General features: G+C 41.1%; 1 protein-coding gene across 4 annotated transcripts; it reads left to right on the top strand.

The window, feature by feature from the left end:
- The first annotated feature begins 22,602 nt into the window (after positions 1-22,602).
- SPTLC1 (serine palmitoyltransferase long chain base subunit 1) lies at positions 22,603-84,616 on the top strand. 4 transcript variants are annotated; one of them, XM_032260464.1, is made up of 15 exons: positions 22,603-22,971; positions 25,413-25,520; positions 26,243-26,337; positions 42,518-42,611; positions 43,420-43,492; positions 50,831-50,963; positions 57,527-57,656; positions 61,691-61,780; positions 66,280-66,387; positions 68,900-68,995; positions 69,335-69,431; positions 70,508-70,562; positions 77,959-78,076; positions 81,608-81,681; positions 83,210-84,616. In XM_032260464.1, exons 1-15 carry the CDS (start codon positions 22,915-22,917, stop codon positions 83,301-83,303), a joined length of 1,422 nt encoding a protein of 473 aa, XP_032116355.1. In that variant the 5' UTR covers positions 22,603-22,914; the 3' UTR covers positions 83,304-84,616. The 4 variants fall into 4 exon arrangements, with proteins under 4 accessions (XP_032116355.1, XP_032116356.1, XP_032116354.1 ...); XM_032260465.1 differs by having other exon boundaries at positions 22,962-23,250; positions 26,249-26,337; XM_032260463.1 differs by having other exon boundaries at positions 22,962-23,250.
- The last annotated feature ends 48,355 nt before the right edge of the window (positions 84,617-132,971 follow it).

Below are 132,971 nucleotides of genomic sequence, written 5' to 3'. Positions count from 1 at the left end.
TTTTTTTGAGACGGAGTTTCGCTCTTGTTGCCCAGGCTGGAGTGCAATGGCGCGATCTCGGCTCACCGCAACCTCCGCCTCCTGGGTTCAGGCAATTCTCCTGCCTCAGCCTCCTGAGTAGCTGGGATTACAGGCACGCGCCACCATGCCCAGCTAATTTTTTTGTATTTTTATTAGAGACGGGGTTTCACCATGTTGACCAGGATGGTCTCGATCTCTTGACCTCGTGATCCACCCGCCTCGGCCTCCCAAAGTGCTGGGATTACAGGCGTGAGCCACCGCGCCCGGCCTTTATTCTTGTTTTTTGGTTATCTTATTCTTGTTATTTTATTTATTTTGATGCTTAATTGTCTCCTATCTTAGTCCACTCCTGCTGTTATAAGAAGATACCATGGACTGGGTCATTTACACAGTAACATTTTATTTCTCACAGTTCCACACACTGGAATTCTATGATCGAGGTGCTGGCAAGGTAGACATCATTCAGAGGCCTCTTCTTTTGACTTGCAGGTGGAAACTGTCTTGCTTGTGTGCTCATGTGATCTTTTCTTTGTGCTTCTAGCGAGAGAGATTGAGAGAGAGTGGATGGCAAGCTCTCTGATGTCTCTTGTTATAAGGACGATAATACCATCTTCAGGGTCTCACCCTCATGACCCCATCCAATCTTAATTACGTCCCTATGGCCTCACCTCCAATACCCTCATACTGGGTGATAGATAGGGCTTCAGAACATGAATCTGGGGAGAACATAGACCTTCAGCCTATAACATCTCCAATCAGTTATCGCCTGTTGACTGGCGGCCAACTCCCATGTCCTTTCATGAGCTCCCATATTATTGGGTACTTAATTACTCTCTGGTATAAGATGTGTTGAGTTATCTCGTCTCTTCTGTGTCCCATACCTAGAATCAGGCATTTTCCAATGACCCCTGTTTCCTTTATGGGGAGTGGTATTCAGAAGACAATGTCTGCATGCTGTATGTGAGCTCATTGCTTCTGGCTTGTCATTCTTCTGGGCCCTCTCAGCGGAGAGAACTGGGAGCATGCACACACACACACACACGCATACACATACACCTCACATATAAATAAGAACACTCATACACACCCACTCACATACACATGTATATATACACTCATACACACACACACACACACACACACACATGCACATACACCTCACATAAATAAGAACACTCATACACACCCCCACACATACGCATGTATATATACACTTATGCACATACACACCACACACAAATACACACATACACATGAACATACACACACAAGCCCATACATACCACACACACACATACACACCCCACACACATAGACATGCACACACACATATGTACAAACACACCACACTCAAATACAAACACACATAAACACCACACACATACACACTCATGCACATACACACCACACACAAATACAAACACACATACATACCACACATATACACACTCATGCACATACAATACCACACACAGAAATACAACTACATGCACACCCCACACACATACACATGCGCATACACCGCACACACATACACAAATGTTGAAAATTTGAAAATCATGCATCTTTTCAGGATACTGTGTTCACTAACACACCTAGATAGGATAAATTAACTAGAAATCCGTTGTAAAAATGCTTCTCCTGTGCCCCTGGGAGAAGGAAGGAGGAAGTGAAGGAAGATTCTGTGGAAGGACTTTTGGCTGCAGCACAGTTTAAGGCATGTTTGCCAAGGATATCGGGCGTTCTTAAGCCACACTCTCCTGCCCTATCAGCTCCCCATCTCTCAGAGTCAGGCCAGCGTCCTATCCCTACTGAGCTCAGCCATTGGCTGGGAGCAGCCTGTGGGAATCACAGCGTTGGCACACACACAGTGATAGATGTCAGAGGGCAGTTGTGGAAACCAGTAGTTACACCCCTTGCAGTTGGAGAGAGCGGTGCGTTCTCACGACCACCACGGATGGTAATTATAGCGTGCAAACACTTCATTTGAAATAGTGATCCAGTAAATGGGTTTAGCTACAGGGTAAACCCAGAAGAAAGGATTGGTGAACAGGAAAATGAGCGAATACAAATATTTCAGATAGAAGTCCAGTGGGGGAAGGAATGGGAAATACAGAAAATTATGAAAGTACCACATGAAAAACAGTGAAAATGTATAACCTGGCGGTATTGGAGTACAGAGGAGAGAAGAGAGAACTGGACAAAGGCAATGTTAGAATACCGGCCAAGAATTTTCCAAAATTATTATCAAGCCACAGAGTAAAGATACTCTACAGAGCTTCTGTAGTGCTCGGAAGTTCTGCAAACCCCAAACCTAATAAACACAAGACCCACCAGGCTTATCTTACTAAACTGCTGCAAGTTCATGACAATGGGTCAGGGTGAGGGTGGGAACAATTTGCTTTCAAAAGAACAACAATAAGACTTTTCCACAAAAAACCGTGAATGTGAGAAAATAATGGAGGGGCGTCTTTGAGGTGCTTAATGAAACTGTCAGCTTGTAATCCTATATGAGCCAGGGGTTGGGGTGCTGATACCACATGCAGTCAAAAATGTACAACTTTTGACTCCCCAGAAACTTGACCACTTAACTACTGACTGGAAACCTTACCGGTAATATAAACAGTTAACACATATTTTGGATGTTACATTTATTCTGTACTGTATTCTTACAATAAAGCTAGAGAAAGAAAATGGTATTAAGAAAATGGTAAGAAAGAGAAAACGTATCTACTATGAAATGGAAGTAGAGTCATAAAAGTCATAAAAGTCTTTATCCCGTTACCTTCACGTAGGGTAGGCTGAGGAGGAGAAGGAGGAGGAGGGTCGGTCTGACTGTCTCAGGGTGGCAGCGATGGAAGAAAATCTACACATGAGTTGGCCCTGAACAGTTCAAGCCTGTGTTGTTCACAGGTCACCTGTACTTCAAAAATGAAAGTGATTAAAGCTTTTCACTCAAGCAAAAAGTTAGAAAATTCACCTCCACAGGCCTACACTAAAAGAAATACTAAAAGGAATTTTTGAGTCAGAAGGGATCATAGATGAGAATATGTTAATGCAGAAAAGAATAAACAGAACCAATATATGGCCAGTATAGGGGTAAATCTAAATAAGCAGTGACTAATCAAACAGCAATCATAACAAGGGCTTTAAAATATATGTGGGCATAAACGATAATATCACAAGTGGCAGGAAGGAATTAAGTGGAGTTCATGTTTTAGGATTCTCACACTGTCAATAAGTTCTAAAATTTATGTGGATTATAAATCAAAAAGGTGAAGTATAAACCATTTAAAAGGAAACTTAGGAGATGATGTTGATGAACTTGAGACAGGCACACACTGGGAGGCTTAAACAACAGGAATGTATTTCCTTATAATTCTGGAGGCTGAAGTCTGCGGTCCAGGTGTCAGCAGGGCTGGTTTCTCCTGAGGCCTCTCTCTTTGGCTGGCAGTTGGCCGTCTCCTCCCTGTGTCCCCACATGGTCATCCCTCATGTGAGTCTGTGTTGACACTTCTTCTCCTTATAAGGATATTGGTTAGATTGAACTAGGACCTCATCCTAATTACCTTATTTTTTTGTTGTTTGTTTGTTTTCTGAGATGAAGTCTTGCTCTTTTGCCCAGACTAGAGTGCAGTGGCTTCATCTCAGCTCACTGCAACCTCTGCTTCCCAGGTTCAAGCAATTCTCCTGCGTCAGCCTCCTGAGTAGCTGGGATTACAGGTTCCCGCCACCACACTTGACTAATTTTTGTACTTTTAGTAGAGATGGGGTTTCACTGTGTTGGCCAGGCTGGTCTCAAACTCCTGACCTCATGATCCACCTGCCTCGGCCTCCCAAAGTGCTGGAATTACAGGCTAATGACCTTGTTTTAACCTATCTCTTTAAAGCCCCTGCCACCAAATACAGTCACATTCTGAGATACTGGGGCTCAGGACTTCAACATGTGAAATTAGGGAGACAAAATTCAGCGCCTAACAATGACCTCATCCCAAGCTGAATTCTTAGTCATGTTCTGGAGAGTGTGTGTGTGTGTGTGTGTGTGTGTGTGTGTGTGTGTGTTGAATTTTTCTACTCCCTGTGGCCGGTACATCTGCTTATTGTTTTTCCTTAGCCCAGATTTGAGTTACTAAAAGAAAAAAATTCAGAGGCTCGTGAGAATAGCCATCAACTCCAACTCTACTTATTAATTCTTTGTGTTTGTTTTTATTTTGAAACAGGATCTCACTCTGTTGCCCAGGCTAGAGTGCGGTGGTGCAATCATAGCTCACTGCCGCCTTGACCTCCTGGGCCCCATCAATCCTCCTGCCTCAGCTTCCCAAGTAGCTGGGACTATAGGTGCACACCACTGTGGCCAGCTAGTTCTTTATTTTCCGTAGAGAGGGGGTCTTGCTATGCCCCCCAGGCTGGTCCTAAACTTTGGCCTCAAGCGATCCTCCTGCCTTGACCTCCCAAAGCTCTGGGATTCGAGGCAAGAGCCACCACACCAGGCCTATTAATTCCTGACTACTTGCCCTCCCATGTGTCTCGCCTCCTCTACTGATGGTCTCCATGAGGGCTTTCTTTACTGCTGCATTCTCAGGACCGAAAGCAGTGCCTGGCATGTGCTAGGTGCTCAGGAAGTACCTATAGAACGGGTAAATGGATGCCTCACCCCTCCCTACAGGCAAGGTTGTTTCCCTCTTTCTCTCACACCCCCAATGCATGGAGCATTTACCTAACTTTCCAATCTGACTCATTTCTTGCAAAATCTCCTTGTGCGGCTTTTGTCTGTGACAGGAAAGCTATCCAAATGCCCTTCATATTGATACTGACAAGAAAATGTCTCAAAGACATTTTTGCCTTTAAAAAGGAAGTTTCAGAACATTTTCTGCCTCGCCTTGCCCCAGGCCTCTGTCCGCTCAGTTCCCTGAAAGCCCTGTGCCAACGAGCCGTCACTGTTGTTATGGTGATTATGTGGCCGATTCTCCTTACAGGGAGTGAAGAAGCGGGGCCAGCCATGTCAGTCAGTACATTACTTTCTTTTTTTTTTTTTTTTTGGGATGAAGTCTTGCTCTGTCACCTAGGTTGGAGTGCAGTGGCACAATCTCAGCTCATTTCAACCTCCACCTCCTGGGTTCAAGCAATTCTCCTGCCTCAGCCTCCCAAGTAGCTGGGATTACAGATGCCCACCACCATGCCCAGCTAATTTTTTGTATTTTTAGTAGAGTTTCTCCATGTTGGTCAGGCTGGTCTCAAACTCCTGACCTCAAGTAATCCACCCACCTCACTCTCCCAAAGGCCTGAAGCACCACACCCAGCTAGTAAGTATATTTCTAACCACCTGCTCGTTCCCTCAGGAACCCTGAAAGGTTTCAGAACTCATGTGTCCATAGCAGTGGTTTAGAATGGGGAAACCACTTAGCCTGGAAATTCAGTTCCAGGTTTTCAATCCATATTTAATCTCAGGAATAAAAAGAGAACATAGCGCTAAAATGGGTAGCCCTGTAACCTCCCGGAGGCTGTTGTGCAAACCTGCTGCTAGGAAATCGGGCTCAAAGGACTCCAGCAAAGGAGAATGATGCTGTCTAACTCGTTCTGCTCCTTGTAGATCTCCAGTGTTTGTACTCCAGAAACACTGGGACTTGATCCTAATCAAGATATTTGAGAAACCACAGGACACACCTCCTTTCCTTGGCTCCTTCAACTTTTCCCACCCAAGCAAGACGCTGTCGGGGTTCAGGACCAGGATGACCACACACACCTGGACACCCACATGATTGAATGAAGCAAGAGTGGTCGTTACTGTCCTCCAGCCTGTGGCATAAATAATCAGCAACTCAGTTTGGGAGCCTGAAGTTTCAAACACAAAGTACCATAGAGTTTTGTGTTAAAAATCTAATGGGATTGCCTATTGAGAAAAATGACGAGGCAAGTCTCAATCATTTCAGGAGGTTTATTTGCCAAAGTTAAGGACGCGCCCAGGAAACAGGTCTATGCGTTTCTCTGAAGATGATTTTGAGGACTCCAAGTTTAAAGGGGAAGGGGCGGGATATTGAGAAGTACAGAATTTTCATGTAAGAGGCGGATAGGGAAAAACAGTCATTCATGTCTTTGTCTGGCTCAGTGCATCTGCCCCTTTTTCACGTAAGATGACATAAACAAATGGGGCAGAGGAAACATGCAGGGAATCTGCATTTTACACAAGATAACATAGACACAATGAGGCAGGGGAACAATCTGATATGCATTTGCATCTGGTGGGCTGGGGGTGACTGCACCTGTAGACATAAGCTATCAATTTACAAGGCCATCGTGACATTTTAACGGCTTACTAGGAATTTCTTTGTGGGCAAAATATGGCAAAGGAGGCATGTAGCTTTTTTATCTTGTAGCTATCTTATTTAGGAATTAAAAGCGGGAGGCAGGTTTGCGTGAACCAGTTCCCAGCTTGACTTTTCCCTTAGGCTAAGTGAGTTCGGGGTCCCAAAATTTAATTTTCCTTTCACAGAATCCAACTCAGTCTGGACTCTTTGTGAAGGAGGGGCTTCAGGGCTCCATCTGTGTAGGGGCTGGACCACGGCTGTACAGCTCCAAGTTAAGTATTGGTAGGAGTGGGGCAGAGGACTCATAAGGCTTGCGAGGAGTACAGACCACCCTCAGGCTCCCCTTGGCTCACCCCTGCTCCCAAAACCCCCCACCTTGAACCTCTCTGCGAGACCCTCCCAATTGGACAATCACAGGGCAGTGCATTATGGGCTGTCATGGTGCCCTCTGCCCATCTTGCACTTGGCTGACTCTACCTCATCTTCCCAGGTAGATGTAATTTATTTCAACCAATCCCAGGGCTCAGCCACGGAGACCAAGTCCCTGTGGGGGCCGCAGAGGTGAGCTGGTGGGGGACTCTCAGTGAGCATGCTGCCAAACCCCCTTTATGTACAGAGCAGGACACTGAGGTCAAGAATGGTAGAATGACTCACCTGACGTCCCCAAGGAAGGAGTACCAGGCACATGGGGGTAGACAGGCACCAAGGGGCTCAGGATGAGCACTCTTGTTCCTGGTGTCAAGGTGAACTATGCCAAAGGGTAGACTCCTTCCTTCAAACACTGTCCAACATGAAGGAAGGAAGAAGGGAACTGAAATCGTAAAGCCGCCCCAATCTCCTTTGTCTCATCCACTGGCCGTTTTTTGTTGAGGCTATGGGCGAATGCTTTCTTCACCCAGGTGACCTGATAAAGCCATGCGTGTGTGTATCTGCTCTTATCTTGGCTGGGATCGTGCTGGATCACCAGGAGAGACTCATTCCCTGAGCTGGTTCTGAACTCACCATCTGGCATCCTGGCAAAGGCTCCCTGCCCTCCTGTTCCCAATCTGGAACGTGTCTAATTGTAGGGAATCCGTGAGCCCCCCATGTTGGTGTGCCAGAATGTAGGGATCCATGTGTCCCACACTGGGCACCAGAATGTAGGAAGCCAGCCCTACATTACCCATGGGTACCCCGAGTTTGGTGGCAACAAAGAATGAGGAAAAGACAGATTAAAAGTGGGACCGGGGGCCACCACTTACTGGAGGTGATAGTGTAGGCCCTGAGCTCTGATCATCCACACTCTTTATTGATTACAATCACTTTGATCTATAGGGTAGGGGTGGAGTGATGATGGGATGAATCAGTGAGCCGGAAGTGAATCAGTGAGCCGGAACTGGTATGTCATCCTAAGGACTGATAACACTGGCGGTTTGGGAGTTTCACAAAACAAGAACATGTGGTTATCTTTAGCTTATTATCAATGTACAGCTGATGGTACTCGGGCCTTACAAGGAGTCTACAGGAGGCCTTACAAGGAATCTGGCTGCGTCGTAGTGCTACGAAGGGGTTTTACATCCTTGAGCACAATGTTTCTGGTAACAGAGCCGAGGTCACCCTGCACTGGAACATGAGGCATGGAGAGGCCTTCCTCCTCGGAGGCCTGCTGCAGCCTTCCTTGTTTATATGTTATTTATAACCAATTTATGTAGGCACTCTGTCAGTCCTTACTCCTTTGCTGTTTTTCCCAACAGCTAATGATAACAGCAGCTGCCAGTCATTATTGTCTATTACTTCCTGCTAGGCGCTTCTTATTAAACCACTTTATCTTCATGGTTATCCATCCCCATTGTCTAGATGAGTGAACCTAAAGGACAGAGGCACTTTTTTAATGTGCTGAGAGCCTTAAAGCTAAGACTTGAGGCCAAATCCATCTCACTGGTCTTAGGTTGTGTTGGTTCTCCCATGCTTTGCTGGCTATGGCCTCCTTCCCCAGCCCAGCTCCCCCGAATGTGAACCCTCTCAAGATAATCCAATTTTAATTCTCTCCTCCTCCATGCTCACACCACATCAGGAACCCAAGCTGGGTCCAGAGCCCCATGATCCTTGACAATCTAACAAGGAGGACTGCCTCAATTATTTCATGCCCAGGGCCTTCATCTAACAAAGAAATGTATTAGATGGGAAGGAGAGAAAAGAAAGGAGAGATGGAGGAAGGGAGAGATGGAGATATTAAAGCAAAACCTACTTATATCAAGATATTTTATTACCCCGAAGATACTCATAGTAGTGTACCAATAGAATATTGATATATCTGTATACTCACATATATATGGGTGTGTAAATATATGTAGATGTGTGTAGATAGATGAATATATAGGTAATGTATTCTAATGCATAAAATCTGTAAAGACCCCATTAAACATGCGTGCAAGTCATGTTGAAATGGAAATGCTAAAGGCCTTTGAAAAGCTACTTTCTGCATTTCATGGCAAGTCACCCATCTCAGCCAGTGGAACAGGAATAGGAGACGTCTGGGCAACTGAATACGTCTGTGGCATTCAGAGACAGCTGGCAGATCTGGGGAGCTCTGATGTCTTCCCTGGGGAAGGTGGCCTTGCTGAGCGGGTAAACGGTCCCCATCCCTGTCTCCGCACCTTTGCCCAGGCTGTTTCCTTTCCCTGCAAAGCTTCTTCTGCCAGCCCATTACCCTTCCCTTCTCAGTCACCCTCCACCCCCCAGATGACCCAGCTTGAGTCTTATCTACTCCAGGACAGTGTCCCTGACCAATGCCAGCTCATAGTCCTAGTTTCCTAGTCTGCAACCCTACGAACCCTGTGAAGAGTAAGAGATGGGCTACGTAAAAATTCCCATCGTCAAGCCTAAAATGTGACAGGTACTCAAAAATCAAAAGTATCATGACTATATTGAAAATTAGAGGGCCGGGCGCGGTGGCTCAAGCCTGTAATCCCGGCACTTTGGGAGGCCGAGGAGGGTGGATCACGAGGTCAAGAGATCGAGACCATCCTGGTCAACACGGTGAAACCCCGTCTCTACTAAAAATACAAAAAATTAGCTGGGCATGGTGGTGCGTGCCTGTAGTCCCAGCTACTCAGGAGGCTGAGGCAGGAGAATTGCCTGAACCCAGGAGACGGAGGTTGCGGTGAGCCGAGATCGCACCATTGCACTCCAGCCTGGGTAACAAGAGCGAAACTCCGTCTCAAAAAAAAAAAAAAAAAAAAAATTAGATAGAACAGGAAGCAAAAGGAAAGTTAAAATATAGAGGGTTTTCTGTGGAAACTTTTCATTCTGAAACATTAGGATTTTTCTTGGCCATCATAACAATAGCAGAGGCCTATGTGCCAGGCGTGGTCCCAAGCACTCGGTAGGTGCCATCTCCTTTGTTCTCCACACCGTGCAGGAGGGGAGTCCTGCTCTGTTCCTGTGTAGCAAGGGGAGAAGAGCAGGGGGCGCAGCCGTGGAATTTAAACGCAAGCCCCTGACCCTTCCTACAGCCTCTGGCTCTCTCCTCACCTGGCAGAATTGAAAGGTCACCTTCAAAATCAAATTTCCTTTCACCAAGGCCCAGAGACCTAGTCACTTTAGGTTCACTGTTCTGTCTGGTGTGGCCAGCAGAGTTAAAAATGGAAATGGGGTTGCTTTTCTCTCTCACAGGTATTCGTTTTAACAGTTCAAATTCAGGATTAACGTGTCCTATAAGGAGTTTGACTGTTCAGTTTGTCTCCTTGGACTTCGTGTGAATCTTTACTCTTTTCCTTCCATAGGAAACTAGATTTATTGTATTTGTTTTGGAAATTAGATGTAGATGAAATTTTGTTTTCTTTATAAGAATAAAGTAGCATTTAGACTTGAAAAGTGGGTAAGATTCTACTCTTTCAGGAGGTGGAGGGGATTTCCCCAGCAGAACCGGGGCAGGTCTGGGCTGACGCAGCGACAGGGTGTCAGGGTCTGCTGCAACGCCTAGTTCAGGAGCAGCCACACTAAGCAGCAGCTTCTCATGTGAGAGACAGAATTCCAGGACTCTGCTGCGGCGGTGAGTTGCCCCAGCCGCTCCAGAGAGGTGTGTCTGGTCCTGGAGTGGCCCAGCTCCCTAGCGGGGATCACTCAGCGGTCGCTCATGACTCCTGTCCAGGTTTGGCTCAATGAGTCTCCAAGGAAGGTGAGGCACTGGGACCATTTTCCACATTCCAAATCTGTATCAGATTCCGCCTTTGACACTCTTCATAGATATTCTCTTTACTTGCACAATAGTAATATTAAAGAGTGCTGATTTTTAAATGACTCATTTCCATGAAAAACCAATACAGTCATTCGAAAGAAGCCAGAATTCCTGGCCCTGGCAGCCTCTGCCCAAGGCCCTGAGGGGCACAGCTGCCCCAGTGTGCTGAGCCCTCCTCCACAGAGGACCCATTGTCTGTGACAGCCTTTGTAAAAGACAGTTGAGGGGTGAGGGGGACTGGTGAATGGGATAAGTTTATACCCCATTGCATAACAGCAGGGTAACAGGAAATGTTTCCAAATTCTAGAGTAAAAGACACTATGCCACTGCAAAGTAACACAGTGGAAATGTAGATGTTGTCACAGAACACAGCTACACATGATGGTTTTCATTCACAACATGGGTTCTGTTGTCTCTTTCTCTGACTAGTGGGTGCCTTTGAACAAGTCACTTCATCCCCTCTCCCTTGGGCCCTGGCTTCTTGCCTCTGAAAAATGACTGAACTTGAACTTGATGGCTTCCTAAGGCCCTTCCTACCTGACAGTCCAACAAGCTCTGGCCTGGCATTCCTGGACAATGGCTTGTAGGTGGCCAAAGCGTCTCAGGAGCCATACCAGGGAGGGAGGTACAGTGTGCCAGGCACACTATTTGATAAATGATTTAATTTCTATAAGCCTCTGTTTTCTCATTCATGAAATGGGGATATTAATATCTACCTGATGAAATGAGGATTGGATGAAGTCAAGCTGCGTCTTGTCTGAATACTAGACAGTATAACTAAGTGGGAGGGCATCTTTAAAGACTAGCTACCATACCACAGAAGGATTGCAAGTGATGAGTTACACAGTCAGGTGGTTGCTGTGTTGTATGAATTGGAAGAAAGCAAAATAAAGTCTGGGAGACGGTGAGGAGGCTTTAGAGGATTGTGACTCGTAATATGCATTCTATCCTTCCCATTGGGTAGCAATGGTGGCATCTAAGTGATAGATTTCAACTCCAAGGTGGACTTTGCTAGGGTCATTTCTTCCTTTCGTTACATTGATTCAGGGATGGGCAAACAGCCACAGCCTGATTTCAGCCAATCCTCATTTCATCAGGTAGATATTAATATCCCCATTTCATGGATGAGAAAACAGAGGTTGAAAGAAGTTAAATAATTTATCAAAGGTCTTAGCTGGTTAAGCCATGGAGTCTGAACACCATGTTTTCAGTGACTGCGCATTGAGATCCTGCTGCCGTGATGGACACTGGAATAACGCCCAGGGCCAGCGGTCAGACAGCACTCACTCACACATAGCCCCATCCTCAGCACATTGCAGGTACTAATTCACCCAATCCTCAGTCTTACCCCCATCTGACAGTTGAAGAAACTAGGTCCAAAATGTTATGCCACCCACCCAAGGTCACACAGATGGTATGTGTAGGAGAACCATTCTTAACAACAGGACATAACTTTGAATGATGTTTCCATTTTTTAATAATAGAGTATGGAAATACTGTTTTTAACATCTATGTATAGAACATTTGCCCACTACCAAAGACTTTAGCTTTCTAGACCTCCTCCAACAATAAGATTTAATTCCTACCTGCTTTTGGAAGTCACATGGCGTCATTTCCGCTGTACTCTATTGGTCAAAAGTAAATACTGACACAACCCGGATTCAAGGCTGAATACTAGGTGGGAGGGTCATCTTTGAAGACTAGCTACAATACCACCAAAGGATTGCAAGTGATGAGTTACACAGTCAGGTGGTTGCTGAGTCGTATGAATTGGAGGAAAGCAAAATAAAGTTGGGGAGATGGTGAGGAGGCTTTAGAGGATTGTGTCTCCCAATAGTCATTCTATCCTTCCTATTGGGTAGCAATGGTGGCATCTAAGTGACAGATTTCAGCTCCAAGGTGAACCTTGTTAGAATCATTCTTTCCTTTCTCAGAGCTAAGCCAATTTGAGCCTGTGAGATTTGAGCAGGGCTCTGGGAGTCTACGAGAAAGCTGGTTACTTGCTTTCAAGGAAAACCTCAGGAAACCAGTCTCTCTGCATTACATGCAGTCATGCGGAACTGGCAACTGTTGACTGACGTCTTATAACCAATGAGGAAGGTTGGCCTTCAAATGATCTTGATTTTGGTCTTAAATGGAAATGATCTTGATTTTGGTCTTAAATGGAAGTTAACATTCTGGTAGGTAGCAGAGCAAGGATCTCACAAGAACTAGAGTCTTCAAAGGCTTTGTAGGACCACAGGACTAGAGCTATTGTGGGGTGGGCTGAACCTCACTTTTTAAATTTTATAAGACTAAATGGGACACTGAACGGCACTGCATGTCCTGCAAAGCTACAAGTCTACTCAAAGACATTAGAGTGAGTATCCAGAAGGAGAAGGGATGGGAATGGGAATGAGGCTCTGAGGCAAAAGGGAAAATGCACGGGTGGATAAATAAATGAACTACAAATTACTTTTAACTTGAGTCCCTATAACTCAGTTTCATACCCCTAAATGTAAAAAATTCATGATAAATTGAAGGCACTTAAGAGACATCTAAGGAAAGGTTTCAGGAATGGAATCAGGGGTGTGTATTCAAAGCTATATGTATCCCAAAATACTGTAGATTTATGAGATTTAAAGAAATTTCAGTATTAATTTTCTTTCCTTTCCTTTTTTTTTTTCTTTTTGAGACAGGGTCTCACTCTGTCACCGAGGCTGGACTGCAGTGGCACAATCACAGCTCACTGCAGTCTTGACTTCTGGGGCTCAAGCGATCCTCCCACCTCGGCCTACCAAGTAGCTAGGACTACAGGCATATGCCACCATCTCTAGCTAGTTTTTGTATTTTTTTGTAGAGACAGGGTTTTGCCATGTTGCCAAGGCTGGTCTCAAACGCCTGAGCTCAAGCGATCCACCTGCCCCGGCCTGATAATAGGCATAAGCCACCACATCCAGCCCCACAAGCTCTTTCTTATCTAAATGTTCTTTTATATACCATATACAATATATTCTTCTCTTGTCCCTGAAAATATTAATTTTATATTTTTCCTTCTGCTCTGTGCATTAACTCTGTTTCCCCAAGTTTTTTTTTTAAATAAGCTTTTTATTTTAGAATAGCTTTAACCTTACAGAAAAATTACAAAGGTAGCACACCCCTCGCCCAGTTTCTCCTAGTATTAACAGCTTGCATTAGGTTGGTACCTTTGTCACAGTGAATTGCCAATATTGCCAAGTTCTTTTTACTCTTTGTTTGGAATTGATCTTTCATGCTAGAGGCTTTCCTCAATTCTGTGGTGACTCTCAACGACCATTTATGTTTAACAGCTAGGACGCTCTACATATATAAAGAAAATGGATTTTTGATGAGCTTAAATAAAGTCTTTCTGGAGATGATGGTAAAGTCTGACACTATATTAACATCCACAGATTCAGTCTCTCTCCGGGGAAGTAGTCCACAGCAGGAAAAAGCTAAACTTTGAGAATGTTTAAAATTTTGCTTTTTCCCCCAAATACATGAACTAGAAATTGAGATCTAATATGATCAAGTTGAAATGATACCTAGGCCGAGTGTGGTGGCTCATACCTTCAGTCCCAGTGCTTTGGGAGGCCAAGGCAGGAGGCCAGGCGTTTGAGACCAGCCTTTTTGACGTGCCCCTGTTTCTATAAAAAATTTAAAAATTAGCCAGGCATGGTGGTACACACACCTCTAGTCCCAGCTACTTGGGAGGCTAAGGCAGGAGGATTGCTTGAGGCCAGGAGTTCAAGGCTACAGTGAGCTATGATCACACCACTGCACTTCAGAGAGCTATGATTGCACCACCAAGAGAAAGAACCTGTCTCTTCAAAAAATTAAAATAAGGTCATGCGCAGTGGCTCATGCCTGTAATCCCAGCCCTTTGGGAGGCAGAGGCCCACAGATCACGAGGTCAGGAGGTCGAGATGATCCTGGCTAACATGGTGAAACTCCGTCTCTACTAACTACAAAAAATTAGCCGGGTGTGGTGGCACATGCCTTTAGTTCCAGCTACTCAGGAGTCTGAGGCAGGAGAATCGCTTGAACCTGGGAGGCGAAGATTGCAGTGAGCCAAGATCACACCACTGCACTTCCCAGCCTGAACAACAGAGCGAGACTGCATCTCAAAAAAAAAAAAACTAAAATAAAAAAAAGATAGCTAAGAAATTTGGTTATTTGAGAAAACAGAAGCAAATTTAAAGTAAATATAATCAATATGCCTGGGAAGGAGTACTCCAAGGCGAGGTCTTCATGCCTTTTCTGACTAAAATGTCACCTGGTCACTAGACTATTTACTTTATATTTCTATTCCCAATCTTTTCTCTGAACTGCAGATCCAAGAATCCAGTTGCCTGTAGGACTTCTCTGTTTGGATATGTAACATCCACTCCCAAACTGGATCCTCGTTTAATCTCCCTACCTTCGAAAACGGTCATTCCATTCACTCAGGGTTCAGGCTAAAGACCTGGGGGCATCCTCGATCCCCCTTTTGCTTTCATCCGACAGCAGCAAATCCTGTCTTCCACTGATGTCTCAGGTATGATGGCTTCTCGCCTCACCATCACCACCACTTGGGCCTAAGTCAGGACTATTGCAGCTGCTTCACTCACGCTCTCCCGCCGCACTCACATTTTCCCACCTCAAAACATTTGCGTTTGGTCTTCTCTCTTCTTAGATCGCTCTTCCACCAAATGTTCCTAAATTTCATTCCCTTACTTTAAAAATAATTCTGTTCTCACAGTATCTCTCTTTAGAAGCCTTCCCTGTCCAGTCTGTGTAATTCTTTATCTTCATATACACTTTTGTTTCTTCATAGAATTTCATGACATTAACTTAAATATTTAGTTTTTTATCTGTTTATTGTCAACTACCCACTAGAATGTAAGCTCCCAGGAAGTCAAAAAAGTTCCCAGGATTTTATGCATTTCTAAGTCTCCAGTGCCTAAGAGAGTAAGTTCACAATGTAAGTGAATGAATGAATGGATGGATGACGTGAAATTAAAGCTGAAATGAAAGTCTAAATGACTGCTCCGATGGGGTAAACAGACACAACTAAAGATAAAATCAGTGTACTAGAATATTAACATCAGAAATCTTGCCAAAATAAAACATAAAAGGACAAAAACTGAAAATGGTGGGAAAAGTTAATTTATGTAAAAGATAAATATATACCTATATTTAAAGAAAAGCGGATTTTTTATTGTTATAAAACATAAATACATATAAAGTTTACATGTTTATCATTCTTAAGTGTACAAGTCAGTGGCATTAAGCATCTTTTCATGTACCTCTTGGCCATTTGTATATCTTCTTTGGAGAAATGTCTATTCAAGTCTTTTGCCCATTTTTGAACTGAGTTGTTTGTTGCTGCTGTTGTTAAGTTGTAGGAGTTGTTTTTAAATATTCTGGATGTTAAGTCCTTATTATATATAGGATTTGCAAATATTTTCTTCCAGAAACAGGAGTTTTTTTTTTTTTTAAACGAAATAACATAAATAATAAGGAAATAGCAAAAAAAAAAAACTTGAAAAATTGTTATAGAACTGAAGACACATTTCTTCAGCTTGAATAAAACTGAGTATCAAGCAGAATAAATGAAAAATATTTATCTTTACTATCATAATACCTATATGTATAATATATATACATAGGTACATGCTGTTTTGTTACATGCACTTAAAATTTTATACACACATATAAATAGATCATATCCTCTGACAATATGATTTTTTCATCAGCAGCGTCTTTGAGATGTATCCTTATTGATGCATGTAAATGTGGGTAAAAATAAGGTGGATGTATACTTCTCAAATTCTAAAAAATTTTCAGGGTAAACCAGTCAACAGGTCAATCTAACAAAAGGAGGCACAGAACTACAAACATCACATAAACCAAACTCCAAGATGCAAACATAGACTGGGACAAAGAGAATCACTTAATTACAATAAAAGAAACGGTCTTCTGGGGAAAAACGGAGATGAAATATGCAGCATTTGAAGAAACACCAACAGGAGAAATCAAACATCAAAACACACACACAGGGCTGGGCACAGTGGCTCACACCTGTAATCCTGGTGTGAGGAGAGAGGCCGAGGTGGGTGGATCACTTGAGGTCAAGAGTTTGAGACCAGCCTGGCCAACATGAAACCCCATCTCTGCTAAAAATACAAAAATTAGCTCAGCATAGTGGCACACTCCTGTAATCCCAGCTACTGGTGAGGTTGAGGCATGACAATCACTTGAACCCAGGAGGTGGAGGTTGCAGTGAGATGAGATCGCACCACTGCACACTGCACTCCAGCCTGGGTGACAGAGTGAGACTCCATCAAAAAAAAAAAAAAAAAAAGCACAAACAACTCCTTTTTTCGGCAGCCTGAGATAGGTGAAAACAGTTCACTATTCAGTTGACCCAGAACACCCCACAAAAGCATGCAAATCCAGTGGTTCAAATCTTTGTATTCGCTTTAGGAGCATCCAAGAAACTGCCCAGGCCATCAGGGTATACATATACAAAAAGCCACCATGTACGTGAAAGATGTCACCTTACGGAAGCAATGTGTGCCTCTCCACCATTATCAGGGTGGAGTTAGTGAGTGTGTCCAGGCTATATAGTGTAGCTGGACAGAGGGTTGATGGCCTAAAAAGAGAGCTGAATGTTTGCTGCACATGCTGAACAGTGCAGAGAGTCCTGCTAAACTCAAGGGTTTAGCTGCAGATTCTCTGGTCATCGAGCTTATCCTGGGGAACAAACCCCCCTGAGATGTGCCGTCCAAATGTACTCGCAGAGCTCGTGGTGAGGTTACCCCACACATGAGTGTCCCTTGAACAGATCCTTACTGAAAGAAAAAAAATTGTTCCCAAACCAGAAGAGGCGTTTGCAAGGAATAAAAAGAGATCTCAGGAGAGACTGAAGAAACAGAAACTTATGGCAAGGGGAAGAAATTCAGCATGAAATAAATGCAAATATAAGTTAAAAATATATGTATACTCAGATATTACCGAGGAGTTGCAGAAAATTAACACCTGAATGAGAACTAATACTCCTGAAAACAGTTAATAAATCCAATGCTTGGAAACACTGAGATAAATATAATTGCATCCTCAGAGGACCAAGTGAAGTTGTCTTATATGTGATAAGTTCAGTTTTTCTCCACCCAGTTTTGCTACTGCCCCTCCAATCAGGTCATCATCTCCACCACTCCACCAAAACTGCTCCCATTGAGATCATCATCAGCCATACCCACATTGCTAAAGCTGTGGGCGCTTCTCTGTCTACCTCTTGACCTTTAGTACTGCTCAACCAGATGGCCACTCCAACGTCCCAGAGTCCTCTCATGGTTTTCCTCAGACCGTCCCGACATTCCCTGGGGCTCAGGCTTGAGCCTATTCTCTCTCCATTCCTTCCTTAGGTGATCTCGGCTACAGTCTTTAAGTTCACACTGTAACCCTGTGCAGGCCTGGCTGCTCATAGCTTGCACAGCCATTAGCAAGGATGAAGTACAGGGGTAGAAAAGTGACTGTATTCAAGCTAACAGTGGGAAAGTAGCCAGTTTACACCTCCAGAAACCTCTTCACACTTTAGGCTGGGGAGAGGGGCTTCAAAGCAGGACGTTGGAATGGGAGGCATGCTGGAGCGGTGCTGAGTGCAAAGTCTGCACGTCCTGTTACAGTGGTAGCAGGAGCTGTGGTCCACCTGGGACCCCAGCTGGTATCATCTCAACATCTCATATGTTGCTCGTGGGAATGCAAAATGATGCAGCCATTCTGGAAAGTAGTTTGGACATTTTTAATAAAACTACCCGGTGACGCACCAATGGCAATCCTGGACAAGTCTTCCAGAAAAAATGAAAATTGACGTTCACAAAAAAATCTGTACACAAATGTTTATAGCAGCTTTTATTCATGACAGCCTAAACCTGCAAACTACCCATGTGAATAGCTAAACAAACTACCGTGCACTCACACTGTGGAATACCACATGGCTATCAAAAGCAACAAAGTTGCTTTTGAACAACTCATCCATGAAACCACCTGGATGAATCTCTAGGGAATTTCGTTCAATGAAGAAAAGTTAATCTCAAAAGGTTTCCTATTGTATGACTCTATTTACGTAACATTCTAGAAACCCAAAACTATAGAAATGAATAGGAGGTTAGTGAGTGACAGGGCCCAGGGAATAAGGGCCGGGAGAGAAAGGGAACTGGGTGTAGTGGTAAAAAGACAACATGAGAGAGCCCTGTGGTAAACAAATGATTCCGTGTCTCAACTGTGTCAATGTCAATGTCCTGGCTGTGATACCGTACGATAGTTTTGCAGGATGTTAACATTGGGGAAAACTGGATAGCGATGACATTGATGATAAAGAGTCCATGATCTATTTCTGAATTATTTCTTACAACTGCATAAGAATCTACAGATATCTCAGAGTAAATAATTTTTAAAGCAATATTCTATTGGTATGGGTACAAACAAATAGACGAATGGGATCAAATAGAGACTCCACATATAAACCCTATTAGGTTTGTTTCCCCACAAGCAGACCACAAAACAAGGAGTGGTGTAAAAGTAATTTATTAGTGAGCATTCTCAAGAAAAAAATGGTGAAAGAAAGGGGAGTTGGGATGAGCAACGGAAGGCGACTGGAGTGAGTGGAATTGTGAATCTCAAAAAGGTATGCCTATGTCCTAATCTCCATGTGATGGTTAGTTTTAGGTGTCAACTTGACTGGGCTAAGGGATGCTCGCATAGCTGATAAAACATTATTTCTGGGTGTGTCTGTAAGGGTGTTTCTGGGTGTCAGAAGAGATTAGCATTTGCATTCATAGACTAAATAAAGCAGACAGCCTTCACCAATGTGGGCAGGTATGATTCAATCTATGGGAAGCTTGAGTAGAACAAAAAAGCAGAGCGAGGTTAAAATTTACTCTATGTAAGCTGAGGCATCCATATTCTCCTGCCCCTGGGCTTTGCTGCTCCTGGTTCTTAAACCTTTGGACAAGGACTGAATTACACTGCTAATGTTCCTGGTTCTCCAATTTGCAGATGGCAGATTGTGGATCTTCTCAACTTCCATAATCATGTGAGCCAATTATTATAATAAATCTCCTCTTATGTAGAGATCTATATATGTTCTATTTATCCTGCTTCCCTGGAGAACCCTACTATACCCCAGAGTGTGTCAATGTGACCTTATTTGGAGAAAGGGTTCTAAAAGATATAATGAAGGATCTCAAGATGAGATCAACCTGAATTACCCAGGTGGGCCCTAAATTTAGTGAGAAGTGACTTTATAAGAGACACAGAGGAGAGACACATACAGGAAGAGAAGGCCATGAAAAGATTAAGGTAGAAATTGCAGTGATTCTGCCACAAGCCAAGAATTCCTGGAGCCACCAGGACCTGGAAAGGGGAATAAAGATTCTTTCCTCAAGCCTTCAGAAAGAGTGTGGCTCTGTCAACACCATGATGTTGGACTTCTGATCTCCAGACTTTTGAGAAAAAAATTTTGTCTGTTTTAAGCCACCTAGTTTGTGGCAATTTGTTATGGCAGCACCAGAAAACTAATACAGATTTTGGTACCAGGAAGTGGGTGCTGCTGTAATAAATACCCCAAATTGTGGAAGTAATTTTGGAACTGAGTAATAAATAGAGGTTGGGTGGTTTTTGAGGTACTTGAGAGAAAAATTATAGACTTTCTTGAAGAGACTCTCAGTGGAGTTATGGATTTTAAAGGCAATTCTGATGAGGGGACATAAGGAAGTGAAGAGCATGGTAGAGAATTCTTCCACCATCTTAGAAATGTATACCTCATCATGAACAAACATTAGTAGGACTATGGATGTTAAAGGTGGTTTGAGTTGAAGGCTAAGAAGGAAATGAGGGACATGTTATTGGAAACTGAAGGCAAAGTGACCCTTGTGACATAGTAGCAAAGAACTTGGATGAATTGTGTCCTCTAGTTAGGTGGACAGCAGAATTTCTAGGCAATGATATTTAGCTGAGGAGATTTCTAAGCAAAGTGTTGAAGGTGTGGCCTGGTTTTTTCATGTTGTTTGTAATAAAACATAAAAGGAAAGAAGAAAATTGATGAAGGACCTGTCAAGCAAAAAGAAACAACACTTGTTGACTGGGAGTTTCAGATTGCAAAAGGTGCTAAAACTGGGAAATTCACTGTTGGGAAAGCATACCCTGGAGAGAGGGTCAAGGGTATGCCTAGACAATATTGTGCTGAAGAGATCTGCTATATAGCTGATAGATCCCTCAATTATCTCACAGATCCAGGGATAGATCCAGTGTTATCCAGGAAAGATCTGTGGGGGTTCTTTTATCTAATGACATGGATCCTTATGACATACATGGGAGCCTCAAAAGTTCTTGAGAAGGTTGTATCAGAAGAAACACTGTCAGTTTGGCCTGAAGAGACTGAGACAGGACAAAGTGAAAGAGAGGCTGTCAGTTATGCAAAATTCCTCAAGCAAGAAGAGGACTGATAGAATCACTCAGGTGTTAGCATCCACTGCCTTTCAAGAAAAAGGAAGAATGACTAAGGACAGAGTCATGGGTACAGGGGATAGAGGCTGAAGGTTCAAGAGCAGAGACCTACCAAGCTGCCATGAGCAAAGAGGCCTGTGAAGCCGTGGGCCCAAAGGACACAGCTTCAAGCCACAGAAGACTATTGCCAGACCTTGAAACCAAATAAATTTGCCTTGTTGGATTTCTAACTTGCTTGAGACTGATGACACTTTGATTCCTTCTATTTTGTCCCCTTCGCAGTGAAATTGTCTATCACATACATGGCCCACCTTTGTGTTTTGGAAGCAGATATCTTGTTTTCTAGTCTCATGAGTTAACAGATGCAGAGGAATTTTGCTCTTACATAGCTCATACCCATAGGCTCACCTATACTTGATTATTAGATTATTTACGTGTTACTGTGTGGGACTCTTTGAACTAATTTTTGTGGTATTTGGATGAGAGTTAAGACCTTTGGAGATGTTGAGGTGGAATGAACGTATTTTGCATATGAGGCCGGTGTGAATTTGGAAGGCCAGAGGTCAGATACTACAGTAGATTAAATGGTGGACCCCAAAAAGACATGTTAATATTCGAATCAGGGATTAGAACCTGGGAACATAGCCTATTTGGAAAAAGGTTCTTTGCAGATGTAACTAAGTTAAGGCTCTTGCTGGAAAAGGCAAAAAAGTCTTCTCCCCAGAGCCTTGGGAGGAATATAGCCCTGTCAACATCTTAATTCTGTACATCTGACCTCCAGAAACGTGAGAGAATAAATCTCTGTGTTTCAAGGCACCCAGTTTGTAATCACGTGTTACAGCAGCCCTAAGAACCTGTTGCAGAGGCCAAGAAAAGTGCAAAATCAAGCAAACCCATGGTGTATTCCTTCCAGTGGTCTACTGCTGCATAACAATGCCAAAACAGTGGCTTAGAACAATAACAATCGTTTATTTTGCTGACACATTTGGCTGTCAACTGGGCTTAGCTAGGCATACCTCACTCAGGGTCTCTCAGTGGCCGTAACTGGATGGCTGCTGGAACTCGGGCCACCTTAAAGGTGTCATCCCTCACATGTCTGGTACCTGGACCAGTAAGACTCAAACAGCCAAGGGCTGGGGCGGCTGGGGACCTTCAGTCATCTCTTTCTTACTCTGTGTGGTTCCTAGGTGATCTTTCTATATGGCAGCTGCATTCTCTTATAGAAGCTGCCACAAAGATATCCAGCCTTATGTTATTAAAAGTAAAGGTATTGGTCGGCGCAGTAGCTCACACTTGTAATCCTAGCACTTTGGGAGGCTGAGGCGGGCAGATCACGAGGTCAGAAGATGGAGACCATCCTGGCTAACATGGTAAAACCCTGTTTCTACTAAAAATACTACCAAAAAAAAAAAAAAAAATTAGCCGGGCATACCTGTAGTCCCAGCTACCGGGGAGGCTGAGGCAGGAGAATTGCTTGAACCGGGGCGGCAGAGGTTGCGGTGAGCGGAGATCGCGCCATTGCACTCCAGCCTGGGCAACAAAGAGCGAAACTCCATCTTAAAAAAAAAAAAAAGTAAACGTATTGCAGTCATTTTAACCCTCTGCACCCAGCTGATAGCCAAGGGCAAGGGTCTACTCTCTCCATCCCGAATCCAGCAGGGGGCGTAATGGACGTAAGGTAAACAATTCCTGGAGAAACTTTCCTGCTTCCCACCCGACCCCGCCCAGCCTCCCGTCAACCAGTGCGCAAGTGAGAGGAGGCGGTGCCCAGCGCTCCGCCGCCCCGCCCTCCGCAGAGGCGAAGACGTCACTGAGCAGCGACGCGCACTTTTAGGACGCGTTTGTGACCCGCCTTCCGGAAGGAATCCCCAGCGGCTAACTATGGCGACCGCCACGGAGCAATGGGTGCTGGTGGAGATGGTACAGGCGCTCTACGAGGTGGGTTCCCCGCTGTGAGCGGCCCGCGACTTCACCTGGGCCTGGGGAGGTTGGGACTGCGTGTGTGGATTTATGGCCTGAGACCTCAGCGGGACTGGCTCTGTTACGCCAAGACTCGGGTTCTCTTGCTGGAAGGAGTGCCGGGATCTTCTAGTCCCAGCGGCTGAGTATAGGGAGCAACGGGCCGGGCTGAGACCGAGGGTCTTGGTTTGAGTTCTTATGCTCCGGGTCCCCTCGAGGATCGGGAAAAGAACGCATGTAAGAGGATGCAGGAGACAGGTCTGCAAAAAACAGTTAGACGTTCGATAAAAAAGAGTGGTGAAAATGAGTGGAAAACCTTCCTCTGGGAAGGTCTTAAGGAAGTCAGTTCCTTGGAACTATGAACAGTTAATTGGGAAATAGAATTGTAATAAATTGGAGTTTGTTTTTGTCGAAACCAATTTATTTGGGATTTGTAAATCAATTGCCATTCTTCCATGTACATCAGTTTTCTGTCTTACAAAGATACAATGAGTTTAGTAGATTTTTATTTTTATTTATTAATTTATTGAGATGGAGTTTCACTCTTGTTGTCCAAGCTAGAGTACAATGGCGCAATCTCAGCTCGGCGCAATCTCAGCTCACCACAACCTCCGCCTCCCGGGTTCAAGCGATTCCTGCCTCAGTCTACCGAGTAGCTGGAATTAGAGGCATGTGCCACCACGCCTGGCTAATTTTGTATTTTTAGTAGAGACGGGGTTTCTTCATGTTGGTCAGACTGGTCTCAAACTCCCGACCTCAGGTGATCCGCTCGCCTCGGCCTCCCAAATTGCTGGGATTACAGGCGTGAGTCACCGCATCCTGCTGTAGATTTTTAAAGGAAGAATAGTTGAGTTTTTTTGAAAGGCTAGTTACTTCAGATACATAAGATAATATGAAACCAGAATGTCAGTCTTAGTGTTCATTCGTTTATGAGATTCCCCGCGCTGTCCCTCAGAGCTTTCCGAATCTTGTCTGAGTTATTCATTAGGAACTTATTTTATTTTTTTTAGACAGGGTTTCACTCTGTCGCCCAGGGTGGAGTGCAGTGGCGCAATCAGCTCACTGCTGCCCTGACCTCCCAGACTTAAGCGATCCTCCCACCTCAGACTCCCCAGTAGCTGGGACCACATACCACCACACCCAGTTAATCTTTTTTTTTTTTTTTTTTTTTTTTTTGTAGTAGAGAGGGAGGTCTTACTATGTTGCCCAGGTCGATCTTGAACTCCTGGCCTCAAGCAGTCCTCCTGCTTCAGCCTCCCAAAATGCTGGAGTTACAGGCATAAGCCACCATGCCTAGCTGGAACTGAATTTTTAAAACTTAAATAGCCACATGTAACTAGTGACTGTCCATGTTGGACCACACAGATCTAGATGCTAGTAATAGTGCAGTGAACAAACAGGCAAAAGTCCCAGTGCTTATAGAGCTTACATTTATTTCAAGTGAATTTCACGTTACTTTTGATGATTTAATATTACCAAAACTTAATATCACTGTCTACTGGCAGGGGTAATGATGGTGTTTCCATTGCAAGACATATTGGGAATTTTATCTTGAAACATAGCAGAGGGAGCAGATGTGACTCTCTGTTATCCTCATATATTAAGTGATGTCCAGTATTAGGTTAGACTGACCTAAAATGAACCACTAAAATTGAATGATCTTTTTTTATATATGATATTTTTAAGAAATGGATTTTCTGTTAAATGTTGTTCCCATTTTGAAGACTGAGGTAGTATAACTTCATATTTCAAAATTGTCCAGCAGGGAGACTTGGGAGAACTGTAAGTAACATTTCCTGGGGAGGAAAAGAAGTGGTGTTTGTGATTTTTATTAATTCACTGGTTAGTTTCTCAACTTTTCTTAGGGTGATTTATTTGTGGAGTGGGCTCTAACTAGTGGCTTGGGCAGATGTTTGCCTGCTGGAATCTAACTATTGAGAAAACTAAAAGGGTATTTAGATTTATTCATAAATGAATTGTATTCAGGGGGATCAGCAAATTTTAAAACTCATCCTAAAGAGAAACTTCTTACTCCCAATTCTTATGCACATTGAATATAGAATTTGAGTAGTCTTTTATGGTGACCCCAAAAAAGAAATAAGCACTGAAATTAAATAATCTGATAGTTGATATTATTTTAAATATTGAGATTCTGTGTTAGATTTTATTTTTTTTAGTTTTAATTTTTATTCCCAAAGAAGTTTTAAAAGCCAAAAATATTAGGGGTTTTTCAAGGAGAAATTGCCTGCCATTAGAATTGGGGAAAGGAGTAAATAGAAATTAAGGGAGCTTTGAAAGTAAGTAGTAAGAATTAATAGGCTAAAAGTCATGAGGGGCAGTATATGCAGGTGTGGTAAATTTTATGTGCAGATTTTAGAAGTGTATGTTTCATTTCTTATTTGTTTTTTACTCACTCTTAGGCTCCTGCTTACCATCTTATTTTGGAAGGGATTCTAATACTCTGGATAATCAGACTTCTTTTCTCTAAGACTTACAAATTACAAGAACGATCTGATCTTACAGTCAAGGTAAGAAATTAAATCTGTTTCATTATTGGGTATGGGATTATAGTTGCTATGTCTTTCCAGAAAGGATTTGTGGTGGCTCAACTATGTGTGTTAAAACATTTTCTGTAATGTAAGGAAATCAAGGGGAGTGAAATATCAGGGTAGGCAAAATATGGGGAAATCTAGCAATAAAGTCAGTACCCAAATGCAGAGCATATTATGGTCTTGGATTTTGCTAGGAGTAAACAGCAGTCTTGGAAATAGATGGTTAGAGGGAAGCATGAGCAGCTACTGGAGTTTGAATGTTGATATGAGTGAGGGTTGTGTGAGTTGCTGCAGAATAGCACAACTATTTCTGAAGTGTGAAAGTTTCCCCTGTGGTCTTCTTAAAGGAGAGTCAGAGTAGAAAAGAATCCTACCCACACCTACCTCAGATCAAATTTTGATGTGTTGTGTATGGTAAAGGAAAAAAAAATCCTGAACATAGAAGTAAAATTTTCATGAATTGTCAGGTCATCCACAAAACTACATGGAAAAGAGCCTCTAGTGAGTGATAAGAAAAGAGGTGAGGGTGGTGCCCAAAACTCACAAGTGATTCTGTTTTTATTCTAGCCACAACTAGACATGGTATTTCTAGCAGTGTATTCACTGCGATTTTTCCATTACAACACAGTTTCGATATTGCTGAAGTTGATGTAAAGTGACTCGCCCTGCACTATATTTTAACCCTTTTTCTCCTGTAGGAAAAGGAAGAACTGATTGAAGAGTGGCAACCAGAACCTCTTGTTCCTCCTGTCCCGAAAGACCATCCCGCCCTTAACTACAACATCGTTTCAGGGTAAATTGATTTTGCTACTTGAAGTACTTACTTGTATGGGGTTTCTTGTAGTAACCTGCTGTATATAGTGCTTTATATATAGTATTCCTTTTTTATTTGAAACAAAACATTTAGAAATTCCCGGGAGTAACAGCTTTAGCTCCTGATTTTAAATTTATTCTAGGGATGATAGAGGAATTTTTTAAAGTCTCCAATTTAAGCATTAATGTTTGCCCTCCCCCCCCCAAAAAAAAAAAAAAAAAATAAATATATATATATAATATAAATAAATAAATATATTTGCAAACTAATGCACATGTGTTAATATTTCAAATGGTCAAATACTTGAAAAGCAACAGACTCCTTTTTACTCACCTGGTGGTTTTCTGATTTTAAATCTGTTGCAGGTTACCTTCATAATTCTAGATACTGTAGTATGCTTAACCCCTGTTTTCTGATTCATCAACTATAAACAACACCTGTTGACCCATGCGGTATAAATTATGGAATTTCCACTCACTTGCACCTCTTCCCTCCTTGCTTCTAGTGTCTCATCTATTTTTTACTTTTTATTTTCTTGGCCATCTTTGCTGTATTGTATGTATTTTCATTAATTAAGAAATATTTTAAGAATACAGAAAATTGGTATTGGACACCTATGTATACCCACCACCCAGAATTAATAGACATTAACATTTTGCTATCTTTACTTCAAACTTAATTTTACAGATAGATACAATATTGCGAATACATCTTAAGAAATCCCTTCTCATCCATCACTTACTCTTGCTTCTCAAACACATAACCACTGTCTTGAAGTTGGTGATGATTGTCTTTCCTTTGCTTATGTTTATAATTTTACCATATATGCCCGTTGCTGTGAAAATACTCAGTTTTTTTTATTTTAAAATGTGACGCAAGATATTTTCCTGAGTATATTCTAATTCTGATCTTATCAAAGAGGAGCTTTTATTCTTCACTTCTTATTCTTCACTTCTGTAGATCTCTTTAGTCTTATAAGAGTTTTACATATTCTGAAATCAGACTTAACAATCTCCTATAGTTTGGTCTGTTGAGGTCTTAGGGACTCCTTTCCTACCCTAAAGGTCTAAGGTGATTGTTTTCCATATGATGGTCAGTTGTCCCAGCATTATTAGTTGAATAATCCAGTGTTTACCTACTGCTTGAAAATCTTCCTTCTTTGGTATGCCAAATTCCCTTCTAAAGGATCTGTTCTGGCTTTTATTTTTATTATTGGGATATACATGTATCTCCATGTACCAGAGACTCATTCATATTAATACCACAGCTTTATAATAAACATTGATTAGAGTGTCTTTCTACTTCTGTGTTCTTCAAAATTGTCTCAGCTATTCTTGACCCTTCTTTGCTGTGAGTTTAGGTTTAGGTGATCATATTTGACCAAAAAAATGTGTTTGGGTTTTGATTAGAAGTGTGCTGAATTTATGGATTAATTTAGGAGGCTTGGTATCTTGCTGATACTTAATCTCAGTACCTGTTTACATGGTATATATTGCTTGTATACTTGGGTCTTTTATTTTTTACCGTAAAGTTGTTGTCATAAAGAGTTACCTTTTTGTTTCTACTTTTTATTTGGAAATATTTATAGATTGACATACAGCTGTAAGAATTAATTCAGTGAGATTCCTAATGTCCTTTACCTACTTTCCCCCAATGGTAATGTCCTGCATAACTATAGTGCAGCATCACAGATGGGAAATTGACATTGCATATCTTTTAATAGATTTATATCTAGGTACCAGAGAGGTTTTGTTTCTATTGTGAGATGCATCTTTTTTTTCTTGTTCCTTGTCTTAATGCACTGGCTAGGCTACTTTTCCTTCGATGCTGAATAGGAGGGGTGATGACGGTCTTCTTTTCCTGTAACAGGTGGCTTTTAAGAGATAACCTATATTAAATTACAGATATTCTTTTGCTTTTCTTAGTATACTAAAGGAAACATTTTGATAGTTTCTTAAATCAGAGTATTATGAGAAATATGTTTTCTGCATCTCTTTCTATAATCATGACTTTTCTAATCAGTTGCTGTATCACATTTTACTGATACTTTTCTTTTTTGAGACAGTCTTACTCCATTGCCAAGGCTGGAGTGCAGTGGCACAATCTTGGCCAACTGCAACCTCTGCCTCCCAGGTTCAAGCGATTCTCCTGCCTCAGCCTCCCAAGTAGCTGGGATTATGGGCGTATACCACCATACCTGGCTAATTTTTGTAATTTTTTAGTAGAGATGGGGTTTTGCCATGTTGACCAGGCTGGTCTGGAACTCCTGACCTCACGTGTTCCACCCACCTCACCTTCCCAAAGTGCTGGGATTATAGACATGAGCCACCATGCCCGGCTGATAGGTTCTTTTAATTACTTATGCATATTTAAATTTAAAATTTTTGTGAGAAAAACCACAGTCTACTATGCCGCCGATTCTCAACCCAGATTTTCACTCTTTAGAAGTAACAGCTTTCTATTTCTTTAGCTCTTTGTCTGGTATTTACCTTCTTTTTTTTTTCTAAAGAAACTTGCTTTTGTTATTCTTTATTTTCTTCTTATTTTTTTTCCCCAGTTTTTGTTACAGTTATGCATTGCTTAATGACGGGAATACATTTTGAGAAATGTGTTAGGTAATTCCATTGTTGTGTAAGCATCGTAGAGTGGACTTACATAGACCTAGATGGTGTAACCTGGTACACACCTAGACTATATAGTACAGCCTATTGCTCCTGGGTTACAAACTATACAGCATGTCACTCTACTGAATACTCTAGTACTTGTAATAAAATTATATTTGTATATCTAAATATATTTAAGTATAGAGAAGGTACAGTAGGGCCAGGCATGGTGGCTCATGCCTGTAATCTCAGCACTTTGGGAGGCTAAGGTGGGCGGGTCCCTTGAGCCCAGGAATTTGAGACCAGCCTGGGCAACAGGACGAAACCCATCTCTACCAAACAATGCAAAAGATTGGCTAGGTGTGGTGGTGTAGGCCCGTAGTCCCAGCTACTTGGGTGGATGTCGTAGGAGGATGGCTCGAGCCCAGCAGACGGACGTTGCAATGAGCTGAAATTGCGCCACTGCCCTCCAGCCTGGGCAACAGAGCCGGACCCTGTCTTTAAAAAAAAAAAAATAGTACAGTAAAAATACAGTGTTATAATCTTATAGGACCACCGTTGTATATGTGGTCCGTTTTGTCAACTGAGATGTCATTATGCCGCATGTGACTACATCCAATAATTGTAGGAGATTGAGACTGGCTCTCTGAAAACACACCTACACTCACTGTCCCCAGGCCTGGAATAGCTCCTGTCATGCTTTTGTGTGGATTGGGGGAAGGTACTCTTCCTCCAGCAAGTGCCCGGTGCCTGTGGTATAGATCCCTGGGTAACCTTAACATGACCCCAGCTTGTGCAGTGGCCTTGCTCTGCCCTTTCTCCTGGCAGAGTTCAGTTGTAGCATAATGTGTCCTTAGATAATTTAGTGATTATAGTTTTGTGACTTCATTAATATCCTCGTTAGTTGGGCCAGTGTTATGAGACTGTATTTTCTTTATTGGATACTTTTTTTCCCCCAGAGTTAATCATTTTTGGTCACTTGCTTGGTTCTATACTTTGGTCTATGATTTGTGTTGTTTTCCTCTAGGAGTATAAAACTCCATTCAGAATGTTCAAACACATTAGTTGTCTATTGAATTCACTTTCTTTGTACTTCCTGTATCCTGCTTCAGTCCTGACTGGTCGTTATAAGCAGCTGCTATACAGGGTGGCCCTGGAGTGTCCCATCACCATTAGCTTGAGAATTTCCTCTCTCCTGCATTGGCTATTTCCTGTCTCTTCGTTTACAGTATATTCCAGATAGACTCCAGAGAATGGTCATGGAAGGTGGATTTTTTTTTTTTTTAAACTTACACATCTTAAAATTTTTTATTTTTACCCTTTCGCACTATACTGTTTGTTTTATCAGTTTTTATTAATCTGTTAGACACTTCCTCGATACCTGGTGATTGTTAACATCCCTTCTTTTTTTTCAATATGCAGAATATTTTTATTGTAATCAAGAACATTATGTAAATTGTTTGCAGAAACTATAAGAAAAGTGAAGGGTGTTTTGTTGATAGTGATACATTGAGTGTTACTTTCCTTCAACTTAGGCAATATCTATTTACATTCAATACTGAGTTGACACAAGAGTAAGTGAATTTACTTAAGTTTTTTTCGCTTTAAATAGCAGCCTTATTGATATATAATCTATACATTATAAAATCCATCATTTTGAAGTGTAAGGTTTTTTCCTTTAGACAGCAGCTTTATTGATATATAATCTATACACCATAAAATCCACCAATTTGAAGTGTAAAATTAAGTGGTTTTTAGTATATTCTCAGAGTTACGCAACCATCACCACCATCGAATTCCAGAACATTTTTATCACCCCAAAAGAAATCCCAAAGCCAGTAGCAGTCACTTCCCATTCCTTCCTCTGCCCAGGCCTTGGCAGTCATATATCTACTTCTTTTATGGATTTGCGTATTCTGGACATTTCACATTAAAAGGAATAAACAGTACTTAGCCTTTGTTTCTGGCTTCTTTCACTTACCATAATGTTTTCAGAGCTCATCCACATTGTAGCATGTATCCATACTTCATTTTATCACTAAATAATATTCCAGTATATGGATATACACATTCTGTTTATATGTTAATCAGTTGATGCACAATTGGGTTTTTCCCCCCTAAGAGTATATGAAAAAAATAAAATATATATGAATAAAAGTGCTATGAAATAATGTATACACATTTTTGTGTGGACATATGTTTTAATTTTTCTTGGATATATACCTAGAAGTAGAATTGCTGGGTCGTATGATAACTCTGTGTTTAACATTTGAGGAATCCCCAAACTGTTTTCCAAAGTAGTTGCATCATTTTGTATTCCCACTAGCTACATATGAGGTTTATAATTTCTTTTCTTTTTTTTTTTTTTTTTTTTTTTTTTTTTTGAGACGGAGTTTCGCTCTTGTTACCCAGGCTGGAGTGCAATGGCGCGATCTCGGCTCACCGCAACCTCCACCTCCTGGGTTCAGGCAATTCTCCTGCCTCAGCCTCCTGAGTAGCTGGGACTACAGGCACGCGCCACCATGCCCAGCTAATTTTTTGTAGTTTTAGTAGAGACGGGGTTTCACCATGTTGACCAGGATGGTCTTGATCTCTTGACCTTGTGATCCACCCGCCTCGGCCTCCCAAAGTGCTGGGATTACAGGCTTGAGCCACCGTGTCCGGCCTAGGTTTACAATTTCTTTACATCCTCAGCAACACTTATTATTTTCTGTTTTATTATAACCATCCTAGTAGGTGGGAAGTGAGATCTTGCTTTAATTTGCATTTCCCACATAACTAATGCTGTTAAACATCTTTTCATCTGCTCATTGGCCATTTATATATTTTCTTTGGTGAAATGTCTACTTTAGTCCCTTGGCTGTTTTAAATTGCGGGTTCTTTTTATCATTAAAATTATAAAAGTCCTTTATATATTTTGAATACTCATCCGTTGACAGATACATGATTTGCAGATTTTTTTTTCATTCTGTGGGGCTTTATTTTACTTCTCTGATAGTGATCTTTGAAATTCAAAAGTTTTTTATTTTAATGACGTCTCAACTTACGTATTTTTCCTTTTGTTTGTGCTTTTTTTGTCATCTGTAAAATCTTTGGCCTAATCTAAGGTTACGAAGATTTACTTCTTGCTGTCTTCTAACAGTTTATAGTTTTTGCCTTTATGTTTAGTCCGTAATTCATTTTGAGTTAATTTTTGGGTATGATGTGAGGCAGAGGCCTATCTTCATCTTTTTTGCAGGTGGATGTCAAGTTGTCCTAGCACCATTTGTTGAAAAGACTATTTCGCTTCTGAGTTGTTGTGTTGAAAATCAGTTGACCATAATGTAAGAATGGTCTATCTATTTTCAAGAATGACAAACTAAAATGCTCATTGAAAGCCCTGTAAAAATGGGCTTGGCTTTTTCTTCAGCTCTATTAGGATATAATTGCTAAATAAAAGTTGTAAATATTCAAGGTGTATAATGTGATGATTTTATATATATATATTATGTATTTTACACACACACACACACACACACACACACACACACACACTGTGAAATAATGTCCACAATCAATTAAGATATCCATCACCACATTTAGTTACCATTTGTGTGTTAGAGCGATGAGGATGGAGTGGGCTCCTTGACTGGGCACTTAACAGTAGAATAATCAGACAGGGACTTGTTCATTTATTTGAGGGGACCCCAAACTTAGTATATATAGTTTTTATTCTCTAGGCTTTGTGTTTCCCAGGAGAGGAGTTCTCTAGTCTGTTACTTTGCAGGTGGAAAGCTGCTTTCCACCATTTGAGAGCTGAGTTGAAGGCAAGAGGCTCAGGGTCTTACCATTATTATGTAACTGAGACTTAATTTTTGTCTTCAGAATGGCACCCGTGCCTTCACTCGTTCTTAGGACTTCCAGTTTATACACAGCCTTTCCAGAGAGCACATCTCTAGTTTTTCTTCAGAGTGGAGGAGGGGAATGACTGCCTGTTATTTAGGCACCCAGCCAGTCCTTCTCTTGTCAGCCTTTCCCATTTTCCCATGTTTAAAGGAAGCTGGTGCCCCAGTTAGGGAGCATGTTTCAGGCATTGCTGCTCGGCGCTTTACTGCCAGCCGAAGCTTGGCTTTCTCTCTGATCTTTTTGACTTATCAAATACAACTTGTCCATATGCTTTCCAGTTTCCAACATTTGGTCACCTCTTCTCTTTGTTCTGGTCTGGGTAGATTTAGACCTTTAAACTTTCTAGGCATTTTGCATGTGCCTTCTGAGTGTGGTTTCAGAAGAGATCAAGGGTTGAAGTGGTTTTAATGTTAGCTGATATTAAATGGTATGAAGAAATACCAAAGCAGGGTCAGTAAAGAGAGGTGGAGTTGCTGTACGTATTTCTTGTTCATTTCTTTTGACTGCTCCATATTCTTCTGTTATGTAGGGCCACCAAATTTTGCTTCTCCATTTTCCTCATGATAGACACTTAACCCGCCCCCCATTTCCCACTGCCGCAAAGAATCCCGTGACTAGTATTCCCTAATGAACCTTAATATTCCATTGAATTTCTCTGGGGGCATAGAACCAGGAATGGGATACCGATATATGCCTACCTAATTTTCCTGTAGGACTTTGCTATGTCATGTACAGTCCCCTGAGTTAGTATATGGGAATTCAAGCTTTCCCTACATCTCTGTTTAGCAATACTGTTTTCTTTGGGCTTTTCTTATTATTTGAGCCTTTGAGCATTATTTCATCTACTTTTTAGCTGCTGGAGTTTTTCACTTATGTGAATGCCTCTTCAAATCTTTTACTTGTTTTTCTACTTAATTCCCAGTCTTTCTTTTGATTAGCAAAGGTTCTGTATACCTTGTAGATTTTAATCCTTAGTTTTTGACTTAGCACCCTATTACGTTGATTCTAAGACACAACTGTTTTTTTCCTAGTTTAAAATCTCTGAAGTGGGGATGAATCTTAAAGCTGCTCAGAGTCACTGATGAGTCGTTGTCAGCCAGGAAGGTAGTTTGTGACATGATTGTCACTGCCTGTGTGTCAGTGAATCTGGTGGTGGCGGGCTTACTGTCAACACTCCAGTTGAGGTGTGTACCCTACTGGTCAACGTGGCAACTAATGGCCAGAGAAATGGCCAGACCTGCAGAGCAGAGGCTCACCGAGGCTGTGATGACAAAGGCTTTGAAGATCTCTTTGTTAGACTTCCTGTTACCTTGGGTAGTATCAGCTTACTTTCTAGAAATGTGATTAGATTGGAGAGATGATAAAACTATTCGATTAGTTCGATAGGAAAGTTCCAGCATCAGAACTTGAGACTGGGTGACAGTTAACATGTCAGATAATATGATAGGGGAGCATGCTCATACGAAATGCCAAGGTACTGCCTAGAGCAAGAAGTAGAATATGGTATGAAAACTTGGGGAATCAGTGACCTAAAGGAGAGGAACAGAACTTGGCTAAAGAAATTATAGAAAAGGAAAATTGCATTTTCCTTTTCATAAGTATAAACATAGTGTAACAAAAATCTATGTCTAAGAAGGTATAATTGACCTTTTCATTAAGCATAAACTAAAAAGCTGTACATGACAAAATATTATTGTATTTTAATTGACACTGTTTCTCTTCCTTAGTGATAGATAAAATACAATTGATGACATCTTAGATTCAATGAAATACAATAAACCTCTTCTCTATCACCCATCTGTTAACTTTGTCTTTGGTATCTTTCGTTGAACCAAATTTCTTAATTTTGACTTGGTCAAATGCATCCATTTTGTCCTTATGGTATGTGTGGTTGGAGACTTAGTTAAGAAATCCATTTCCTACCCTGAGGTGCCAAAAACATTCTTCCACATGTGGTTATCTTTTCTAAAATAACTTTTAGGTTTTTACTGTGTCTGGAATTCACTGTGTACCTGGCTGTTCAACTTTACCCATAGAGAAAAATTTGTGTGAATCCTAGTGGTTTGTGGGGTAACTGCTGTCATTTTCCAGGTATTCGTATGCACACAGTTCTATTGAGTTCTAGATGCTTTCATTGGTCTCTGCCTGTTTGCTCCAGTACCAAACCTCTTGTTAACAGGGTTTTGTAATACTTGCTTTCTTCTGGTGAAGCACCACCTCCCTATTTCTAAATTCAGTTAGCCATTCCTGAACTTGTATCTGCCTATGTAATTATTGAAGTTTATAGAGCTCTGTTAGAAATCCTAGTGTAATTTTAATTGTGATTGTATTGAGTTTATAGTTTATTTTGGCAAAATGTAGTATCTTTAAAATATTGAGCCATCCCTTCATCTGACCATCGTATATCTTATCATTTATTACTGTCTTTATATTTTTCTTGATATTGTAAATACTTTGTATTTTGTTAGCTGTATTAGTATTGAATCCAATAGTTTGTTGGTTTCGTTTTTTATGTAAGGTGATCGTATCACCTGCAGATAACAATGTGACTCTTTTCAGACGTGTATGTGTGCATGCACACACACACTTGTTTGTTATTCACATTTTTGGACTTACAGTTTTACTGGTATGGCCTTTAGTAATATGCTGAATAGTAAGAAGATACCAAGCATCCTTGTTTTGTTCATATTCTTAAAAGTAATGTCTCTGTTGTTTCCCAGTTAATATCTGTAGGTTTTAGGTATTATAGTTTTATCAATTTGAGACCATTCCCCTCTGATTTGAGTTTTATAAATAGATGTTGAACTTTACCAAATGTCATTTCTGCATCTAAGATCATTGCATGACTTTTCTTTATCATGTTGTATTTTCTGAAATTCTTGCTTGTTATTTAACTTCTATTAATATATTTCTTGGGTGTACTCTTGCTTTTCTGACTTAGTTGAACACTTAATTTACATTTTTAATCTTTTCTAGTACTGATTCACAATCTCTTTCCAAAACCCTGAGTGTAATTCAGAATTCAGGCTTTAAAAAGATTTTGAAAGATAATGAAGTACATATTTCTTATTACAGGACCACTCTCACGAGGTCTGGGCAGCATCCCCAGAATAGTTTCATTCCGTAGAAGAAATAAAGCACTAAAGACTTTCATATCTGTTTAGGACAGGTTTTGCTACTGAATGAATTTGCTGCAAACTTTCAAAATTGTGTATGAGGGTTAATGAACTTTTCTGTCTGTGTTTAAGCCTATAAATTCCCTGCTAAGAACTATTCCAGCTGTAGACTATACTCGTTTTTTGCTTGTTTGTTTTGTTTGTTTTTTTGAGATGGAGTCTCGCCCAGTCACCAGGCTGGAGTGCAGTGGCGAGATCTCAGCTCACTGCAAACTCCTCCCCTGGGTTTAAGCGATTCTCCTGCTTCAGCCTCCCAAGTAGCTGGGACTACAGGTTTGCACCATCACACCCAACCAATTTTTTTTTTTTTTTTAGTAGAGTTAGGGTTTCTCATGTTGGCCAGGATGGTCTCGATCTCCTGACCTTGTGATCCACCTGCCTCAGCCTCCCAAAGTGCTGGGATTACAGGCGAGAGCCACCACACCCAGCCTGTAGGCTATATTTCTTATGTGTGTTATTCAGACCTAAATATTTTCTAATTTTCATTTTAGTTTTTTCCTTTGACTAAAGCATAATGTTTTCCTTGAGTTTTCTCCTTCTCAGCAATTTATAATCTATTGCCATGTAATTAGAAAACATGTTCTGGATGGTAGCTTTTCTGAATATAGCTTTTCTGAATGATTCTGCTGCTCTTTTTTTCTGAATGATTCTGCTGTGGAGACTTGCTTTATGTCTTATTTATTGTAAATTTTGCAAATGTTCCATGGCTTTATCACAAAAAATTATATTATGTTTCTTGTATTCAAGGTGTCTTGTGTTCATTACATCAAGCATTTTAATTATTATTCAGTTAGTTCATGGTCTTAGCCATATCTGTCTGATATGTAAATGAATGAGAAAGAAAGAGACCGTAGATAACAGTATTACCCACCATGTGGATTCATTCTTTTCTGTTTTATTTTAAAATTTTTAAGTTTGAAGGTATGTCAGTAGGTATATGTGGGTTCAGCATTTTTACATCTATGTTCATTATTTCCGACGATAAATGTTTTACCTTAAAGTCCATTTGTCTGATAGCAGTGTAGCTACACCAGCTTTCATTTAGTTGTTATGGGATTGATAGACTCTTGTTTTCAGTTTTACTGGCATTGTGTGTAGTTGTTTCTTTTGTACATAACTGAATTTAAAAAATAATCCTAGTATCATCATTTTTTAACTGAAGCATTTACTCTGTTTACATTTATTTCAGTTACTAAGTCGTTTGTGTAATAAGCAGTAATATCTGCTGAAATATGAGGTGATTCACAATTTTCCCAGTAACATTTAAAACAGTTTTTTGGCCAATTTGATAATGTAAACTTAAAGGGATATAAGAAATAGGCAAAAATAATGTTATTTGATTTATTAATTTAATTTCACATATATATTTAAAATGTCATTGTGCAAATAATAAATTCAAAAATACTACACTTTACTCCATGCAGTAGTTTTATTCTAATTCTTTTTTTTTTTTTTTTTTTTTTTTGGGACAGAGTTTCGCTCTTGTTACCCAGGCTGGAGTGCAATGGCACGATCTCGGCTCACCGCAACCTCCGCCTCCTGGGTTCAGGCAATTCTCCTGCCTCAGCCTCCTGAGTAGCTGGGATTACAGGCACGTGTCACCATGCCCAGCTAATGTTTTGTATTTTTAGTAGAGACGGGGTTTCACCGTGTTGACCAGGATGGTCTTGATCTCTTGACCTCGTGATCCACCCGCCTCGGCCTCCCAAAGTGCTGGGATTAAAGGCTTGAGCCACCGCGCCCGGCTATTCTAATTCTTTATAGGCATCTTGGAGACCATATTTATCATTAGAAGCATTGAACAATTTATGTTTAAAGTCTGTGAGTTTCACTTCTGTCTGATGCATAACTTTTTGAATCTGTGTATGTTGCTATCCCTCAAAATTTTACCCAAGTCTCAGTATTTACTCAGTATTTGTGATTCTACACTTGACCCCTTATAGGGTTGCTTTTTGTTATGGTCTTTAAAAGGTGCACTTACTTGGTTGTGTAGAGCTTCATTTTGAAATCCCACTCCCAGGAATATTGTGTGGGAAATCTGAGCAATATCTGTGTCAAGTTATTTTACCTTTTTTATTTTAAAAAAATGATTTCTTCAAAACATCTAAACTTAGCATTGTTATAGATCATTTTTGTAATTAATTAGTAGTGGGTATAGCTGCATATATTAGGAAACCCAAACTTACATGGCTTAAGCAAAGTAGAAGTTTATTGGTCTTCATAAGTGTGCAGTGAGGTACTGCCACAGATGATCAGGGACCCAGGTTACCATCCTGGTGCTCTGCCCTTGAGGTGTGTGACTTCCATTTGTAAGTCACCTTAAGGGTGGATGGCAGGCAGATGGATAGAAAAGAGGCTCCCTCTGGCCCTGTCAGCTTGGTTAAGGCAACGTTGGCCATACCTGGTTTCAGGAGCAGCTGACAGATGTGGTCTTTTGTTCCAGGGCAGTGTAAAAAGGAGAATACATGTTGGGTTGGCAACTGTTGGTGCCTTGCACTAGCAGTGGAGTATAATTACAGGAGTGCCCAAGTGATATGAGAGACTGAAATGTCACCTGCATGGCACACTCTCTGTTACCTCAAGGATTATAACTAGGAAAAAATGTGTTGTAGATGCTATTTCTCTTAACATTCTTTCTAAATACCAGGCTTTTACCTTTTTTTTTTTTTTCTAGACAGAGTCTTGCTGGAGTGCAGTGGTGTAATCGCACTGCAGCCTTTACCTCCCAGGCTTAAGTGATCCTTCCACCTCAACTTCCCAAGTAGTTGGAACTACAGGTGTATGCTACTGTGTCTGACTAACTTTTCTACTTTTTTTTGTAGAGATGGGGTTTCACTATGTTGCCCAAGCTAGCCTCAGGTGATCCGCCCACCTCAGCCTCCTGAAGTGCTGGGATTACAGGCCACTACTCCCGGCCTTACATTTTTCATTTCTTTTTTCTCTTTTTTCTTTGCATTTTTTCTGCTTGATCAGGTTTTCTTGATTAGACTTCCCTTATTCTTTTCTTCCCCTCATGCTTAACATAAGTATTTCCTGTCCCTTTTTTTTTTTTTTTTTTTTTGAGACAGTGTCACTCTATTGCCTAGGCTGGAGTGTAGTGACATCATCTCGGCTCACTGCAGCATTCGTCTCCTGGGTTCAAGCGATTCTGCTGCCTCCAGAGTAGCTGGGGTTATAGGCATGCACCAGCACGCCTGGCTAATATTTTTTGTATTTTTAGTAGAGACATGGTTTCACCATGTTGGCCAGGCTGACTCCAGACCTCAAGTGATCCATCCGCCTTGGCCTCCCAAAGTGATGGGATTACAGGCGTGAGCCACTGAACCCCAAATGTTAGTTAATCTTCCTCTCCTCCATAATTAGCAGTACAGGGACTTACTAGACTCCTTCTACTTAAGTCGTTCCCCATCCCCACTCCCCATTTCTTGATGTCCTGGTCTGATATTTGACTTCTACTTATTTTATACCCTCCAGGATTATTATTTTTGAGAATCACCTTCTTTACGTATTTATCAGTTTCTTATTGCTGATCTTTAGGTATTTATTTTTTTATCCATACAGCTTCTTTGGGCTTAAAACTATTCTTTCTAAAGTATATTCGCTATTAGATTGTTATGTGGATATTCAGAGAAGGTAATCTGTATCTCCTAATGAGAAATGTTTTTATTTTACCTCCTTGGGTGGCAGTCAGTGGATAACAAGTTCTAAGTGGATAGTTATTTTCTCTGCTGCCCTTGGAGAATTTCTGCATCGTGGCCTGGCCTCTGTTCTAGGGAGACTAGTGTCAGTCTAATTGTTGTTCATCTTATGTTTTTTTCAACTGGCTTTCACAATTCTTTTTATCTGTAAAATTCTACAGTTTTACTGTCATGCATCTTGTAATTAATTCACATTTATCCTCCTTGGGATTCATTTTTCTACTTCAGTCTGTGAATTCCTGTCTTCCATGAATTCTGGGAATTTTTTTAGCTGTTACCTGTTCAAACATTGTCTCTCACTTTTTTCCTCCAGTTTTTTCCTATAGAACTAATGTTCAGTGTACTTGTAACCTTCATATCCTCCATGTTCAGTATGCACTGTTTCATATTTTTACATCTCTTGTTAATCTCAGCTCTGTTTTTCATTTTTCCGTTGTGTCTGATGGGGCATTTAATGTATCTTTTGGATTTCTAATTTTATTGGCTCTTAGATTTTATTTCTGGAAGTTATGTTTGACTATTTAGCATGTCCTTGGTTTTGTTTGTTTGTTTTTGAGGCAGAATTTTGCTCTTGTCACCCAGGCTGGAGTGCAGTGGCGCAATCTTGACTCACTGCAACTTCTGCCTCCTGGGTTCAAGCAATTCTGCTTCAGCTTCCTGAGTAGCTGGGATTACAGGCATGCAGCACCATGCCCGGCTAATTTTTTTGTATTGTTATTAGAAATGGGGTTTCACTATGTTGGTCAGGCTGGCCTTGAACTCCTGACCTCAGGTAATCTGCCCGTCTCGTCCTCCCAAAGTGCTGGGATTACAGGCATGAACCACCGCACCCGGTCCAGCCTGTCCTTTTCTCAGTAGCCTTTTAACCTTTCCTTATATTTATACTTTTGGTCTTCAGCACTTCCTAGAGTCCAGCATCTTTGCATTCTTGTGCGGCGGCCCTTCTGTATGATTCGCCTGCTGACTCTCACTCATGGTCAGGTTGTGGTGTTTGACTGGGAAAGTTGTTTTCTCTCTTTCGAGTTCTCTCAGGTCTTGATTGTGGAGATGACTTTCTGGTTGGTTTTACTTGCTTCTGCAGCATACCCTGTAAGATTTTAGGTTCCAGGATTCCTGTATCAAGTGTCCGTTATGACTTATTCCTGCTAGCCTGCATGGGGCACAGATCTGAGACTTCCGTATCTCAGTGGAAACTTTGTTCCTTCCCTACTCCTATCACTAGACAGAAACAGCATCCCTGTATCGCATCATACTGCCTCCTGATAGCTTTTGAGCCGTTGTCAGGGATTTGGGATGTACTTGTTCTTAATAGTTTGTTTTCTGTGTATTAACAGTGTTTATAGAGTGGTCTCAGCATTCACAGCAGATTTAGTATAAGGTTGTCTACCTAGGTGTTTTGTTTTGTTTATCTTTTTGTAACTGGCAATACCTGACTATGGAATCAGGGAGGACTTAGGAAACTTAAGGAAACCCTGAGAAGTAGGAACCTAAATAACATGATGGAATCAGAGTACAGTTGAGGAGGTGAGTGGCACTGGATTTGAAAGAAGCCCTTGAAGCCTTAGGGAAGAAGAAATAAAATATTTAGAGAGCACCTCTTATGGGCCAGGCACTTTTATAATACTGTGACAGTTTCCCTGAGAAGTAGGTTCTCTATCTGCTTTAGTGCTGAAGAAACTGAGGATCACGGAGGTCAGTGATGTACGTAAGCTTCTGGAGTTATCAGTAGCTGTAATGCAGACAGGATCTGTCTGACAGACTCTATAACCCATGTTCTTTTCACGGAGTCTTCTTGCCTTTTGTATGTGTTAGTCAGCTTTCATGAATTAACTTCAAGTTGTCATTCTTTTCTTTTCCTGATTTCCCAGCATCTGTGTTTTCTTATGGATGACCAGTTCTGTTAAAAGGTATCAATGAGTATAGTGTTTCTCCATCTTTTCTGGCTGCAGTGCATTTTGTAGAGCAACCCAGTACTGGACCAATACAGATACATAGTTCCTTCATTCACTCTGTGCCATGGTTCTGATACTTTCCTTTCTTTTACTGTTTCCTCTAGTTAAAATAGACTGATTGTGACTAACTTGGTCTCACAGCTTTTTAACAGTTTGCAACCCATAATTTGAGCCCATGATTTTGAAGCATGGCTCATGGCTGGAGTATAGATCAGCAGAGGACTTAACACAAGTATGCTCAGGAGCACATTCCCCTGTCCCAGCTGGGCTCACATCCGGCTGCAGTGTAGCCGCCACCCACATTCTCCCCATTCTCCAGGAGTGTGAGGATTCCTCTTAAACAGCATTCCACCATTAACTTTAGACGTTGGGAACATATCCCACTTACTCTTTAGTGGTTTCCTATAGATGACGTTTCTTTTTAAGTCACTTGACTGTACAAGATCATAACTTACTCTGCCTGTTCTTACCTTTGATCTTATTTTATATTTTCTTCCTCTTTAGCTTATTCGAGATTTTTCTGAGATACTTTATGTAGCAACTTCATTCTTAAGCAAGTTTTAAAACCAAAGCATTTAAGATTTGCCATTCATTCATCTTGGAATTCTAGCTTATTTTTCTTTTTTATTTTAGTAGTACAAGTAGTTTATTAAAAATAAAATTTGTGGAAAAATATTTTAGTGTACCATGCTCTGATATTACTTTTCAAAGACAAGAAATCAAAGATCAATATGCAGATAGGGTAGGATGACAACACCATGTTGTTGTGCCTGCCACCAAGGTAATATGATAGCATGTAACGTGAATGTGTAATTGACATGTACCACTCTTTATCTCTTCCCTAGCCCTCCAAGCCACAAAATTGTGGTGAATGGAAAAGAATGTATAAACTTTGCCTCATTTAATTTTCTTGGATTGTTGGATAATCCTAGGGTTAAGGTGAGTAGCACATAATGCTGAAGTGGACAGATAACATTACGATTTCAGAAACTGGACATAAAAGACAAATGCAGGCCCGGCATGGTGGATCACTTGAGGTCAGGAGTTCAAGACCAGCCTAGCCAACATGGTGAAACCCCATCTCTACCAAAAATTACAAAAATTAGCTGGGCATGGTGGCACACACCTGTAGTCCCAGCTACTGGGGAGGCTGAGGTGGGAGAATCTCTTGAACCTGGGAGGCAGAGGTTACAGTGAGCCAAGATGGTGCCACTGTACTCTAGCCTGGACAACAGAGCAACACTCTGTCTCAAAAAAAAAAAAAAAAAAAAAATCAGAGTATTGGAAAGGGCTATGCAAGTTTTTCCCATTACTTTTTGTCTTACAGAGTTGTGAGCTGGACCTAGACAGAGGGAGACAAGAGTGTCTTTTGAGGCTCAGTGTTGAGCAACAACCACAGATCTGAACAGGCCAGACCTGGGGAATAGTTGGAGAAGGGTTTAGGAAATTGCTGTCTCTCCTATTGGGATTGTGGGCCAACAAGCATTTTACAGGAAAGACTTAGGCCCTCAAATGCAGAAAAGTTAACTGGTTTTGAGAATCAGGCTAATATGCTAATATAACTTTTCCATGTTTTAAATCATACCTCTGTCTTTACATCTGTCTTGTCTTTATATTCTGTTAGAGTTGTCATAGTTCTAACAACAAAGTGGAGGAAGACGAATTATGTGGGTTAAAGAATAGGAAATGTTCGTTTTGACTCCTAAAAGATAAATGATTAAAGTGTAATTCTTTAACTTCAATCAAGGCAGCTGCTTTAGCATCTCTAAAGAAGTATGGCGTGGGGACTTGTGGACCCAGAGGATTTTATGGCACATTTGGTAAGTTTCTGTCGTGTTTTTTTTTTTTCCAAACAACTGCTTTCAATAGTTAAGATTCTGTTTTAGGCCCAGCACAGTGGCTCACTCCTACAATCCCAGCACTTCGGGAGGCCGAGGTGGGCAGATCACCTGAGGTCAGGAGTTGAAAAACAGCCTGACCAACATGGTGAAACCCCGTCTCTACTAAAAATACAAAAATTAGCCAGGCATGATGGCACATGCCTGAAATCTCAGCTACTTGGGAGGCTAAGGCAGGAGAATGGCTTGAACTCTGAAGGTGGAGGTTGTAGTGAGCCAAGATTGCGCGACTGCACTCCAGCCTGGGCGGCAGAGTGAGACACCGTCTCAAAAAAAATAAAATAAAATAAAATAATAATTAATTAATTAAAAATTGTTCAAAGGAGTTTGTTACTGAAAATAACACTTTGGCTTACAACATGTCAAAATGTGAGGAAGATAAAACAAGGGAAATATCTTCCGACTTCCATCCTCGTTTCCGTTTCTGGATCTTTTTGCATTTTTTGCTTTAACAGTTAAGTTTTTTACTTTTGTGTTTTTTTAATGTAAGGGAGCACCTTACTTTACTCCTTAGCTGGTTTGGCGGTTACATTAGTTGTCTTGGAAACAGTCATGAGAATTAGTGTCCAAGAATCCTACAGCTGGAAGAGATCTTTAAAATCTTTAGTTCTGTCCCTAAAATTAGAAACTGGCCTGGGTTAGTGGCTCACGCCTGTAATCCTAGCATTTTGGGAGGCCAAGAAGGGAGGATTGCTTGAGCCTAGGCATTTGAGACTAGCTTGGGCAACATAGTGAGACCCCGTGTTTACAAAAAGATTAAAAAATTAGCTGGACATTAGCATGCACCTATAATCCCAGCTACAAAGGAAACTGAGGCAAGAGGATCACTTGATCCCAGGAGGCTGAGGCTGCAGTAAGCCGTGTTCACACCACTGCAGTTCAGCCTGGATGACAGAGTGAGACCATCTGAAAGAAAAGAATAGAAACCAAGTATCCTGATTCCCATTCTTGATGGCAAGTTCAAAGAAATGAGCTCTTATCAGATCCTCTCATTTTCCTCTAGTCTAATGCAAACAGGGGTTGTTTGCTTGGTTTTTAATTGGTAGGGAATTATTTTCTTGCCAGGTAAACTAATGTTTTATGGAGTTGTTGACTGTAATCTGATGAAGGCTTTCTTTCTGTGACTGTTTGCTGAGGTAAAGGAATTGTTTTCTTTTTCTTTTTTCTTTTTTTTTTTTTTTTTTGAGACGGAGTTTCGCTCTTGTTACCCAGGCTGGAGTGCAATGGCGCGATCTCGGCTCACCGCAACCTCCGCCTCCTGGGTTCAGGCAATTCTCCTGCCTCAGCCTCCTGAGTAGCTGGGATTACAGGCACGTGCCACCATGCCCAGCTAATTTTTTGTAGTTTTTAGTAGAGACGGGGTTTCACCATGTTGACCAGGATGGTCTCGATCTCTTGACCTCATGATCCACTCGCCTCGGCCTCCCAAAGTGCTGGGATTACAGGCTTGAGCCACCGCGCCCGGCCAGGAATTGTTTTCTTAAAAGCCTCTCCTTCTAATGGGTTTTATTGACATGTGTGACTTGGCCCCTGCTTGAGTCTTGATCTGGAAAGACAGATGAGAGACTTACTGCCAAGTCCAATATGATAGTTTCAAATCTTCAAGACAAGTTTTCTCAAAGCTGTAAAATATATTGTTAAAATAGCCCAGTCACCTTTCCATTTGGATCACCTGCATAATAGCATGCTAGATGCTTCCAAACATGAGGTCTTTAGATTAATGGGTTTTAAATTAATTTTCTTGATTGGGTAATTCAATACATGATAGAAGCTTCAAAAAGTGTACAGAGATAGACATGGGAACTCTCCTAACCTCAGTTTCTATTTTCCCCACTGCCATCCTACCCCCTTAAAAAGACAAGCTACTATCAATAGTTTCTTGTTAATTCTTCCAGAGACCTTTTTCCAGCATATGCGAACCACTTCCACACATGTATTTTTCCCCCATTCTTAGAAAAATGCTAGCGTACCACACATGTTCTGTACTTTGCTGTTGACGTGAGTGTTTTAAATTTAAACTGGATTTGATCTTTCTGGTGTTTAAATGGGCTGCCAGAGGCAGTATGAAGAACGCAGTTGTGGGTTGGATCCTCTGAAAGCCACGTTATTAGTCACTGAGTCATCTTTATTCTAAAGCTGTAGGTGAAGGTGAAGGTTCAGACAGACTGTGGCTTCTGGACAAAGGTTGCGAGATAATTTGCAGTGGGATTGTTTTTCAAACAAGACACCAAATCTACAACTTAAAAGTAATGTGTGGTGTTTTCTGAGTGCATTGTCCTTCAGATAACCAGGGTTTTATTCATTTTTAACAGTTGCCCGTCTTTACTTGTCATCTTTTTTCCTTTCTTTAAATATATATATTGTCCATATCTGTACTTTTTTGATTTCTGACAGGATTTTTTTTCTATGTCCTTTTTCATTCTGGAAGGAATAACTTGAATTATTATAGTTTTATTAAAATATCTTGAAATTTTAGCATTAGATACAATCAGAGAAGCCACTTGAAGTCATCTAAGGCTAAATTTTTTATCTAAAATACCCTATATAATTAAATTATTCTAAATGTGAAGAGGATGTTTGCCTTTTGCACCAAGCAATAATGCAGACATGAAGCCCTGTTTCTCTTGTTTACAGTTGCTTATGTGTTATTGAAGAGTTTAATTTGAGGTGTAGAATCACCTTCCCTGGACTCCCACATGATTACTTTTAATATTGTCTTCCCCGACCCCCAGAGTATCACATTCAGGCATCTAGTTTCAAAGCACACCCCTTGTAGCTTTCTTCTCAACTCTTGAAGTAGTGAATGTGAATCACTTGTAAGAGTAAATTTCTTTATTAAACATTTTCTCTTGTTTATGATTTCATGGTAACATTTATGTTAAATGATTAATTCAGAAAAAGTAAATGGATCAGTGGTTAAGATTCATCTAGTTTTTTAAGGCTAAACAGTCCCCTACCTCCTAGAGGCCTGACAGGTAGAAAACTAAACAAGTTATTAGAACAGTTTCCTTAGGACTGTGAACTAGATTCTTCCCACCCACTGATGCATATTTTAGAACTGGGCGATTGGTTTTATTGAGTTGTGGAGCCTTTGTTTCTTCTAAGGCCAGTGGGACCCCGGGGTACTTAGGATATTGTCTGTTGGTGAATTTTTGTTTGTTTCTTTCTTTGTTTTGTTTTTAGTACATTTAGGTCTTATTCACCTGTGATTTATCTTTGGTCTGTTTTGCATAGGTAGTGACTCATTGTCTTAAACTAGGTCAGAAACAATTGGGTGGCAAGGTTTCATTATGAGAGATAATAGCATTTAATTGTGTTCCAGAGCCAGTCTAAACAGTTGTTCATTTCAGTAGTTTATAAAAATATTTGGTTTCTTTGTTTTGGAACAGTCAACTGATCCATGACTACCTGTTCCAGTAAGAAGAACATTTGGTCATAAAATTCCTAGATCTGCCACTTCTTACCAGTCATGGGATCAGGGTTTTCTCAGGTGTAGGTAGGAGCAGTCATTGCTTGCACGGCTTTAGAACAATTTGGTAAGGATCGCATAAGATACTGCATGTGAAAACATGAAAAACATTTGGCCCCATATGTTCTAGTGAGTACCTAAGGGCTATCATTTAAATTCTTAAGAAGAAAACTTGTCCATGTCTAGGGATTTTTTTTTTTTTAAGGACGGTATGTATGCAAAAATATGAGGCCTTAAGAGAAAACATAGTTTGTTTCTAAACTGTCCTGAACTCAGGTATTTTATGGTGTTTTCTCTGGAACACAACCAGGAAGTCCATAATCTCTCCTCCTTGTGAGAAGCTGAACAAGTGGCTCTTATTGGAAGATAGTCTTAACTATTCAGAATTCAGAGAGCTTAATTAGAAGACTGCCTAAAGTGTGACCAGGCCTTTGCTTTTAAAATAAAACCTTTTATTCTACAAATGTTGATGTAAATTAGACAAACTCTTAAATAGCATCTTGCTTGTTCCAGGCAGCGTTCCAAGTGTCTTATCAGCATTTAACTCATGCGGTCCTCCTACTAACCCTTGAGGAAGGTAGGACTGTTACCCCTGTTTGACAGAGGAAGGCACCAAGGCTGAACCCCCAGGCCTACCTACAGTCTGAGCTCTGTGATGTCCGAGGTAGTGAGGCCTCCTGTCCCTGAGGCTCTGGTGAGGGAGCCAGACAGGCAGATAAACAAGTGCAAGAAAGTGTTAAGGGCTGTGAGGTGTGCGGAGGCATTCTAGGATGCCTCCCTCCATGGCCACTTCTTTACCATGTTTATTGCTAACAGTGAATTGGAGAATATAGTGCTTTAGTTTTATTCCATGCAAGTCTACATTTCCAATTAGTGAAATGGATCATACACACAGTGGATTTGGACATCAAAAAAGTCGAAGAAAAGTGAGTGCCCTTGTAGTATTCCTGCTTGCTGCTGCCTGCTGCCTTGTACTGAGAGTTTCTTCATCGCACAAAGGTTCATCAAGAGAAACAAGTTCTGCAGTTATCCATATTTACCTATCACAAAACCTGCTTTGCAAGGCTGACATCAGCTAAAACCCAGCGTCTCTTGATAGAAGGAAAAGACTTGTCTTTTTGAGCTTTCAAGACTACGCTAGAACCAATAAGTCATTGATTTATTATTGAGAGATTCTTCTTCGCACTTTATGGCAACTGTGTATAAACAGTTATGAGTATACCTAATGATGGGAAAGATTTGTAACATGCTAATTTTCATCAAATAGGTAACACATTCTACAGTCCTGAAACAGGGTCACACTCAGTTTTGCAGTCTCATTATCATCAATCAAAAGAGTCATTTAGAGCCGAGAAGTCTACAGAATGACTTAAAATTCCTTTTGTGTTTAGCAAAAATAGTTTGTATACATAGCATGTTTTCTTTTTGAAATGGAGATACCAAATGAAAGCAAACCACTGTGGCCTGGGTTATCCTTCTGGCTGAATTGTGAAGGTTTGTGGCAGATACTTTCAATTAGAAGCACCATTGTAATTTGAAGGAGACCTCCTCCTACCCGGGAATGTGATGAGAAGTGGCAAAGTGATGGCGCTCAGAGAACAGTAATGAGGATGAGAAGGAAGACGTACCCAAGAGTAACCCATGCTCGGCTGCTTTCCTCTTTCCTGCTAGATTTCGCCTGAAACCTGTTCTGATAGCATCTCTCCTAGAGGATGGCTGTCATACAAGGGATCACAGCCTTGGATTTCGTGTGATTGTAATGTCAGAGATCTGAGACTTGAAGATCAACTGGGACATGTTCTTCTAAACTCTGTGTGTTGTTGTAAAGTCCCACATTTAATATTGGTATAGTGAAAAGTGTCCATTTTGTAAAATAACTATAACTAGTTGGTTAATGGAAATCAAATGATATTGACTGTGTTTATATATATTTTAATGTGCAAATAAGAAGCATGCCTCATATTTTATCTCTATTTGATAGGAATGGAATTAATGTTTTAACAGTTCTGTAATGTTCTTTAGGAAGTCTGTAAATACACTGCCTCCTGCCAGGCCATCAGCCCTCTATACTGCCCCTAGCTCAGGAATGCCCAGACCGCCTGCCATTGCCCATGCTTGGGTTCTCATCAGTAGATACACCACGGCTCCCTCATCCTGGGTCTCAAACTCCAACTCTGTAGCCTCTGATTTCCCTCCTTTCTCACGTAGCTCTCTAAAGCTGGAAGGCCTGGCTGCTTCTAGCTCTCCCCACACAGGGCCTGTTGTGAAACTCTGTTATCTAGTCCTCCAGGCTTGGGTCCTGCCATAGTTAAAAGAACTAAAGGAATTTTTAAAAATTCCTTTCCCTGCTTGATAATGTCTCATTTTAAGATCGCTTAAGTTTTAAGATGCTAAGCTAGCCAGGGGCCTCTTTATTTTAAGCATCACTGGTCCTCCATCCCAGGGCATGAAGCCTCTGGGTTCAGTCTGAGAGGTGAAAGGCTGTAACAAGGAACCATGATTTAAGAGGAAAATAAAACAGGTCCACCTAATAATTATAATGTATCCTCATTATTATGTCAACATTCTCCTTATGGTGCTTCTCTAAAAGGACTACATTTCCTTTTGTACTATAAGTTTGAATTCTTTATTTTTTTTATTTTTTACTTTTTTTTTTAATTGCATTTTCGGTTTTGGGGTACATGTGAAGAACATGCAAGATTGTTGCATAGGTACACACATGACAATGTGATTTGCTGCCTTCCTCCCCTTCACCTATATCTGGCATTTCTCCCCATGCTCTCTCTCCCCACCTCCCCACCCCCTTGTCCCTCCCCCATTTTGCCCCAACAGACCCCAGTGTGTAGTGCTCCCCTCCCTGTGTCTGTGTGTTCTCATTGTTCAACACCCACCTATGAGTGAGAACATGCAGTGTTTAATTTACTGCTCTTCTGTCAGTTTGCTGAGAATGATGGTTTCCAGGTTCATCCATGTCCCTACAGAGGACACGAACTCATCATTTTTGATGGCTGCATAATATTCCATGGTGTATATGTACCACATTTTCCCTGTCCAGTCTCTCATCGATGGGCATTTGGGTTGGTTCCAGGTCTTTGCTATTGTAAACAGTGCTGCCATGAACATTCGTGTGCACGTGTCCTTATAGTAGAACGATTTATAATCCTTTGGATATATACCCAGTAATGGGATTGGTGGGCCAAATGGAATTTCTATTTCTAGGTCCTTAAGGAATCGCCACATTGTGTAAGTTTGAATTCTTCATTGCACTTATAAGAAATTCAGACAGAAACCCAGCCCCAGAAAGTGATGGGAGGTGCCACTGCTAAGTGCTGCCACAGATTGTTAGAGGAGTGGTCGCTGGAGTTCTAATAAGTGTCACTGTCTTGACGCAAAGTATACAGGGTTCTTTTTGCTGAAATGCAGACAGACATTAATAAGTTAACATCAGACATTGGTGAGGCCTCAGTGGTTTTGGTTGAGGGCAGTTAAAGCAGGGAAACTTGGTAGGCCTTGAAGTCTTACAGTAGAGTGATATCAAAGCATAACTCAAAGTTGGAGTTGCCCCAGTAGCACATTTTACAGATAGATGAGTAGCTGATTTAGTTCATGTATTTTAGAAGCAATGTGGGCCTAGAATAATTTTTATAGATCTTATATATCATTTAAAAATAATTCCATTTTGGCCATCAGGTGAAAGTATTGATAATTATACTGCTTGTGTTCCTTTATTCTTTAGTAGCGAGAAAGAATTATAAGACAATTTAACCGTTTCACTTTTTTAACTGAAATAGATGTTCATTTGGATTTGGAAGACCGCCTGGCAAAATTTATGAAGACAGAAGAAGCCATTATATACTCGTATGGATTTGCCACCATAGCCAGTGCTATTCCTGCTTACTCTAAGAGAGGGGACATTGTATTTGTGTAAGTAACCTTTACCTAGTTTTCTAATAGCAGTTTCTTTGAAATAATACTGATCATCTTAGAGAAATACTTCATTAGAAGTTATTTGCATAAAATAATACTGCTTTTTGTTGTTTTTCAAGAAGTAGTCACCTCACCAAAAGTTTCAAAATTTGTGAAACCTTCGCTTAAAAGATGCATAAAGGTGTCTATAGTCATTTATCTGCCGTGATAATTATTTATCAATGTCCAGATGAGGACAGCTGTCTGCCTTTGTGTAGCTCTGGGGCTGTGTGGTATCCTAGTCCGTGATCACTTAGACTGCCTGGCAAAGTCTCTCCATGTCTCATCACCCACTCACCCCGTCTCCTGTTCTCAGCTGGTCTTGCTTCCTGGCTTATTAAGATAGAGGACTCATGGCTTAGACACTTCCTTGTCTACCTACAAGTGGATCTTCACGCTCACATGTGTGTTGTGAATGCCTGCTACTGTGGTTTACTGTGAAGGGCAGGGGCAGAAGCAGCCAAGCAAGGGCTGGCAGGGCTCAGGCTGCTGATTAAACAGACAGAAGCTTCTGCTGCACCAAGCCAAGCCCCTGTCGTCCTTGGGGTGGGCTAAAATTTGGATCTCAAATTTACTTTTATTTCCTTTTTTCCAACACCATAGCCAGAGTAATCTTTTAAAAATGTAAATCCTATTGTGTCACACTTCATGTAATACAATATGGAGCTTCTGTTGTCCCTAAAATGAAGGCGCAAGTCCTTTGTGTGATCTTGTGAGCTTTGCACCACTTTTTCAGGCCCATTTTGTACCATTTTCCCCTAGGTGTTTAAGCTGTAGCCCTGCCAGTCGTGTACGCTAGTGTCCTCTCACTTCGAGGCCCTTGCAAATGCTCATAACTGACTAGACACTGTTTCTCCTTTCCTCTCCTCTTTAATTCCTTCTCATCCTACACATAGGTCACCTCTGCAGGGAAGGCTTCCCATACCTCTCAGCAGGTCAAGACCCCTGCTGCATGTGGACAAAATCTTACAGCCAGAGAGAATTTATTATCCTTGTTTATCCTATTATCTCACAGTAGCACCAAACTGCCTGTCAGGGTCATCCTGCTTCTCAAGCCTCCCTCCTTCGCACAGACACACACACACTCACACACACTCTGCCCTACTCACTTGCTTCATACTTACTGTACTTTTGTAGAACTTGTAACAGTTTATAATTTTATATCTGTGTAGTTATTTGCTTCTGTTTCTTGCTGGGAGCCCATTACTTAGAATGGCATATATCATTTAGTAATGGTCAATAAACACTAGTTCAGTAAATGAATGAAAGGAAGCCGGAGCTCACAGTAGGGGCCAGGTGCCTGTATGGCAGAGCCTGGCCTCCCTCGAACCCTGCACTGGCCTCTTACTTACCACTCACTGTTGGAACTCTTGCTTGTGCAGCAGCAGAACTTTCTATCACACTTACTGCAGAACTGACTCTACCCGGGGCTTCTGGGGGTACATGTGACCCATTCCTCACCATAGCCCTGCACAGTCTAGGAGCACTACAGTGAATGTCCTGGGTCTAAGTAGTATACTAATATGACCATAAAAATGAACATTTTAATTAATTTCTGGCACATAGTTTAAAAAATAATCTGAAAGACTCGTCACAAACTGGAGTGCCATTGATTTAAAGTGTTTCTAGGTTTTTAGTAAAAGCAGTTAGAGACAGCTGCAGTGTCATTCAGTGTCACTTTAAGCACAAGCACCCCACTATAAATTCTTTTTGAGTTTACGTCCAGAAAAAGTATGTGGTTACTGGTGAACTCATATGCTTCATTTCATAAATACTCCATTGTCTTTTTGATTTTAACTGCTAGGAAATATAGGCTAAATTCATTTCCACGTATTATGCCCAGTGTCTTAACACTTCAGTTGCCAGTAAGTTGCTGACCTGTTTAGTGTGCTGCATAATTTTAAATATTACATTCCACCTGAAATGTGTCTGAGTGTAGGAGTACTAGAGGTAAACATGGGGTTTGGTAAATTGGTTTTAATAAATTTGTCAGGCATAGACACTGTCTACTGCTTCATTTCCTTCCTTTGAGTAAACAGTGTTAAATCCTTTGTGCTTTGCTAATAGTGGGTCTCAGTACAGTGGTCATTCATGGACTTAAGTCTGTGCTATCACTCCGCTAAGTCTGTGTTCATGTTACTTGACAGATCTTTTTAAAATTAAACTTTTTACATTCAGATAATTGTAGATTCAGAAGCACTTGTAAGAAATAATACAGAAATCCTGTGTACTTCTTCCTAAGTCTCTTTCAGTGGGGACGTCTTGCAAGACAAAGAGTTTAAAGGCCAGGATATTGACTTTGTAATTGTCAAGGTACAGAACATTTCTGTCACCACAAGGATCCTTCATGTTGCTGCATCCACATTCCTCCCACCTGCCCACTCCTTAATTCCTGGCAACCACTAATCTGTTCTCTATTTCTATAATTTTGTCATTCTAGGAATGTTACATAGGTGGAATCATCCAGTAGGCAATGCTTTGAGGGGTTGGCTTTTTTCATTCAACGTAATTCTCTGATGATTTATCCAAGTTGTTGCTTGTATCCAGAGTTGGTTCCTTTTGATTCTTAACTATTACTCCATGGCATGAAGGTAGCACCATTTATTGAACCAGTTACCTATTAAAGACATCTGGGTTGTTTCCAGCTTTGTGCTATTAAAAAAAAAAAAAAAAAAAAAAAGCTGCTCTAAACATTCATGTACATTCATGCTATGTGAACATAAGTTTTTATTTCTATGGTATACTTGCCAAGGAATGCAGTTGCTAGGTTTATAGTATTGCATATTTAGATTTTTCAGGAACTGCCAAACTATTTTCCATAGTGTCTATATTATTTTACATTCCCATCGGCAATGTATGAGTGATCAAGTTTCTCCACGTCCTCAGAAGCATTTGGTGTTGTCACTGCTTTTTCAGCCAGTTTGATAAGTGGGTAGAGAAATTTATATTTTTCTGATGGCTAATGATGTTGAACATCCATTTTTATTCATATTTGCCATCTCTTCAGTGAAATGTCTTTTCATGCCTTTTGTTCATTTTCTAGTTGTATGATTTGTTTTTATACTAATGAGTTTTGAGAGTTCTTTATACATTCAAGATCATAGTTCTTTACCAGATATGTGGTTTGCAAATACAAATTTTGATGTCCACATATTCATTGCTAATATATAGAAATGAAATGGATTTTTGTGTGTGCTGATCTTGTATCCTGCAACCTTGCCAAAATCACTTAATTAGCTCTAGGAACTGTTTTTCTAGATTGCTTAGGATTTTCCATGCAGACAGTTGCCATGTCTCTGTAAATAGTTTTATTTTCTGATCCATATATTTTTTATTTCCTTTATTGCTTTATTGCACTGGCAAGAACATCCAGGACTGTGTTAAGAGTAGTAAGAGAAGGCTTTCTTGCCCTGTTCCTGATCTTAGAAATCTAAGCATTTAATCTTTCACCAGTAAGTGTAATGTTAGGTGCAGATTTCTTACAGATGCTCTTTATTACATCCACTTTCCTGCACCCCATCCTTTTTTTCTGAGCATTTTCATTGTAAATCAGTGTTGAATTTGGTTGACTGCTTTTTCTGTATTGTTGATAAAATCGTGATTTTTCTTTTATAGTCTGTTAATGTGTAAAATTTTCTTCTTTAGTCTGTTAATAACACCTGGAATAAACACCACTTGGTTATGGTGCTGTGTGTGTGTGTGTGTGTGTGTGTGTGTGTGTGTGTACATACATACATAGCTAAATTCTATTTGCCAATCTTTTGTTAAGGATTTTGAATCTGTGTTCATGAGGGAGACTGTCCTATAGTATACTTTTCTTGATACTTACTTTGGTTTTGGTAGCAGAATAACACTTCATTGAATCAGTTGGGAAGTGTTCTGTCTTCTGTTTTGTGGAGCTATTTCTATAGAATTATTTTTAATTATTTAATTGTTTGGTAGAATTCTTCCATTAAACCATCTGGGCCTGGAGATTTCTTTCTTGCAAGTATGTTAATTCCAAATTCAGTTTCCTTAGTATTTATCAGGCTATTCAAATTATGTTGTATTGAATGAATTGAGGTAGTTCGTGTTTTTCAAGGAATTGGTCCATTTCACAAGTTGTCAGATATATATGTGTGGTCCCATTCATGGTATTTCCTTATTATTCTGATGTCTATAGAGTTTACAGTGATATGCTCTGTTTCACTCTTGGTGTTGATAATTTGTGCCTTTTCTCCTTTTTTCTTTGTTAGTCTTATTAGAGGCTTGTCAGTTTTATTGATCTTTTTAAAGAATCAGCTCTTTGTTTCATTGGTTTTTCTCTATTGTATTTCTATTGTCAGTTCTGTTATTTATTATTTCCTGCCTTTTCCTGCCTTCTGCTTACTTGTGGTTTTGTTCTTTTTCTTGATTTTGAGGTAGGAGCTTAAATGATTAATTTGAAACTTTTTCTCTTTTCTTGTATGTTCATTTAGTGCTATGAATTGCCCTTTTCAACACTAATTGTGTCTCACAGATTTTGATGTGTTGTGTTTTCATTTGTATTTAATTCATTTTTGTTTTGTTTTAAAAGGTAGGGTCTCACTATTTTGCCTTAGCTGGCCATGAACTTCTGGGCTCAATGGATTCTTTTGCTTCAGCCTCCTGGGCAGTTGGGACTACAGCCACACACCGCTGTGTCCAGCTTAGCCTTTCCCTTTGACCTATGGATTGTTTAGAAGTGTGTTGTTTACTTTTCAGGTGTTTGGGGACTTTACATTTGTTGTAGTTTGGTTTATGGCTAATACTGTAGTCTATTTTAGAATACGTTACATGGGCACTTAAAAAATGTGTATTCTGCTTCTGTTCAGTGGAGTGTTCTATAAATGTCAATTAAATTTTTTTGGTTAATGGTGTTTTGGAGTTCTATCTTTCTGATTTTCTGTCTAGTTCCTCTATCAGTTGTTGAGAGGGATAATGAAGTTTCCACCTATAATTGTGGGTTTGTCTGTTTCTTTTTTCAGTTTTGTCAGCTGTTGCATCTCAAATTGTTTAGCTTTTTAATTTAGTGCATATCTAGGTATCTTTGTATCTTCCATTTCATCACTGAGGCGTTTTATTTCATTGGCTTCAGGTGTCTTCATGATAGCTCATTAAAATATTTTTATCGTGGCTGCTCTAAAATTATTATAAAATAATCTTGATATCTCTGTCATCTCACTATTGGCATTTGTTGTTTCTTTTTTTTTTTTTTTTTTTTTTGAGACGGAGTTTCACTCATGCTACCCAGGCTGGAGTGCAATGGCGTGATCTCGGCTCACCGCAACCTCCGCCTCCTGGGTACAGGCAATTCTCCTGCCTCAGCCTCCTGAGTAGCTGGGATTATAGGCACGCACCACCATGCCCAGCTAATTTTTTTGTATTTTTTTAGTAGAGACGGGGTTTCACCATGTTGACCAGGATGGTCTCGATCTCTTGACCTCGTGATCCACCCGCCTCGGCCTCCCAAAGTGCTGGGATTACAGGCTTGAGCCACCGCACCCGGCGGCATTTGTTGTTTCATTCTACTTGATATCTTCTGGTTCTTGATATAAAGGATATTTGATGGAAACCTAGATACTTTCATATTATGCCGTTGTAGTCCATGTCTAGTTTAAGCCATTTCTTTTATTTGGATTTCTCTGACATGGTTCCAACATAGGGTTGGGAGACTGCTGCCTCATTACTCTTCCAGGAGGAGGGACAATCCAGGGGCCCTACTCAGCCTCCATTGACACTCTTGGGGGTTTCTTTGTTGCTGCTGGGTGTTGGTGGTAGTTCTGACTCCCCACTTGCCCTCCTCTGACACTGCCCAGGAGGAGATGGGGAGGGTACCCACTACTGCCAGGCACAGGTGGAAATTAGGGCTGTGTGTTCTTTGCTGACACCACAATGGGGGTGGAGGGGGTCCACTTGTTACCAACTGATAGGAATAACAGGCTCAGCTTCCTACTTGGCTTTCCCTGACTAGGAGGTGTATCGCCTTGTTACATCCTGTTGAGGATCAAAGTCTAGGTTCCCTGCTCAGCCTTTGCTGACATGGATGGGCTTGGATACTGCCCATTTTTTCCTGTGGTGTTTAGCTACAATAGAATAGTTAGTATCTAAAAGTTTTCTATCTAGCCGAGCTGCCAGTATTACTTTTCAGGGTAAAATAATGCAGAGTAATGTGTCAGTCAAATCAGATGCCACCAATGGTGAGGCACACCAGTATTTTATGTTTCTTAGAAAAGTATGTGAATAAACTGATAAGTCATCTGTAGTAAGATGCATGCTGATTTTGGAGATGTTAAAATATAGCGAGAGTGTGCTTCTTGGAGAAGATTAAATATGGTAGTTATGTGAAAAGGACTTGTGGAATGAAGAGCAAACAGTGACATGTAAATATTCAAGCATGTTTTATTTATTTGCTATGCCCATGTTAACAATCAGTGATTGCTCAGCTTAAAAAAAAAGCATTTCTTTTGAGAATGTTGACAAGACCCTTTAAACCCAATTTGGTGGGTCTCTCTTCCTTGCAGAGACAGAGCTGCCTGTTTTGCTATTCAGAAAGGATTACAGGCATCACGTAGTGATATTAAGTTATTTAAGCATAATGATATGGCTGACCTCGAGCGACTACTGAAAGAACAAGAGATCGAAGATCAAAAGGTATGATTCTTTTGAAGAAAATTATATAGTTCTTTTGTACTTTCTAACCAGCTAAATTATATATGAAATGGTAATTTGTCATGAAAACTTGCCTGCAGATCACATTTGGATATTAAGAAGGGTGTTCCTGCTTATTAGGTGTACTTCTTGTTGGAGAGCCAAGTCTGATTGTAATTGCCTTGTCATTGCCTTAATTATATATAGCAAATTGAGGGGAGGTAATCCAAGCAGCCTTCTAAGAGATCAGAAGAGGGTGAAAAACAGCACACGCTTGGTGAGGCGGGGAGATGTCCACTCTCAGCCAGGCATAATGACACCAAAACTTACTAGGGCTTTAATTACATATACTTAGTGATTTCAGAATAGGCTTATTCATACCAGAATAAATCATGTATCAATTACACAAGGAAAGAATGGCAGCAAGCATATTATATTAATATATGAACAAAGTGAAGCCCTTTCTCCCCACACCACCTGTATCCTGCTCTGAGCAGCTGCTGCCTGAGGGAGCTGACTGCCCCTAGCATGGTCTCCTTCCAGCCTGCATCCCTGTTTTCAGTTCTTTCCTCCCAAGAACCTACATAACCTCAGGTGATGGTGGTTTGGAAGTAGCTTCTTGGTGTTCTAATTAGAGAGTGGAACAGAGGACGTGTGTTCAAAGCATCACTGTTAAAATTATAATTTATTTTCCCCTGACAACACAGGTAAGTAAAGTAGTTCAGATCTGTGGTTCTGAGCAGGGCACCGTGAGGTGTGTCTTCATTTCAGACACACTTCGAAGTGGACTTTGCCAGTGCAACTCATTCATAACTAGAATAAATGATAAAAAATGCTCATCACATTTCTTAATTTTGTGTTTTCAATTTTCCAGATATTTACATTGTTCATTTAGGATTCCGTCATCTTTGTTTAGGTGTCAGCCTAAGTGCAGCACTTCATGAATATACACATTGTCGTGATGAATATGCATGATCTTGCCATTTTATGCTAAATCTGCTATAGGCTAATGTTTTACATTTACACAATTTAGAAAAATCTGTAGGGAAAATCTTAAAACTGAACCCATTCCACTGATTAATTTTTTCTACAAATTATAAAAAGATGTTACTTATGATGATTCAGTAATAGAGTGCTAGTCTGCATTCAGTAATAGAACTGCAGTCTGCTGCCATTTGTTTTGCCAAGTTAGTATTGTATAAATTTGAAAAATGTCAGGTTCGAGATTTGTGTGTGCTTATTTTTCTACAAGACCTGTAAGCTGGCCAGGCACAGTGGCTCACACCTGTAATCCCAGTACTTTGGGAGGCTGAGGCAAGTGAATCAGGAGGTCAGGAGTTTGAGACTAGCCTGGTCAACATGGTGAAACACTGTCTCTACTAAAAATGCAAAAAAATTAGCTGGACATGGTGGCGGGTGCCTGTAATCTCAGCTACTAGGGAGTCTGAGACAGGAGAATCGCTTGAACCCAGGAGGTGGAGGTTGCAGTGAGCTGAGATCATGCCACTGCACTTCAGCCCGGGCAGCAGTGCGAGACTCCATCTTAAAAGTAAAAATTAAAAAAAATCTGTAAACCATGGAATTTTTTTTTTTAATGATCAACAATAAGAAATAAAATTAAGTATCTTGAAATTTATTTCTACTTTATAATTTTTACTTTTTTAGTAATTAATTTATATTTTCCTTGCCAAACACATGCTTTCTAAGTAACTTTACATTTTGGTTTTCAGAAATACTCATTTTCAATTTTATTTTCACATAAATAATCTAACTGTTAACACTTTGAATGTTTTCTTTGTCCATTTCCCAAGTGCTGTGGTTCATATATTGTTTCTTATCCCTTTTCCTACGGGGTACTCTTGTGTCATATTAATTATTCTTAAAGAATGGTCAGTGTACATGAACAGTACTTCATAAAAGGAATATACATAACTATGAACAAGTGAAAAATAGCCTGGCCTCACTAAGAATTAAGGAAATTAGGCAAGGAGTTTTGCCTGGCACATTTTTAATAGTAATAGTCAATGCCAACACAGGTGTGGTAAGACAAAGAGTGTTCCTGTGACACTGGAAAGAGTTTAAATTGGCACTGCCTTTCTAGAAGGTAGATGGGCAGATACATTCCAGGATCCTAGTCTTTCTGTGCCCTTTGACCCACTCCTGTGATGGTGTTTGAAAAAAGTTATCAGAAATGATGTCACATGCTGAAGGATATTCATATTGTGATATGAAAAAGCAAATGAGGGGAACAACTAAATCCAACATGAGGGAAATAGTTAAGTAGTTTATGGTATACCCACAGATAGAACTTCCCCGTTAAAATCATGTAATCCTAAATAACTTAGAAATGCTCACAGCAAATGGTTTTTTAAAATCAAGTCCTATAACTACAATAAAATCCTGATTTTGAACAAAGTAATTTATATGCTTATACAAGAAAGATAAAAATTACCACCATGTAGTATGACTAGCTAATTTTTAAAATTCTTTTTATACTTTTTCATTTCCCAAGAATCCTACATTGAATATTTTTAAATCTAAGACAAGTATTTTTCTTTAAAAAAGACAGGCAGAGGTATAGCATGCCCTGTGTAGAAATTAGGGTGGCACCTCTTCATCAATCACTCCTAACATATTGCTAGCTCCCCAGCTTCAGTTGTGAGTTGACAGAGTGAAGATGATTGAGCAAAATCAGTCATATATACTACAAACTTTTTTTTTTTTAGTGCTACTGCTGTGGGTTGTAAAATACCCCTTAAAGTGTTACTATGATACTTTCCAATTCTAATCATTTCTAATTGTCCATTGGAGCAGAATCTTAGAGGCGAGAAACCTCTGAGTAAGAAGGTAATGGCAAACTCTGTCTGTGGATCTGTGTTTTTGCAGTCCTGCACACCTGAAGAATGTACAGTTTCATACATGTAGAGAGATTTATTAATGACTTGCTGTAAGTGGAGTGTGTGGAGGTGTCTATTGTTTGAAAAGGAGACCTCATCTAGGCGCGGTGGCTCACGCCTTTAATCCCTGCACTTTGGGAGGTCGAGGTAGGTGGATCACATCAGGAGTTCAAGACCAGCCTGGGCAAGATGGTGAAACCCCATCTCTACTGAAAATACAAAAATTAGCCAGGCATGGTGGTGGGCTCCTGTAATCCCAGCTACTCTGGAGACTGAGGCAGAGAATTGCTTGAACCCAGGAGGCAGAGGTTGCAGTGAACCGAGATCATGCCACTGCATTCCAGCCTGGGCGACAGAGCCAGACTTCTTCTCAAAAAAAAAAAAGGGAGACCTTTTCACTCCACCACCTGGGAACGTCATTGGATAAGGTCATAGTCAGATTTTACTTGACCCGATAATAGATCAGTGGGGAGAGAGGAAGGAACAAGGTTACCGCCTATTTTTGGGAGGTGAAAGGAAAATAGGATTTGAGTTTTTTGACTTTTTGTTACGGAAAAATTCTATCATATAAGAAGGAAACACAGTTGTATAGTGAAGCCCCCTCTCTACCCTTCTGCCAACTTTGTTATCAGTATTACATCATTCTTGTACCATCTGCTCCTCACCCCATCTTCGTGATGATGATCTTCATCATAGTTGTTTTGGGTAAATTTACAGACATTGAATTATATGAATACAGCCGTACAATATTAAACAGTGGTTATACTGATGTAACCCAGTAATCTCGGGGATGTAAAACATTCCCATTTCTTTAGAAAGTTCCCTTAGGCCTCTTCCCAGTCGTGCTAGGGTTGGAGGGTTTTGTTTGTGTTTTGACATTCTCAGAGTGCCTAATTAGTTTGTGTGTGTGTGTGTGTGTGTGTGTGGCCACCTGGCTAATGCTGTGAACTGAAAAACATGTCTAAGAGAAGGTAGCACTTGTTCATCTCACAATAACCAATCGCAAACATTGAGCTTTAAATTCATTCCGAATATTTTTTTAGGAATACACCTTGGAAGGTGAAAGTGCTAGGGAGTATGTAACAGATCTTGTCTTTAGAGTTACTGACATTTAAGATGTCTGCTTTTTCTCTTCTAAAGAATCCTCGCAAGGCTCGTGTGACTCGGCGTTTCATTGTAGTAGAAGGATTGTATATGAATACTGGAACCATTTGTCCTCTTCCAGAATTGGTAAGCAACCATGTTTAGTCGTGATTTTAATATTTGGACTGTTCGACAGATGTATGCTTTGTTTATGACCACTTTTAGTACATAGTGTCTGCGTTGCTTTGCACAGTAGGCATCATAAGCATTATTTTGCTCAGATCAGGGAAAAAGAACAACACTGAATGCCAGTGCTGGCCTTCAAAGTGTAATCAAGACTGCTCTGTTGCCCAGGCTGGAGTGCAGTGATGTGAACACAGCTCACTTGCAGCCTTGCCCTCCTGGACTCAAGTGTTCCTTCCACCTCAGCCTTCTGAGTTAGCTGGGACTACAGGCACATGCCACCACACTCAGCTAATTTTTTCCTTTTTTGTCAAGTCAGGGTAAAAAAAAAAAGCAAAAAGAAAAAATGTTTATCCAGAAAGTTCCCTCATGTCTCTTTATAGTTAGTACCCGTTGGCCCCAGATAGCCTTTAATCTACTTTCTATTCTTCTAGATTAGTTTTACCTTTTGTAAAATTCCATATGAATGAAAGCATATGACATATATCTTGTAACATTTAGCTTTTTTTTTTTTTTGAGACAAGAGTTTTGCTCTTGTTGCCCAGGCTGGAGTGCGGTGGCACAATCTCAGCTCGCTGCAACCACCACCTCCCAGGTTCAAGCAATTCTCCTGCCTCAGCCCCCTGAGTAGCTGGGATTACAGGCATGCACCACCACACCCAGCTGATTTTGTGTTTTTAGTAGAGACAGGGTTTCTCCTTGTTGGTCAGGCTGGTCTTGAACTCCTGACCTTAGGTGATCCTCCCACCTCAGCCTCCCAAAGTGCTGGGATTACAGGTGTGAACCCCCACACTCAGCCAAAACTTAGCTTTTTAATAGTGAAAGCAACATACTATTTTTATAAACCATGACCATTGAGATTTTCTTTATTGAGGTGAAATTCACATAACACAAAATTAACCAATTTAAACTTTACAGGACAGTGACATTTATTACATTTACCATGTGTGCAACCATCAACTCTAGGTCCAAAACCTTTTCATCGCCCCCAAAGAAGACCTCCAACCCATTAAATAGTCACTCCCTATTTCCCCCTCCCTCTAGCTCCCAGCAGCCACCAATCTGCTTTCTGTTTCTATGGATTTACTTTTTCTGGATATTTCCTGTAAATAGTGGCATCATATAATATGTGACCTTTTCTTTCTGGCTTCATTCACTTAATGTAATGTTTTTAAAGTTCATTAACATTCTATAAATGTGTCAGTATTTCCTACCTTTTTAATGCTAAGTAATAGTCCATTGTATGGATAGTACCTGATTTTGTTTTATATGTTCATTCACAGATGGATATTTGGGATCTTTCTACCTTTTTGCAGTTGCGAATAGTGCTACTGTGAACATTTGTGTACAAGTATTTGTTTGAATTCCTGTTTTCAGTTCTTTTATGTATATGTCTAACAGTGTAATTGCTGGATTATATGGTAATTCTATGTTTAACTTAATGAGAAACTGACATACTGTTTTTCACAGCAATTGCACCATTTTACATTCCCATCAGCTATGTACCAGGGTTACAGTTTCTCTATGTTTTTGCCAGCACTTGTTATTTTCTGCGTTTTTTTGTTGGTTTGTTTTAGCCACCCTAGTGAGCATGAGGTAGTCTCACTGTGGTTTTGATTTGTGTTTCCCAAGGAACTAATGATGTTGAGCCTCTTTCTCTCTCTCTCTGTGTGTGTGTGTGTGTGTGTGTGTGTGTGTGTGTGTGTGTGTGTGTTTTGTTTTTTAGTTTTTTGGCCATTCGTATATCTTTGGAGAAATATCTATTCAGGCGCTTTGCCCATTTTTTTAATTGGGTTGTCTTTTTGTTTTAAAAGAATTCTTTATATGTTCTGGATACTAGATGTTTATCAGACATATGATTTGCAAATATTTTCTCCCATTTTGTGGGGTTCGTTTCATCTATTTGATAGTGTTCTTTGACACACAATATTTTTTAATTTTGTTGATATCTATCTGTTTTGTTGCTTGTGCTTTCGTGTTTTATTTTAGAAATTTTGGTTCAATCCAAAATTATCAAGATTTACTGCAGTATTACCCCCTAAGTGTTTATAGTTTTCAATCTTACATTTAGGTCTGTAGTTCATTTGAGTTAATTTTTGCATATGCTATGGTGAAGAGGTCCAATTGCATTCTTTTGCAAGTGGTTATCCAGTTTTGCCTGCATCATTTGTTGAAAAGACTTTTGTTTCCACATTGATTGGTTGTGGCACCCTTGTTGAAATTAATTGACCATAGATATAGGGATTTATTTCTAGACTCCTGTTTCATTCTTCTATATGTCTGTCCTTATGCCAGTACCACACTGTGTTAATTATTGTAGCTTTGTAGTGAGTTTTGAAATCAGGGCATGTGAGTTCAACTTCGTTCTTTTTCATAATTGTTTTAGCTAGTTGGGGTGTCTTGAAATTCCATTTGAATTTTAGGATTAGCTTTTTCATTGCCGTAAGAAGTATTATTGGGATTCTGATGGAAATTGCATTGAATAATTCACTTTGGGAATTACCACCATCTTAATGATATTAAGTCTTCCAGTCCATGAACTTGGGACGTTTCCATTTATTTAGATACTTTCTTCAGGAGTGTTTTGCGGTTTTCAGTATACATATCCTGCACCTTTTTGGTTAAATTTATTGCTAAGTATTTTGTTTTTTTTATTCTATTATAAATGAAATTGTTTCCTTAATTTCCTTTTTGGATTGTTTACTGCTAGTTTATAGAAATAACAGATTTTTGTGTGTTGCTTTTGCATGATGTAACTTATGCTGAATTTATTACCTCAAGTAGTACTTTTGTGAATCTTATTCTATATGTAAGATTATGTCATCTGTGAATAGAGACGGTTTTACTTGTTTCTTTTCAATTTGGATGCCTTTTATCTTTCTCGCCTGATTGTTCTGGCTAGGACCTCTGCTACAGTGTTAACTAGAGGTGGCGAAAGTGAGCCATGTCTTGTTCCTGATCTTATAAGGAAAGCTTTCAGGCTTCTACCATTGAGTATGATGTTAGCTGTGAGGTTTTTATAACAACCCTTTATCAGGTTGAGGAAGTTCCTTCCTATTTCTAATTTGTTGAGTGTTTTGAGAGGTTGTTGGATTTTGTCAAATGTTTTTTTCCTCCATCTATAGGGATGATCGTGTGGGGGTTTTCCCCCTGCATTCTACCAATGTGTATGTAATACGTATTTGATCTTTCCATGTTGAATCACCCTTGCCTTCAGCCATTGAGATTTTAATCTAGCCATCTGTTAGTTGAATAAGGACTCAAAATAAGCGTTTCATATGTTATTTTTAATTTTTTTTCATTATTTCTTTGGAAATCTAAATATATTTTAAGTATAATAAAAAAGATGCATTTGTTTTCTTCCTTCTTTTTTTGTAAGAGTGCCAACAGCTGATGGAATGATGTGAGGGAGGTAATGAACCAGAAGATACTAGAACTGTGTATTATAGGGCTACAGTAATGAAGCAGTACTGCTGGGCAAATACACACCTAGAACAGTGAAATGAAAACTGAAATGTAGGAACAGCCCAAGTGTAGATAAGCATTGATGCTGGGCATGGTGGCTCACACCTGTAATCTTAACACTTTGTGGGGCTGAGGTGGGAGAATCACTTGAGCCCAGGAGGTCAAGGCTGCAGAGAGCCATGATCCTGCCACTGCACTTCAGCCTGGGTGGCAGAGCAAGACTCTGTCTCAAAAAAAAAAAAAAAAAAAAAAAATCAGTATTGTGCTGTCTCTGTTAAGTTGAATCATTTTAGACCATTTAAGGCACAATTGATTCTCATCATTCACCCAACTTAAATTCTATGAAGTTGCCATGAACACTGGAATAGGAAATACTAAACTATTGCCTCAGGGCAGATAATAAGGCTAGGTTTCTCTGAGCCTCTGGTTACAACATTTTCATCAACCAGTTGACAAAAAACTTGCTTTTTGTGTGCTTTTATTTAAAGGTGTCTGCTGATTCATTGCACTGTAACTCATGCCTAAACAAAGCTTCTCTAACACACATTTTCTCCATGAAGGACATTACAGTCTTCTTGGATGTAGGGATAATAGACAGCACTTTAGCATGACACTTGGGGGCCACTGTAAATAGCAAAATCACCAACAAAAAGCACAAAAGTACAAAAAAAAAAATGGCAATAAATTGGCCATGAAAAGGGTACTTGTTCACGGTATCAGAGCTGAAACAGTTGCCTTTTTGCCCTCCCCTGGGAAAACACATGTCAGTGAATTCAAATTCATCACTTCTCTGCACATGCACATGCCTGTGATGACAGGAAAAAAAAAGTATTGATTTGGAGGTTGCACATAAATTTTAATAAGTAGATGAATTTGCACATATAGAATTCACAAGTATTGAGGGTCAACTATACACACTTTTAACCTTAATTTTTTTCTTTGCAATGTGTTCTTTATGATGCTGATCATTAGTATTTTAACCTTTATATGACATTTAGGTTAAGTTAAAATACAAATACAAAGCAAGAATCTTCCTGGAGGAAAGCCTTTCATTTGGAGTCCTAGGAGAGCATGGCCGAGGAGTCACTGAACACTATGGAATCAATGTAAGTTCCCCTTTTTAGGAACATTTTCCCTTTCATAGGAAACATGTAAATCCATTCTGCTAGGCATGCATTTTTATAGGCACAAGACAGTGTTCTTCATCAGTTTGAAGGGTCACGAAACTTTGGTGTCTGTCACCTCACTGAGCCCAGGATGAGTCTAGTCAGCCAGACCAGGGGAACCCATCTTCCTTCTGAACTTACAAATTCAGAGTGGATAGTCATGGTTTGTGCTGTGTTTGCATAGTTGCATTTGAACTGGCTTTTAGTGTCTCTTCTCTAGAAATGGTTAAATTTTGCCTTCCAATTATTTCTTAAAATCATTAAGAATTTCCTGAGTAGTCTTTTCAAAAGTATTCATGATGGCAGAGAAAAGATATTGTTTCTAACATTTAAAAATCTGTATTCTATATAATGAGTTTATGGGAGATAGATATACGTGGTGGGTGGGGCTGGGCGTGTGTGTGTGTGTGTGTCAGAAACACCACTGGCATGCATTCAGCAAAACCTCTTAAAGTCCCAAACAGAGTGAGGTGTCATGCTTCCTTTTCTGAGGGAAACTGACCCAGACTGCCCATAGTGCCTAGTGGGTTTTGCTCCTGGAGCCTTAGGGCAGAGGAAGTCAGCCAGTCTTAAACAACTGTCTGACCAACCACCATGGGAAGAGTTACAGGAAGCTTTTTCTCCAAAACATGTGCATAAGAGCTGTGCAACCTATGTTACAGAGCTGAACTATAAAATGTAAAATTGCCTTAGATTATCTACATCCCACTACCATATAGTCCCGGAGAAAAATGTAGAGCAGAGTGAGTATCTTGTGAGGTTAGATGGAAGCACCTCCTCTAAGGCAGACTGACATTCAGCAGTTACGTGCACCAGGGAGGTAAATGGAATAAATGGAAAGATAAATGGAAATGTAATTCAAGCAAATTTAGCAGCACACTACAGCCTTTTTTAAGGCATGAAAGTTTTTATGAAGGAAAAGACTTGAACATCACTGTTGTAGTTTTCTGAATGCTTCCAGCAGTTGTCACTAAGGAAATATGAGTGCCTGGGAATAGAGAGCAGAATGTATGGGCCTTATTTGGATCCTGATTCAAACAAATGCTGTTAAAAAAAAATTGGTGAGACAATCAGAGATATTTGAACACTGAATATATGAATATATTTAACATCAAATTTACATTTGATATTTAAAAATTGTTAACGTCTTAAGTGTGTTACTAGTTTTGTGATTATGTTTTTGAAAGTGTTTTTATCTTTTAGAAATACACGGTGAAATGTTCACAGATGAAACCCCATGAAGTCTGGGATTCACTACAAAGAAATGATGAGAGTGATAGGGGATGTAGATGAAGCAGGGTTGTCCTTGAGTTGATAATGATTGAATCTGGGTGATGGAGATTCTTTGTTCTGTTCTATTTTGTTCAGGCTTGAAATTTTTCATAATGAAAGGTTTAAAAATGTTTTAAAAAAGAGCAGGAGTGCAGAGTTTCTCTGTTGGATCTATGAAACACTTAGGAAACCACTAGGTGTGTTCTGACAGCGCATTAACATGGCCATCAGTAAGTTCTGATTGAATGCCTACTATGTGCCCAGAATGGAACTTGGTGCTGAGGGTTGGAGATGAGAACACAAAGGAGTTCTGAGCAGTCAGAAGGATGTAGGACTCAAAGCCCGTTAGGTCATGAGAGCACATTAGGTTCTTCTGCTGTCCAGTTGGTCAAAGATTCCATTGCTATGACATTTGGATACACTGATTTATGACATGCCAAAAGGCAAATTGAATACAAATAAAGTACTCAAGGCTGGGTGAGGTGGCCCACTCCTGTAATCTCAGCACTTTGGGAGACCAAGGCGGATGGGTCACGAGGTCAAACGATATATCAAAACCATCCTGGCTAGCATGGTAAAACACCTACTCTACTAAAAATACAAAAACTTAGCCAGGTGTGGTGGCACATGCCTGTAGTCCCAGCTACTTAGGAAACTGAGGCAGGAGAATTGCTTGAACCCGGGAGGCAGAGGTTGCAGTGAGCCGAGATTGTGCCACTGCACTCCTGCCTGATGACAAAGCAAGACTCCATCACAAAAAGCAAAAAAGGGCTCAAAACTTCAGCAGACTTATTTTTATTTATCTCAAGTCCATCACATGGGGAAGGCCAGGTAGACCACTGTTTTAGCAAGGAAATAATTTTATTTTGTACCTCTGACTACTTTTAATGTCAAACAACTTTGGGTTTTATCTTATAATTTGTCTGTCTTTGCTGTGAGTTAATTTGTCATGTATAATGAAATGATAAAAATATATAAAATGAGAGTTTCAGAAATGGGCCGTGAAACTACAGTTCATTCAGCAATAGATGTTGTATGGTTTATTTTTTATTTTCACGTAGATGGGTAGTTTGAATCCAGATGTTAACAGTTTAATGCTGTTAAATTTTGTCTCTAGGCTTTAAGCTGGCCTTTTTTTCTTTTAACTGTGGAATAACTGTTACTCCTCCTTTTCTGGCAGATTGATGATATTGACCTTATCAGTGCCAACATGGAGAATGCACTTGCTTCTATTGGAGGTTTCTGCTGTGGCAGGTCTTTTGTAATTGACCATCAGGTGGGTCCTTTTCAAAAACAGGAGCTAAAACTGAAACTAATTGCTCCATTGGTCACCTCAAAATGTAACTACAAAATTTTACTTAGTTTATCACACAGTTTTTATTTAAATGTCAGTTTTTAAAGAATCACTCAAAATATTTCTATTTAGAAATGATCTCTCATTTAGCAAAAAGTCTTGTTTCTGTTACACGTATAACATTTATTTATGTCTGGATCTTACGGCCTCACCACATGTACACACTGTTCAGTAGTTGTTCTAGAGAACTGGTGCCTTTCAAATGTTTACCTAGAAAGGACAACGAATGTGTATGTCTTCAACTCATTTGTTTCTTCTCAGCGACTTTCCGGCCAGGGATACTGCTTTTCAGCTTCATTACCTCCCCTGTTAGCTGCTGCAGCAATTGAGGCCCTCAACATCATGGAAGAGAATCCAGGTATAACCCTTTAAAAACCCAAGAATCAAAGAAATTTCAGGTTGCATTAGTTGTGTTACTGGTTTACTTACTGGAGAAATTATTTGCCAGACAAAACTCTGGCTTGGAATTACATGATCTGGCATTCGTAGAAAGAGTGGCAGTGAAGTTGTTCCTGCCCAAGGGACCTGGGGTCAGAGCTTTTCTCCTGTGCTTGGAGCCAGAGCCAGAGCCAAAGCAAGGCTGGCTCAGATAGTGGGTGGAGATGCTGGGAGGAGGAGGGGCTCTCAGCCAGCTCTGGGCCTAAACATTCCATTGGTGTAAATAAGCTAGTCCTAATTTAGTTAATAGTTTTTTTAAGCTGAAGCATGCTGCTTTTTTATCTATGTAATTTTATAAATATTGTGGGTTTTCACCTTTAGCCTTTGAATCATCAGTTGGTACTAGGGCCACGTCTGGTTTACCAGCAAAGAATTTACTCAGTGGGAAAAATTAAAAGTCAACTAAGAATTTAAAATCTGGCCTTTGGCTGTGACAGTGCCACCTTTCCAAAGCTTAAAACAGAAAGAGAGCAGCAGGCCCTACCCAGTACAGTATTTCTGAAAATGTGTGTCTCTGTGCTCATTCATGTGCTTGCTTCTCAGATGGTATGGCACTCTCCTGCCTTCTGATCAGATACATTAGTTTTGAGATTTTCCTTCAATGAAAGGAAGATATCAAGAAAAGATTGTAAAAATTACTACAGTTGATTTTTCACCAAATTGTTTAGGATAAAGAAATAAGCAGTAAATTTGTACCCTTTGATTCTTAGCCAGATTATCTCAAGGATCTTGATGAGAACAAGAGGCATTGATTGCTCTTGAAAGCATCATTCCAGGTTTGTTGAAAGTGGGATTAGTGAGGTGAGAAGGGGCTGGTTAGCACGTACCAGAGAACCGTGGGCCTTCAGGAGAGTATGAGTTCCTGGCCCTGCTAGTATGTAGAAGGATATGTAGCATTTTAGATTGATGAACTTGATCTGGGTCTTCAAAAATATTTTTAGGTTAGTACTATTACATGTTTCAGATAGACTCTCAAATGTATTTTTTTTCATCCAGGTATTTTTGCAGTGTTGAAGGAAAAGTGTAGACAAATTCATAAAGCTTTGCAAGGGTGAGTTTTATATATTTTTAACCAACATAAAGTTTATCTGCACCACTCTTAAACAACTAATGAAAAGTTTTAAATTTATAGGCTTGGGTCAGTTTGACCAAATTGCAACTAAGAAACCAAAAACTTAGTAGTTCACTCACATTGGTTTATTTGTATAAAACCAGAGCATCTGTTTTAAAGAATCATGACTTTGTTTTTCTGAAAATGAAACAACTCAGTAAAATATTATAGCGGTACAGAAGATAGAAAGAGGAAAATAACAACCCAACATCCTACCACTGGAAATAACCATTTTTATTTTTTATTGAAGCATCTCTCCATGTCTGCACACATACCAGGATGCCATTATATATTACATAATTAGGTGACTGTGTTCATACCATCTATTACTGTGCTACTTTTTAGTAAATTACTAAGTTTTAACACAAGAAAAAGAAGTGAAATTTTATGAGTGTTTCTTTTCTTTTTTTTTTTTTTACTCTTTTTTTAAACTACACAAGCATCACTTTTTAAGATTCCTCTGTAGTTAAAAAAAAGATCAAAGTTGGTGATATCTCCAGGCACATTTCTGGTCTTATAGAAAGTGATCTCACGTTGCTCAAGGTGTTTCTTTTTGCCTTTCCTAAGGTGAAACATACTTTCTTGGTCATGGAAGTCCTATATCTGTTCCAGATGCGGAAACTGGAGACTTTACTAAAAGAAAAGGACAGTTGATAAATGAGTACATCACAGCTGTTCCAGATAAAGAAGGGACAGACAATTAAAGTTCTGGGTGTGTCTGTGTGATAGTAACAGCAGTTCTTGCATGATTTATGGTAGAGAGATGTATTTGTATTGGTTCCAGTTCCATTGGTTTGTGAAATATTAATATGCCAACACAGCCTAGCATATTGGAGTCACTGGAAATTCATCACTGCCAGCCTCACATGCCCTTCACTCTGTGGTGTAAACCTGCTTTTTTCTAAGTCTAATCCTCCACTTTCCCCAGCTCTGTCACACTTTTTCTTTCCATAATTCCTAACCCTATCTTCACTCCCCCTCACTTTCAGCTAACAGCCTGGCCTCATGCTGTCACTGGGACTTGTCATATTTCCTGACGCATCTGCACACCTATGGGTATCTGAACTGTTCTTCCCCCTGTAGGCCAATAAATGTTCCTCCAACTACCATAGGCCCTTCTTTTTTAAGGACTCAGCGCCTTTGCTTGTCCCTGCTGCTTTGTCATCAGGCTGTACCCTTTCTTGCGTCATTTGATTAGCAGTCATGTCCACTTTAAGTTTCTCTTGTCTGTCACCCAGCATTTCCCTCTACAACTCCCCATGTCTTTGCTCCTCTCTGTAGCTGTCTTCTCCATGTCTTCTTTTACACTGGAAGCTCTGAGACCTGGCTTCTGCTACTGCACTTCACCTGGACTGTTTTTGTGGAGGTCTCCACTGACTGCTGAATCCAGTGGACCATCTTCAGAGCCCATCTTCTTGATGTCCCTGTAGTTTTCAGCACAGATGACCGCTCTTTCCTTCTTTGGACTCTACTGCATTGCACACCTGGATTTCCTCTTGTATCTTTGAATGGCCTCATCTCGGTCTCTTTTGAAGGCTTACTTTCAGCACCTTGCTCTTCAAGACTTTGTCTGTGGTTCTCTTTTCTTATTATTATCTTCTTGACTTCTTCCACACCTGGAGCTGCACATCATTTCATGACACCTGTATGTAGACAGCTTCTCGCTTCATAGCTCCACCCTGGACCACTGCAGCTCCAGGTCTCACACCCAGTTGCCTACTCAGTATCCACAGTTGTAAGACTCCATGGCACCTCATACTCAACACGCATTCAAAAGGGTTGCAGGAGACAATCGTCTTGGTATCTAAATGGTTATAGAGAAGAGCAAACAAAACAGCAAAGAGGCCAATGTGACAGGAGGGAAGGAGTGGGGAATCCAGTGGAGGATGAGGGCTGTGTCATGAGCCATCCACACACAGGGACTTGTGAGCCATAATGAGAGCATTGGCACACAGAGGAAGCCCTGGCATGGTTTTGAGCAAAAAAGTGACACAGCCTGTCTGATACCCTAGCAAAATTACTTTCTCGTGGTGTGAAAAAAAAAAATACATTAAACAGCAATAAGAACAGAAGCAGAGACCAGTTAGGAGATTGACCCAGGCAAAAGGTGACGGTGACTCTGACCATGGTGGGAGCCGTGAGAAGTGTCTGGATTCTGGATATCTTCTTTGGGGAGAGCGCACTGGACCTAGCAGAAGTTCATATGCATGGTGAGTGAGAAAGAGAAGACTCCAGGTGGAACTTAGGAGTTTTGGGAAGAGTAAGTAGGTGGAGTCGCTAGTGAGCGAGGAGGACAGAACTGTGGAGAAATACTTGCTGGGGAAGGTCAGCAGTGGTTGTGTTTAGCCCGAAGTGCCCGGCAGACATGGAGTGCGGAGCAGCAGCTTGTTATACAAGCCTGAAGTGTGAGGGAGAGTACTGAGCTAGAGATAAATTTTTGGGTCTTCAGGAATAGCTATTATTTGAACTATTTCAATGCGAAGAGACCAGAAACTAGCCAAGACTAGTCCGAGAAAGAGTGGCCAGTGAGGAAGAGGAAGGCCAGAAGAGCCCAGAGTCCTGGAAGCTAGGGAAGAAATTGCTTATGTAGGAGGTCAGCCTGTGACGTGCCACTGCTGACAGGCCAGACCAGGTAACAGAACACTGATCCTTTGAGTTTGTCGAGGAGAGGTATCATGACTTGGTGAGCAGTTTCAGGGGAGTGTGAGATAAAATGCCTGCTTGAAGGAGGTTCCAGACAGTTGGACACAGCTTAGATGACTGTTTTGAGGAGTTTTTCTCTAAAGAGGAACTGAGAAACAAGATGGTAGCTGTGGATTGGTCAAGAGAAGAGTATTTCCGTTTAAAATTACTGAGGTCAGTTTCTGAATAACATCTGGCTAAGTATAAACATCCTTTCTCCTACTGGTTGGCAGTACTGTCTCTGTCATATACCAGGTTCCCATTTGTACCTGGATCTATTTTTGAACTCTCTCTTCCATTCCACTGGTATATTTGCCCATTCCTCAGACTTTTGATTTTATCTGTTTTTATCACTGTTTTAGAATACATGTATCACTAGTGTTTGTTTTTATCACTGTTTTGGAATACAGGTTCCTCCAAAGTTACTGCTAGAATCTTAATTGGAATTGCATTAAATTTTCTGATGAATGTGGGGGGAATTGTCATCCATGAACACGAGCTCTCTATTTGAATCCTTCTTTATGTCCTTTAATGGAATTCCTATAAAGCCCTTGTACCTTTATGTAACCTTTAAAGGGGATTTTCAGACATCCTACAGATTTTGTTGCTCTTAAGAGTGGAGTTGTCTTTTATAGTTTCTACTTGATTATTGCTGATTCATAAGAATATTATTGTTTTCTCTAATCTGATCTTATGTCCAGGAGTCTTTCTAAACTCTTATGTCCAGTAGTTTGTTTCATTCTGTTATGATGATGTGCACAGAAGTCCTGTTATCTGCAATAATGGTGTTCTCTCTTTCCTTCCTAATGTTTTTATATCTTAGTTCTTTTTTGTATTGTATTGCTTTGGTCTGGGTCCCTAATGCTGTATTGAACAGTGGCAATAATAGCAAACATTCTTTTCTTATTCCCAGTTATAGAAGCGCTTAGTCCTAAGTATAAAACATCATGCGGCCAGGCACAGTAACTCATGCCTGTAATCCCACCACTTTGGGAAACTGAGGCAGGCAGATCACCTGAGGTCGGGAGTTCAAGAACAGCCTGACCAACGTGGAGAAACCCCATCTCTACTAAAAATGCAAAATTGTCCAGGTGTGGTGACACATGCCTATAATCCCAGCTACTCAGGAGGCTGAGGCAGGAGAATTGCTTTAACCCATGAGGTGGAGATTGCAGTGGGCCCAGATCGTGCCATTGCACTCCAGCCTGGGCAAAAAGAACAAAACTCTGTCTCAAAATAATAATAGTAATAATAATGCTATGGGGTTTTGGTGAGAAGCCTTTATCAAATTATTCCTAGTTTTGATTTGTGTTTTTTTTTTTAAGAAACAGGATTGCACTGTGTTGCCCAGGCTGGAGTGCAAGTGGCCATTCACAGGTGTAGTCAACACACTGCATCCCCAAACTCCTGGACTCAAGCAGTCCTGCCTTTATCTCCCAACTAGTTGGGACTACAGGCACGTACCACTGCACCTGGCTAAATTATTCCTAAATTTGAAGACCTATTTTTAAAATCATAAGTAGATGTTGAATTTTATCCACTTTTTTTTTTTTTTTTTTTTTTGACATCTATTAAGGTAAATCATGAATTTGTCTTTTGGCTGAATTGAAATATTTTCTGATGTTGAACCATCCTTGCATTCTTGAGGAAACCCTTCATTACAATATCTTTTTCTACACTGTTAGATTTATTTAGCTAATATTTTAATTTGACTTTTTGTATCTGTGTTTATAATTTAAATGGATCTATAACTTTATACCAACTTTAAGTAACATAGGAGTCAGTAGTAGGGTAGCTTCAGTAGATGATTTGGCTATTTTCCACTTTTTCTGCTTCATGGATCCACTAAGAAAGACCAGGCTTGTTTCTTCAAAAGTTGAGTAGGCCTCCCACTTTAAGGCCATCTAGGCTTGGAGGCTTTGGTTTGGGGATAGTTGGTGATTATGTCATATATCTATATTGTTTAAACTTTTTATTTGTGTAAGTTTTGTTTTGTGTGTTTTCATCATATTGTTTTCTTGCTTATTTTTATGCACTGTTTCATTGCATTGTGTTCTTATTCTTCTTCAGCTTCTTACATTTAGCTTTTGGTTTTATTTCTTATTTTCCAATAAACATGTTAAATATAAATATTTTCAGAGGTAGTATCTTCAATGTTTAGTTCTGAATAATTTTTTGTTGAATTTTTCTCTGATTGTTCACTTCTCTCATCTCTGAGATTGAGTTTGAGAAAGGAATTCAACATCCTATGCTGGTTTATCTCTTTTTTCATTGTAATAGAGATAGTTATTGGTGTCTGGTTCTCCCTATAGACTGTAAGCGCACAAAGGAGACCGTGGCTACCTTAGTTATTGCTATGTCCCTGGGATCTAGCCCAGTGCTCATTGTTTATCCATTGGTATAAGATGTTTAGCAAAGTTTCTCTTTAAAGAGTAGTGTAATCGACTCTGAAACACAGCTTCTAAGTTTCTGAACTCAAGCTACAACTGTGTCCATTGGCTTTAATTAAACTCGTCTGACATTCAGCCATCTAGGCAACCAGAGATAGGGCATTTTGTTTAATTCCTTCTCTCACCAGCATGTGAGATGAGACCATTTGATCAAAAAGCACAGGCTAGATTCGGACCTCAAGTGCTTTATATTTCTTGAGGAAAATTGAGTCCATTCGATTCATATGAAATGCTATTTGGAAAGCAATATCTTTTTTTTTTTTTTTTTGCCCTCGTTGACCAGGCTGGAGTGCAGTGGTATGATCTCAGCTCACTGTAACCTCCGCCCCCCGAACTCAAGCAATTCTCCTACCTCAGCCTCCTGAGTAGCTGGGATTACAGGCACCCACCACCACACCCAACTAATTTTTGTATTTTTAGTAGAGACAGGGTTTCACCGTCTTGGCCAGGCTGGTCTCAAACTTCTGACCTCAGGTGATCCACCTGCCTCGGCCTTGGGATTACAGGTGTGAGCCACTGCACTTGGATGACAGCAATTTTTTAATACTCTGAGAATACATGACCACCCAAAAAAAATACTTGATGTATGCATTTAACATGATCAGAAGTCACACAGGAAATGGGTTTTGAAAGCATGTTGCTTAGTTTCTACATTAGTAAAAGAACTAATCTAGAAGGTTCCCCCACATTCCACATGCCCAAGATTGCATGATTTAGACCTACTATGAGAGATCTACTATGATGTATTATATTTAAAGAATGGTGATACAGATTAATAATGTTCCAAGGGTGATTGGAAGGCCGGGTGAGATTAGTTTCTAGAATTCACATTATTATAACACACAGTAGTCATTCTGTAAAGGCTTGTCAAGTCATAAACTGGGAAGATTCAGTTGTGCTACCCAGTGCTTTTATGGTCATTTCATTCTGAGGAAAAACAAATCGTTTTAAGTGAAACAAACTAAATGAAAGGAATCTAAAATGTTTAGCCCAGTTTCAGGTAGGCATATATCACATTTGTGTCCTGGGAAGTAGGTCAAAAATCAAATAATATTTGTTACTATAGGATAAAATAGACTTTAAATGAACCTGACTAGATATTAATAATACGGTGTAGCATTTCATGACATTTGTAGTAAAATACTGGCTTAACTTTAATTTAAAAATACAAGATTTGACTGCTAAAGATTTGTCTTTCTCCCTGAGAAACTGCAGATTTTGTGCTGTTAATCCTGAATAAAAAGAAAATAATTTTAATCCAAGTAAAATCTAAAACCTAACATGCAAATAAGGACATTTTTCTATCTAAAAATATTGCTATTAGTCAAAATATAATGTATGTTTGTTTTCTATTGGGTATGTTTTGTTTTGTTTTGTTTTTGTTTTGAGACAGGGTTTTGCTCTGTCACCCAAGCTGGTGTACAGTGGCACAATCTCAGCTCACAGCAACCTTGACCTCCTGAGTTCAAGTGATCCTCCCACCTGAGCCTCCCAAGTAGCTGGGACTACTGCAAGCCACCACACCCAGCCAATTTTTGTTTTTTTGTTTTTGCTTTGTTTGTAGAGATGGGGGTATAATGTTGTTAATGTCAGAAATCATTCCTGTAATTTATGAGACAAAATAAAACTAAAGACATAGATAATAAGCAAGGCAGCATAACATTAAGTGTAGTGAGTAGCCTGTGAAGGATCCATACAGGATAGTAATAGCGACTGATGGAGCAGAGCCTTCCCTAAAGTCAGTAATGAACAAGGCCCCACCAGGAGGCCGTGCTGGAGCTGGGCCCCCAGCGTGCGCAGCCAGCACAGGGAAGAACGAGCAGTGGGGGCACAGTGGGGGCGAGGGAGTACACAGCAAGAGAATTGACAGGCCAAGGTGGGCCCGGAGGGCCTGTAAGGAGGGGCGTCCAGGCCGGTAGTTGGGTGCACAGACTCCCTGGTGGGATGCTGGGCCATGAGACCCAGTCCTGCGGTCCTGTGCTCACAGATGCCACATCCCAGGCAAACTTTTTTAGATAAGGAAGAGCTGCCCAGAGTGCCTCATTTTCCTTTCTTTGTCAGAATTGGAATTCCACCACATGATGCTTCCTGTCAGTTCTGTCTGTTCACTGTGCCTGGACATTGTAGACTTATAACATTATTTCTTCATAAGTGATCCTTGAGCCTGGAAGGGACTTACAGGTGTGTGTGTTTCCTTTCTTCAGCATTTCTGGACTAAAAGTGGTAGGGGAGTCCTTTTCTCCAGCCTTTCACCTGCAGCTGGAAGAGAGCACTGGGTCTCGTGAGCAAGACGTCAGACTGCTTCAGGAAATTGTAGATCAAGTAAGTATCCAGTTACTTAAGGAAATCTCCCCACACCACTTCTGCCCTCTCCCCAAGCAATGTTTTAATGTTAATTTTAAGGAAAGTCTCTGCCCTGAGAGAGAGGGTAGAAAGGAGGATGCTGGTGACCCGCTCTGGACATTGAATCCTAATCCTCCAGGTCCTTTCCAGCTTCTGGCCACAGTAACAGGCAGCAATATGTGGCCCCCTCCAGAGTTACTCTGTTTTGTACTATTTTGCATTTAAATATACTTGGCCTCTCCTCTGAAAAATAAGCGTTCCAGAAAACTCACTTGCTCACCATTTTACAAAGCCAGGCTTTCCTGTGTATAGTTGGGGGAGGTATTGTGTGTGGGCATCACACACACTCCTGGACGGCTGGCTGTCCCCGCAGCACAGCTCAGGGACAGTCCACTCGCAGTCACCCTGAAGTCAGGATGCTTTTGTAAACAGAAAGGAATACCACTTCTTATTACATGCCTAATTTGGGAGGTTTATTTAAATTTATCTTCCAAAAGTCATTTTGCTACTAATTAAGAACCACGTGACCACGGAAAACTACTTGCCCTTTTTCATCCGATAGCACTGCCCATCCTAAACGCTTCCTGTTCTAGGCACGTGGGTTTGCAGTGGTGTAAGGGCCAACAGAAGTTTCTTTAAAAGAGGGGGAAGAGCAGCGGAAGGACTCAGGAGGGCAGTGGGTGCCGCCCTCCCCGCCCCCCCCACCCCACCCCCACCCTCACCTCCCGCTCCCGGCACTCTCCCCAAGCCCCGGGATGGTGGACTGCTGCTTTCAGAAGAATCTGGGCTTTTATGTGGGCAGCTGCTGCTGCTTTTAGAAGAATGTGACATGTACTTAATATGTATTTGGGAATGAAAATGGGCGGGATTCTGCTTTCTTGTCCAGAGGCTGCAGCTGTGAGTGATGCCACTAGCTCCCTGGGGTCGTCATGGCAGCTACCACCCGTCATGAGCCTTTCCGAGGCCAGGCCCTGTCCTGAGCCTCATCTGCCTGTACAGCCTCTCAGGCAGGCTCTTCTAGGCCACATGGCTGTGCAGTATACAGACTGGGTGTCCAGGCAGCCCTCTGTTGCATAGCTGGCTTCAGCTGTCCTATGTCCCACAATGTTTGAGCCACATAATCTGGAATAACAGATTTGTGGAGAACTTCGCACAACTTGTGGCCTTCTAGAGTTAATTACATTAAAAAATAATAATAAAAAAACAAGCCCAGGATCTGAGCTTCCTAAGGAAACATGTCAGATTATGAATGATCAACCTGGAGCTACGTGGCTTTCGAGGTGAGGAAATGCAACTGATGTTTTCTCAGGCACAGCTCTGTGGATAGGAAGAAAGCCTCTCTACAGGGAAAAACCTTCCACTGCCTGCTTCACTGCCTCATTGTTTGTATTGTAAAGTTCCTTAAATACATACAAACACAAAACTAAGTATGACATCTTTGTGATTAGAGTTCTTATACAAATGGAAAACCAAAACAAATTTATAAATTAAATAAAGCTAAATGGACAAGCCAGTAAAATTCCTGTTCATTTCATTACCTTCATGAGGCAGGTGAATTTGTTTTTTTCAATGGAGTTGCCCCATCAGGACAGCTGAGAGCCATGTTCACCGAGCAGGCTCATGAGCTGCATGCGTGGGTGTTGGGTCTGAGTGATGGCGCCGCCGTTCTCCCTCGAGTGTCTCCTCGAACTACATCGGACAGTTGTCCACACATGCTTCATGTTGAGGGACACTCATTTCCTTCAGATGCCAGTGTATCCATTGCATAGTAAACCCACCTCTGTTCTCTTTTCATTAGATAGCAACAGCTTAAAGTCTTACTACGGCTTTGTACCAAAGAGAGATGCAGAGGAGGACGTGCGAACGGAGCAACTCGGTCTTCAAATACTGTGCTTACAGGGATTAGCCATGTAACGAAAGAGGAAATGAAAAGTCTGTGGACAGCTCACAGATCCCAAACTCCCGTCTGTGGACCTGGTTTGATAGTGGCTGTCTAAAGGATTCCTCTTGAGGGTTGAGTGAGAAGAGAACAGTCTGGGGTGGGGAACAGAATACTATCTAGAAACTTTATTGACAGAAAAAAAGAGAAAGATCATACCGCTTCTGTGCATCATCACAGCTTCCATTTTTAAAATCTTCCAAACCTTTGTCCCACTCCCTTCTCTTCTTTTCAGTATGTGAAAGAGAGAGAAGAACCATGCTGCCTGCCGTAATTCTTATTTAAGCTTTGTAGATCTGAGAGGCTTTGCCAAGTTTATGTTGAGTTGCTCAACAGGACACTGTTTTTACAAACTGAGCTATTGTTTATAGTGTCTCTTAACCAGCCAGCGCTCGAAACAGAGCCAGTCCAGATGGTTGCAGGAGTTCACTTTTCCAAGTACACTTCCAGAGCCTAGAGTCAGTGAGCGGCTGTTGTGAATGCCTGGTGTGGGTTTTCCATCTCTTTCTCACAGCCTGCGACATGACCGTCATGAGGCAGAGGCTTTTACTGTCAGGCACATGGAATAGTCGCTCTTCCCTTTACACTACCCTTTGCTCTGTTGGTTTTTTTATGTAACTCACATAGCATAAAATTCACCCTATTGAAGTGTGAGAGAGTGTGTGTGTGTGTGTGTGTGTCTGTGTGTGTGTGTGTATTTTTTTTTAATAGAGCCGAGGTTTCACCATCTTGGCCAGGCTGGTCTTGAACTCCTGACCTCGTGATCCACCCACCTTGGCCTCCCAAAGTGCTGGGATTACAGGCATAAGCCATCGCACCTGGCCCTGAAGTATATTGTTAAGTGGCCTTCAGCATCATACATTCAGCAGGTTGTGCAACCATTACTGTGTCTCATTCCAAAACATTTTCATCACTCCAGAAAGAAACCCCGGTAGCCTATTACCTTGCTCTGATGTTTATGCTTTCTGTATTTTAGTAGAGATTGTTTTAATTTTTTCTTAATGTTGACAGATGGTTAACATATAGTAAAGCTGTGTAGAACTTTGTTAACGCCAGACTCTGCAGTGCCCAGCAGCACCATGCCCAGGTGCCACACACTGACATCATTTATGCTAATAATCTGAAGTGCAGTGATTTTTCTCTGGTGCAGTCCTCCTGGTGGTGGTACTGTTAAGTCCACCTGCAGGACTTTGCTCGCATCACGTCTTCGTGTGCTCACTCTGCTTTGTCTAAATGGTAGCCACTAGCTATCTATGACTGTTTAAATTTAAGTGGAAATAAAAAAAAGGTACAAATGTGACCTCTCAGTAGCACCAGCCACATCTCCGTGTGCTCAGAGACACATGGCTCATGGTGACTGCTGGGCACTACAGAACAGAAGCGTTTGTCACTGCAGAAAGTTCTGTGGACAGTGCTGCCAAGGTGGTGCTGCAGCATTTTGGTGATATCTTGTAGCAATTATAATTGGAAAATGAATTAAAGCTACTATTGCAGGATTTCTGCATTCCCCACTTGAACGACTGCCGTGTCTGAAGTCCAGGTTGCAGATGTCTTCCTTTTTCTTCCTGCAGTGCATGAACAAAAATATTGCATTAACCCAGGCGCGCTACTTGGAGAAAGAAGAGAAGTGCCTCCCTCCTCCCAGGTCAGTTAATTAAAATATGACCTTATTTTTTTCCCCTGCTCTGAGCTCTATGAAATACATTATCTTTTGTAAAATTTTGAAAGACTATTATAGGCTAAGGAAGATTATCTGTCATTAAAATATAGTACATCACCTGTTTAATGCTTTTAAACAAAAAGTTTTTACATTTTAACTGAAAAGCCCCCTAGGACTCACTGAGTACCCTCTCAGTTCACTCAAAGAAATGTCTGGGAGCCCAATAATGAACTTCGGCAAACCTGAGTTTCCATCAGCTCATTCCTACCACATCTGGAAGGTGGCACATGCCGTACCAGGAGTTCCTGCCACAAGGACCATCCTGCAGGGAGGATCGGCAGTGTGGGGGTAGGGGTGGGCATGCGCCTCTGCTGCTCCCTCAGTCAGCACACACTCATTCACATTCGGGAAAAACCAAGCAACGGTGGGGAAAATCTATAGATTCAAGAAAAAACACATCTGGTGTTTTTTAAGTAAAGGAAAAGACTAATGTCTTTTAAGGAGACTGGATTCTGTTCCCGAAGCGTGTATGGTGTAGGCCAAGGAGGTGGCCATCCCACCATGGCACTGGGCCAGGCAGTCACAGCGGGCGGCATGGACGTGGCCAGTTCTGCCCCTGAACAATGCTCAGGCTTTTGAGAGCAGGCGATGTCTACACCATGCCTGGAAAAATGTGTGTATCGGGCATCCTGTGGTCATCGTGGCTTTCCGTGACGTGCTTTGCTCGGGGTTTTCAGTGGCTTGGAGACCTCCAAGTTCATCTGGGAGTACAGAACACAAGCTGCAGAAGAGTTGGAGAGAAGGGTCCTCAGGCCAGGTGCCAAGTCAGGGAGGCTGCAGGAGAGCCCCCTGGGGAGTTTGAATGCTCTGCCAGCCCGGAGTGCCAGATCAGATTTGTAAAATCACTCTGGTGGCAGCTCAGAGCACCTTAAAGATTCAGCCCATCTCAGCCAGGCGCGGTGGCCCACACCTGTAATCCCAGCACTTTGAGAGGCCGAGGTAGGCATAACACTTGAACCCAGGAGTACCAAGACCAGCCTGGGCAACATGGTGAAACCCCATCTCTACAAAAATTAGCCAGGCGTGGGTGGTCCAAGGTCCTCGGGAGGCTGAGGTGGGAGAATCACCTGGTTCCAGGAGATCAAGGCTGCAGTGAGCTGAGATCACTCTTTTGCACTCCAGCGTGAGCTGCCCCCATCATTTTTCATTGCACTCATCTGAAGGTATAATCCTATATCCTACGTTTACTTGATAGTAAGACCACAAGTGCATGAGGACGGGAGCCATGCTGGTTTTGTGCCCTCGGGACTCCCTGCTGCAGTGACCCACCTGCCCCAGTAGTCAGAAAGCGACTATGGGCAGCAAGTACATGAATAGGCAGGCCGAGTGCCAGGAGAGCTTTGTTTACAAAAACAGGAGGCGGTGGATTTAGCTCTCAGGCCATAGATGGGTGACTGTGAGTGCAGGTCCTCACCTTACAAAGGTAATTCTTTGTGTCCTTTCCTGTTCTCAGCATTCGGGTTGTGGTCACAGTGGAACAAACAGAGGAAGAACTGGTGAGAGCTGCGTCCACCATCAAGGAGGTGGCCCAGGTCGTCCTGCTCTAGGCTGAGTCTCAAGACTGTGGCCTCCTGCCACACAGCACGCAGACAGGACTCAACACTCCTGCTGGCCAGGGAGGGGCCTGAAGGAGAGCAAGAGCATGTGGATCTTTTATAGGATTGTTACCAAATGGTGCCAATGTGGACCAATTGTGTGAACATGAGAAGGATGCTTATTTTTTTTTTTAAAAGAAAACGCATCTAAAAGCCCAGGAACTGATTTTTTTAAGAGGAAAACTGACAGTATATAACTGATATTTAAATTGTACATTTAGTACTATTTAAATGTTTTATTATACTAGTATTTTGTATTCTTTTGTTGTGGTTTAAAACTGGAGCTTCAGTTTCTCTGCCCTCCTTTCTAATAGTAATGATTCAGTAAGCACTCCCTAACTCCTTAATATTTCATAGAAAAATGACTGCAGTGTTAAAGCTTAGAAGAACACTTCAACATATGTGGTACAAATTTATGATCTAATTAAACCACATATTTTCCAGTCTTTGTCATGTGAATCTAAATGGTGGCTAAAAGGAACACTTTTTCTGTGATTATTATAAACTTTGCATTGTATTTGAATCCTAGAGCTTTTATACACACTAAATATTGATGTCACACCATTTCCAATGTCAGCATCCCTAACCAGAGAATATTCATTATACTTCCTAAGTGAGCAGTAATTTAACTCAGAAGCTATTTTATTTTAATATAATTGACCTCTCTTTACATTTCTTATGTGTTCACCTCTAATCTGTTTTAGGAAGAGGTTGGCTATTATGTTGATCCCAGCATATAAATAATATTCTTTATATTTTAGAATATCTCAAACGTATTCCTTTTTTGTATGGTGGGGTTTGCCTAGGGATGTGTAACTACAGGCCTTTTCTAAGCTAAGGAAAAAGAATTTTTCTTTTCCACTTACAAATTTCAGGTCTCTACAGAAGATGAGAAAGCACTAAAAATACCATTTGTAAGCTGTACTTTGCCTGGTTTTTCTTTAGCAAACCAGGTTACGTGGTGTAAAGGCTTGTTATATGTGCCACAAGATAGCATATAAATATTATGCCATCGTTCCTTCTCTTGTTAAAGGTAGAATAAAATTGTCATTTTTATTATCTATGCTCATAGTACTCAAATGGTCTTCAACATCTTTTTAAATAACATGTATTTTTTGAATGTTCAGTTTCTGTTTTGCTTGAGATATTTTGTACATATGTGCCTTGTGATTGCTGCTGCTTTCAAGGATAAAGTACTCTTTGGGGGGTGAGTCTGTTTTGTTTTGTTTTATTTTTTAATTAAATAAACCTGCATTCCTGATTATCAGTCTGTTTGCATATGTAATATATTCAACAGGATAGTCTCTTGATTTTAACTTTTCTGCACAGCTGGGGTAATATTCTTTGTGTGTTTTGTCTTGTTAGAGAAAATAACAACTAAATTTCTTAGTTCCTTTTTTCACATCCAACCAAAGAAGATACAGTATCTGAAGTTTCCTAGGTTCCTGCTGGCCTCTTAGGACTACGAAAACATGGCCATTATTTTCATAAACAATAACTTTTCAGCTTCTTTTATAATACTTTCTAAGTCAAAATAGCAACATCAAAATAATGTTTGTAGGCCAGGAGCAGTGGCTCACGCCTGTAATCCCAGCTCTTTGGTTAGGCTGAGGTGGATGGATCACCTGAGGTCAGGAGTTCGAGACCAGTCTAGCCAACATGGCCAAACTCTGTCTCTACTAAAAATACAAAAATTATCTGGGCATGGTGGTACACCCCTGTAATCCCAGCTACTTGGGAGGCTAGGGCAGAATTGCTTGAACCTGGGGCGGGGTGGAGGTGGCAGTGAGCCAAGATCTCACCACTGCACTCCAGCCTCGGCGAAAGAGCAAGACTTAAATAAAAATAATGTTTGTAATAAACTTTTTGAAAATATGATCAGAAGTTTCTGGGAAAGATGGTGGATCAGGCACATTATTTCGGTCCTTAAAACACCAACATTTTAAACAAAACCAAAAGTAATATTTTTTTTTTTTTTTTTTTTTTTTGAGACGGAGTTTCACTCTTGTTACCCAGGCTGGAGTGCAATGGCGCACTCTCGGCTCACCGCAACCTCCGCCTCCTGGGTTCAGGCAATTCTCCTGCCTCAGCCTCCTGAGTAGATGGGATTACAGGCATGCACCACCATGCCCAGCTAATGTTTTGTATTTTTAGTAGAGACGGGGTTTCACCGTGTTGACCAGGATGGTCTTGATCTCTCGACCTTGTGATCCACCCGCCTCGGCCTCCCAAAGTGCTGGGATTACAGGCTTGAGCCACCGCGCCCGGCCAAAATAATATTTTTTATGTTAAAATTGCAGTGACCACAGTCCAATAATACACACCACAAAGAAATGTCTACTAGAAACAGTAACATTTGGATCAAACTGAAGCAGTATGCTGAGAAAGTACAGTCCTCTTAAATCTGGAGCAAGTTACACATTTCTCCTTTACAGAGTGAGAAGTTTCTAAAGTGCACATCTACCAATGATCGTGAGTTTTAAAAGGCAGCGGCTTGGGGGTGAGCAGTATAGAGACCATTTGGACCCCATTTTCACTTAGCAGGATTGTCCACAGGGAAGAAGAGAAGCACACGACCTTTTTATTATCTATGACTAAATTCTAACTCAGGAAAAGTGGGGCTTTGGAGCAAGTTGGAACAGAAAATACACCAGTATTTCTTCAAATTCAGAATTTCACTAATTGTACCATGTGTACTTTTTTTTTTTTTTTTTTTTGGAGATGGGGTTTTGTTCTTTTTACCCAGGGGGGGGGGCAATGGCGCGATCTCGGCTCACCGCAACCTCCGTCTCCTGGGTTCAGGCAATTCTCCTGCCTCAGCCTCCTGAGTAGCTGGGATTACAGGCACGCGCCACCATGCCCAGCTAATTTTTTGTATTTTTAGTAGAGACGGGGTTTCACCATGTTGACCAGGATGGTCTCGATCTCTTGACCTCGTGATCCACCCGCCTCGGCCTCCCAAAGTGCTGGGATTACAGGCTTGAGCCACCGCGCCCGGCCATGTGTACTTTTTTTATATGCCACTAAAAGAAAATTATTTCTGTATTATGCTTTCAGCTGTAAGGTGTCTTCCGATATTAGAGATACTACAGTGTGCGTGGAGAAGGTGTATCTTTATGAAATAATAGTCATCTGATGTGTGGGCCTCATGCCATCTTTCCTTGTGGACATAAAACCTTAGTCCCAGAAAACAGAGATGTCTGACATCTAAATCTGAATATCTCCATGCATCTATCCAAAACACTGTCCTTATGATGACATCAAATAAAAACATTTGTAACGTACACCTACAGTATGGGTTAAGCTATGGAGGATGCATAAACTTCATTTCCTTACGAAGTTGGAAATGCCTGTGGAAGAGGAGTAGTAGGAAGCTTAAGAATGATAGAACACGGATAAAATAAGTCATCTCGACAGCAACATTTTCTAGAGATTTGAAGGAAAAAGGAAATGTGATTGAAGAATTTTATATCCACAAAGCGGTCTTTCAAATAACAAGGTTATAGAAAAACAATTTAAAATTAGAATTTAATGCTTTAGGCTTAAAATTTAAGGCTCTTTTTGAGCCTTTCCTGAGGAATCCACTGGGGAAAGCATCTAACTAAGAAATGCAAGACCGGGCATGGTGGTTCACACCTGTAATCCCAGCATTTTGGAAGGCCAAGGCAGGAGGACTGCTTGAGATCCGGAGTTTGAAACCAGCTTGGGGAACATAGCGAGACCTCATCTCTACAAAAAATTAGCCAGACGTCGTGGTGTGCACCTGTAGTCCTAAATACTTGAGAGGCTGAGGCAGGAGGATCATGTGAGCCCAGGAGGTCAAGGCAACCATGAGCTGTGATTCCAGCCTGTGCGGCAGAGTGAGACCCTGTCTGAAAGAAAAAAGCAAAATGATCTGTCATGAGATTCTAATTTTTAAAAAGTAATAATGTATATAAATTATACCTTGCAAATTAACTTAGGGACAGAGAACCAAATATCTCATGTTTTCACTTATAATTAGGAGCTAGCCATCGCATATTCATCGAATGAAGATGGGAACAATAGATACTGACTATCGGGAGGGAAGGAGGTGGGGCAAGGGTTGCAAAACTATTGGGTACTGTGCTCAGCACCTAGGTGAAGAGATCATTTGTACCTCAAACCTCAGCATCATACAATATGCCCAGGCAACAAACCTGCACATGTACCCCTAAATCTAAAAGTTGAAAAAAAGTAAAATAATTTGCTCATAATGTATTATGTAAATAAGGTACAGTACAAAAATATTTAGACTGACAAAGGGAAAGTATGAAAAAGGGATTAAGTACATTGCAAGAAGTTTTATTATAAAGATAACTAGTAGAGGCCAGGTGCAGTGGCTCACGCCTGTAAACCCAGTACTTTGGAGGGCAAGGTGGGCAGATCATAACATCAGGAATTCAAGACCAGCCTGGCCAACATGGTGAAACCCTGTCTCTACTAAAAATACAAAAATTAGCTAGGCATGGTGGTGGACGCCTGTAATCCCAGCTACTCAGGAGGCTAAGGCAGGAGAGTCGTTTGAACCTGGAGGCAGATGTTACAGGGTGCAATGGTTGCACCCTGTCACACCATTGCACTCCAGCCTGGGCGACAGAGTGAGGCTCTATTACAAAAAAAAATTTAAAAAAAACCTAGTAGAATGCAAACATAAAACTTCCTAAATTCAAAAAAGGCAAAATTAGACCCTATACAGGGGAAGAATAACAAATATAATGCAATACATGCAGAAAATACAACCAAGTGTCAAAACTGCACTGTACCCGCTGAATTTGTAAAATTTAAAAAACACAACAAAATAGCATGAGTTGAGACCAAGCATATTAATCATACAGTGAATGTGCATCCCCTTAAAGTCTTTTTTTTTTTTTTTTTTTTTGAGACAGGGTCTCACTCTGTTGTCCAGGCTGGAGTCCAGTGGCACAATCAAAGCTCATTGTAGCCTCAAATTCCTGGGCTTAAGCAGTTCTCCTGCCTCCGCCTCTTGAGTAGCTGGGACTACAGGTATGTGCCACGATGCCTGGCTAATTTTTAAAATGTTTTTATAGGGACAAGGTTTCCCTCTGTTGCCCAGGCCGATCTCAAACTCCTGGACTGAAACAGTCTGCCCGCCTTGGTCTCCCAAAATGTTAGGATTACATGCATGAGCCACCACACCTGGCCCATGCACTTTATTTCTACTCCAAGAAAAAATTTTCAAATTGGTTCACAAATCAAAACACAAACTCTGCTATATACAAAAGACAAGAAAAGCTAAACATAAAAATAGTGACAAAAGGGCAGGGCGCCGTGGCTCACACCTGTAATCCCAGCATTTTGGGAGGCTGAGGCAGGAGAATCACAAGGTCGGGAGATCAAGACCATCCTGGCCAACATGGTGAAACCCTGTCTCTACTAAAATCAAAAAAATTAGCCAGGCATGGTGGCGCACACTTATAGTCCCAGCTACTCGGGAGGCTTAGGCAGGAGTATTGCTTGAACCCGGGAGGCAGAGGTTGTAGTGACACTACACTCCAGCCTGGCGACAAACTGACAAACCTTTAACTAGACTAACGAAGAAAATAACAGCAAAGACACAAATTACCAAAATTAGGACCTATCAACCCTACAGAAACTAGAAAACTTAAATGATATGAATATATTCCAAGAAAGACATATATTATCAAACTCTGGAATAAAAAGAAAATCTGCGAGGATGGTGGCTCATGCCTTCAATCTCAGCACTTTGGGAGGCTGAGGTGGCTGGATCACTTGAGATCAGGAATTCAAGACCAGCCTGGCTAACATGGTGAAGCCCTGTCTCTACAAAAAATACAGAAATTAGCTGGGCTCCATGACATGCACTTGTAGTCCCAGCATTCCAGAGGCTGAGGCAGCAGAATCACTTTTGAGCCTAAGGGGCAGAGGTTGTAGTGAGCTGAGATGGTGCTATTGCACTCCAGCCTGGACAACAGGATTGAAACCCTGTCTCAAAAATAAATAAATAAATAAATAAAAAGAATAAATAGAAAATCTGATAGGCTATCACAACTAAATAAATGGAATAATTTTAAATATTTTCACAAAAATAAAAATATAAGTAAAAATTAAAAAAAAATAAGTCAGCTTTTTGGCTAAGATGCTGAAACCCCATATCTACTAAAAATACAAAAAATTAGCTGGGCGTGGTGGCAGGCGCCTGTAATCCCAGCTGCTCTGGAGGCTGAGGCAGAGAATTGCTTCATCTCAAAAAATAATCATTAAAATTGGTCAGGCGTGATGGCTCACGCCTGTAATTCTAGCACTTTGGAAGGCCGAGGTGGATGAATCATTTGAGGTTAGGAGTTAGAAACCAGCCTGGCCAACATGGTGAAACCCTGTCTCTACTAAAAATACAAAAAAAAAAAAAAAAAAATTAGCCAGGCCTGGTGGCAGGCACCTGTAATCCCAGCTACTTGGGAGACTGAGGCAGGAGAATCCCTTGAACCCAAGAGGCGGAGGTTGCAGTGAGCCAAGATTTCGCCACTGCACTCCAGCCTGGGTAACAAACCGAGACTCCGTCTCAAAAACAACACAACAAACAAAAAAAAGAATTAAGATTTAAATAAGTGGAGACCCATTCCATGGACTAGAACATATCCAAAACTAATTTATAGTTTCCATGCAGTTCCCAACAAAACTCAGGCAAATTTTTACACAGAAATTGATAAGCTGAACCTAAAATGTATGTCAAAATATAATACAAGGCCCTACAGTAGCCAATGCAATTTTTAAAAAGAACAAAGTTGGAGGATTTACATTATCTGATTATAGAACTTACCATAATACTGCATTAGCAAGACAGTGTGTTTGACTGATACAAAGATGCGTCCATGGAACAGAATTGAGAGTCTGGAAGTCAATAAAGCCCTTATATTTATGGCCAGTTAACTTTCAACAAAGTGCCAAGACAGTTCAACAAGGAAACAATAGTCTTTTTAACAAACATTACTGGGAGAATTTGTTATTGTAGTAGGTTAAATAAAGGCCACCAGAAGAATCATAATCCCTGGAACTTGTAAATGTTACCTTCTTTGGAAAAAAGGGAATCTGTGCAGGTGTGATGGTTAAGGATTTTGATATGAGCTTACCCTGAATTACAGTGAGAAAATAAAGTCCTATTGTTCTAAGCAACCAGTTGGCACTAATTTGTTACGGAGGCCATAGGAAACTAATACACAATCTATTTGAAAACAAAAAACTTAGACCTACTTTGTGTATATAAATTAACTCAAATTGGCCATAGACCTCAATGTAAGAGCTAAAACTAAAACTTCTAGGAGAAAATCTTTTAAATCTCGAGTTAAGCAAAAAGTGCTTATATATAAAATACCAAAAGCGTGAGATAGAAAAAAAGAAAAATCGATTTCATTAAAATTTAAAACTTGATCTTCCAAAAAGCCCATGAAAGATATGATCATAAGCCACAGACTGTGAGAAAATATTTGCAAATTATATACCTATAAAGGATGCGTATCCAACTATAAAGAACACGTACAACTTGGTAATAAGAAATTAAAAAACCCAATTTGTAAATGGTTGAAAGAGTTGGTATTTCAACATGAGAGCCCTGGAAATGGTAATAAGCACATGAAAGAGTTATTAACACTATTAGGCACCAGAAAAAATGCAAGTTAAAAGTATGAAGCAACATATACACTCACTAGAATACTCAAAAAGGAAATACCATGTATTGGCAAAATATGGAGAAAGAGAAACTTATATTCGGCTGGTAGAAATGTAAAACGGTGTGATCGCTTTGGAAAACAATATGGCAGTTTCTTCAAAAAGTAAACAAATGTATCACGTGCTGTAGTCTAAATGTTTGTGCTCCCTGAAATTTGTATGTTGAAACCCATTCCTAAGGTGATATTATTAAAGGGTGGGGCTTTTGGGAGGTGATTAGATCATGAGGGTGTATCCCTCATGAATGGAATCAATGCCTTTAAAAAAAAAAAAAAAAGCCCAAGGAAGTCTGACAGCCCTTTCAACTATGTGAGGACAAAGGGAGAAGGCATCATCTATTAGAAAGCAAGACCTCATCAGACACCGAACCTGCTGGCACCTTGATCTTGGACTTTCCAGCCTTGAAAACGGTGAGAAATAAAGATCTTGTTTATAAGCCACCCAGTCTACAGTATTTGTTATAGCAGTTCAAACAGACTAAGACAATATAGCCTAGCAATTCCACTCCTAAGAGAAACAAAAGCATATATTTATGCAAAAACTTGTAAACAAATGCTAATAGCAGCATTATTTATGATGGCAAAAAACTGGAATCTATCCAAATGCCTAATGTATTAGTCTGTTCTCACACTGCTATGAAGAAATACCCCAGACTGGGTAATTTATAAAGAAAACAAGTTTAGTTGACTCACAGTTCAGCATGGCTGGTGAGACCTCAGGAAACTTACAATCCTGGTAGAAGGGGAAGCAAACATGTACTTCTTCACATGGTGGCAGGAAGAAGTGCCAGTCAAAGGAGTAAAAGTACCTTATAAAATCATCCGATCTCATGAGAACTCACTCACTATTATGAGAACAGCAGCATGATTCAATTACCTCCCACTGGGTCCCTCCCACAACATGTGGGGATTAGAAGAACTACAAGATGAGATTTGGGTCAGGACACAGCCAAACCATATCACCTATCAACTTGTGAATGAATAAACAAAGTGTGGTATGTCCACACAACGGAATACAATTCAGCAATAAAAAGAAATGAACGATTGACAAAATATTTCAACATGGATGAATCTCAAAAAACATTCTAACTGAAAGAGACCAGATGCAATAGACCACACAGTGTATGATTCTATATATATTGAATGTCCAGAAAAAGTAAATTGAGTCCAGACACAGTGGCTCATGCATCCCAGCGCTCTGGGAAGCCAAGGTGGGTGGATCACCTGAGTTTAGGAGTTTGAGACCAGCCTGACCAACATGGAGAAACCTTGTCTCTACTAAAAATACCAAATTAGCCGGGCATGGTGGTGCATGCCTATAATCCCAGCTACTCGGGAGGCTGAGGCAGGAGAATCACTTGAACCCAGGAGGCGAAGGTTGCAGTGAGCCAAGATCATGCCATTGCACTCCAGCCTGGGCAACAAGAGAGAAACTCCATCTCAAAAAAAAAAAAAAAAGAAAAGAAAATTGAAAGAGACAGAAGACAGATTTTGTGGTTGGCCACAGCTAGCAGTGAGAATGGGATTGACTGAAACCCAGCTGGTTAGATCATTCTGGGGTGATAGAGATGTAAAACTGACCATGGTGATGGTTGTACAACTCAGTGAATATACTGCAAACCATTGAGCCAAGAGCAAGCACCAGCCTTGGACAGTAAACAGGGGCATTAATGAATTGACTTTCTTCTGTCATTATAGCAAAGAGTTTCTTACCTGGGCTGCCCATAACAAACATTTAGAAAGAAGTCTGTGATGTGGGACATGTGGCATGTCTATGCACTGGAGCAGGATGCCACACTGAGAGCAAGGAGGCAGCATGAAGCAAATCTTACAACAGAGAGCTCTATCCCAGTCTAGTCCTAGCCACGAGTCTGAGGACATGATTCTCGCTGAACACATCCTCACCTACAAAATAGGGGTTTGCACTGGAGGACTGTATTTTTCAGGACTATCGAGGCTTCATCTTCTCATAGCGTTTCCCCCAGGCCAGCTTGGGAAACTCCTCTTGGCTTCTGACACAGCTCAGTCACTGAGAAATTACTACACATACCTTTCTCTAGCAAAGTGCAAAACCCCTTTTGTTCTTGTTCACACTAACCAGTTAGTTTTTGTTTTTGTTTTTACAGATGGCTAAAGTTGTCACCCAGGCTGAAGTACGTAGTGCGATCACAGCTCACCACGGCTTTGAACTCCCAATCCTCCCACCTCAGCCTCCCAAGTAGGCATGTACCACCACATCTTGGTAACTTTTAAATTTTTTTTTTTGAGACGGAGTTTCACTCTTGTTACCCAGGCTGGAGTGCAATGGCGTGATCTCGGCTCACCGCAACCTCCGCCTCCTGGGTTCAGGCAATTCTCCTGCCTCAACCTCCTCAGTAGCTGGGATTACAGGCACGCACCACCATGCCCAGCTAATTTTTTTTTGTATCTTTTTTTTTTTTAGTAGAGACGGGGTTTCACCATGTTGACCGATTGGTCTCGATCTCCTGACCTCGTGATCCACCCGCCTTGGCCTCCCAAAGTGCTGGGATTACAGGCTTGAGCCACCGCGCCCAGCCAACTTTTAAATTTTTTTAGAGAGACGGAGTCCTGCTATGTTGTCCAGGCTGCTCTTGAACTCCTAGTCTCAAGTGATTCTCCTGTCTGGGTCTCCCAAAGCACTGGGATTACAGGTGTGAGCCATGGTGTTAGTGTTCTGTTTTGACCAAAGTGTGCAAACCAAAGCTTCAAGCATTGCATTTCAATCCTGGAACTCTTGTTACTTATCCTCACAGTGTCTCTGTCCCCCAAAACCCAATACTATCCCTCCCCTGATTAATGGCTTTGAACCGATTTCTTCACAGCTGTGTTTCCTGCTGTTCATCCTCTAGGGCAGTGGTCCCCAACTTTTTGGCCCAGAGGTGGTGGGTCGTGGGGAGTTAAGGGTTTTAGGATGAAACTATTCCACATCAGGTCATCAGGCATTAGATTCTCAGAAGGAACGCGCAACCTAGAGCCCTCCCATGCATAGTTCAGAATAGGGTCCGCGCTCCTTTGAGAATCTAATGACAGGAGGCAGAGCTCAGGCGGTAATGCTGGCTGGCCATCACTCACCTCCTGCTGTGCGGCCCAGTTCCTAACAGACCAGGGACTGGTACCAACCAGTCCATGGCCTGGGGGTTAAGGACCCCTGCTTTAGAGAAAGGAATTTTCTATGCCTATTAATTCACATGCACAGCTTTAGAGCCAGCTTCCTGGATGTTACACTGAGAAATCCAGATATCCTGGCAGTAAATTTCTCATTGACCTCTGCACCTCCCACCCTGCTAAAGAAAGTTAACAAGTGAAAGAGAACTCTGTTCAAATCACTGACAGCATCCCAGCACAGAGACCCTGCCGCCGGAAATGAGAGAGTTGGGAGGCTGGTGTCTGTGGGCTTTCCCAACCCCTCCAGGTGACAAAGAGTCCTACCTGCAGCTTAGCCTTTCCTCAGCCCACAAGCTCAGAGTGAATAAAGTGAGTGTGAGGCTGCCCTCCACACACACAAGCCTGGGGGCCTTCCCCAGGAAGAAGTCCCCTGTCCCCTCGGTACAGGGTCACATGGGAGAGTCCTGGTAAGGTTTCTGAGTGGGCACTGGGTTGGAACAGGACTGAGCATCAGTGTGCGGCTCAGCCTCCTGTTTCCACAGCCTCCAGATCTTTGTAAGATACAGGGTTTTTTGTTGTTGTTCTTATTGTTTTGTTTTGTTTTGTTTTTGAGACAGAGACTTGCTCTGTTACCCAGGCTGGAGTGCAATGGCATGATCTCGGTCACTGCAACCTCCGCCTCCCAAGTTCAAGTAATTCTCCTGCCTCAGCCTCCCGAGTAGCTGGGATTACAGGTGCCCACCACCATGCCCAGCTAATTTTTGTATTTTTAGTAGAAATGGGATTGCACCATGTTGGTCAGGCTGCTTTCGAACTCCTGACCTCATGATCCACCTGCCTTGGCCTCCCAAAGTTCTGGGGTTACAGGTGTGAGCCACCGCACCCGGCTTGAAGATACAGTTTTAATGGCTGTCACATTGACCTTTTCAAAACTCTTGATTTCTTTTGTTCAAGGGAAGATAAAACCTTTGTTTTGCCGTGGTGCGGATGCCCACAATCTCTGCCTGGAGCTAAGCAAGACCAGGGTCAGTAACTGCGTACTGTCCAACTTTCCTCCATGTCTGCTTTTCCTTACCTGGTGCCTGTGTGGCTCTCCTGGCTCAGGGTGTGTGATTCATCTAACTCTCTCACTCCACGTGGGCATGGACGATCCTTATCTATTGTCCCCAGGGACGAGAAGCCTTGCTATTCTGTTGTGTACATTGTTTAAATCACGCAAGTGATATACTTTCATATTAAACATCCAAACAGTAAGGAGGCCTGAAGAATAAAACTTGAAATCCTCTTTTCCCCAAATCTCACTCCCTTCTCCAGAGGTAACTCTCTTACCAGTGTGTTGGGTATCTCCCAAGAATGGTTTCTAAATATTTACATGTGTACCTGTATTCAAATTGCTGTTTACAAAACATAAACAGGGCGACTTCGTTGTTCTGATTTAATATAGGAATATTTCCATATTTTTACTTCATTCCCTTTCATTCTTTCAGAGTATGCTATAGTTTGGATGTAATACAATTTATTTGACCCATTTTCTTTTTATAGATATTTAAGTTTCTTTTTTTTTCTATTACAAACAATGCTGAAACGAACCTCCTTGATCCTGTAACATTACGTAGATCTGCAAGTGTTTCTAGTGTATGAATTCCTAGAATTGGAATGGCTCAGTCAAACAGCTTGCAAAGCCTTTGGTAGATACCAACAAATATATATATCTTTCTCTTTTTTTTTGAGAAGGAGTTTCTCTCTTGTTGCCCAGGCTGAAGTACAATGGCATGATCTCAGCTCACTCACTGTAGCCTCCGCCTCCTAGGTTCAAGCGATTCTCCTGCCTCAGTCTCCCAAGTAGCTCGGATTACAGGCATGTGCCACCATGCCCGGCTAATTTTTGTATTTTTAGTAGAGACGGGGTTTCTCCATGGTGGTCAGGCTGGTTTCGAACTCCTGACCTCAGGTGATCCACCACCTCGGCCTCCCAAAGTGCTGGGATTACAGGCGTGAGCCACCGCACCCGGCCAACAAATATTTTATAAGTCATCTGTATTGCAAATATTTTTTCTTTCTGTTATTGAATTTGTCTCTTGTATCAAATATTTGTCTTGTCAAATCTGCCAGTCTCATTATGGGCTGGAAGGTTTTCGTTTTTGTTTTTATTTTTTGTTTTCGAGATGGTGACTCTGTCACCCAGGATGAAGTGCAATGGTGTGATCTCTGCACACCTCTGGGGTTCAAGTGATTCCCCTGCCTCAGCCTCCTGAGTAGCTGGGACTACAGGTGCCCACCACCACACCCGGCTAATTTTTATATTTTTAGTAGAGACAGGGTTTCACCATGTTGGCCAGGCTGGTCTCAAACCCCGAACTCAGGTGATCCACCCTCCTCAGCCTCCCAAAATGCTGGGATTACAGGCGTGAGCCACTGAGCCAGGCCTATGGCCTGGAAGTTTTGCCTTGCTTAGAAAATTATCCCTACCCCAGGATTATAAAGAAGTCATCCTTTCCCCCAGCAATTTCCAGTGCTCTCCATGTATTCACAGCTGGTTGGTGAGCTGCTTGTCTATCTCTTGACCAATAAATACTACAACTTTCCAGCTCTTGTAGGTTTCTAATATGTTTTTGCATATGGTAGGGCAAGACTCCTATTGTTCTCTTTTTCAAAAGATTCTTGGCCATTCTTACATTTGCACTTTTTCTCTGCCAGAACTCTTGAATCAGCTTATCATGTTATAAAATTGGTCCGGCTGTGTCTGCAGCCATTTCTCCTTCACATATGCCAATAGATGTCAGTCCTGTCTGTCACAACCGCCTGGTGAGATCAGAATGTTCCAACCGGCTGTGTTGTTGGACGCTGCTTTAAAATCTGCTCAGCAAGAAAGTCCTCAGAGAGAGACTATACTTTGTTCAGTTTGCCCCTCAACATGGGTATGTGACCCATCCCTATCATCAGATGCTCGGTCAACATCTACGTCATGAATGGATGTCTATGAGAGCAGAGAGTGCTTGGTATGAACCCATAAGACTTCCACTCTTCCTTGAGCAATTGGCTTTACAGCTAGACGGCTGGATTTCTCATGAATAATACACCACAGTTGTACAGGTCCTGCCTTACCTCGCAGGGTGATTTTGACACCAAATGATGACATGGGCATGATGGGCTGGCAAAGTTTTAAAGAAATGCACTGCAGTGATGCCGCTTGTCTATGAAGTGAAAGGGAGTGGGTGAAAATAAAGGTAAAAGCCAGTAAATAAATGAAAATGTTCTCCCCCAGCCATCTGCCTTGCACTGCTCCTCTAGAAGGCCCTGTAGGAGGCAAGAGACATACTGTTCTCAAACCTCCAGTCATGGGAAGCAGCCTGTGACCCTGGGAGAACACCTCAGATGATGGATGAACCTCTGCTTAGAACATCAGGCAGTCTCCAGTGTACAGAGCCTAGACCCAGAATGGCCTTTCCCGCCTGCTCGTCTTGGTGTCTTCAGGCTACTGGAAATCTCACCAGAAAACAACATTCCTAGACTGAAGGTTTGCAACGTGCCCTATGCCATTCTAAGCACTTTATGTGTTAACTCATTTAATCTTCCCCAAAACCCTGTGAGGTGGGTGCTAGTAACGTCCACATTTTATGGCTGAGGACACTGAGGCACAGAGAGGTGAGGGGACTCACCCATGGTCACACAGCCCTTAAGAGTTAGACTCCGGATACAGCCCAGGCAGTTTGGCTGCAGTGTTTGTGCCCCTGACCATGGAATCACACGGTTTTCTTAAGCAAGACCCCATTTTCGTTGTGCTCTTTCTGTTTATTGAGTGTGTATGTATGTTAGATGTCCGTATGTATTAGATACCTATACCCACAGTAATGTATCTGGAGTGATATTCAGCTGATGTTAATAGTGATTATTTCTAGATGCTGGAATGCTGAGAAATGCTAGCTTCTTTATAATTTTCTGGCGTTACTTCAAAATTCGATAATATACACATTTTATTTTTAGAAAAAAAAAAAAGGAACGTATTAGAAAAGGAAAATGCTTGGAAGTACTATAAATTACTTTAGAAATTAAAGATTTATTAGTTTAGGCTGGGCGCGGTGGCTCACACCTGTAATCCCAGCACTTTGGAGGCTGAGGCGGGCAGATCACGAGGTCAAGAGATCGAGACCATCCTGGCCAACATAGTGAAACCCCGTCTCTACTAAAATAAAAAAATTAGCTGGGCGTGGTGGTGCGCACCTCTAGTCTCAGCTACTCAGGAGGCTGATGCAGGAGAATTGCTTGAAGCCGGGAGGCAGAGGTTGCAGTGAGCCGAGATCGTGCCACTGCACTCCAGCCTGGCGCCTGGCGGCAGAGCAAGACTGTATCAAAAAAAAAAAAAAAAAAGATTTATTACTTTATATTTTTATACATTCTTCTTCACTTTTGTATTCCATATCTTCTTCATTCTCAATCCATTTTTTTGTTTAATGTATTTTTATATTCTTGTAACCTACTAAAAATGTTTTGTAGAGTAAAATGGGATATATTTAATTGCTATATAAGATTTACTTTATTTATACCTGTGTTTTATTTGTCAAATAAACACTTATCTTTACCTATTTGACTCTTATATTGTAAATAATATGTTGCAATCATTTTGGGAATGATATTTTAAATGTTTAATTTTTATGCAACTTTCTAAGAATAAGTATTATTGTCTGGGCGACTCTTAAGTGAGATATTTCCTATAACTTTTTGAGAGATGTAGATGAGGCTATTTGACGTTTATTCCTTTTTCTTTTAACATAAAAACCCAGCAAAATAATACATGCTTATGGTTTAAAAATCAAATTGAGCTGGGCGCGGTGGCTCAAGCCTGTAGTCCCAGCACTTTGGGAGGCCGAGGCGGGTGGATCACGAGGTCAAGAGATCGAGACCATCCTGGCCAACATGGTGAAACCCTGTCTCTACTAAAAATACAAAACATTAGCTGGGCATGGTGGCGCGTGCCTGTAATCCAGCTACTCAGGAGGCTGAGGCAGGAGAATTGCCTGAATCCAGGAGGCGGAGGTTGCGGTGAGCCGAGATCGCGCCATTGCACTCCAGCCTGGGTAACAACAGCAAAACTCCGTCTCCAAAAAAAAAAAATCAAATTGAATTGGAAGGTTTCCACCCCAAGTGTTCTCACCTTTAGCCATGCTCTCAAGAGGGAACCACTTAAAACCATGTTCTCTTTAATTCTACTGAAGAACCAAACATTTACCTAAATAATATGATGCCCTTATTTTCTGATTTATCAACCTTCAGCAATAATTAGGATCTCCTATTTTGTGCCTATTTTATACATATTCTTTCCCCATTTTGCTCTCCAAATTACTGCCCTTTGCTCATTCATTGTTATAAGAGTTCCTAGTTTATGCTGGATAGTTACCCCTTATAGGTTTTATGCAATTGCACTGTCAGATATTTGTCATTTATTTGTTACCTGTCTCATTGAATAGAAGCCCGAACTTTGTCAATTTTATGAGCGTAGAGTTGTTTATAGTATTTACTTGTTATTTTAATGGATGCAGGATATATTGACATACTTTGCTTTTGGGAAAGGAATTGGTAATTATGTCTTCCCTTTGTCTCTTCAGCTAGAACTTAGCTTATCAATTGATATATTTTCTCTTTTCTAGTGTAAGCATTTAAGTGCCATGAATTTCCCTCTAAACATTGCTTTAGCTGAAACCCACAAATTTTGATAGGCTGTATTTTAAATTTCATTTATATCCATTTTGTTTTTATTTTTCAATATCCTTTGAGGCTTCTTCTTTGACCCATAGATTGCTTAGAAGCATATTATTTATTTTTCAAGTGTTTGGAAATTTTTTTCTACTATCTTTAAGTTACCGATTTCCAATTGAATTCAATTATGATTAGAAAACATTCTCTGCATGATTTCATTCTTTTTAAATTGGTTAAGGTTTATTTATGACCTGAAATACAGTCTTTATGATGAATGTTCCATGAGCACTTGAATAGAATATGCATTCTGCTATTGTTTAATGGTGTAGTCTATAAAAATGTCAGTTGGTTAATGGTGCTGTTTGGTCTTCCATATGCTTGCTAATTTTATCTCTAGTAGTGCTGTCAATTGCTTCAAATTGAGTTTTGAATTCTCCAACTATAATTTTGAATTTATTTTTCTTTTCATTTCTTGGATTTTACTCCATGTATTTTGAAACCCTATTGTGTGCTACATACACAATTAGGATTGCTATATCTTGGAGGATTAATTCTTAATTATTATGTAATGCCCTTTTTTGTTTCTAATAATGTTATTTGCTCTGAAGTTTATTATGTGACATTAATATAGTCACTCCTGCTTTTTTCTCATTTATGTTTGCATAGTATGTCTTTTTCCATTTTTTGTTTCCTACCTATGTTGTTATTTTTTACATCTTTGGTAGACACCTATAATTAAGTCCTGTGGTATCCAATGTGACAATCTTTAAATTGGTATATTTATACCACATATATATTTAAAATAATCATTCATACGCTAAGGCTTACATCTGCCGTTTTATTGTTTTAGGTTTGTCTCCTTTGTTTCTTATTCCTCTGGTATCTTCCCCTTGCTTTCTTGTGAGTTACTTGAACATTCTTCGGAATTAGATTCTTTTTTATTTATAATATTTCTTAGTACACTACTTTGTACAATTTTGCTAGTGATTGCTCTAGGTATTATCATATATATATGTAATTTACTATAGCCTATCCGTGTCAGTGTTTTACTCCTTTGAGTGAAGTTAAGAAACCTTGCTTCCATTTGTACCTCTTTACCTTTTCAACATTTTCAATATAATTGTATGAAGTATTTACATACATCAAGTACCATACTGAATAGTGTTATAATTGTGGCTTCAAAAACAAAGGATGTTAAGGAAACTCCACAAGTGAAGAGTAGTCTATTATGCCTACCTGTCTATTTACCTATTCCATTATTCTTTCTTTTCTCAAGATCCAGTCATTCATCTGTTGTCCTTGTTGGTCTCAGTCTGCTAGTGCAACCATACCAAAATACCATAGGCCAAATGTCTTAAACAACAGAAATTTATTTCTCACAGTTTGAGAAACTGGAAGTCCAAGATGTTGGCAGGTTTGGTTTCTCCTGGGGCCTCTCTCCTTGGCTTGCTGAGGACCATCTTCTTGCTATGTCCTTTGTGGCCATTTCTCTGTATACAAACAGCTGGTGTGCCTGCCTCTTTTTATAGGGACACCAGTCCTAGTGGATTAGGGACCCACACTTATGACCTCATTTAACCTTAATTACCTCTTTAAGGGCCTTGTTTACAAACACAGTCATGTTGGAGGTTAGGACTTCAATATATAAGGGTGAGGGTGGAGGGGCCACAATTTAGTACCTAACATTTTCTTTATGTTTGGGGACCATCCTTTAGCTAAAGGGTTAAGTCTACTAGCAACAAATTCTTAGTTTTTTTCTGTCTAAAAATATCTTATTTCCTCTTCATTTTTGAAAGACAGCTTGCTAGATATAGTATTCATTGTTGATAGCTGGGGTTTTCATTTTGTTGGTTTTTGCTTTTTCATTTTTTTTTTTTTAATCACTTGAAAAATGTGCCACTAACTTGTGGTCCTGATGGTTTCAGATGAGAAATCTACTGTCATTCCAGTTGGTCTTTCACTATAGGTAATGCATCATTTATCTTTAGCTGTTTTAAAATTTTTTTGTTCTCAATTTTTCAGAAGTCTATGATGTGTCTCCGTGTGGATGTCTTTGAGTTTATCTTGTTACACTTGGCTGAGCTTCTTGATTCTGTAGTTCTTTGTCTTTTCCCAAATTTGGGAAGTTGTCAGCCATTAGTTTTTTGAGTACTTGTTAGCCCCAGTCCCGCCTTATTCTCTTTTCCTTCTGGAACTCTGATGATATGAATGTTAGATACTTTAGATAGTTGGATATCTGTCTCACAGATCCCTGTAGCTCTGTTCGCCTTTTTCAGCTTATTTTTTTGTTGATTTTCCAGATTGAACAGATTCTGTTAATCTATTTTCAAGTTTCCCTGTCACCTCTACTCTAGTATTGAGTCTATCCAATTAATTTTTTACTTCAATTGTATTTCGCAGTTCTAAAATTTCCCTGTGGTTCTTTTTTTTTTTTTTATAACTTCTATTTCTTTGCTGATATTTTTAATTTTTTAAAGAAAATCATAATTGCTTGTTGAAACATTCTTATTGCAAAAGTTTTAAAATCGTTGTAAATAATGTCAATGTTACATTTATTTTAGTATTAGCATCAGTTGTTTTTTTTACTATTATTAAAAGTGTGATTTTCCTGATTTTGGGTATGATGAGTGAATTTTTCTTCTATCCTGAGCACTTTGATTTTTCTGTTAGGAGGCCGCTGACACAACTTAAATCTTCTGTTTTAGCAGACAGTTACCCTTTTCCAATTTAGTCTAGCTTCTGGCCTACTTTTGTGAGCTGTAGTTCCAATGACAGCTGCTGTGGTTTGAATTTGTTCCCCAAAAAGCGTGTGTTGAAATTTTAATCCCCAATGCAATAGTGCTGGGAAGTGGAGCCTAGTGGGAGGTACTTGGGTTGTGAGGGTTCTGCCCTCATGAATGGATTAGTGTCAATTATGAAAGGACTTGAGGCTGCAAGTTTAATCTCTTGCTTTCTCACACAGACTCTCTCTTGCTTTTTCACCTTTTGAAATGAGATGACACACAAGAAAGCCCTCAGCCGATGTGGCCCCTCAATTTGGACTTCTCAGCCTCCACAACTGTAAGCCAAGTAAATTTCTTTCCTTTATAAATTACTCAGTCTCAAGCATTCTGTTACATCAGCTGAAAAGGGACTAAAGTTTGTATTTCAGAGCCCTTGCAGTTCTATTCTGGTTTGCCTCGTTCTTCTGACATTGTTGCAGTTCTTACTTAATCCCTGCTGGTGCTGCTTTTAAGGAGTGAAAGTTGCTTTCCTGGGCCACCTGATGTTGCTAGACCATCCTCTGCCATGGGAATTAGAAGAGGCTGAAGCCACTGGGCTTCTATCTTCGTGTGCCCTTCGTGATACAGAGCAGGGAGATGCTGGGCTTTGCTGATGCTGCCTCTGTGGATGGATTAGCCCACTCACCAATTGCCCACATGTGGAGTAAGGATTGGGTCAACCCAACAGGGTTTTGGAGGAAAATCAGGCCAGCTATTTGTGCCCAGTTGTGAAACAGGAGTTCGAGCTCCCCATTTGGTCCATGTTGTAATTCCCTTCACCCAGTTCTCTAGCCAGACTTTTGTTCGTCTGTCTGACTGTCTATGCCTATTGGAGGTTTCAGGCCTCTCTGGCATCCAGTTTGGGGTCATATGGGAGATAAAAAGAAAAACCAGGGAACTCACCCCATGTTGTCATTTCTGAAGTTTTAAGGCCTCTAACCTATCTACCTTCTTCTTTCAAGCACTCAGAATTATTGATCATTGTTGAATGATTTCCAGGGCATTTTGTTATTTTCAAAGAGGTTAGGGGGAAGAGGAGAAAAAAGTAAATCTATACTTTTTTTTCCGTTTTTTTCAGATGGAGTCTCACTCTGTTGCCCAGGCTGGAGTGCAGGGTGCTATCTTGGCTCACTACAACCTCTGCCTCTGGATTTGAGCAATTCTCACTGCCTCAGTCTCCCAAGTAGCTGGGATTATAGGCATGCGCCACCATGCTCTGCCAATTTTTGTATTTTTAGTAAAGACAGAGTTTTATAATGTTGGCTAGGCTGATCTGGAACTCCTGACCACAAATGATCCGCCCATCTCAGCCTCCCAAAGTGCTGGGATTACAGGAGTGAGCCACCACACCCAGCCATCTATATTTTCTTGTTTTTAAACTAGAAGTGTCATTTAAGATTTTACAAATAAAAATGGGAATGAACCATTAAGTTCCATAGTGGCAGGAGTCATTGCTGGGCCGTGGTACAGAGTGGACATTCTATAATGATTTGTTGAATGAATGAATGAACAAAGCTTTCATACTTCAATTCCTGTATCCTTAAGCCATTTGTAAGACAGAAACTCATATCCCTGAATTCTTGGGCAAATACCTATCAGGGCTTTAAGGCTGCATCTCTCTGAGAAAATGTCATGTTGATTGCTAATCTGAAGAGTTTACTATTTTCCAAAAGCTGATGACACCACTATCTACTTATACCTATCCACCCATCCATCCATGCATTCATCTATCATCGATCCATCCATCCATCCACTCATCTAACCATCTCTTCATTCATCTATCCATTAGTCTGTCTGCCCATTCATCTGTTCATCCGTCTGTCTGATGTCTCTATTTATCTGATCACCCTGAGGTCTCCTTTTCTCTTCTCCAAAAAGAAATATTTGCTATTCAGTATCCAGTTATACTGAGCACAACAAGTTAGGACTGGAAACAAGCTTCTTAGCTGGAATCTTTCTCCAGAAAAGATGCAAGCATTTAACTTATCGAAATGACAAAATTTTTTAGATTTTACTCTTAATATTGCCAGATCAACACGACAGGATGTCAAAATTTTTAAAGACGTAAATGTCTTGATTTCTACTAAATTTCCTTCATCTCACACTCCCTTTTCCCTGTAAATAGTGTGATGATTCTCAGATGTGGCTTTTTAAATGAAAGCATCTTAACTGTGCAGTAAATAACTCTATAGTAAGAGACCAACTACATGGGGATGCGTTTCACAAAGGATCACACCCGCTAGGTTCTGTTTCTTACGTCTACATTTTACTCCCCAATAGATACCCAACTTTTTGTATTCAAGAGACGAAATGCATACGGAATTCATTAAGAAATCAGGCTTTGGTGGGACAGCTTTGATTTGACACTTTTGAAATACAATCTAGGTTACGGCAGTGAGCGGTGCAGACCTCTTTTTTGGCAATAGCATCTGGACTTTATTATTTTAAATCAAGTTGTGGGGTGCTGGTATCCACTCCTCTATGAAACTGCTACTGCAGCAGGCCTATATCCTGAGATGATTTGGGAAATTAATATGGGTTCTAAATATGTATAAATAAATTATATATTTATTCCTGATTTTGTTGTTTTGTACCTCATTTTATAAATCTTTAGAATTTCGAGGTAACAACCTTTTATGGTTTATCTGTAATGATGGCCTTCATGCCACACATAAATCAAATCTATGTCATTTTACTAGTATGTGATTTCTTCCCTCAGAAGCGTGACATTGAATAGATTTTTATGAATATTTGTTAAATGAATGGAAAATTACTCAAAAATAACATATCATTAAAAACATGTGAGTGGGCCAGTTGCTGTGGCTCACGCCTATAATCCCAGCACTTTGGGAGGTTGAGATAGGTGTATAATTTGAAGTTAGGAGTTCAAAACCAGCCTGGACAACATGGTGAAACCCGGTCTCTACTAAAAATACAAAAATTATCTGGGCATGGTGGGCACCTGTGATACCAACTACCCAGGAAGCTGAGGTAGGGGAATTGCTTGTGCCCAGAAGGTGGAGGTTGCAGTGAGCAGAGATCACGCCATTGCACTCCAGCCTGGGTGACAAGCTAGACTCCATCTCTAAAAAAAGAAAAAAGAAAAAAAATGTGAGTGTGGTTTGGGAGGTGAATTGAATTAGGTGGATGTTTGGCTACCTGCACACTTCACTCCCTTTTATTTCCAGTGGTCAAGAAATATCTTTCTCATTCCTTTCCTAACTGAAGTTGAATAAGACGGTAAAATCGGGTCAGCCTCAGTTTTCAGCAGCTAATGCGTACTATTTTCTGATTTCAGGGATGTTTATTTTTCAGGATCAGAGTCTGTTTAAAAAAAAAGAAGAAAAAAAAAACCACTTTCACATCTAAAGAATTTATCAGCTGTCTCTATTCCTTCTTTTATATTGTTTCTGAAATACTGCCACACAATCACTCATCAATTTCATGGAAACAAAATTCCAGGTTTCAAAGTTGAATGGGATATTTCCATGAGCTTTCATATTTGTAAAGCACTTTGTAAAAAAATCTTTTGAGAAGAGATTCTGCATAAGAAGAAATCTGGGCCAGTTCTGTAGATCTAGAATGCAGATTTTCATTTATACACGTCAAGGGGACTTAACTGGATTCTCCCCATTCTTCTCCCCAAGATTTACTGTAAAATTACTCAAGGATGTAGAATATCTGTATCTGCTGTATTATATCTCAAAGCTCTCTAATAAATTGCATCTCATTTTAAACCCCACAAAATCCACGTATAGGTGAGAACACAGAGACAGAAAAACCGATTAACTTGCCTGTGATCTCACAACCAAGACACAACCCAGACCTGCTTTTAACTCCTGTTCATTCCATTTACCATACAGTACTTTTCTCTTTACCGCACAGCTATCCGAAATGCACTAAAAATAGCCCTGGAAGGTAAAATCTTGGACAAACAATAATTTCCAAAAGGGCTCTTGGATCTCCACTGAGTTGTAACCATCCTTTCTTCCTCTAAGCTGCAAGATTCTGTGTCCCACCCACTACCTTCTACTTTCAAATGTAAGGTTTTTTTCCCCTTCAAATTACAGTGTCTGCTTTTTTCTCTTTTGTGTCAAAAATGACTTAAAACAAGAAAATGAGAGAAATTAATTTATTTGTTAGAGAATGGGTGTGTATTATAGTCTTGAGTACTTAATTTTGTTGATGAATATTCTTTTGTTGTTTTCGAATTGGTTTTTATCTGATTTCTTTCCAGCCAGAGCAGACTCTTCAATGTTAAGAACATAGGGTTTTCGGGCCAGGCGTGGTGGCTCAGGTCTGTAACCCCAGCACTGAAGTCAGGACTTTGAGACCAGCCTGGCCAACATGGTAAAACCCCGTCTCTATTAAAAACACTAAAACTTAGCAGGGTGTGGTAGTGGGCACCTGTAATTCCACCTACTAGGGAGGCTGAGGCAGGAGAATCGTTTGAACCCAGGAGGCAGAGGTTGCAATGAGCCAAGATCATGCCATTGCATCCTACCCTGGGCAACAGAGCAAGACTCCTTCCCCCCCGCAAAGAAAAAAAAAAAAGAGCGTAGGGTTTTCCGCCAGGCTCAGTGGCTCACACTTATCATCCTAGCACTTTGAGAGGCCAAGGTGGGTGGATCGCTTGAGGCCAGGAGTTCAAGACCAGTCAGGCCAACACGGTGAAACCCCCTCTCTACTAAAACAAAAATAAAAAATAAAAAGCCGGGTGTGGTGGCAGTGCTTGTGATCCCAGCCACTTGGGAGGCTGAGGCGCAAGAATCACTTGAACCCGGGAGGCAGAAGCTGCAGTGAGCCGAGATTACACCACTGCACACCAGCCTGGGCAAGAGAGCGAGATTCTGTCAAACAAACAAACAAACAAACAACAACAACAACAAAAAAGCAACATAGAGCTTTGGAGTCACAGGAAGATGGGAGTTGGAATTTAGGTAATGGTCTCTCAGTTTCTTAGCCATGTGACCTCAGGCAGCTTGTTGAGCCTGTTTCCTTGTCTGTGAAATAAGCTCATGGCCCCCAGCTGGCCACGCAGCAAGAGCGGCGGTGACATTAGGGCAGTCATCAACGCTATGGCAGGAGCGCGGATGATTGGAGCCCAGGGCCCGGCAGAGACGGCGCCCCGCAGCACACTGAGGTATGAGAGTTGAATCTCTGCTATGATGTGTGTTGATTCCAGCTCCCTCAGAAACAGACCCAGAGAAAGGACTGAAGTGCAAACAGCTTCGTGGGAGCTGATCCCGGGAAGCGCCTGTAGGGGAGAAGGGAAGGGAGACGCCCGAGTCCCTGCCGGGACTTCACGGAGAAATAAACAACTGAGGCTTCCGCTGTGGCAGCCGGGCTCCAGCCTGTTGGGACATTCACGACGGCTTCTTGGAGAGAAGGAAGCTGGCTGGCGACCCACGGCATCTGCCCTGGTTGGGGGAGGGCCGCACCCCCGGCCAGCGAAGGGAGAACTGCCTCCCCAGGGTGCTGCGCCCAGGAACGGGTAGGGGCCCAGTTCCCTGCTGGGCTGTGCGGCCTCTTCCTGTTCTCTACACAGTGGCAGATCTACCCGGGCGGATCCTGGAGACAGCAGGCTCGCCTCCATCAGGCACCCAGGCAGGCGCCACGAAGGCTGTCAAGGGCTCCCTACAAGGCAGGCGGGCCCGGAGCGAGCTGACAGCCGAGGGCGGCCTGCTGCCACTTGGGGCAACAGGGTCTGCCCGGGAGCGGGCTATGTACGGCGCCTGTGTCCGGCACACTTGCCTTCTCACTGCCCGGCGCCACCCCTCTGAGAACCATTCCCGGAGAAAAGACCAGCAGGTGTGATCGGTGGAGCGGAGACTTGGCTTCCTGCCAAGCACGCTCTGGTGGGAGCCACCAAGTCTCAAGCTTCTGTCACACACACGCGGCACAGCCAGCGCCCTAACGCCTTGGTCGTAAATAAGAGCAGGTTCACCAGGGCAGGAGGGGCAGACATAGCAAAACAAACAGAGACAATTCAGGTAGCCGTATTCACACATCCTCCTGTGGTTAGATACCATCAGAGCTGGAAGAGAAAATCTGCACTCATGAATAGAGGATAATCAGGGACAGAGCTCTTGGAAACAGCCTGTTATTTATTATTTTTCTTATTTTTTTGAGACTGAGTCTAGTTCTGTTGCCCAGGCTGGAGTGCCATGGCACAATCTCTGCTCACTACAACCTCCACCTCCCAGTTCTAGTGGTTCTCCTGCCTCAGCCACGAGAGTAGCTGGGATTACAGGCATGCAACACCACACCCAGCTAATTTTTGTATTTTTGGTAAAGATGGGGTTTCTCCATGTTTCCAGGCTGGCATTGAGCTCCTGACCTCAGGTGTTCTGCCCGCCTCAGCCTCCCAAAGTGCTGGGATTACAGGAGTGAACTACTGCGCCCAGCTGCTTTTTTTAAACAAAGTTCAGTAGGTAGGTGGGAGACAAAATTAAGGCAATATCAGGGTAAACGGGATAGAGAGATGGAAACTAGAAGAGAAAATGGAAGAAAAGTAGAGGCTAAGCAGTATAATATCTAATGAATTGGAGGTATAGAAAGAAAGAATAGAAAAACGTTTAACTAAACTATCAAAAAGCTTAACTAAAATACTAGTTAGACATTGGCCCTTCTAGAATGACTAATGAATAAATGGATAAATAACCTAGGTTTCACACCCCTCAAAAATTAATACACAGAAATTTCCCAGAACCAGGCCATGAATTTAGATATCAAAAAAGCCTATTGAATACCTCAGAAAATGTTTAAAAGATATATATCACAGCACATCATTATGAAATTTCTGAATTGTGGTTTAAATCTAATTTGTTACCGTCATCTTATTATATTTATAAATACATATTCATAAAAGACTATAGCTTGACCTACATTTCTTTTTTTTCCCATTTATTTATTTTATTGCATTTTAGGTTTTGGGGTACATGTGAAGAACATGCAAGATTGTTGCATAGGTACACACGTGGCAGTGTGATTTGCTGCCTTCCTCCCCATCACCTACATCTGGCATCTCTCCCCTTGCTATCTCTCCCCAGCTCCCGACCCCCCATCGTCCCTCCCCTATTTCCCCCCAACTGACCCCAGTGTGTAGTGCTCCCCTCCCTGTGTCCATGTGTTCTCATTGTTCAACACCCGCCTATGAGTGAGAGCATGCGGTATTTGATCTTCTGCTCTTCTGTCAGTTTGCTGAGAATGATGGTTTCCAGGTTCATCCATGTCCCTACAAAGGACACAAACTCATCGTTTTTGATGGCTGCATAATATTCCATGGTGTATATGTGCCACATTTTCCCTATCCAGTCTATCGTCGATGGGCATTTGGGTTGGTTCCAGGTCTTTGCTATTGTAAACAGTGTGCAATGAACATTCGTGTGCACGTGTCCTTATAGTAGAACGATTTATAATCCTTTGGATATATACCCAGTAATGAGATTGCTGAGTCAAATGGAATTTCTATTTCTCCTTGAGGAATCGCCACACTGTCTCCCACAATGGTTGAACTAATTTACACTCCCACCAACAGTGTAAAAGTGTTCCTCTTTCTCCACATCCTCTCCAGCATCTGTTGTCTCCAGATTTTTTAATGATCGCCATTCTAACTGGCATAAGATGGGATCTCAATGTTGTTTTGATTTGCATTTCTCTGATGACCAGTGATGATGAGCATTTTTTCATGTTTGTTGGCCTCATGTATGTCTTCTTTTGTAAAGTATCTGTTCATATCCTTTGCCTACATTTCTAATTTGAAGAGAACTGGTGTTATTTTAAAGGTGCTAGGTTAATTAGATCTAAGTGAACAAATTATAGTGAATAAACAAAGTTAATGGGTAAAATCAGCCTTCGGCTGGGCGTGGTGGCTCACACCTGTAATCCTAGCACTTTGGGAGGCAAAGGTGGGCAGATCACATGAAGTCAGGAGTTTGAGACCAGCCTGGCCAACATGGCAAAACCCCATCTGTAATAAAAATACAAAAATTAGCCAGATGTGATGGTGCACAACTGTAATCCCAGCTACTCAGGAGGCCGAGACATAGGAATCGCTTGAACCCAGGAGGCGGAGGTTGCAGTGAGCCAAACTGAGCCAATGCACTCCAGCCTGGGTGACAAAGCGAGATTCTGTCTTTAAAAAAAAATCAGCTTTTGATAAGAATAAACCCATACTTGTCTATGTCAAAGACTCTAAAAATTTGGACTATTTTGTGACAAACATACGCAAGTCTCAAGGTTACAAGAAAACAGTTCTTGAAACTATTAACACAAGACTAGCTCTTACACTTCTTAACAAAAAGATGTAACCTGGGAGGCTTACTTTATAGGGCACAGAATAAGTGTAGATAACACAAGACTAGCCCTTACGCTCACTTAACAAAAAGACGTAGCCAGAAGCTTACCTTATAAGGCACAGAATAAGTGTAGATTTAACAGATTTGTTACTAAACTGTTTCTTATCTGTCTAAACAATATCTTAATGTCTAGTTCAAGGTTGTTCTTTTAAAAGTATCTATTTTAACAGATTCCCATTCTTTCATGGTTTTTCATTAAATGCCTCCACTGTGGCTAGATTTTCCAGCCAAGTCTGTCTGCAAGGAAATGAGGCTTAATTCCACCCAAAACACCAGAGAGAACCGATAATCCTAAACTTCCAGAGAGGAAAAAAATTTCCTCTACTGCAAGAGACACTGCAGATAGTCTGCCAAACAGCCATCTCCCCTTTCCTGCCTGTTAACAGAAGCCAGGTTTGGAGGCCTGTAGCGTGGCCCTCCCAAGGGAAGAATCATGATTGCTCCAGGCACAGGGGCCCCCTGGACGGCTAGCGACCTGTGCGCTACAGCACCGTCCTGACCAAGGACATTCAGGGAGACATCTGCTGGGAATGGTATCATTTTACTGCTCCTCTCCTTGTGACTCAGGCGGTGATGTTTGGAGCTGGCACAGTCATCTTATCTCCTTGAAGTGTGACATCATCAACATGCTGAGGATGGAGGAACAGAGAGCTGCAAGGAGCCTGGGCCCTGGTAAGCAGAGTGAGATGCCAGTTCAGCCTTGGGAGAGCTTACTTCCAGTTCTCCCACTAAGGAAGTAATCAAGGTACCTCTACTATTCTTAGACAGATGTTATGTTCTGAAGGGAGTCGCTCCACACAATGCCACTTTGGCGTAAGAATTATTTTGAGCTGAAGGTAACTGAAAAGGAGCAGACTCAAGAAAAGCTCTCTACCTTTCTCTATCTGCTGACAAAACAAGGTCTACATTTCCTGTTGTGAAGGCATCCCCTGCTCTCATATTAGGAATGGAAGGATAACCTTTGTTACTGGAGTGGGGAAAGCACGGAGGTGAGTGCACAAACAGACCTTATTAAATAACCCTTCACATCCACTGGTGGCCCCCATAAATTTACCTTGCCACAATTTACTGCTCCTAGAAGCACAAGTCTTTTTCCTTTGTCCAGTCTCCACAATTTATCACTCTTTGTTAAAATGACATATAGACCCCTGGGCCTAGCTGGACGTGGTGGTGCGCACCTGTAATCCCAGTTACTTGGGAGGCCGAGACACAAGAATCACTTGAACCCAGGAAGCGGAGGTTGCAGTGAACCAAGACTGCACCGCTGCACTCCAGTCTGGGTGACAGAGTGAGACTCTGTCTAAAAATAATAACAATAATAAAAATTTTAAAAAATAAGTCAGCTTTTGATAAGAACCCATACCTGTCTATATCCAATAGTCTAAAAGTCTGGACTATATTGTGACAAACATACACAAGTCTCAAGGTTACAAGAAAACAGTTCTTGAAACTTGCTTATACCCAGTGAAACTGAGCATTTTATCACAGACATATTGACCTAGTGGATTTCTTCTAGAAACTGTCTATTCATTTGATTTGAATTTGTTGTCCCTTTTCTTAATATGTAAAGTTTATTTTGTATTCGGATACTAATCCGTTGTTTTCTATGCTGCAAATAACTTCTCCCAGTTATTTGGCACCACTGCACTCCAGCCTGGGTGACAGAGCAAGACTCCATCTCAAATTAAAAAAAAAAAAAAAGCAGTATAACTAGTTACAGAGTTCATTCAGGAGGTAGGAGAAGAATGGTTTAAGAACAAATGTTTGAGGCTGGGTGTGGTGGCTTACGCCTGTAATCCCAGTACTTTGGGAGGCTCAGGCGGGCAGGATCACTTGAGCTCAGGAGTTCGAGACCAGCCTGGCCAACATACCAAGACCCCATCTCTACAAAAGACACAGAAGATTTGTCAGGCATGGTGATGCATGCCCATAGCCTCAGCTACTAGAGAGGCTGAGGTAAGACAGTTGCTCGGCTGGTCCGATGGTAGTGGGTTATCAGAACTTATTAACATTAGTGTCACTAAAGTTGGTATACAACCCCCCACTGCTAAATTTGACTGGCTTAAAAAAAAAAAAAAAAAAAAAAAAGACAGTTGCTCGAATTCAGGAGGAGGAGGTTGCAGTAAACCAAGATCGCACCACTGCACTCCACTCTGGGTGACAGAGTGAGACTCTATCCCTGTCTCAAAAAAAAAAAAGAATGATAATAATGATTAACATTTAATGAGCCCTGCAATTTGTCAGGTACTTATTTAACTCAAAAACCAGTAGTATTATTATTCCTGTTGTCATCGTTCTTATCACTCATATGCAGTATAGCTATAAATAGGACAATTCATAAAAATGCCTGTAGAAATTCCTGAATGAATGTAAAACTTTCTATGAACAATAAATATAATCATTAAATCCAGATAAAGTTTTATTGCAGGCAAGACCCACCGATGGATGCCAGTATTGGTGGAGAAAAGTGAGAGGAGAAACAGGATATTTGCATTGTCTTGAAATAATTCCCTCATTAATAATCATTCTGTGCAAGTGGAGGGACCCAGCGTGCGCCACTTCCACTGGGTCATGGGGGTTAACATCACCAAAAAGAAGACATGTTGAATGATGAAGCCCTATAAGGATGCACTGCACTGAGGGCACAGCGTGATTTATGCAGTATTCTTGCTAAAAATGTATAGGCTTGGCCAGGCACAGTGGCTCACACCAGTAATCCCAGCATATTGGGAGCCAGGGGTGGGAGAATCATGAGGTCAGGAGTTCGAGACCAGCCTGGCCAACATGGTGAAATCCTGTTTCTACTAAAAATACAAAAAATTAGCTGGGTGTAGTGGTGTGCGCCTGTAGTCCCATCTACTCGGGATGCTGAAGCGGGAGAATCGCTTGAACCCAGGAGGCGGAGGTTGCAGTGAGCCAAGATCACACCACTGCACTCTAGCGTGGTGACAGAGTGAGACTCAGTCTCAAAAAAAAAAAAAAAAAAGAACTTACTATTCTATCTGTAAAGTTTTCTGTAAATCCAATATTATTTCAAAATAAAAAAATATAAAGGAAAGAAGCAATGACTATAAGCGGGATGGTTCCTTCCCACTTGAGCCCCAAATCAATCACATGTCCCCCAGAGAGTTGCTCTCCAGTTATTGCCACCAATTTGTGATCTGGTTGCAGCCCCCAGGAGAACCATGGTAGGGATTGATTGATGTATAAATTAAGTTTTAGACAAAATAGGAAAATGTTGGTTATTAATGATAATTGGTGGAGATTGATTGATTTGTAAATTAAGTTCTGGGCAAAATAGGAAAGTGCTGGTTGTTAATAATAAAAGAACTGGCTCTTGCTTACCAATAGCTGGCATATGATAAGCAGAAACTTGAATTCAGGGATCTTCAAAGACACATAGGCAAGCTGACCAAAATGTGCTCAGCACTGAAAATGCATGGCATCACAGCGCTCTCAGGCTTGTGGAGAGGTTGTGGGGGGGCATCAGAAAATAACACTCCTCTCTTCTCCGCCTGAGTTCTGAACCAATTCACAATACAGTCAGCTAGAGAGCAACATGGCAGTTTGCTAGTGTTAAACCTCACTAGGGAAAAGGGTTTTCCTCTGCTTTCCAGTGAGTTTTTTTCTAATCTTACCGCCACTTCACCCAATCATAGGCACATGTGAGTAACCACAGCTCCTGAAATGACAGAACACAATGACTTTGTCTTAGATAGCCCGTTACTTCCCCAAATCGTGAAAGAGCCAGAAACCCTCCGCTTCTCCTCTCTAGACACCCACCAAAAAAATCCTGTCTTCCCTTCCACAGGCTGGAGTGAAGGGGAAGAGTAGAATTCCTTATTCATAGGTGAGGGGTTCAGAACGTGCTGCTCCAAAATACGCACTTTGACATCAGTATTAATTGGAGTTGACAGCAACTGAGAAGATGGAGATACAAGACTCTCTGCCCTCCTCCTATTTGCCTAAAAGCAGGACAGAAATTGGCAAAGATATCCGCCTTCTCTCTGCTAGGAAGGACAGAAGCTAATCACCGGAGACAATTCTAGATGCTTATCAGCAGACAACAAACCTTACTAACGGCCCTTATCTTCCACTCTACTCATAGATGATTTCCCTTCCCACAGTCTGCTGTACCTGGAAGCTCAAGGTCCTTTTCCTTTATCTCATCACTTCTCTACAAATATATTGTTCTTTGATAAGGATACAAGCCCACGTTTTCACCACCCCTTTGAGTTACTCATCTCTGAGTGCTCTCGTGTGCGTGCAGTGCACATGCTGATAAACTTGTTTGTTTTTCTCTTGTTAATCTGCCTTCTGTTAGTCTAATTTACAGGGTCTCCGCCAATGAACCCAAGATAGTTGGAGAGAAGAGAGAATTTTCCTCTCCTACATGGGCCAAGCTCAGAATGCTGGGAAAAGAGGGAAAATACGTTTCCTATAGTCCATACATAAAAATCTAGCAAAAGTACATGAATTAAGTCTTCCAGGGCCTGGGAGCTGGGTGTGGTAGTGAATGGGATGTTAACATTTTATGGGGATGAAGATTCCATTTTGCAAGATTGCAGGAGGTTTTGGAGCCAGGCACAGTGGCTCACGCCTATCCCAGGAGTTCAAGACTAGCCTGGGCAACATAGTGAAACCCGTCTCTATAAAATACAAAAAGCAGGTGAGTGGCATGGTGTTTTGGGGATGGATGGCGGTGACGGTAGCACAATAATATGTTTTATTTTTTTTTATTTAAAAATTTTTTATTTTTAGAGACGAGGTCTTGTTCTGTTGCCCAGGCTAGAGTGCAGTGGTATAATTCCAGCACACTGTAACCTCAAACCCCTGGGCTCAAGAGATCTTCTTGCTTCAGCCTCTCCAAGCTGCGGACCACATGTGTGTGTCACCATGCCAGGTTAATTATTTTTTTGACTTTTTTGCAGAGACAGGGTTTTGCCATCTTGCCCAAGCTTGTCTTGAACTCCTAGGCTCAAATGATCCTCCTACCTTGGCCTCCCAAAGTGCTCAGATTACAGGTGTGAGCCACTGTAATATGAACAACAATATGAATGTTCTTGATACCACTGAACCGTATGCTTGAAAATGGTTACAATGCAAAATTTTATATAATGTGTAGTTTCTCACAATTTAATTTTTGTTTTTTGAGATGGAATCTTGCTCTGTTGCCCAGGATGGAGTGCGGCAGCAAATCTTGATCTTGGATCACTGCCACCTCCGCCTCCCAGGTTCAAGTGATTTTCCTGCCTCAGCCTCCTGAGTAGCTGGGATTACAGGTACCCACCACCATACCTGGATGATTTTTGTATTTTTTGTAGAGATGGGGTTTTACCATGTTGGCCAGGCTGGTCTCGAACCTCCAACCTCAGGTGGTCCACCCACCTCAGCCTCCCATAGTGCTGGGATTACAGGTGTGAGCTACCACACCTGGCACAATTTAAGCTTTTAATTAAGAAATGAAAGGAGGCTGGGCGCAGTGGCTCATGCCTGTAATTCCAGCACTTTGGGAGGCTGAGGCAGGCGGATCACAAGGTCAGGAGTTCAAGACCAGCCTGGTCAACATGGTGAAACCCCAGCTCTACTAAAAATACAAAAATCAACTGGGTGTGGTGGCAGTGCCTGTAGTCCCAGCTACTAGGGAGGTTGAGACACAAGAATGGCTTGAACCTGGGAGGTCGAAGTTACAGTGAGCTGAGTGCTCTCTGCACTCCAGCCTGTGTGACAGAGCAAGACTCTGTCTCAAAAAAAAAAAAAAAAAAAAAAAAAAAAAAGAAAAAGAAAAAAGAAGAAGAAAGGAAATAGCACATTAATTGATAGTATGGTTGCAAATCCATATGACTATACCATATCAATACTATTTGGAAACCAAATCAAATCACATCACTAAGTCTAGATTTATGTCCACTCTGGTGAAGAAGTAGAAAATGGTTTCAGAAACTTTCTTTTAGTTATTCTCTCTTAGAGGACTACAGCAGAGGGAAGAGAAGAAAATATTCCTATAAACGTTCCTACTTGCTTTAAGAGTGAGAGAATGGTTTGGGTTTCTTAATCATGAATAAGGGAAGAAGCTCATTCACGGAACTTAGCAAAGAAGAAGTCAGTGGAGATAGAAGACTGCAAGAAAACAATTCATGACATTGTTTTCTTCTGAGTCACAGGAACATCGCTAGACTCAGATAAGTGAATGGGCATTGGCCAAGATCGTGGTGGTTAGACTGAGAAGGCACCATGTCTCCTCCCCACAGGTGGCCATGTTTTCTGCCCAAGATCTCATCTTTATTCCTTGGATATGAAGTGTCTCTAAGATGGCTCCAGATGGAACCTGAACCTGTGACCTCCCCACATAAAGACGTGCGTGACACCCAGTACACCATCTGGGGCTCATAAAACCACATGCTCTCTCTTTCCTGGCTCTCAAGCTGTTCAAAAGCTGAAGGGCAATATTTGGGACCACTCTGGTTTATTCGTGGACTTTAATTCAAAACACATTTCCACAAAGAGAGGCAGAACAAAGCACAATAGCACTAAAGTTCAATTTACATTCTCAGTCAGTGAAACAAAATGGAAATAGAAAACAGTTGTGGGAGAGTCGTTTATAACCAAACTACAGCTCCAAAAGCGCCTTCCTATAATGTCATGGAGTAAAAGACATTTTAGAAACTGCCAGCAAACACTTCAGTGACCAAAAAAGGAAAGGTGAAGGCTTTCTATTAAAAAAAAATTATTAAAGAGCTGATGATGTTCTCCGATCTCTCTCTCCTAATTTGGCAGATACAAGGTTATTTCCATATTTTCTGATTTCAAATACTTTCCTTCCGTTGACAGTTGTTTGGAGGCTGCCAGTCACTGGGAAGTCAGTGCTGTCATGGAAATCCCTGCACAAAACACCCAGGTTTCCTTCGGTTTGGCAAGACATTCCCAGATGACCGCAGAGCTTGTCTGACATCACATCTCCGTGATTTCCAGGTACAAATTTGCAGTAGTAAGTTATGTCTGGCTTGTTCTGCAAAAATATATACCAAGTGCTAGCAGATGGATACAATTGCAGCCACTATGTCAGTGACATGGTTAAGAAAGTGTGCAGAGCACGTGCCGTGCTTTCGTGATTAGAAACGCTGCAGAGTCGCAGTGATAAATAAAGGGGCTCCCTGACTGAAATTTCAAACTTGACCTCACACAGTTAATCAGCAGCAGAACTAGAAGATGTGTGATTCCAAGTCTTGCCCATTTTCTACAAGGCTGAAAAATGGAAAGTCTTCTGGTAACACGTACAAAACCCTCAGCCTGGCGGCCACAGGAAAGGAACACAGCTCTGCGGGGGGCGCCAGGCTGGCCTCATCCCCGGGTCTGTGCTTGCGCTGTTTTCTCCTCTTCCAACTGATGAAGTCAGAGTTTCCCTAAAAGAGCTCTGAGTCCCCAGGCCAGGTTCTCTTTGCCCACTTAGTGTTTCTTTGGCTGGTCTTTTTCATGTTATAACTACTTCTCTGCAGGCATGCTTCTACTGCCCGGCCAACAGCTTTCTAAGGATGTGGACTAGTCTTTATTCATCTTTGCCTCCTGGATTTTTGCTCAGTGCTGGTGTGTAGTCAGTGAATTGTTAGTTTTTTTTTTTTTTTTTTTGAATGATGTGCTCTATCCATACTAAATTCAATGACGTTTCAAATTACATTTTTTTCAACTTTTTGTTTTACTTTAATTTTTGTATAGATGCCTGCCAAGGAAATCCTCTTCAACTACATTTAGATTTTCTAGGAAATGGTTGGAGGCAAAACTTGTTAGCTCCCACCAAGCTAACCCAATTCATAACCCTTAAATCCCTTTCTTGCACCGAGAAGACGTTAGGATAGTGAAATCCTGGCTTCCCAGGCTCCCTTGCAGCTCAGTTTGCCATGTGATTCAGGCATGGCCAAAGATACATCAGTGAGAGTCTCTTGGGAGGCTTCTTGATAAGGAAAGGGGTGACTAGTGCTTCCCTGTGGCCTTTCTCTTCCACCGAAGGTTGCTGCAGCCACCAGCAGCCAGAAGGCAGCAAATATGAATCTGAAATCCATCCCGTCAAGGATGAAGGAGCAAGAAGATAGAAAGAATCAGCATTCCTGAAGGCATTGTAGCGTACCTGAACCTCTGGTAACAACTGCTGCTTCTAGACTTCTTGCTATACATGAAAAATATCTCCCTCATTATGTAAACCACTTTTAGGCAGGAGGAAGCCTGACGTCTTTGAATGCTTTCAGTTCAAAAAAAAATTATGGAGCAATTGCTCTGAGCAAGCACTGTGCTAGTTAGAAGGGAAATACACAGCTTGACTAAGACTAAGCAAGAATGAAGATGCCTTTTAGAACTTAGAGGAAACCCTGCTTGAGAATATTATCACATTCCCAAGTCTTATTATATATATATATATATACACACATATATATACACATATATATATACATATATATATACATATATATACACATATATATACATATATATATACATATATATACACATATATATATATACATATATATATATATATTTTTTTTTTCTGCTATGACCTCCCAACATAAAACTGTGTAAAGCAGCCCCCTCGAACAACACGGGTTTGAAATGCATGGATTCACTTAGACAAGGATTTCCTTCCATCTCTGCCACCCCTGAGACAGCAAGACCAACCCTCGTCTTCCTCCTCCCCTCCTCAGCCTATTCAGTGTGAAGACGAGGAGGAAGAACTTTACAGTGGTCCACTTCCACTTAATGAGTAGTAAATATGTTTTCTCTTCCTCATGATTTTCTTTTTTTGAGACAAGAGTCTCACTCTGTCGCTTAGAATGAAGTGCAGTGGCACAATCGGCTCACTGCAACCTTTGCCTCTGAGGTTCAAGAAATTCTCCTGCTTCAGCCTCCTGAGTAGCTGGGATTACAGGCACGCACCACCACGCCTGTCTAATTTTTTTGTATTTTTAGTAGAGATGGGGGTTTCACCATCTTGGCCAGGCTGCCGATCTGTCCTTGTGAACTTCTGACCTTGTGATCTGTCCACCTCAGTCTCCAAAAGTGCTGAGATTATAGGCATGAGCCACTGCGCCCGGCCCTCCTCATGATTTTCTAAACATTTTCTTTTCTCTGGCTTACTCTATTATGAGAACACAGTGCATAACACATATAACATACAGAACATGTGTTAAGTGCTGCTTATGTTATCAGTAAGCCTTCCAGTCAAAAGTACTATTCAGGGTTTAGTTTGGGGGAAGTCCAATGTTATTTTGGATTTTTGACTGTACAAACGCGTGGGTATCAGCACCCCTAGCTCCAACATTGCTCAAGGGTCAACTGTATATATTTTCTGAATGATGATTTTAGAAAGATTATAGCTTTCATGATAATTTACCCCTGGGTGCTTCCTCCTACACTTCCAAAAAATGAGGAATTTTTCCTCTATAACCAATATCATACTTCACAAAGTTAATAATTCCAAAGATAATCTAGTGCTCAATCCATATTCAGATATTCCCAATAATCTAACTCCAAATGTTCTCTTTGATTTTGTTAAAAACCAGGATCCAATCACTGCATTATGCTTTAATCTACATTAGCCCCTCCCACCCCCTTAATGATTTTGGCTTGTCAAAGAGATCAGGATAGTTAGTATGAAAAGTGTGTGACTTTAAGGATTTTGTCAAATTGTTTCCTTCTGATGTCCTTTCACCTGTTCCTCTGTTCCTGTATTGTGTGTCAGCTCGAGGTTAGGTTAAAGGTTTGGAGAGATTTAACTTAAAAATATTTTTACCAAGAACATGGCAGAGATCCATGTGTGTCCGTCCTTCCTTCCTTCCTTCCTTCCTCCCTCCCTCCCTCTTTCTCTCTCTCTTTCTTTCAAGACAGAGCCCCAAACTGTCACCCAGGCTGGAGTGCAGTGGCGCAATCTGGACTCACTGCAACCTCCGCCTCCCGGGTTCACACAATTCTCCTGCCTCAGCCTCCCGAGTAGCTAGGATTACAGGCACACACCACCACACCTGGCTAATTTTTTGTATTTTTAGTAGAGACAGGGTTACTATGTTGGCAACGCTGGTCTTGAACTCCCGACCTCGTGATCCACCCACATCAGCCTCCCAAAGTGCTGGGATTAACAGGTGTGAGCCACCGCGCCCAGCCCCATGTGTGTATTTCTTATGGTGTCTGCTCATCACGTGGAGTTGTGTGAAGCCTCACACATCCAAGCGGAGTTGAGCTTCTTGGCCACTAGTCTTGTGCCTCTGCTCTCTATCCGCAAATGCTCATGACTCCCTAGCACACTATCCCTGGGCCTGGTCTGATAGGACCAGTCATGGTCCCACGCCTCCATGTCTGTCTGTGCTGTGTCCTGTACAGAGATAATGTTCCTCCTGTAGGCATGGTCTACAGTCACAGACACAGTAGACCAGGCTTTTGTGATAATAAAAGATAATAAAAAGAGATACCCTAAGGGATCTACTATATCCTGGACATACACTTCCTTATCTCCATTGTGGAATAGTAGTCCAATTTCCCCTTGGTAATCAAGATCAATCACCCCAGCCAACCCTAACTCTTTTTGCAGCATATTGATTCAGAGTCATGAGGAGTCCAAAGTGGTCAGGTTACAGTCAACTTCCAGTTCAACTGAGCCATTGTTTTTGTCCTCCCACTGAAACTAAGACTTCTGGGCCAGTGGAGCATAAAGTCACAGGACCAGGAAGCAAAACTTTTGCTAGTGGGTCACCAGGGGTGATGGTGAGTGGTGCCTCTCCCATTTCCAACCCTTTGTTTCTGGAACTATGAATCCTGGCTATGGGAGAAACAGCACTATAGATTAGATGCTGACTTGGAGCATATCCAACCTCCTGGAAAACCTCGCCCCAGCCCTGGAAGGTACTGCTACCTAACTGGCACTGTAACTGAGTCTTCAAAAGGCCATTTCACTCTCCTAGCAAAATTGCTGCTTTAGGATGATAGAGAATATGGTAAAAACCAGTGAATTCTATGAGCATGGACCTATTGCCACACTTCTTTCACTGTGAAGTGAGTTTCTTGATCAGAAGCAAGGCAGTGCAGCTGACGGTAGGTAAGACTCCACAAATGGTAGTTTTGGCAGAAGCACTGTGAGCAGCAAAGGCAAATTTGTATCCAGAGTAAGCGTCTATTCCTGTAAGGACAAAACTCTGTCCCTTCAATGATGGAAGTGGTCCAATATAATCAATCTGGCTCCAGATAGTTGGCTGATCCCCCTGGGTGAACATATGGGGGGCCTCAGTGTTGCTCTCTGCTCCTGGTAGATTAGGCACTCAGTGGAGGCTGAACTCAGGACTTCCACTCCATGCTGCTGAGCCCATGCACAGTCCCCATCCCTGCCACCATGGCCACTTTGTTCACAAGCCCATTGGGCCAAGACAGAGTGTCTGGGGAAGAGACTGACTGATATCCACAGAATGGATCACCTATTCAGTCAATTATTAAAGTCCTTTCTGCTGAGGTCACCCTTTGCTATGCATTCACACAAAACACAAATATCTTTATGTTCTTTGCCCAGAGAGGTCTATGCACATAGAGCTTCCCAGAATTTTCATGTCATCAATTTTCTAATCATATGCCTTCCAAGTATCTTATCTGATCATCCAGCCAAACCATTGGCTACAGCCCATGAATTAGTCGATAATTGCACATCCTGCCATTGCTTCTTCCACGCAAAGTGGACAACCAGGTAAACTGCTCAAAGTTTGGCTCACTAGGAAGATTTCTCTTCACCAGTCCTTCAGGGCTGTCCTGGAAAGGGGCTGCAGTGCTGTGGCTGTCCACGTCAGAGTGGGGGCTGCATATCATGCCGAACCCTCTGTAGTCCAGGACTGAGCCTTCTCTTCCTCTGACAAAGATTGTCAGGAACTTACTTGTGAGACCATCAGCACAGGTTAGGAGAGAGAAAGCAGTAGCAAAGCCACTTCATGTAATGTACTTGTGCCGTCAGGGCCTACTTGGTTCTGATCATATAAATTCCACTTCTATCTGATGATGGAGTGCTGCCGTGCACATCCACTTCATGGGTTGGTGAGTCAAATACCACCCAGTTTATGAAGGGCAGTGCAGGTGGCTTGGTAACCTGGCCCGTGCTTGAGTGTTCAGCCTCTAAGACCCAGTAACAGGCTGAGAGCTGTTTTTCAAAAGGAGGGTGATTATCTATTGAGGAGGCAGGGCTTTGCTCTAAAATCTAAAGATCTGTGCTGTCGTTCACCTATACAGGCCTGGCAAAGGCTCCAACAACATCCCTCTCTACCACTGGCATTTCAAATACCATTGAATCTGCGGAGTCATTACCAAGCAGCAAAGCAACTTGTGCAGCAGCCTAGATCTGTTGCAGAGCCTTCTCCCGCTGTGGGCTTCATGCAAAACTAGTAGATTCTCTGGTCATTTGGTAAATGGACTGGAGTAACACACCCAAATGAGGAATATGTTGCCTCCAAAATTCAAAGAGGCCCATTAGGCACCGTGCCTCTTTCTTAGTTATAGGAGAGGCCAGATGCAACAGCTTACTCTTCATATGAATATTTTTTATTTATTTATTTATTTTTTTTTGAGACAGAGTCTCTCTCTGTTGCCCAGGCTGGAGTGCAGTGGCACAACCTTGGTTCACTGCAACCTCCGCCTCTGAGGTTCAAGCAATTCTCCTGCCTGAGCCTCCTGAGTAGCTGGGACTACAGGCACCTGCCACCACGCCAGGCTAATATTTTGTATTTTTAGTAGAGATGGGATTTTGCTGTGTTAGCCAGAATGGTCTCGATCTCCTAACCTCGTGATCCACCCACCTCGGCCTCCCGAAGTGCTGGGATTACAGGCATGAGCCACCGCACCTGGCCCATATGAATATCTTAAAATCCACATCACTAGACCCCTAGGAATTTCACTGACATAGAAAGCCACTGAAATTTAAAAAAAAATTATTTCCCACTCTCTGACATGCAAATGTCTTACCAATAAGTCTAGCTATATACCAGGTACCAGGGTTTATGCTAATTTCTTCAAGCAATGAAACTACATCTGGTATTGTTGTCATCACCTGATTAAGTTCATGATAATCCATCCACTGTCATTCTCCAAGATCCTTCTGCCTTCTGCACAGTCCAAATAGGTGAGCTGAATGGGTTTATGGTGCATCCTTAATTCCTTGATGGTGACACTTATCTCTGCAACCTCTCCAGAAATGTGGTGCTGTTTTTGGCTATTTTCCTAGTCAAAGTAGTTCTAGTGGTTTCTACCTGGACATTCCCACCATAATAGCCCTTACTCCACTCTACTGGTCAGGGACAAATGTGGGGATCCAACCAGCTGCTGAGTACATCAATTCCAATGGTGCATCCTCAAACTAGGAAATCACGACAGGGTGAATTCAGGGACCTGTTGGCCTTGAGGAGTGAATGATTATTGGGAGATTTTCTTTTAAGGGACACAAATTGTTTTTGTTTTTGTTTTTTTTGAGACAGGGTCTCATTCTGTTGCCCAGACTGGAGTGCCATGGCACAATCTCAGCTCATTGCAACCTCTGCCTCCCAGGTGCAAGCAATTCTCCTGCCTCTGCCTCCCAAGTAGCTGGGATTACAGGCACACACCGCCACACCCAGCTAATTTTTCATATTTTTAGTAGAGACGGGGTTTCACTATGTTGGCCAGGCTGGTCTCAAACTCCTGACCTCATGATCCACCTGTCTCAGCCTCTCAAAGTGCTGGGATTATAGGTGTGAGCCACCTCACCTGGCCTAGATTTCACCTTTTCATAAACACACAACTGTAGCGAATTATGGCCCACTCTAATCACCTCATCTTAATTTGATTAACTCTATAAAGATCTTGTCTTTAAACAAGGCCACATGCTGAGGCACTGGGAATTAGGACTTCAATATGTGAATTTTTTGAGGGAACACAATTCAACCCATAACACTTTGCCATCATGTATGAATCACTTCAACTTTCCTCCCACAAATTTTAACTTTCTATAATTTTACTCATCCTTCCTACCTATAGTGGGCATTTGGAATTTGTTTGCCCAATTAAATGCTCCTCATCCCTAATGGTTGCTAATATCCTTTTGGAGAATCACTTCCCTATTGTGTGCTGGCAAAGGCTCATTCAAATACACCACATGATACTCTTGAAGTCATAACAGATGATTGTCCCCATGACCAATGCCAGCACAGCTGCGGAGAGAGAGGCCTTTGCACTAAGTTCATCCAAATGACTGCTGTCTCCTGGAGCTTGAAACATGAGGGCAGGAACATGGATTGGAAGTTATTGGTTGTAGCAGGCTCATCTCATCAGACTGACCCCATTCTAGAACTCATGCAGTGATTCCTATTGCAGGCCATACTGAAGCCCACTGGTTTCCAGTGATTTCCAAGTCTGGTCCTCAGGGTTCCTGTCCATTCCTTGATATTTCCCCATACAAATTCCTTTTAACTGAAGGAAACCTGAGTTTCCACTCCTTCCAAAAATTGAACCCTAAATAAAACATAAATTAGTACCATTAGAAGGGTAAACGTATATGGCAGGTTAAAGCTGGCCACAAATTCACTGTTTCTCTCATGGATGAGGGATCTCTTTCCTTCCCCTTGGACCTTGGGTGGCCTGTAACTGCTTTGACCATTAGAATGTAACACATGTGAAGCTCTGTTCCTTTCAGGCTTAGCCTTTAAGACCAGTGGCTATTAGGTTGCTTTCGGAGCCATGAGCAACCATGTAATGAGTTTGACCACCCTAAGATGATCATGCTGTGATAAGCCCAAGCTATGTGGAAAAACTCCCTGGAGAGTAAGACTCTGTGTGACAAGAGAGAAAGGCCAAGAGCCCCAAGACATGTGAGTAAAGAAGCCATCTGGAAAGGAAATGCACCAGTCCCAGCTACCCTTGTTGACCTGATGTGGCTCTGAGACAAATCACCCAGCTGAGCTCTTCCCAAATTCTTGACCTACAAACTCATAGGCAAAATCAAATGATTCTTTTAAATCCACTGTTTTGAGGTAGGTAGTTACATAGTAATAGTTAACGAGAAGAAATAAACAGATCCTCAGGAAAATACAAGGATGGTATTAAAATGTCATGATATAGAAGATCATGACACTCTCGCCCATATGTGGGTGAGAGAATGGAATAGCTGATGTTGATGACATTCTGTGGCAAAACCCGCATTTCTAGTATAAAACTCACTTGGTCATGGTGTATTATCCTTTTTATGTCTATAGAATTTAGTCTGCTAAAATATCGCTTAGGGTATTTTGCATCTAGTTCATTGGGGATATTGATCTACAGTTTTGTTTTCTTGTAATGTCTGCCTTGTTTTGGTATTAGGGTAATCCTGGCCTCATAAATTGAGCTAAGAAATATTTCCACTTTTTCAATTTTATGGAAGACTATACATAGAATTGTTGTTATTTCTTCCTCAAACATTTTGTAGAATTCACCACTGAAGCCATCTGGGTCTGATGTTGTCTTTCGGAGGAAATTTTTAACAACAATTTTAATTTCTTTAATTTTATTTAATAGATATAGAATTATTCAGATTAACTATTTCTTCCAGAATGAGCTTTAGTAGTTTGTGTCTTTCAAGGAGTTGGCCTGATACATCTAAGTTGTTCAAATTATTGGAATAAAATCATTTCAAAGATTCCATTATTATCCTTTCAATGTCATACGGTCTGTACTGACATCACTGCTACCATTTCTTTTTTTTTTTTTTTTTTTTGTTTGAGACGGAGTTTCACTCATGTTACCCAGGCTGGAGTGCAATGGCGCGATCTCGGCTCACCGCAACCTCCGCCTCCTGGGTTCAGGCAATTCTCCTGCCTCAGCCTCCTGAGTCGCTGGGATTACAGGCACACACCACCATGCCCAGCTAATTTTTTTGTAATTTTAGTAGAGACGGGGTTTCACCATGTTGACCAGGATGGTCTCGATCTCTTGACCTCGTGATCCACCCGCCTCGGCCTCCCAAAGTGCTGGGATTACAGGCTTGAGCCACCGCGCCCGGCCCACTGCTACCATTTCTATAACTCCTACTTTGTGTCATTTTGGCTAGAGATTCATCAGCTTTATTGATCTTCTGAAAGATTTGGTTTTATTGATTTTCTGTTTTCTGTTTCATTGAATTCTTCTCTGTTCTTTACTATTTCCCTCCTTTAAACGCTTACCTTGCATTTAATTTGCTTTCTTATTTATAGTTTCATAAGATAGAAACAGAGGTAATTGATTTGTATGTTATTAATTTCCCTTTAAATACTATTTCTGTAGCATCCCCACAAATTTTGATATGTGGTGTTTTCATTTTCATTCCAATGCTTTGTAAGTTTTCTTTTTACTTCTTTGTATTCCTTTGATCATTTAGCATTCTTTTATTCAGCTTTCAAATATTTGGAGGATTTTCCAGAGATCTTACTCTTGTTGATTTCTAATTTAATTACATTATAGTCAGAGATTATACTTTGTATGACTTGAATTCTTTGAAATTCATTGAGACTTGTTTTATGGTACAGAATATACTACCTTCATAATTTTCTTGGGTACTTAAAAGAGCATTGCATGGAGTGTTTTTTTTAAATGTCCATCAGATCAAGTTGAAGGATGGCATTGTTCCGGTCTGCTACATCCTTCCTGATTTTCCATTTTCTATCAATTATTGAACAAGGAGTGCTGAAATCTCTCACTATAATTATGGATTTGTTTTTTTTCTCTTTTCACTTTTGTATTATCTATTTCAGAGCTCCTTTATTTGTTGCATAAATGTTTACAACTTAGAAATGTTAAAATTTTTGTGTTCTCTTGATTAACTGATGCCTTTATTATTATGAAATGGTCTTCATCATTGATACTATTTTTAGCTATACAATCTATTTTATCTGATATTAATTAGTACATCTTTCTTTATGTTTTACTTTTTACCTATTTGTGTCTTTTTATGTAAATTGCATTTATTGTAAGCAACATATACTAGGGTCTTGCTTTTGTTTTTAATCTGATAATTTCTGACTTTTAATTGTAGTGCTTTGCCAATTATATTTAATGTGACTATTAATTCAATTACATTTAAATCAATCATCTTGCTTTTTGTTTTCAGTTTGTCCCATCTGTTCTTTTTTCTATTTTTCTGCTTTTCTCTAGATTAATTAAATGGTTTTGTGTGTGTGTGTGTGTGTGTGTGTGTGTGTGTGTGTGATTGTTTTGAAATGGAGTCTCACTCTGTCACCCAGGCTGGAGTGCAGTGGCTTGATCTCGGCTCACTGCAAACTCTGCCTCCCGGGTTGAAGCAATTCTCTTGTTTCAGCCTCCCAAGTAGCTGGGATTACATGCGCTTGCCACAGTGCCCAGCTAATTTCTGTCTTTTTTTTTTTTTTTTTTTTTTTGGTATTTTTAGTAGAGACGGGTTTCACCATCTTGGCCAGGCTGGTCTTGAACTCCTAACCTCATGATCCACCTGCCTTGGCCTCCCAAAGTGCTGGGATTATAGGCGTGAGCCACCGTGCCCAGCCCTAACTGAATTTTTTTATGATTCTTTTTTACCAGCTTCATCGGCTAATGAACTATAATTCTTTGTCTAGTTATTCTAGTGGTTGCTTTAGGATCTGTAACATACATCTTTAACTTTTTGCAGTCTAGTTTCAAGGGTTATTACACCATTTTATGTAGAGTGAAAGCCTTATAAGACTACACTCTCATTTTTCTTTTCCTGGTCTTTATGCTATAGTTGTTATACATTTTAGTTTTACATGTGTTAGAAACACAAACTGTTTCAGGCCACATGGTCTCAGAGCCCGAATTATCTGAGTCAAAATCCATCCTCTTAACGTACATGCTAAACTGCTTCAATGAAACAAACCAAGAAATCAAAGAAATAAGCAAAAACCTTGCACTCAAAGTTGGGCTCTGATGAGCCTCAGCTATGAAATGCTGCTGGTTAAACATAAGGCGGGATCCTGGCTAAAATACAACAAAATCAGGAAATTCAATATCATGTCAGTATGGATTATTGATGGTTTCAACAATACATGTTATAAAATGCTACTAGGATGCAATTGATAGACTTCCAGGATAATGTTACTATAATCTATTTTTTCATATGGAAAGTATACATAATGTAATATACAGTTTCGTGTTCTGTAATTAATAATAAATAATTATGCATATGGAGCTTACATTATGCCAAGTACCATTCTAAATGTTGTACATGTATTAATTTATTTGACATTACTTCATTGTAGTCTATTTACAACAAGACAGTGAGAATTGCCATAGATGGCAATTCAGAAAACGTTTAACTTGAGAGTGTAATCAATTTTGAGGATGGTATGCATCCTGTTATATTATTTTTGCTACATTGGTTAGATCAGGAGTTACCAAGACAGATTCAGTTTCCATCCCATGTGAATACTAAATTTCTTTCTATCGTTAAGAAGAAAAATACTTTTGTGTTTTATTATTTCAACAAGTTCTCAATCTTATTGTTTCAAATTGCCTCAGTAAATTTTAGTTGTTACTGTTCATATCATTTTTATGATATGGCATCAGATTTTCAAATAAATCATGACAGGAGCAGGGTTGGAATTCATGATATAATGTGTCGTTTGTATAATCTATACCCCCTAAGAGATGCATAAATCATACATTCTTGTGTAGTGGGATCGAGTTCCCATGTGCTCCAGTGAAGGAACTCTGAGTACATCTGTGGAATGTCAGTGCCCTGGTTCAGGTGGAAAAGACCACTTGAGGTGGTGGTCTTGGCTGGCAGCACAGGCTCCCCAAAAAATGTAGTGGCATATCACTCCAAAAGGCCTGATCGGACCAGGGAGTGGACCAATGCAGCCATCCTGCCAGTGAAGCTGACGGGCTGTCTGTGTGGATCTGATGACTCTTCTCTGTCCTTGTTATTAGGATGAGCGAGTCACCTCAGGCTCCCAATGTCTTAAAGAAAAAAAGCAAGAGGAAAGTGAAATATAAAACGAGGCCATTTGGACCAGCACGTGCTGAGAGTTAAATATCGAATAAACCCTCAATAATAGTAAGTAAAGTTGTGGTGTGTTCTTTTTTTTTTTTTTTTTTTTTTGAGACAGAGTCTTTGTTACCCAGACTGGAGTGCAGTAGTGTGATCTTGGCTCATTTGGCTCACCGCAGCCTCTATCTCTCATGTTCAAGTGATTCCCCTGCCTCAGCCTCCCAAGTAGTTGGGACTACAGGCACCTGCCACCACACCCGGCTAATTTTTGTATTTTTAGTAGAGATGGGGTTTCGTTGTGTTAGTTAGGATGGGTCTCGATCTTCTGACCTCGTGATCCACTGGCCTCAGCCTCCCAAAGTACTGGGATTACAGGTGTGAGCCACCATGCCTGGCCAAAGTTATAGTTTTACAGATAGTGATATGGGCCAAGGAGAAAATACAGCAGCGAAGGGAGATGGGAGCAGTTCATTTTGGCACTAGGATGGTCAGAAGAGGCTCCACTGAGAAAGTGACACTGCTGAAGGAGGTGGAGAAATCTTCCATATAGCCTCTTAGGAAAGAGCAATCCAGGAAGCAGGGGAGCTGTGCCCAATCTGCTGAGAAAGATTAAGCAAATCAGTGCAGCAGGAGTGAGTGAATGATAGACAGGGAATGTCCTAGGAACAGAGGGTACAGGGGCACAGATGGCCAGGTCACCTGGAGTCTGCAGGCCACTGGAAGGATGTTTGTCTTTGCTACAGATGGTAACAATTGTGGAAAAAGTTAGTGGAAGGGCAGGAAACAGTGTGAGTTGGATTTTAAATGCAGCATCCCGGCTGCCATGTTGAGACTAGGCTTAGCATAGCAAGGACACAAGTGGAGACAGCAAGTTGGAGACTGTTGCACGAATTCATCTAAGAGACAATGGAGGCCTCGATCGTGGTCAAGGCCATAAAAATTGGTTGTTATAGGGATATTTTCTGATGATAAAGGCAGTATGTTTGCTAATGGATTTGATTTGGCACATAAGAGAAAGGGAAGAGTCAAGGGTGACTTCAAAGTCTCTGGCCTAAGTGATATTTACCGAGATGTGAAAGATTGCAAGAGGATTATGTTATTTTTTGGATATTTCAAAATTTGATGTGCCCCTCAGAATTCAAGTGGAAATGTTGAGTATGTCATTGGACATCTGACCTTAGAGTTCAGGGATCCAGACTGGAGATGATCATTTGGGAATATCAGCATCGAGTTGGCATTTAGGCATCAGACTGGAAACCATCCAAGGGAAGAAGACATCCTAATATTTAGAATTTACATTGGTAAGAGGAAGCAGAAAAATAAATTTTAAAAAATGACCAGTGGGGTGAGAAGGAAACCAGAAGAGTGAGGTGTTTAGGAAGCCAAACAAAGGAAGTATTTCAAGGTGAAGGTCAAATGCTACTAATCAAATAAGACGAGGACTTGTAATTGATTCCTTGGATTTAGAAACATGAAAGTCACTAAAATCCTTGTCAAAAGCAGCTTTTGTAGAGAGATAGAGGTAAAATCCTGGTAGAAGTGGGTTCAAGGTCAGTGGAAATGGTGAAGTGAGAACCTCTAAAAATGTTCTGCTCCATAAAAGCAATGGGAAACTGAGAGAATTGTCAGAATCAACTTTCTAAGAACTCTGGAAATTAACCTAAGGTTTGTAGCAATCCAGGGAGTATTTATGTAAAAAAAGAGGCTGAGTCTCAGTAAAAACAGTAAAATTATGGTGCTTTAACTTGCCCTATTCCAAAAGCCTTCTCCAGCTTCACAGAAGCCTTGATAACCAGCAGTCTGTTACCCACCAGAAAAAGCAGAATGAAGGTAGAACTTCGCAAAGCCTCCTTCCCAAAGAATTGTAATTCTTTGGCTTGTCTGGTGGTTCCCTGGAAGGTTCCACTTGAAAGGCTGTCTCTATGTGACCACATTCAGAGCTTGCCTAGTAAGAAAAACGTTTTCCCAGAGGTGAAAATATTTACAGGCAACTGTTTAACCTGAGGGCTACATAGCCGGAAAAAAACAACAGGCTAACAAGGAAGTTTAAAAGGAACAGCTGAAAAATGAGTTGTCCACAGGGGCTTTGAAATGCTCTACCACATTCTAGAGAATCTGGAAGGCTCTGCTGTGTGCATGCTCAGGAAGAATCTGAGAACCCCTAAGGTGCCTCCTCTGATGGATCCTGAGCTTCTGTGTCAGCAGGAAGTGAAGGCAAAGGCAGAGTTGTCATTTGCCTGGCTGAGTGTGGAAAGCATATCCCAACATGCATGCACAGGCCCAAAGATCGGGAGACTGACTGGTTCCAGGTGTTCAAGGAAATCTGTTCAATCCTTAGCTGGCCAAGAAGCTAATCAAGCAGAGACTTCAGTGGCAACACATGACAATGAATACTGTCTAAGTCCACTTGGGCTGCTGTAACAGAATATTATATCCTGAGTGGCTAAAACCAACAGAAATTTATTACATACAGTTCTGGAGGCTGGGAAGTCCAAGACCAAGGCACTGGCAGATTGAACATCTGGTGAGGGTCTGCTTCTTGTTTCCGAGTTGGCACCTTCCTGCTGTATCCTCACAAGGTGGAGTGGGGGCAAGGCAGCTCTCTGGTGCCTCTATTCTTAAGGGCACTAATCCCATTCATGAGGACTCCACCCTCATGGCCTCATCCCTTTCCAAAGGCCCCACTTCCTAACACCATCACATTAGGTTTCAAACCATGAATTTTGGGTGGACATAAACATTCAATCTAAAGCAATTATAGACAAAATTAATTCAGAAGAGTTTTTAAACACATAAACAACAGCTAAAACAAGAAGCAACAAGGCAAAATTCTGGAAATTTTTTTTCCCAGAATTTTTTTTTTTTTTTGCTATTTTACTTTTGAATTCCAGAATTCAAGAGTAAATGGACTGGTTTCTTTATGAAATGGGGACAAAATTCAAGAGTAAAGTAGTAAAAATTCTGCTCTTCATTTGGCG

Source organism: Sapajus apella, unplaced genomic scaffold, assembly GCF_009761245.1.
Source record: "Sapajus apella isolate SASKATOON/1434 unplaced genomic scaffold, GSC_monkey_1.0 scaffold118, whole genome shotgun sequence".
NCBI classification, from domain to species: Eukaryota; Metazoa; Chordata; class Mammalia; order Primates; family Cebidae; genus Sapajus; species Sapajus apella.
This window is presented reverse-complemented; position numbering and strand designations above follow the sequence as displayed.

Coding starts and splice junctions, on each gene's coding strand:
- SPTLC1 (XM_032260463.1), top strand. CDS start 23,191: ATGCTCCGGGTCCCCTCGAGGATCGGGAAAAGAACGCATGTAAGAGGA. Junction 66,388..68,899: donor CTGAACACTATGGAATCAAT/GTAAGTTCCCCT, acceptor CTTTTCTGGCAG/ATTGATGATATTGACCTTAT. Junction 70,563..77,958: donor ATTCATAAAGCTTTGCAAGG/GTGAGTTTTATA, acceptor TCCTTTCTTCAG/CATTTCTGGACTAAAAGTGG.